We start from the raw sequence: 144,179 nt of genomic DNA, 5'->3' as shown, positions 1-144,179 counted from the left end.
AGCCAGCTATCTGTGTATTTGTCAGCTCATAGTTTTCTAAGTCTGAGTAAACAACTTAATTTTAGAAAATGGAGGTCTGGCTTGTAACTCTCCTTGGACTTAATTATGTAAAAGTCTTTTCCACAAATCACCATCTATTTCCTTAACTTTGTTGCTCATGTTTTATTGGGTAAATTAGAAACTAGTATAAATGTGTACAGATTGTGGCAAAGTTGTACAGATTTCTAGATTTTGGATTTTGGTTGAGGAATTTTTCTTCTCTCTATAGTAAATAGTTTCTTATGGTGGCATTGAAAATAAATGCTTTAGAAAATATCAGGAAATATATGACTCTGTGTGTTTTGAATGTAATTTTCTAAGATGCATTGGTAGATGATAAATATGCTGTGATTTATTAAAGTCAGATATTCTATTATTCAATTCTGCTAGGATTTTATTTAAATAATTTTATTTAACAAGTTTACTTAAATATTCTTAGAGGCCAACATTATCATATAATGAATTAAGTCACTGCTTGTGATGCCAGTATCCCACATCAGAACATTGGTTCAAGTCCCAGTTGCTTTACTTCTGATCCACTTTGGCTAATGTTTCTGGGAAGTGTTATGGGTCCTGGAGGGGAGGGTGGTTACCTGAGCAAGCTCTGTGTGTGCTTTTCCTCAGCTTAATATAGAGATAAAAACCTGGGAAACAATTTGCAAATAAGATGCAAAAGCTTTATTTTGTTTGCAAAGCAACAGTAAAGCATCTAGTCCAACAGGAGACCAGATGGAATGCCAGATCAGGACAATGGCTTTCAGGAAGCACCCAGGGTTTTTATGGCATTACTGCATTTTAATTAGGTCAATCTAGGGGGATGCCCATTGGACAGGGGCTTCACATACTCTATGTTGATTGAACTGGGGCCACCCACAGAGATAGTAGGGGTCTCCTGAAGTCAGCCAGATTCTTCTTAGAGGCTCAGGCCCCTCCTGTACTAGCTCTGGGTAGAGGATTGAAGTTTTGGTTAGAAGTACAGGCTCACAATACTGAACAGGAGGTTATTATGGGGGAGATGCCAGCAGGTGAAAACAAGCTTTCCAGCTTGCAGCCTGCTTGCACAACATTTACAACCTGATTGTGCCAGAAATTCTTCCTATGTCTGAGAGGCTCACAGACACTTGCCCTCCCCCACAGGTATCCTCAGGAAGGCAGCAAATTATGGCCCAAGTACTTGGCCCCTAGCCACCCTCATTGAAGACTCAGATAGAGTTTCTGGATACTAGGTTCAGCCTGGTCCAGTCTCAGATGTTGGGAGCATTTGGGAAATAAACAACTAGATGGAAAATCTGTCTCTCTACCTTTCAGAAAAATACATATGTTTAAAAAATGAATATTTGACTTTTAATATATTTCAGTGGGAATTTTATATAGAATATTCTTTTTTAAGATTTTTTAAAAGATTTTAATAATTTATTTGAGAGGTAGAGTTACAGACAGTGACAGGGAGAGACAGAGAGAAAGGTTTTCCTTCCATTGGTTCACTCTCCATACAGCTGCAACAGTTGGAGCTGCACTGATCCAAAACCAAGAACCAGGTGCTTCTTCCTGGTCTCCCATCTGGGTACAGGGACCCAAGCACCTGGGCCATCTTCTACTGCTTTCCCAGGCCATAGAAGAGAGCTGGATTGAAAGAGGAGCAGCCGGGACTAGAACTGGTACCCATATGGGATGCCAGCAAAACAGGCAGAGGATTAACCTATTAAGCCATGGCGCCAGCCCCCTAGAATATTCTGAGCCCTTATTTCATTTGCTATACTCTCAACATTCTTTGAGTTAGCCATTGAATGTGAAATGAGCTATTGTATAATGGTAGTACTGGAGACTTGACAGCAGAATACTCTGGAACTTATAATTGTCTGTAATAAATAGACAACAAGGACTAACACCTTGTTAGTGACTAATGCTGTCCCTAGCCCTGTCCTGGATGACATCAAGGGTGACCACAGGTTTCTGTGATGGGTTGACACACTGTGATCCCAGTTATCAGAATAGCTGGTGTGTTAACATTACTTCTCATGAGCAACTAAGAGCAGGTGATAAAATTAACAAGAACTTTTTGGGGATGTGAGAAAAATAGGAGCATAGACACATATGCACAAACTAAGATAGGCACATCTGTACATACAACAGAAAAGCAGCCCAAAGCTGCTGCATAGGCCTGCATCAAGTTAGGGATACTTGTGTTGCTTCCATCATACTAGAACTAAAAACACTCCAGGTCTTAGAAACCCAAATAAATTGATGATAGACCTCTTAGAGTTGGAAGGGTTTTACTGTCAGCACATTTATAAGGCCTTCTCTGATTACTATTTTCTGTTTCTCACAATTTTTTCCCAAGACATTTGCCTGTAGAGATAATTCCATTTAGGAAATGTCCTCTTCCTTTAACTGTGTTTTGTTCATGGCCCTGCAAAGGCACTCATAATATAGATGAAAATTGATTCATTTCCTAAACTGTCTTAATTAAAGCTACCACTGAATAGTATATTCAAGATTTGGACACGTTATATGATGTGTAAAAACTGAAAATTAAAATTACAATTAAAAACACACATGTTTCTCATGAAAATCTGAAAACTGTTAAAAACATAAAAGCTATAATGCATTCCTCAGTCATGCAATCCTTCTATATCCATTTTGGAACACTGAATTATCTATTTTCATTCTATATCATCTATATCATTCTATATCATCACCAATAATAAATAACATGCTAGTATTTACTAGAGAGGTACAACACTTTAACATATTTTTAAGTCTTGATAACACAATAAACAAATATTTAATGTAAAATTGAATGATTTTCTAAAAAGCTTAGTATTTTTAAACAATTTCTATTAATGATTTTTTTCAAGCGACTTAGAATAGTGTGCATATATGTACATGTAGGTTCTCATGTATATGTATCTTCCTTAAAGTTAAGCAAATTATATTTCAGAGTAAAATGGATTTATACCACTGCAATTCATGTTTCATGGTATGTTGACAAAATATGATATCAATATTTATTTCACATTAAATTATTAAAATATATGGTAAGAACACTGAGAATTTATTTCTAGGATAATATAATATAATATAATATAATATAATATAATATAATATAATTTTCTAGAGTTTTCATGCTGTTCACCAGCTTTCTAAACTGATTAACTTTACAGAATTAAAACTTTATACCCAGACCAGGCATTTGGTGGAGCAGGTAAAATGCCACATGAGATGTCACATCCCTAATTGGAGGGTCTGGGTTTGAGCCCTGGCTCTGCACTAAATTCTGGAGTCATGCTAATACATGTTTGGAGGCAGCAGGTGATGGTTGAATTTGTAGGTCTGTCACCTACAGGGGAAATCTGGATTGAGTCCCTGGCTCCTGCTTTGACTTTGCCTAGCCCTGGGTATTGTGGGAATTTGGATAATAAACTAAAAGAAAGGAGAATTTTCTGTCGCTGCCTTTCAAATCAATAATGATTAAAAACAATTTCTACCCTTTGACCTACATTATTCCATCCTACCCCAGTAACCAATGTTATGCACTGTTTCTATGTACAGCATTTGGATCCTAAAGATTCTACATATAATTGAGACCATGAAGCAATTTAAATATTTTTTTCTATATCTGGTTTATATTCCAGATTCATCTGTGCTGTAGCAAATGGCTAAATTTCCTTTTGTAAAGGCTAAATAATTTTCTCTCAATAGCATTCCATTATATAATATTTGATTCTCCATTTCTTTATTTATAATATTTATTCATCCATCAAAGTTTACCTAGTCTGTTTTCATTTCTTGGTTACTGTAAATATGCTGTAATAAACATGGGAGCACAGATATCTCTACCAGGTGATGACTGACTGATTTCTTTGCATATACACCCAGAAGGGTAATTGATGAGTCCTATGGTTATTCTATTTTTACTTTTTGATGAACTTTCATTTTGTTTTCATACTGGCTGTACCCATGTACATTTCCACCAATTGTATAGATGGGTTCCTGTTTATCCACATCCCTGACTAGACTTGTCATCTCCTATCCTTTTGACAAAAGGCATTGTAAAATAAGGTGAAATATTATTGCATATTTGATTTGCATTTACCTGGTATGTTAGTGATATTGAGCATCTTTCTATATATCTGCTGCATTGCAAGAAAATGGTTCTCAGGCCAGCGCCATGGCTCAATAGGCTAATCCTCCACCTGTGTTGCTGGCACATCAGTTTCTAGTCCTGGTTGGGGTGCCGGATTCTGTCCCAGTTGCTCCTCTTCCAGTCCAGCTCTCTGCTGTGGCCTGGGAAGGCTATGGAGGATGGCCCAGGTGCTTGGGCCCTGCACCCACATGGGAGACCAGGAGAAGCACCTCGCTCCTTTCTTTGGATCAGTGCTGTGTGCTGGCCGCAGCAGCCATTGAAGGGTAAACCAACAGAAATTGAAGACCTTTTTCTCCATCTCTCTCTCTCACTAACTCTGCCTGTCAAAAAAAAAAAAAGAAAGAAAAGAAAAGAAAAAAAAAAGAGAATGGTTCTCTACTTATATATGTACTTTGTTATAACTATTTTCTATAACAAAAGATGTCAGAAGGTAATTATAATAGCATTATATCTTAAAATCCTTGCATATTTTCTTTTCCAGAAACTGGTGTGTAGCTCAGAAAAGAATAAAATATTTTTAAACAAAGATTTTAATTTGCTTCCTACATATTTACAGATATTCCAAGGGTTGTGCTGTTATTTGTCTCTAATTTCACTTGTAATTACCAGATGATATACTTTATATTATTTAATCCTTTCAAATATTGAATACTTTTCTTCTAAAAAATTATGTCTTAAGTCATTTCCAGACAACATTTCATGTATACCTGATAAAAAATATTTAACTCTCCAAGGAAATAATGGCTATGCCATACATTCTGAGTATTTCTCCTATGTAAGGCCTTGATGTGATTAACAAGTGACTTGTTATTCCTGCAGACAATTAAGTCGTGCATTAATGATTTGAGGTTTAGACCATGGTAAAGGAGTTCTTATGCTATAAGGTTATATCATATGTAACTTTAAAATATATGACATTTCCTGTGTACTTCTCAGTCATTTTTATTTTGATTTCATCATACTAGACCTATTATTTTCTTATAAAAGTCATTTATTGTATAAATTAAGGTAAAGTAGCCAAATCCAGCTATATAGAAGCTTCAGAAACAGACCTGATAGTAACCAGGCATGATCCAATTGTAGTGGTTATTTGTATCTCGTGATTATCAGAACTTCATTCAGGAGCTGGTTATGAAAACATTCAAGTTGGTCTGACAGTAGTTTGTTAGGGATATTTGTTTGTGTGTTTATTCAGTATATTTACATAAAAATGATTTTGCTTTCAGCCAAAACCAAGTCATCCTGACAGTTACCTTTTGTAGTGTATTTCTTAAGAAAATGGGAACACATTTTAGATTTGTTCAGCTTTTTACTAAAGATGCCTAACACCATAGTTGTTTTTGCCTAACCCAAGTTGTTAGCTTAGGCTATGACACAGGAAGCAGAATGAAATAGCTGCATATGGCTGTCCTATTTACATGTCAGTCTGAAAATGGCTTATAGTGTTACAGTGTTCTGGGCTTAAAAGAGAAGGCACAGGTTCATATGAATTAGACAGCTGGGGATACAGTTGGGAGAACTCTTTGTGTTGTGGTCTACTGAAAGTTCTCTGTAGGAAGGACATCCTCTGGGACTTGCCCATTTTCTGTTCTTCTTGAATGTCAGTGCAGTGCACTGCTGCTGTCTAATTCTCTTGACTGTGGACTCCTTTTCTAACAGCTGCATTTTCTCTCTGTATACTCTTTGCATTGGCAGCATCCTGTATCTGACCTGGCACACTAGCTTTTCAATGCTCTGTCTCTGATTCCTAGGCTAGGTACTCAAGGTATGAATTTTCCATAGAATATGCACTGACATGACATTGCCATTCTTGTATGGAAAGAAAATTTTTGATGAAATAAAGAATTTAAATATCAAAAAGATCCACACAAGAATGAAAATTTTCCCATGACATTGAGATTTTTAAGAGAAATCAAAATGAAATATTAAAAATGAAGAATTCAATAGATCAAATAAAAATTCAGTGGAAAGCCAAAACAACAGACTTTGTGAGATAGAAGAAAGAATACCTGAGCTAGAAGACAAACATTTGGAAATTTTTCACTCAGATCTAAAAAAAGAAGAAATTTAAAATCTTAAAAAAAGTGTTGGATACTTATGGAAACTATAAAACAACCCAACATATGGGTCTTATGAGTTCCTGAAGGTGTGGAAAGAGAGAATAGATTAGAAGGCCTATATAGTGAAATAATTACAGAAAACTTCTCCAATTTGGAAAAAGAAAAAAACATCCAATACAAAAAGCACATAGTTATTCTAATAGATATGACCAGAAAAGATCTTTTCACCATGACATATTGTAGTCAAATTTCCACTGTAAGACATAAAGAAAAGACTCTAAAATGTGCACAAGAAAAATACCAGATTACTTTTAGAGGATCTCCAATCAGACTCACATCTGACTTCTCATCAGAAATGCTACAGAACAGGAGAGAATGGAGTGATATAGTCCAAGTCTTAAGAGAAAAAGCAACTGTCAACCCAGAATACCATGCCCTGCAAAGCTCTCATTTATGAATGAAGGTGAAATAAACACTTACATAACAAATAGAAATTAAAAGAATTTATCACCACTTGTCCAGGTTTACAAAAGATGTTTAAGGATGTCTACACACAGAAACATGGAGATAGTCACTGTTATGCAAGAATGTGTAGGCAGAAAATCTCCCAGTAAAAGAACAGTAGAGGGACCAGCACTGACCCTATATGGGTGCCAGTACAAATCTTGGATAATCCACTTCCTATTCATCTCTCTGCTATGGCCTTGGAAAGCAGAAGATGGCCCAAGTCCTTGGGCCCCTGCAACTGTATGGAGACCTGCTAAAAGCTCCTGGTTCCTTGCTTCAGATTGGTGCAGCCACAATTGTGGCCATCTGAGGAGTCAGTGGATGGAAGACCTCTCTCTCTCTCTGCCTCTGCCTCTCTGTAACTGTGCTTTTCAAATAAATCTTTAAAAAATGCAATAGAAATCCAAAGTAAACAATAGTAATATTTATGGAAAAATTGCAGGGCCAAGTTGTTACATGTCAATAGCAACCTTTAAAGTAAATGGCTTCAATTCTCCAGTTAAAAGAATTGATTAAAAAGCAAGATCTTTCTATTTGCTGCTTACAATGAACACATCTCACCGATAATATACACACAGAGACTGAAAAGTTATTCCGTGCTAATAGAAAACAAAAAAGAGTGGGTCAAGCCATCCTAATATCAGACAAAATAGACTTTAACACAAAAATTGTTAAAAGAGACAAAGAAGGACATTATGTAATGATTAACAGAACAATTCAATAGGAAGATGTCACTATATTAAATGCATGAACCCAATTACATCACACCTGGCAATTTAAAACAAATATTAATTGATCAAAAGTGAAGCACAGACTCCAATACAATAGTAATGGGAGACTTCAACATCCCATTTTAATCAATGGGCAGATCAACTAGACAAAATCAAGAAATAACTGAGCTAATCAACACTGTGGACCAAATAGACATAACAGATATCTACAGAACTTTTCATCCTACAGTAGCAGAACACACATTCTTCTCATCAGTGCATGGGGCATTCTCTAGCATTGACCATATGCTAGGCCATGAAGCAAGTCTCAGCAATTTTAAAAAAATTGAAATTGTACCATGCATCTTCTCTGACCACAATGGATTGAAGCTGCAAATTAACCACTCAAGAATCTCTACAACATTTGCAAACACATGGAGACTGAACAACATGTTCCTGAATGAACAGTGGGTTATACTGAACAATATGTTCCTGAATGAACAGTGGGTCATACAAAAATTCAATGGGAAATAAAAAAAATTCTGGAAAAAATGAGCAGAAAACATCATATCAAGACATATGGGATACAGTAAAAGCAGTTTTCAGAGGGAATTTTATAATAATTGGTGTCTATCTTAAAAAATTGGAAAGGCACTAAATAAATTTGCTAACAATACATTCAAGGACCTAGAAAAATGGTAGCAAACCAATACAAAATTAGGAGAGGAAATAAATGACTACAAATACAGAATAAACAAAATTGAAACTAAAAAATGCAAAAGATCAGTGAAATGTTGAGCTGGATTTTTGAAAAAATAAAGAAAAATGATATATCATTGGCCCAACTAACAATAAAAAGAGAAAAGTCCAAAATCATTAAAATCAGACATGAAATAGGAAAATAAACTGCCTACAAGTAAATCACTTCACCTTGAAGCACATGCACAAACTGAAAGTGAAAGGGATGGAAAAGTCCATGTGAATTCAAAGGAAAGTTGGTTTAGTCATATTACATCAGATGAAATAAATTCAAAATTAAAGGTAATAAAAATATAAAGAAGGTCATTTCATAATAATGTAAACATCAATCCAGTAAGAAGAGATAATACTTGAAAATATATATATTCCTTGAGGCAGGCATTGTGGTACAGTTGGTTAAGCTTCCAATTGGGAGGCCTGCATCCCATGATAGAGTGCTGGTTCTGGTCTCCACTACTGAGATTTTGACTTGCACATCAAAGGAAACAATAATTCAATAAATAATCAAAATAGTAGAAAAAATATTTGCAGGCTATTTGTAAGCTCTTCATCTGACAAAGGAATAAAATCCAGAATACTGAAGGAACACATGGAATTTAAAAAAAATTAAGAAATGAGAAAAGGCTATGAATAGTCATGTCTCAAAGTAATGAATATATGACAAAGTATGTATAAAATTCTGTATCATTATTCATCAGCAAAATTCAAATCAAAGGTAAAATGAGATATCTTACATCAGCTAAAATGAACAATACCAAGACAAAACAAAAAGTCTGGTGAAGATGTGGACAAAAATGAATCCTTATGCATTGTTGGATTGAATGCAAGTTTGTACAGACATTAGGAGAATGGTATGAATGTTCCTCAAGGAAACTAAAAACAAATCTACTATGTGACCCAGCTATCCTACTTGTGTGTGCATATAATCCAGAGGTAATGAATGCAGGATTTGGAGAAAATACCTGCACTCCCATATTCACTGTAGCACTATTAGCAACAGCCAAAATTCAGAATCAATCTAGGGGTCCATCAATGGATGAATAGATAATGTGCTATATACACACAATTGAGGGGTGTTCAGCCATAAATAAGAATGAAAATCCTAATATGTTTAGCAAGTGCATAGAACTGGAGGTCATGTGAAATAAGTCGGACACAGAAGGCAAATACCACGCATTTTCCCATATATATGGATGCTTAAAAATGATGATCTGAACTTTTTATAGTGATTACTATAAGTTGCGGAAAGTATGGTGAAATGGTGAAGAGGAAGGTTGAATAACAGGAACTTACTACATAGAAGTAGGAAGCGCCAGTGTTCCACAGCACAGCGGAGCAAATATAGCTTCCAATCTTGTGTTATATGCTCTCTGAGAAGTATAACAGAAGAGCTTGTAGGCTTTAAACATAAAGAACAATAAATAAATGAAAATAAAAATTATTTGTATACATGTGTTGAGATAATGCATTGCATATCTTAAACATGTACATGTATTGCATGCTAACAAAAATGCCCCATGCAAAGATTTTCAAAAAAATTGTACTAAATAAACTATAAATGTATCCTTTTTATTTGAAAGACAGAGGTAGAAGGAGTAGGGAAGGAAGAAGGAAAGGAAGAGAGAGAGAAAGAGATCTTCTATTTGCTGGTTCATGCTCCAAATGCCTGCAACAGCAGAGACTGGATTTGGTAGTAACCAAAATCCAGTAACTGCATCTGGGTCTCCCATGTTAGTGGCAGGGCACCAAGTACTTGAGTTGTCACCTGTTGCCTCCCAGGATATGCAATAACAGGAAGGGGGTTTGGAAGCAAAGGCAGGACTCAACCCTAGGTACTCCAATATGAGATCTGGGAGTCATAGTAATGTCCTAATTGCTATGGCACACTGTCCATCCCTAACCTTATATTTTAATTTCATTTCCATAAAATTTTTGAAATAATCTCATATACCTTAGGAACAGAATAGAGAACCTAAAGGTAAATTGAAACTTCCCCAGCCAACTGACCTTCAACAAAAGTGCTAAGAATATGCAATGCAGAAAGTACAATCTTTTTAAAAAAATGGTGCTTGGAATATTGAATATCCACACACAGAATAATGAAACTAGAACTTATTTCTCACTGTGTACAAAATATTAACTCATGGTGTGGTGTTCATTTATCCTAGCAGTTTATATACAACATGGAATACTACAAAGTAGTAAAAAATGAAATTCTGTCATTTGCAACAAAATGGATGCAACTGTAGACCATTATACTTAATGAAATATTTAACGAAATATGCCAGTACCCAAAAGACAATCATCATATATTTGCCCTGATCTGTTGTAACTAATAGAATACCTAAGAAATAATCTAAAGAATTGATATTGACACTTTGAGATGCAATGATTTTTTAACAGTGTCTGTATTATTTGTTGAGGAACAGGTTTTTTTTTTTTATACTATGTTGAACTTTTTACTTAGGGTAAGGTTAATCTTGTATGCATAAAGTTAATTGAAGATAGATCTTTGAAAAAATAAGAATGGGAATAGGTGAGGGAGAAGGAAGTGCAGGAGGGAAGGAGGATGGGGTGGGAAGAATCATTATGTTCCTAAATTTGTGTATATGAAATACATGAAGTTTGTATATATTAAATAAAATGCTTCTAGGTTTTTTAAAAATCTCAGTTGGATACCCAGGTCTGACTCCTGACTCATATTTCTTGTTAATGCAGATGATGAGAGAGAGTGGTGATAAGTACTGAGTTCCTTCCACCCAGGTGGGGGAGATAGATTGAATTCCCCACTACTGGCTTCTGTCTAGCCCAGTCTCATCGTTTGTGTCTTTATCTGTCTCTCTGTTCTCAAATAATTTTAAAATCAATTCAAAATGGATTAAAGACCTAAATATAAGACCTCAAACTACTAGGAGAAAACATAGGAAAACACTTCAAGACACTGTAATGAGAAGCATTTTTGGGATAAGACACCAGTGCCTAGTTAAAAAAAAAAGCTAATGCTCAAATGGGATTTAATGAAATTAAGAAGTTTCTGCACAGCAAGTAAAATAATCAGTGCAGCAAAGAGACAGCCTTTGAAATTGGAGAAAATGTTTTTGAACCATACATATAATTAAGAGCTAGTAATCAGAATATGTAAGACAATTTAAAAACTCCACAGCAAATAAACAAATAATACAATTTTAAGATAAGCAATAGATCTAAACACATTTGCCAATGGTAGACAAAAAATGGTCAGCAAGTACAGGAAAAAATGCTCAGCATCACTAATCAACACAAAAATGCAATTCAAAACCACAGTTGGATACAAAGTTACCTCAGTTAGAATGTCTATTACCAAAAATATGACACAGATCTTATCCAAGATGGCTGAATAGGGTACAGCCACAGTAACTTCAACTGCTCTGGGATATGAAAAGAATAAAGGAAGGACTAGGTTTCCAGGGTCTGACTCATGGGAAATTTTCAGTGAGGAAGTGAAAACAACAAAGATGAAGACTCCATGAGACAAGAGACGAGATGACAAAGACACTGCTGCAGCCAGCCATGTGGCACAACCGTCTGCTGGCTGTGAGCCCCCATGTTACCACGTCAAAGTAGGAAGAAATTGCTGTGTTCTGGCCACTCTGTTTTATCTGACAAGGAATTCCACAGTCACTGACTCACTTTTTCTTATCCTGGAGAGCTTACTGGTTCTGAGTATCTCTTGGTCCTGGAGCAGAGAAACCAGCTTGATTCCTTCCCCTCCCTCACTCACACAGATCACAACAATCTGCAGTGGAAAGTAGTGCGCAAGTCTCTATTCTACCACAGTCAGAGTTGGGGCAACATGTGGGGCAAAGGACACATCTACATCCTTCAGTGGTGGGTCTTTTTGGGCATTGGCCCCAGAGCTAATTCATGGACTCTACATGAGCTAGGGGGATTCACCTTAGCTGCTGGGGACTAACACCTAAAGCAGCCTGCAAAAAAAAAAAATCCACTCCCACTCTGGAAGATCTGAGTAATGATCCCATTACATATTGAAAAAACAGTACTGTAACAGTTCATTCAAAATTTCTTAATGTCACTGGAATCCACCTGGTGGACACAGGGAAGAACCTACCTGTATTCCACCTCTCTGGACTCATACCCTCCAGAGTAAAATCTCCTGTATACATTATAGTCATACTGTAGGACTGGAACAGGGTTCAATTCACACACCTTAGTCCTAGGGCTAGGGTTGTTTGTATTACAAGCCACAGAACCAGTTAGACTCTCCCAGCAGGACCAGAGGAAGGATCCATCCATATCACTGTTTTAGAGCCATATAAATTAGTGCAACAAGCCCTGGCATCACTCGTTGTTGCCAATAGGACAAGGAAGCAGCAACTCTTGTCTTCCTTAGCACCAAGAATGAGGCCCTGTCTGTCACATTCACCAGGGAGACTGACACTGGACTGTGCGCCAAAGATAAACCCTTATTCATCTTAAAGCCACAATTCTATCTCTACAAACTGCAGCAGACTATAACAGGGTGTCACTTATAGACACAGCTGACTTTGATGAAGACAAAAGAAATCACTCAGAGATAAAACCGCTGTGCTCCTCTAGAACCAAAGCCAAAGCCACAAGGAAAGTGCCAGGCAAACCATAAGCTCTTTGATAAAATCTACTTCATAAAGAAGAAGGGGTTATTTTACCTTACTGGCGGACACCAATCTAGGGAGCCAGAGACATGGAGAAGCAAGGTAGCATGATGCCTCCAAAAGAAGAAATAATCCTTTAGGATATCCTGAACTGAAGGAAATCTATGAAATGACAGATATAGAATTCAAAATAATGATTGTAAGAAACTCAACGAGATGGAAGAGCATACAGATATATTAAGGAAATGAGAAAATCAAGGAGTGACAAGCATGGAAATATTACTAAGGAGATAGAACTCTTTAAGAAGAACCAAATATGGGGTCATCACTAGGGTTCAGCAGGTTAAGCCTCTGTCTTTTGTGATGGGATCCCATATGGGAATCAGTTTGAGTCCACTCCCAATTAAGACCTCTGCTACTGCACCTCAGAAATCAGTGGAGGATTGCTCAAACACTTGGGCCACAGCACCAATGATGGAGACCCAGAAGCTCCTGGCTCTTTGCTTCCACTTGGCCCACCCTTGGTCATTGAGGCTGTTTGAGGAATGAACCAGTGGATGGAAGATACCTCTCTCTCCCTCTCTCCTTCTCCTCTCCCTTCCACTTCCACTCCTCTTTCTTATCCCCTCCCCATTCTTCTTCCTATTCCACCTCCTCCTCCCTTGCCTTCTCTTTATCTGTAACTCTCTCTCTGTAACTCTGCCTCTCTTCCTTTCAAATAAATACAATAATGTATGTTGACAGACCATAAAGGAATGAGACCAGAAAGAAACAAGAATAGAACATTTGCAAATATTTGGAAACTAAACATTTTCTAGGATATCATATTGAGGGAAATAAGCTGAACCTAGAAAGACAAACACCACATGCTCTGCCTTATATGTGGGAGCTAAAATTTTTAAAAAAAGAAATTTTTGTGTGTTGTCAGTATTGCAGCAAATATAGTTTTCTAAAACAGTGTTCTATATCTTTGTCAAGCCAATGGTTAGGAATGTTATACTACTGTAGTCTTAATGATCAGTGATTACTTTAAACATTATTGTATATGGGTGAAATGGTTATTTTTCTGTTCAATTATTGCTTACAGCCATTGTCTATATTCCCATTAAGTTAGGGTCTTTTTGCTTTTTACTTGTTAAACTTCATATTGGTGAAGTATTAAGCCTTTTTACTGTAAAGCACATTTAAAATGTATTATCTCAAAAACTAAAAAATGGAGAAGAAAGAAGGTGGAAGGAAGGGAGAGAGAAAGGAAGGGAGGGAGAAAGGAATAGAATATCTTTTGTTATTAGAATTGTCTATGAATCATATTGAATGTCTTAAAAACTAACTAAAATTAAAATTAAACAATTAAAAAGATGATTAAACAGGGCCGGCATTGTGGTATAGCAGGTTAAGCCATGGCCTGTGACACCAGCATCCCATATGAGCATCATTTCAAGTCCCAACTGTGTTCCAATTTCCATCCAGATCCATGCCATTTATTGTGCCTTGGAAAGCAGCAGAACATGGCCCAAATGCTTGGGCTCCTGCCACCCATGTGAAAGATCTGGTTGGATTTCCAGGCCCTGGCTTCAGCCTGATTATTGTGGCCATCTGGGGAATCAAGCAGAAGAGGGAAGATTTCTCTCTTTCTCTTTTAACTCTGCCTTTCATGTAGATAAATCTTTTTAAAAAGAAAAGTACATATTTGAAAGAAATGCATGCAGCTTTAAAAAAGAACTTGTAAAATTCAATAACAAAAGGAAATTAATTTAAATAGTGACAGAATATACAGACACCTTGAACATACATGTTTATATGTATACACATATTAAAAATAAGCACATAAAGCATTCCGAATATTAGAGAACTATGAGAAAGTGAACTGCACTCTACATTAAAGAAAAGCATATTTGAACAACAATAACACGGACACATCATGTATTAGGATGGTTTTACTAAAAAAATTAACATGAAACACAATTTTTTTTGGTCTGAGAAAAGTTTATTTAATAAAAGTTTTACTTGCTACAGGGTTGACTCTGTGCCTTCTTACTCCCACCCCACCTGGTCCCCTCCATAGACCCAGTGGGAGCCCCACGTGGAGCTCCTGTCCCCTAGCGCTACCCTGGCCACTGGGGAGTGAGCCAGTGGATGGAACTCCCATCTCCCATCATCTCCATCATCTCCCAAAACCTCCCATCACCTCCCTCTCCCCATCTCTCTGCCTTTCAAATAAATACATCTTTAAGCAAGCAGGGAGCTGGTGTCAGGATCCAGATGGGACTCCTGGTGTGCGGTGCAGGCGCCTCAGCCCTTAGGCCAAATGCCGGCCTGAGTCGGGGTTTGGGGCCGGGCGGTGGGAGGCACTCACAGGCGGCCCCCCTTACCCTGCGAGATCTGCGATCTGGGAGTCCGGGCCCCGGCTCGGGGGCGCTCGCGATACTGGGGGACCCCGCCCCCGCCTGGGGGCGCCCTCTCAGCGCCCGCCTTACTCTGTGGCCCGGAGGACCTGGGGGAGGCTCCTGTGCGTGCTCAGCCATGACCGGCGCCTGGATGCCCAGAGACTGAGACCTCAGTGCCCACCATGGGTAGGGTCTGGGCCGCACCAGAGCCAGAGCCAGGAGCTCCCTCTGTGCTCCGCGTGGGTGGCGGGGGCCGGAGCGAGGAACCGGAGAGCTGGAGAGCCGGAGGGGGCTGCAGGTGTCTGGAGCAGGGACCCGCGCCCTGGAGTCCTGAATATCAGCGTCATGGCTCCAGGGAGCTGAGCACAGGGCCAAGTGGCCAGGGACAGAGGAGAGAGGCCGCAGGTGCAGGACAACCGCCCCCAGGAGACACAAGGCCCCCGCGACCCCCAATAGCCAGGAGAGTGGGCGGGGCTAAGGCGCCCAGGGCCGGCCACCTCGGGGCCCAGTGCCCAGCGTGGTGTCCGCTGCAGTGGCTTCACCTGGGCCCGGGCTGAATCTGCAGAAAGGTGGGCGGACAGGAGCGAATTCGAAAAGTGAGTCCCTCCTGGCCCTGGGAACACCTCAAAACCCTGGAAAGGTCCCTTTCCAGGACTTGGGGTGTAGCGGGTGAAGCTGCCGCCAGTTTGAGTCCCGGCTGCTGCACCTCTGATCCAGCTCTCAGCTGTGGCCTGGGAAAGCAGTGGAAGATGGCCCAAGTCTCCCGGGCCCGCACCTGCGTGGGAGACCTGGATGGAGCTCCTGGCTCCTGGCTTTGGATCAGCCCAGCTCTTGCCGCTGTATCCACTGGGGGAGCGACCCAGCCAATGGAAGACCTCCGCCCTCACCCTCCCTCTCCCTCTCTGTCTCTGCCTTTCAAATAAATTAAGAGGTGAATCTTAAAGGAGGGAAAGAATTCCCTCCCGAAGGCCTCCTTCCAGACGGCCAGCAGGGGGCAGCTGAGGCCATGCCTTGGTTCTGCACAGGTGCCTTCCTGGAATGCAGCAAACAAGCATTTATTAGGTCCCAAATGAGTGCCCCATGCCGCGCTGGGGCACAGGGAAAGGTGGGAGGCTCAGGGACCCCCAGCTTCTCTCTGGGACGCTGAGGCTACCCCCAAAACTGGCAGGGTCAGCCCCGCCTTCCTTCACCCTGGGCCTGGGCCAGTTGCACGCCCTGCAGACACATGTGACCTGCTGGTCACAGGGGTCGCCTTAGCAAGGTCTAGAATTACCTGGGGAGGGGACCGGGGTCCCTGCAGCCTCGGCCTGCGGCTACGTGGAGTAGGGGGCGCGCCAGCACGCGCAAGGTGGTCGTGCCTGCGGGCTGGAGCGTCAGCGAGCATTTATTAAGCACCTGCTCTGTGTAGGTGCTGGACATGAAGGGAACAAAATACACACGAACCTCTGGCCACGCCCCCATGCCTTGTCCCGCCCCATCCCACCACCCAGCCCCACCCCCTGTTTCCCGAACCTATCAGAACGCAGAGAAGGTGGGGATGATCTACATTATCATGAGGCCACCAGCCAATCCACAGCCGGAACTTGCCCTATGAGATCCTGTATGGGGGGGCCCCCACCCATTGCGTATCTGTTGGGTCCCAGCATTGATTGCTATGCTCCCTCCTCTGGCTTGCAGACACAGCTGTGAGCTTTGCAGCTAGTCCAGGAGCATGTCTGGAAGCCACTAACAGCAGTCTATCAGCCCCAGAACACGGGAACTCCACACACCTTCCAGATCGGGGACCAGGTCTATGTGAGGAGACATCAGGTAAAAAGCCTCGAACCTCGCTGAAAAGGACCCTTCACCATACTTTTAACAACCCCCACAGCGGTCAAGGTGGACGGCATAGTTGCCTGGGTGCATGCCACACATCAAGAGGGCAACTCCAGAGTCCCCAATGGAGGATCAGACCCCGACGCTACCGGAAACGTGAAAATTGCAACGCACACAAAATCCCTTAAAGATAAGACTTTTTAAAACTGTGTAATACTTGAGACAACTGTAATAGTTTACTTAGGATCTGTTTTGCTGTTATTCGAGAGCCTTTACCCTTCCCTTCAATACCATCCCCTGGCTAAAGTTCATTCCAGAGGGGATGCAGATTTGGATGTCAATACCATAGATATCCTTACCAGCACCCACAATTTACTTAATCTCTCTGCCCCAGGCATTGCAGGAAACTGCTGGCTCTGCTTATGGCCAGGGACCTCCCCTCCCTCTTGCTATTTTCCTGCCACTTAATAATACCCTTGGGTTTAATAGCTCTGTTAATTGCCCTCCCATACAGCCTTTCCCTGTCCTTCCTGGTCCAATGGAAAATATGACTTGCCTTTATTAGTGGAGATACCCCTGTCCCAATTCCTTCCTTCGATTATATTGCAGGTAGACAAAAACAAGCTGTACAATTCATTCCTATATTGGCTACATTGGGAATTTCCACAGCTATGGTTACAGGATCCACAGGACTAGGAGTTGCGGTGCAAAACTATAAAGATTTGTCCCAACAACTTATTAATAATGTGCAATCCCTATCCTCCACCCTTCAGGACTCCAAGATCAAATTGATTCCCTAACGGAAGTGGTCGTACAAAACTGTAGGGGCTTAGACTTACTTGCCGCCGAACAAGGAGGTATTTGTTTGGCTTTGTAGGAAAAGTGCTGTTTTTATGCTAACGAGTCCGGCATAGTTAGTGATAAAATAAAAATTCTCTAAGATGATCTGGAGCATCGCTGACGTGCCATGGCTGAAAACCCCCTGTGGACAGGATTCAATGGACTGCTTCCTTACTTGCTGCCACTTCTAGGCCCCATTGCTGGTTTGCTTGTTACACTATCTGTGGGTCCTTGTATTTTTAATAAGCTGATGTGGTTTGTTCATGATCGCCTTTCAACCGTTCAGGCTCAGAACGCTAAAAACTGTGAAATCTAGCCTGTAAATTTTAGGATTAAAATTTGCACAAAAACAAAAAGGGGGGAATGAAGGACTTGTGAAACTAGGAAGTTTCAAGAAAGGTCAGTTAGAAAGTTTCAAGAAAGGTCAGTTTCTGGGAAACTGCAACTTAGCAGATAACAGGGAATAGCAGTTTGGAAAACCCCCTTGTGCAATGGTTAAGATAAGTAAAACTGATGTGTACTGAGATAAGTAGAACTGCTGTATACTAAGATAAGTGAAATTACTGTAAACAAAAATCCCCTTCCCCTTTGTATTCACTTGCTTAAGATAATTTTGTGGTTTTTGCTTTTAAATACTGCCTGTAACCCTCGTCCAGTACCTCACTCTCTCAGGAGGGAGGGGTCCATTTTGCGCAAAATGTAAATAAACCGCCTCTTGCTGTTTGCATCGCCGGTGTCCGGAGTCTGAATTTCTGGGTCCCCAGGGTGCTACCAAGGACCCCGCCAGCTTTGGGTCCTTCACGGGCAGTCCCCGCAGCCCCGCCAGCATTTCCTTAAAGGGCCCGGATGTCCATTCACTAGCTGAGGCTGAGCAGGGCCAGCTGTGGGGCTGTGGTCAATTTGGGCCACTGTCCAGGGTGTCCTGAGCCGGGGAGAGAGAGGCCGGCAGCCAGGCCCTGGCCACACCTGCTCCAGCCCCACTCCAACATGAGTGCCAAGGGAGCCAACCCCGCACAATGCCACCTGCGATGCCCTTCCTGAGAAGCCCTAGGCCGGCCTTGGGGTGGGGAGGAGCCCCTGCCCCCGCCCCACCCCTTTCCTGCCCCAATAAATGCAATGAGGTCTTAGAGTTCAAGATAGACATGCAAATTCAGTAGTATTCTTATAAAATAGCAATGAGTTATAGGCAACAAGATGAAAACTCTAATAGCAGGTTAAGTCGCTATGAGTGATGGTGACATCCATATGGTCAATGGTTTGGGTCCCAGCTGCTCTACTTCCAGTCTAGCTCCCTGCCTAATGTGACTTGGAAAGCAGCAGAAGATGGCCCAAATCCCTGGGTCCTTACACCCACATGGGAGACCCAGATGAAGCTCTTGTCTCCTAGTGTCCTTCAACCCAGCCATGCCCTGGTGGATGTGACCATTTGGAATAAGGAAGAGGGAGATAGGGAAGGGAGATAGAGATGTATCACTATGTTCTTAAGATTGTATATATGAAAAACATCAAATCTGTTCCCGTTACATATATAAATTCTAAAAAGTAAATTTTTAAATATCACATATTATATTTTGATTGTTTTTCTAGACAAAAATTGTTTTGGAACTAAGAGAAAGTTGTGACCTAGCTGAAATAACTTTCACATTTATCCTATTCAAAGAGGATTTGTTATTAAAAGGCAGAGTTTGTAATTTATTCAGTCAATACAAATTCATGGAGTTTATATAGAATATGCCTTCCCAGGCAATCAAGTCTCCTATTTGCTTCACTTTTTTTTCTCACAAGCACTTGTCATAATCTTGAACTGCCTTGTTGCTTTATTTGGTAACTTGTTCATGACTTTGAACCCACAAGATTGTACGTTCCACACTGGCAGGAATTTCTTTTATTCCTCTGGATATCAGTAGGGCCTTGTTTGAGTAGGCACTCAATGAGCATATTTTGAATGTGAGGTTGAGCCAGAGATTAATGAACTGTTGTACCTTAAGAAGATGAGCTGGGTCTTAACGAATGTATCATATAAGGGAAGATTAAAAGAAGGGGGAGCAATCCAGACAGAAAGTCATCATGAATAAAATCCTGATGGTTTTGTTTATTCTAATTGGTAGGGCAGCAAATACACTGAAGCCATGATTTTATGTTAGATGTTTTGGGGGAAAAATAAAGTTGTCAGAGTAGGGACAGATTCCAAAGAACATCCAAAACTAGACAGGATTTTGGAGCTGTAAGTGTTTTGAGTGATCCAGTCAACTCCCTTAGAGTGAAGTAACGGAGGTCTTAAGGAGTAATGGTCGCTGGGTTAATCAGAAAGTTAACACTGTATGATCAGAATCTTATTCATTAACTTAAATTCAGAGCTCTCTCTAAGGTAATTTGGAAATATTTGGGTAGAGAACAATATATGGTAAAATGGGGGTTTATGAAAAGAAATCTGGGGCTTGTGCTATGGTGTAGTGGGTAAAGCCACCACCTGTAGTGTTGGCACCCCATATGGGCACCAGTTTGAGTTCTAGTTGCTCCACTTCTGATCCAGCTCTTTGCCATGGCCTGGGAAAGCAGTAGCAGGTGGCTCAAATGCTTGGGCCCCTGCACCTATGTGTGAGACCCAGAAGAAACTTCTGGCTCCTGGCTTCAGACAGGCTGAGCTCCAGCCATTGCAGCCAAATGGGGAGTGAACCAGCAGATGGAAGACCTCTCTCTCTCTCTCTCTCTCTCTCTCTCTCTCTCTCTCTCTCTCCCTCTCCCTCTCTCTCTCTCTCATTCTGCCTCTCTTTGTGTAACTCTGACCTTCAAATAAATAAATAAATCTTTAAGAAAAAAGAAATCTGGCTCCACATTTAAGGTGAATTGGAAAAGAGAATCTAATTTGAGAGAACACATAAAGACTATGAAGTAGAATTGGCATGACACAAATGAAGCCTTGATGAGGTGTTGAATGTGTGAAAAGGAAACAAATTCACATTAGAGGGTAAACAAGCAGAACAAAATCAGTGCTACTCCTTCAATGGATCTTCTGGAGAAAATAGCTCTTGACCTGAGGATATTTTTGTTCAGTCCTACTTAGAATATTTACATGATTTGTTTTCAGTTAAATGTTTTTGTTTTTGTTGTTGTTTTTGCAGGCAGAGTTAGACAGTGAGAGAGAGACAGAGAAAGGTCTTCCTTTGCCATTGCTTTACCCCCTAAATGGCTGCTACAGCTGGCACTGCACTGATCCAAAGCCAGGAACCAGGTGCTTCTGGTCTCCCATGTGGATGCAGAGCCCAAGAACTTGGGCCATCCTCCACTGCCTTCCAGGGTCATAGCAGAGAGCTGGACTGGAAGAGGAGCAACTGGGACAGAATCTGGTGCCCCAACTGGAACTAGAACCTGGGGTGCTGGCATTACAGGTGGAAGATTAGCCAAGTGAGCCACAGTGCTGGCTCAGTTACATGGCTTTTAAAAGATTTATTTTGCTATTTGAAAGGCAGAGTTACAGAGAGGCAGATTCAGAGAGACAGAGAACAATAGAGGACTTCTAGCCACTGGTTCACTGCCCAAAATGGCCACAATGGCCAGAGCTGGGTTGATCTAAAGCCAGGAGCCAGGAGCTTCTTCCAGGTCTCCTTCCTTTGGAGCAAGGGCCCAAGGACTTGGGCCATCTTCTACTGCTTTCTCAGGCCAGAGCAGAGGGATGGATCAGAAGGGGAGCAGTCAGGTCTCAAACTGGTGCCCCTATGGGATGCCAGCACTGCAGGTGGTGGCTTTTCTTGCTATGCCACAGCACTGGCCCTTTTAGTTATATTTTTAGAATATATTTTTGATTGGTTTATTTATTTGAAATGCAGAGATACAGAAAAAGGAGAAAGAGAGACAGAAAGGGAGAGGGAGAGAAAGGACTTCTATGTTCTGGTTCACTTCCCAAATGACCACATTGTCTAAGACTGGGCCAAGCCAAAGCCAGGAGCCGGGAGCTTCTTCCAGGTCTCCTTCCTTTGGAGCAAGGGCCCAAGGACTTGGGCCATCTTCTACTGCTTTCTCAGGCCAGAGCAGAGAGATGGATCAGAAGGGGAGCAGTCAGGTCTCAAACTGGTGCCCCTATGGGATGCCAGCACTGCAGGTGGTGGCTTTTCTTGCTATGCCACAGCACTGGCCCTTTTAGTTATATTTTTAGAATATATTTTTGATTGGTTTATTTATTTGAAATGCAGAGATACAGAAAAAGGAGAAAGAGAGACAGAAAGGGAGAGGGAGAGAAAGGACTTCTATGTTCTGGTTCACTTCCCAAATGACCACATTGTCTAAGACTGGGCCAAGCCAAAGCCAGGAGCCGGGAGCTTCTTCCAGGTCTCCCATGTAGGTGTAGGGGCCAAAGCAATTGAGCAATCCTCTGCTGTTTTCCCAGGGACACATGCAGGAAGTTAGATTGGAACTGGAGTAGCAAGGACATGAACTTATGCTCATATGGGATGCTGGTGCTGCAGGTGGCAGCTTAACCAGCTACTGCACAGTACTGGCCTCAATGGCATGGAGTTTCAATTAAGACTTTTTTGGGGATTGGCACTGTGGCATAGCATATAAAGCACCACCTGCAGTTCCAGCATCCCATATAGGCTCCCGTTCCAGTCCTAGCTGTTCCACTTCCAATTCATCTCTCTATTATGGATACCTGGAAGAAACTCCAGGCTCTTGGTTTCAGATTGAGCCCAGCTCCAGCTGTTGAGTGCACCAGCAGATGGAAGATCTCTTTTTCTCTCTCTTTCTCTAACTCTTTCTTTCAAATAAATAAATCTTTAAAAAAAGAGTTTGTGCATCATTCAGCCAATCAATAAATTAATGAGATCATCAATGAGCAATGGGTCCTGACTATCTTCCAAGCCTGGAATTTTACTAATTACTCTGAAAATAAAGTAGAATAAGTCAGAATGGTACAGTTGTTGATCATTTACTTGAGAAAGAAGACTTACATACCCTTGAGGATAGTTCATGGAGGTGAATCAATCTGAGCTTTGACAAATGAGTAAAATGGCCATTGTGGCCATTTGGGGAGTAAACCAGTAGATGAATGACCTTTCTCTCTGTCTCTCCCTCTTACTGTCTGTAATTCTACCTCTCAAATAAATGGATAAAAACTTTAAAAAAAGGAAAAGAAAATTTGGTCACAATGAGTAAATTATTTTCTTATGCTGTCAAAAAGCATCTAAGTCACAATATTTTGTTTAAAAAAGTCTTTAAAAATACATTTGAAAAACAGATAAAGCGATGGAAGGAAATTGGATCCATAATAGGAGATAGTTTATCTCAGGTCCCATAAAAAAGCCAGTGTCAAACATTGCTGATAGGAGTAGGAGGGCAGAAAACAAGCCAAGCTATTAGAGAGAAATTGTAGTTTTAGGCAGAAGAGTTTATCACGATTTGAGAGCCAAAGAGTTCAAGTTTTCTGAGCATAAATGTAAAATGAGAAAAATGATGTTCAGATAGATTTTCAGTAACAGGTCAGAAGCAGGACATAGGTGCTGAGGCCTTCTGAGATCAGGTGAAGGATGACATTATCAAGAAAGCATGTGGCCACAGTAAGAGAAGGGCAGGTGCCTGGGAAATCCTGAAGGTAGATCTGGTAAAGTCTGTCAAGTTGTGGAGGATGACCTTACCCTTGATGATCATATGGAAATATGTTTTCAATAAAATAAGGTTTGAGTCTCCATGTTTTCTCTCCCTCTCCTCCCCAATAGACAACCATGCCTTCTACTCTTTCAGACCACTGGCTCAGATAAGCCCATCACAGATATTTGCCAAAATATGGTTCCATGAAGCAGGTCTCAAAGAGACATTCTATCAAAAATGTCTGCCCATAGATCACACAAAGAAGACAAGTGTCTGCTAATACTAACTGATAGAATCAAAAAGGGAGAGAAAGATCCAACATGGGAAATGGGATACACAGCAGACTCATAGAATGGCAGGCGTCCTAAACAACACTCTGGCCTTAGATTCAGCCCTTAAGGCATTCAGATCTGGCGGAAGAGCCCATGAGAGTATTGTAGGCATGGAAAGCCAAGACACCATGGAAAAGAAAAAAAAAAGAAGAAGACCTAAATGAAAGATCTCTGTGAGTGAGATCCCAGTGGAAAGAATGGGGCCATCAAAGAAGGAAGTACCTTTCTCTGAAGGGAGGAGAGAACTTCCACTTTGACTATGACCCTATTGGAATAACATCAAAGTCAGCAAACTCTAAAGGCTTCCATAGCCCTGGCAACTCATGACTAGAGCCTAGGGAGATTACTGACGCCATGAACAGGAGTGTCAAATTGTTAAGTCAGCAACAGGAGTCACTGTGTACTTACACCCAATGTGGGATCTGTCCTTAATGTGTTATCTAATGTGCAGTGATGCTATAACTAGTACTGAAACAGTATTTTTACACTTTGTGTCTCTGCATGGGTACAAACTGATGTGATCTTTACTAACTATATACTGAATCGATCTTCTGTATATAAACATAATTGGAAATGAATCATGATGTGATTGGAAGGGGAGAGGGAGTGGGAAAGGGGAGGGTTGCGGGTGGGAGGGAAGTTTTGGGAGGGGGAAGCCATTGTAACCCATAAGCTGTACTTTGGAAATTTATATTCATTAAATAAATGTTTAATTAAAAAAAATGTCTGCCCATAAGAACATTATAGCACCACGAAAGATGCCATCCTCCTTTCCCTTTTCCTTTATTTAGAGGTTTCTCACCCAGAGTACGCCACCCTGTATCTTTGCTAAATGCATGATTCTTTAAAAAATATCTTGAAAAATGCCACTTCCCCTTGTTTCTTGCTTCATTCCATCTAATGGTATTTGCATTCCTGTTTTGACTATTATTGACAGCCCACCTTACATCTCAATTTTGGTATACTTTCTTCATCAGCTACTTAGTTGGTACCTCCTGCAAGACAGGAAATGTGTGTTGAGTGTCTTAATGTTTATTTCTTGGTGGCTTAGACCAGTGTTCAGCACAGAGTAGGTGATGTGGAACTCAGTATTAAGTTACATGAAACTGTGGCACACTTTGGATCCAGGGACATGGCATTTTTTTTCTTCTGAGCTGTCATCTATTAACTCATCTCCTTGCCTCTACTCTTTCCTTCATGCTACTGCATGAATTATTTTCACGAATTTTCATTGAGATTGGTTATCTGCAAATATTGTATGGTATTGTCATGATGGATTATGAGCCAAAAATCAGACCTTGGCTTAATGCCATTTCCTCAGATTACAGTGCATTTCTTACTCTAGGTGATTCCTCTTTTTATCTGTGAGGCCAAGAAGAGGCTCTTTTGAGTTGTTACAATCACCTTGAATGACTGCAAACTTCACCTTAACTAGGATGCTAAAAATCAGGTTAAATTTGTGTGGTTGGGCCAGTGCTGTTGTGCAGTGGGTTAATTCTCAGTCTGTGGTGCCAACATCCCATATGGGCACAGGTTCTACTCCAGGCTGCTCCTCTTTTCCAATCCAGCTCTCTGCTATGTCGTGAGAGAGAAGTGGAGGGTAGCCCGAGTGCTTGGGCCCTGCAAGACCTGGAAGATGCTCCTGGCTTCTGGCTTCAGATTGGCTCAGCTCTGGCTGTTGTGGCCATTTGGAAAATGAACCAACAGATGGAAGACCTTTCTCTCTACCTCTCCTCACTGTCTGTAACTCTACCTCTTAAATAAATGGATAAAATCTTTAAAAAAGGAAAAAAAATGTAGTCACCATGTAGTAAATTACTTCTTATGCTATCAAAAAGCACTTAGGCCAGAATTGAGGAATCTGTACATGTAAAAGCTTACTGATTCAATGGTGGGGATGTTCTATAACATCAGGCTAACTCCTTTAGCTGTGATTTTTGGGCTGACATAGGAAAACAAAGTCAGAAATACTGTGACACTTGGCACAGGGTAGGCACCTCCCTGTCCCACACCATCCAAACATACAATGTGTACTTCCATCTCTGATACCTGTCATGCCCCAGAAATTCACTACTGTTTCTCTTCTCTCCAACACAATGATATAAATCTGAACCATAAATGGTAAAATAGTGTGGTTGAATAACAGCACCTCTGCAAGACATATGCTCCAGTGAAAATTTTGGGGATTGTTTCAAGTGATGTCATGACAGGTAACATAAAATTTTCTATTTGTTTTTTCAGAGTGCCTGTATGAAATTACTCTATTTTAAAACATATCTGTTTCAAACAGAGTGACAAAACATTATGAAATGAAGAAATTGACAGGAACATTAAGTGGTGTTTACTTGCAGGGTTATGTGGTTTCTCATATTGAATCTATTTCAGCTTGTTCCATACTAGAGAACACTGGGAAATACTACCTGAGAAAATGTGCTTTTAGCAGCCCTGAAAGTCCAAACTCTTGTTTCTGTTGTCATCATCTAACTTCTCCTTCCATGAAAGCCCAGAAGTAATAAATAATGTGACAAGCATGAGTTTTTTTTAACCAAAGGAAGATGTCTTGCAGATATTCTCAGATATTTGAGTCCATGGGGCTCTTAAAATCTTGTCCTTATTTCCCTGTGCATTAGTAGATATTGCTTGCTTCACCAAAGCCTGTCTATAAGATTATTAAACACTCATACATTCAACAATGATTTGCACTGCTTCCATTGTAGCAGGTACCATGCTCAGTGTTGTGATAGAGCAGTGGGCAGAAAAAATACAAGTCATGGCAACCACAGTCTAGTGGGGACAGACATCAAATTATCAAATGATCCTGGAAGTTAATGGGAACATGTGACTCCAGAGAACATGGTTCCATGAGAACATCTGAAAGGGAATCCATCTCAATAGATCAAGGAGGCTGTCCCTGAGGGAGTGGCTACTGCAGTGATTTGTGAGTGGTGAGAAAGAACTAAAACTGCACTGCATTCAGAGGAGCTAGCATATCAAAGGCCCTAAAGGTCAGTGGGCAGAGAGTGTCATGGCTGAGGAATAACTTTTAAGATCAATCCCATTTACAATATTTACAAAAAAATAAAATACCTTGGAATAAATATAACAAAGGGAGTGAAAGACACTAACATGAAAAATACAAAACATCAAAGAAGTAGAAGAAATAAAATGGAAAAGTCTTCCATTTTCATGGATTAGAAGAATCAATATCAAACACCCATTCTACCAAAAGCAATTCACAGATTCAATGCCATGCCAATCAAATTACAGTAACATTCTTCTCAGCTCTAGAAGAAATGATTCCACAATTAAAATGGAAACAAAGGAGACCTTGAATAGCTAAAGAGATTTTATACAACAAAAACAAAGCTGGAGGCATCACAATACCTGATTTTAAGCCATGCTACAGATCAGTTATAATCAAAACAGCCTGATATTGGCACAAAAACAGACATGTAGACCAATGGACAAAACAGAAACTCCAGATGTCAATCCACACACCTACAACCAACTTATCTTTGACAAAGGAGCTACAATGAAAACTTGTAACAAAGACAGTCTCTTCAACAAATGTGCTGGAAAAACTGGATCTCCACATGTAGAAGTATGAAGCTAGACCCCTACCTTACACCTTATACAAAAATCCACTCAAAATGGGTCAGAGACCTGAATCTATGACCCAATATCATCAAATTCCTAGAGAATTGGGGAAAATCTGCTTGACATTGTCATAGGTAAAGATTCTTGGAAAGACCCCAGAAACATGGGCAATCAAAGTAAATATTGACAAATGAGGTTATGTTAATTGAAAAGCTTTTGCACTCAAAAGAAACACTCAGCAAAGTGAAGGGGGCAACTGACAGAATGGGAGGAAATATTTGCAAACTATGCAACTAATAAAGGGTTAATATCCAGAATCTATAAAGTGCTCAAGAAATTCAATAACAAAAAATCCAGTTAAGAAATGAGCAAACGACTTTTCAGGCATTTGTCAAGAGAGGAAATTCAAATGGCCAACAGATATTTGAAAACATGCTCAGGATCACTAACCATCAGGGAAATGCAAATTAAAACCACAATGAGGCCTGCACCGTGGCTTAACAGGCTAATCCTCTGCCTTGCAGCACAGGCACACCGGGTTCTAGTCCTGGTTGGGGTGCCGGATTCTATCCTGGTTGCCCCTCTTCCAGACCAGCTCTCTGCTGTGGCCCAGGAAGGCAGTGGAGGATGGCCCAAGTCCTTGGGCCCTGCACCCACATGGGAGAACAGGAGAAGCACCTGGCTCCTGGCTTCGGATCAGCATGATGTGCTCATTGGAGGGTGAACCAACAGCAAAAAGGAAGACCTTTCTCTCTGTCTCTCTCTCTCACTATCCACTCTGCCTGTCAAAAAAAAAAAACTCACAATGATATTTCACCTCAATGTGCTCTCACACAGAAATCAAACAACAAATGCTGGGAAGGATGTGGTGAAAAAGGTGCCCTAATCCACAGCTGGTGGGAATGTAAACTGGTGCAACCACTATGGAAGACAATATGGAGATACCTCAGAAATCTGAATATAGACCTATCACATGATACACCATCCCACTTCTAGAATTTACCAAGACAAAAAGAAATCAGCCTATGTAAAACTTATCTGTACCACCATGTTCACTGCAGCACAATTCACAAGAGCTAAGATATGGAATCAATCAAGCCCTCCATCAACTGTTGACTGGATAAAGAAATCATGGCATGTAAACACTATGGATTACTAATCACCTGTAAAAAATGAAATCATGTCTTTTGCAACAAAATGGATGCAACTGGAAAACATTATATTTATTCAAAAAAAGTCATTCATAAAAACACATATACTATGTTTTCCCTGATCTGAGGTAACTTATAGAGTACCTGAAATGTAATGCATTGGAGTGAAGTGAACATTCTGACATTCAATAATTGCTTATAGCCTGTCTCTTTCATTGAGGAACAGTGTTTTTTCTTTATACTATTTGTTGATCTCCTTTACTTAGTGTAGGATTAACTGTATGATCATTAAGTAAACTGAAAGCAGCTCTTTGTAAAAAATTAAGAGTGGGAATGGCAAAGGGAGAAGGAAGAAGAATTGGAGCATGGGTGGGAGGGAGGGTAGATTGGCAAGTATCATTATATTCCAAAACCTATACATATGAAGTACATGAAAGTTATATAACTTACATAAAATTTTAACAAATTTTAAACAAAGACAAAGATGCCAGCAGACAAAATATTTAAGTACAAACACAAATACTTACGTTTGCTGGTAATACAAAAAAAAAATGTCCACAGGGGAACCAAAAATTCTCTTGGAACTAAGTGTCTTGTAAACATTATATGCAATGGAAAAGCAGACTCAAGCTCAACCAAGAACACAGCCACTGTGCTGTTTAAGGCTAATTTGTCTTCCCCACTCAGAGTCAATATGCTAAGAAATAAGGGGAGAAAAATGCAGTCTGGACTCTTGTGACTGTTGAGCCCATTCCTCCTCTTGTGAGATGCTCATTTGTTGTGGGGACACAACCTTTCTAGACTCTTACAATACTTGCAGGAGATCCAATTCAAGGTTAACTCACATTTGCTGGCCAGCAGCTCCTCGAATCCTTCTGACCACAGCAGTGCTCCCTATGGGGGAGGCCTGCAAGAGAAGTTCTGCAGTTAAGAGAGCACATATCAGGTCCCCTTTCCAGCTCACCTGTTCATGTTTGTGAGCACAGGATTCTCAATTTAATTACTGAAAGTTTGTTGCTTGCTTTACTTGCTGGTTTTGGGCTTCCCAGGAGTGGAAGAATTTTTGCAGACATAACTCAATCGTATATTCCAATCTTTTAATCTTAAAAAACAAATTCACTAAGCAGACATGTTTGAAAACACAACTACAGCTGAATATATTTTTATCCAATAGAGCTATCCAGTAGCTACAGGCAAACCAAATGAGACAAAAACAAGTAGCACTCTTATTGACCTAATATTTAAACTTAGCACCAAATTATGGAAGTTTCCTCAATTCCTCAGACTGTAACTACTAATGTTAAGAGTAAAGGTAGAAACTACCTTAAAATCACAAAGATATCATTTTTTTTCTTTTTCTTTTTTTTCATTTATTAAACTTTTATTTAATGAATATAAATTTCCAAAGTAAAATGGCTTCTCCCCTCCCATAACTTCCCTCCCACCCACAACCTTCCCCTTTCCTGCTCCCTCTCCCCTTCCATTCACATCAAGATTCATTTTCAATTCTCTTTATATACAGAAGATCAGTTTAGTATATATTAGGTAAAGATTTCAACAGTTTGCCCCATATAGCAACACAAAGTGAGAAAACTACCATTGGAGTACTAGTTATAGCATTAAATAACAGTGTACAGCACATTAAAGACAGAGATCCTACATAATATTTTTTTAAAAATTAATTTTCTATGGCATTTCCAATTTAACACCAGGTTGTTTTTTTTTTTCATTTCCAATTCTCTTTATATACAGAAGATCAATTCAGTATATAATTAGTAAAGACCTCATCAGTTTGTACCCACACAGAAACACAAAGTATAAAGATACTGTTTCAGTACTAGTTATAGCATCACTTCACATTAGACAACACATTAAGGACAGATCCCACATGGGGTGTAAGTACACAGTGACTCCTGTATTTTTAAAGATTTATTTGTTTATTTGAAAGTCAGAAGTACCCAGAGGGAGAAGGAGAGGTAGAGAGAGACATCTTCCATCCACTGGTTCACTCCCCAATTGGCTGCAATGACCAGAGCTGCACTGATCTGAAGCCAGGAGCTTCTTCCAGGTTTCCTACATGGGTACAGGGACCCAAGGACTTGGGCCATTTTCTACTGCTTTCCCAGGCCATAGCAGAGAGCTGGATCAGAAGAGAAGCAGCTGGGACTTGAACCTGGGCCCATATGGGATGCCAGCACTGCAGGCAGTGGCTTTACCTGTTACACCATAGCACTGGCTCCATCACAAAGATATCTTAATATACTGCACAGTCCAAACAGTAAATGATGGGGCCTTGCACTATAAATTAAGCCACCCACTCCATATTGGCAATGGTTTGAATCCAGGTTGCTCCACTTTCGTTTTTTTAACTTTTATTTAATGAGTATAAATTTCCAATGTATAGCTTATGGATTACAATAGCTTCCCCCTCCCATAACTTCCCTCCCACCCACAACCCTCCCCTCTCCCCTTCCATTTGCATCAAGATTCATTTTTAATTCTCTTTATGTACAGAAGATCAATTTAGTATAAAGATTTCAACAGTTTGCACCCACATAGAAACACAAAGTGAAACATACTGTTTGAGTACTAGTTATAGCATTAAATCACAATGTACAGCACATTAAGGACAGAGATCCCACATGAGGAGCAAGTGCACAGTGGCTCCTGTTGTTGACCCAACAAATTGAAACTCTAGTTTATGGCGCCAGTAACCATCCTAGGCTGTCGTCATGAGTTGCCAAGGCTATGGAAGTCTTCCAATTTCCCCGACTCTGATCATATTTAGATAAGGTCATAAAAGACAGAGTGAGGATAGTAACCAATGATCCTAAGAGTGGCATTTACCAGGTTTGAACAATTATACAGCATTAAGTGGGGAAGAGGACCATCAGTACACACAGGTTGGGAGTAGAGCCATTGGTGGTAGAGTAGAGGTTATGATTACAAAGGAATGAGGCCCAAGTGCACTAGACAGGGCCTAGAACAAAGGACAGAGTCATTATTAGAGGAGCTAAGAAAGGTGCTGTCTAAGCTACAAGTAATTTTTCTGATTGAGAGGCAAATAGAACCTGATAGAAGGGGCTTGATAATAATCTGGTGGGCTTTAGGCCTTGTAAATTCAGAGGCCCAGGCCTATCTATCTCTTCACATGGGGTATATCCTAAGGGAGGTGTGAACCTCCTAGGGGAAGGCACTCTGTTGACTTTCATTACTTGGCTGGCCTGGGAGGAGAGCTGGCCAGGTAAAGGCAGGGGGCATCTCTAACAAGAAATTTACAGTTCTGCCTGCAATGTTGCTGACCCTACTTGGCCATCCCCTCAGCTGCAGGGGTCACTTTGGAAGTTGGGCTGAGTGAAGGGCTTTTCAGCTTAGAGACAATAAGATCTGTGGCTCTGACCTGGGCATCCTTCGACTCCAGGGCAGGTCCATTTCCAGTGATCCAACTCTTGGCAGAGCTGCCAGGGCTCTTCACAAGCTGACTTCTGCTGAAGCCCAGGCTTACCACATTGAATGCCACTGCAGTGGACTGGCCTGTTGGGTCTCCTTGAGGGCAGATCACTGTACAGATCAGCCATTAATAGGCCTGCCACCCATTGCTTCTGATGCCTAGCTTTCTTTTCCTCCTGGTTTGTGTTAAAGCAGACCAGACAATGCAAGTCAAGGGAGTGCCCGTGTCCCATCTCTAATCTTCGGTGGCCTGAACTACAAGTCTATAGTCACAGGCATGTTCTGTAGTAGTTTTTCTAAGGTAGACAATGCCCATGAGGAAAATTATATTCTCACTTTAAAACTTTCTTTCCCTTTGGTCTGAAAGGGAGTTTTTTTCTACTTACTGCTTACTTCGCTCCACTTTCAACTCAGTTCCCTTCTAATGCACCTGGGAAAGCAGTGGTGGATGTCTGAAGTCCTTGGACCCCTATGCCCTAGTCCAAGACCCAGAAGAAGCTCCTGGCTCCAGCCTCACCTAGCCCTTGCTTGTGGCCATTTAGGGGAGTGAACCAGAGGTTGGACGACTTCCCTTGTTCTTCCTCTCCCTTTTTGTAACTCTGACTTGCAAATAAACCTTAAAAAAATGCTATTTCTGGCCCACAAAAGGTGGCAGTTTCTTTGCAAGATTAATTGCCTTCCACCTTCAGTCCTGGATGCAGCAGAGACCATGCATAGGGAGTGACAAGTGACAACTGGCCTGCAGCCTCGAATCCTCGCACCCCTCTGACCCACAACACTCCTTTGAGGAAGACACTGCAGAACTATGATTTGTTCCACAGTCATGACTGTGTGAGAATGGCTTTATCATGAAAAAGTGAGCAAGAATTCAAAATGAGGTCTTCAGCCAGCAAAAGCATGTCCTCTGATATGAGCAGCCATATAGTACTAAATTAATCAGATTCATGAGCTGGAAAACCATGCCCCAACCCCTACGTATCCCACCTGTATTCCCAATTTGCCAATCAGACAACTAATCATGCCCCTTTGGGGAGTGCATAAAAATCATGGAGCCCTCTGGGCCTGCCCTTGCCCTCCCAAGCCTCCTGGCACACAGCCTTTTGGCAGCCCCTCAGCTGTCTGCCTGCACCACCTGGTTTTCTGGTCATTCCCACCTGCACGGTTTTTCCTCTCCCCATGGCTCTGGCCTGTGAAGGCCTGTACATGGCCATTGTTCACCCCAGGTCTCTTGGTGTGGGGCCTTCTGGCTGCCTCTGGAGCCTGCTGGCTTGCCCCACCCCTGCTCTCCTGCCCAAGTGCTCTTTCTCCCTTGCAGCCTCGGGTCTACTCCCTGGAAAAGCCTGGTGTGCAACAGCCGCTTTCAATTTCTGACCCACTTTCTCTTGGTAAAACCCTCACCTTCCTGTGCATTTCTCTCACACTCTAAATGCTAGACTGTACCATGTTTTCTCATTTACAGAAACTTGATATTTAGAATTCCTATCTAAATAGACAAGGACCCTCGATATATCAATCTTAATTTTAAAATAAAGGTAAACGATTTTCTGCCCACCACCCTCCCCCCAGCAGCAGCACATGATGATCAAGAGCACAGCGTGGCCAGGGTTCCTGGGGATGAAATGGTTCTCAGCCGCACACAAGGCCGCTCCACCGGGCCCCAGCACCCTCCACCTGCCTCCTCCCAAGCCCTCCCCGAGTGTCCACACTCACAAAGCAAGCACATCCCTGGTAGATACAATTTCCCCGAGTAAATTCGCATTGTGCGCTTGGCTTTTCTGCAGATATTCAGGTTACAGGATATCCCAAAGTGCCACGTGTGCAGCAAGCCGCATGTACCCACCAGGACCGTTTTGTCTTCTCCTGCTTTTCCACACTCTTGGTACCACGAAACATTCACCAGTCCCCGCACACACAGACTACTAACCCAAAGCCCGCAGTGGGCCACAGCTTTTATAGCCAGCAGGCGTGGGGCGGGGTCTCTCAAGGCCAGCCCCACCCTTCTATAGCGATGATTAGCTGAAGGCCTAAGGCAGGAGCCGAGCCTGAGCTGGCGCTGGGCACTGAAGCCCGCTGACTGGCTGGAAGCCAGGGAGCTGTTGACATTGGAGACTACCGCTTAGAACGTCATCTGGGGAGACACCGCGACCTGCAGGCCCACAGAGGGTGAGGAATTTTTCCAGGCCTCTGAGCTGTGGCGCAGGCTGGCTCAGGCCTCCCTTTCCCTCAGCCTGCAGAATCTCTGCCCCATAGCTATGCGGATTTCCGGAAAGCACAGCTGTGCCTCTGCTCCCCTCCTTAGCGGGCCGGTGAACCAGGAATTCTGCAAACCAGGCCCGGTAGTCTCTGGCAGCAGGAGATAGTGACTGTCAGAAGGTGACACCTGAGGTGGGCTTGCTTTTGGGTGGGATCTGGGTGGGCATCTGTGCTCCTTGGCCTGTGGAACTGCTCCTGGCTTCCTAGTGGTGCAGGGAGCCTGGCAGGCATCCTGTTTGCAAGGGAGGGAGAGCGAGGCACAATGAGCTCATTGCTGGGATGCACTAGGGTCTTTGAGTCTGACAGTGAGAGGAGTCGGCTTTCTACTTGAGTCACTGCTGGTCAATTTAGAACTCACCAGAACCTTTAATTAGCGAACACAATGCATATAGGGGTGCGGTGGGGGTGGGAGCAACTTACTTGAATGAGGCACTGATTACTCTAGACACTCTCCTTTCTTTGCATTAGACCTGTCAGAGGAAGACATGAACCCTGTGTCTGCAAACTGAATCCAGTCAACATGTTCTCAGGGTGAGCTGCCAGTACTAGGAACTCCAGGTCTGACTGGGAGAGCAAAATCTGCCTTGTTACTAGGGAGAACAGTTAGGGGGTAACAAAAATCATTCAGAAAGCAGCAAGAGACTTAAAAAAAGTTTTGTGGGGTTGGCACTGTTGCATAGAAAGTTAGAATTCCATCGGCATCCCATATGGGCACTGTTTTCAGTCCAGGTGGCTCCACTTCTGATCCAGGTCCCAGCTAAGCTAATGCACCTGGGGAATTGGCCTAAGGTGGCCCAAGTGCTTTGGCTCCTGCATCCACATGGGAGACCCAGAGGAATCTCCTGACTCCTGGCTCCTGGCTTTGGCTTGCTCCTGAAATGGCTGGTGCATCCATCTGGGGAGTGAACCAGTGGATGGAAGACATCTCTGTCTCTCCTTCTCTCTCTATAACTCTGCCTTTCCAAAAAGAAAAGTTTTTTGTATTTGTTTTCAGTAATTTGAAATACAGAGAGCTCTTACATTCATTGTCCATTTCTCCAAATGTCTGCAACAACCAGAGCTGGAGCAGGCGGAAGCCAAGAACTCAATCTAGGGCTCCCATGTAGGTGGCAGGGACTCCAAAACTTGAGCCATCACCTGCTGCCCTCCCCACAGGGTTCTATTTAGCAGGAAGCTAGAATCAGAAGCAGAGCTGGGACTTGAACCCAAGCATTCTGAATAGGATGTGGAAGGTTTAATCACTGTGCCAAACAAGTACTCCAGTAACACATTTTAAAACTTGGTTACAAACTGTAAGACCATAACTGTTTAAACATATGGTCTTCATCTCAAGTCTTTGCATGGTATTCTTAAACCTAAGTTTACTTTCATATGATTCAATACTTATTTATTAAATGTGTATAATATGTAGGTACATGCTTCATCTCACCAATACAAACCTCAATACGTTTTTGACTGAGAACCTTGGATAGACTGTGAAAGTCACTCATAGGCTGGAATTCTGACACAGAGACCATAAGGAGAAAATCTAGATGTGTGTCTACCTGAGACCTAATTAGAATCTATGGCTGATCAATAGAATCTAACTGTTGGAACAGTCTCTTCATACCTCTTTCTCATCTGTAATGAGAAAACCAAGTCCTTTTTGGCAGCTTCACATGGCCAAGTAAGTTCAAGTACTAGAAGCTAAGTTTTTACATTTTCTGCAAATCTTATACAAAAGGCCTTTTATAAATTCTAAAGTAGCATACAAAAGTTGATTTTGCATTTGCATTTGTGTGAAAAAAGCACAATGTGAAAGGCATAGCTATTCAAGAGAGGGAAGTTATGAGGATTAGCTCAGGTTATAAATATGTAAGTACTATTAAATAGCAAGACAGTTGATACAGATATTTAATAAATGCACTCTGGATGATAAGCAAATAAAATGAAAGCACACAGATCAGCATTTAAACTCTTCAGAGAGCTCAGTGCCAGGGAAGCACATTGATCTCCATATGTTAGCAAAAGTCAATCTGCATATTTACATGCAAGCAACTGGTTTAAATAAGGAGTATCATAGAGGTTTTTTTAAGATTTATTTATTTATTTGAAAGTCAGTTATACAGAGAGGGAAGGAGAGGAAGAGAGAAAGAGGGGTCTTTCACCCACTGGTTCACTCCTTAATTGGCTGAAATGGCCAGAGCTGCACAGATCCAAAGCCAGGAGCCAGGAGCTTCTTCTGGATCTCCCATTGCAGATTCAGGCACCCAAGGACTTGGGCCTTCTTCAACTACTTTCCCAGGCCATAGCAGAGAGCTGGATTGAGAGTGAAGCAGCCAGGACTCGAATCGGTATCCATATAGGATGTGGGCACTGTAGGAGGTGGCTTTACCTATGATGTCACAGCACTGGCCCCATATAGAGGTTTTTTAATAAATAAATAAATAAGTAAATAAATAAATAAATAAATATTATTTGCTTTTTTTCCAAGAACATTTTCAGACTGATAGCTGGTGATAAGTGACAATTTTTTTCCTTAAAAATATGTGGTTGATTGAGAAATCTAAATATCTATCATTTTATAATTTCTGTGTCAATGCATACTGGTAAGAGTTAGGAGTTAAGAGTTAAAAAGTTATCATGTCTTTTTTTTTTTGACAGGCAGAGTTAGGCAGTGAGAGAGAGAGAGACAGAGAGAAAGGTCTTCTTTTCATTGGTTCACCCCCAAATGGCTGCTACGGCTGGTGCACCACACTGATCCAAAGCCAGGAGCCAGGTGCTTCCTCCTGGTCTCCCATGCAGATGCAGGGTCCAAGCACTTGGGCCATCCTCCGCTGTACTCCCAGGCCACAGCAGAAAGCTAGACTGGAAAAGGGGCAACCAGGACAGAATCCGGTGCCCCAACTGGACTAGAACCTGGAATACTGGTGCCGCAGGTGGAGGATTAGCCTAGTGAGTCATGGCACCGGCCTAGAAGCTACTTTTCAATATTGTTATTAAGAAATCAATCCAGCCAGATTTGTTTTCATTTGTTTTCAAGGGTTCTTTGTATTTGTCACTTATTTTCTCCTACATTAATTCATTCAAGACTCCTCATATCTTCTGTGAGGTCAGCTGGACTATTATTAAAGAGATAAGGCAGAAAATTATCCTAAATTATTTCATATTTTCCTGGATTAAAGGTGAGTATGTAGGTAAAATCTTCAATGGGAAAATGCAAATAAACATTATAAAAATAACATTTCCAGTACCAAGACTACTTTTGAGGGACCTGAGGTAATATTTAGGGTTCAATAATTACTTCGTGGAATAGAGTCTTGAAATATCATATATTTGTATCATTAGCAGAGTGCCTTCTCCCAGATGGCTCAGTATTCAGCAATGTTTGTGCAGAAAGAAGGAAAACGTTCCTTCCACTTGCAAGTTTTCACCATCCAATCTCTTACAATTTGCATAATATGGAAAAGTATGTAACACTCAGGTGACAGCAAGAGTAAGGCTTAGGCTGTGAAATTTGCACCTCAGTCACTAATATTCTTGCAGAGCTCTCAGCCTGTATCAATATTTCAATGTTATATCCAGGTGTCCACCTGCTACTTATGTCATACCTCAAAAATATGATGACTCCTGAAATTCTGTAACTTCTTTGTATTGAAATATTTTCAGACATTGATTTACTTATTTTAAAAATAGGAAACAATGAGTTACATAGATGTGCAGTAATATTTCTCTGGTTTGGAGCAAAGTGGTGAAGAAATATTCATCAGGGTGAGTTTGAAAAGGAATTACTCCTGTTTAAGTGACAAGCACACATTAGCTTGGACTGAAGTCACTCATAGCTAAATTTTAGCTGCTATTCATAAATGGACTTAATTCACTCTTTCTGTACATGACACTTTGTTGTTTGTTTATTTGGAGTTTTACTGTTTTCAGGATTTAAAAAAAAATGTTTTCAAGGGTTCTTTGGGGAGGGGGATATTTATATTTTCAATTTAAAATAATTAATTTTTAAAAGATTCAATATCATTTTTAGATAAAATTCTGAGAATAAAATGATAGTCCCTTCTTCTCTCCCTGTCCACCTCCCTCCCCCTCTCCACCCCATCATCCTTCTCTCTCCCTTTCTTGCTTGCTTTCTCATTTTACACTTGGAGATAACATATTTTAAATTTACACAACAATAAAAGGCTGACTGCTTCACCAAATAAGTAGTTTAAGAAGTAAAAAGCAACCTAGTTTAGCAGGAATATAAACAATGGCTATAAACAGTAATTGAATGGAAAGAAGTGACCGTTTCACTCATGTATAGTGAACATTTTATAAAACCATATTTGCATCAATACTGATTCACACAGATATTTCTTGTTTTGTTTTTATTTTTTGATGGGCTGATTTTTTTAGATAGAAACTTCTAGCAAATCCCTCCAACCCACTCCAATCAACCTTTTTGTTTCTGCTTTAAAACATTATGCAAAAAAATCCACAAACCCTGCTCTCTGTACCCAAGCCCTTCCACCAGGAAAACTAGTCTACCTGTGAAGTCTCATACTGTCTTTGTAGTCAGATAACAGTAACAATGACAACAATAGTAAGCAGAACAAGACAACTGGAAAGTACTATTGGTGCTTTCCAACTGATGTTTTTGTTTTGTGCAAGCCCCATGGAAAGGACAGGAACCTGTGTTTTTCAAGGCAGCACTTGAACCCCAGAACCCACTGTGGTCATGGAACCAGAGACACCTGGCACCCCTCAGAATTCCACTCCAGCCAAGAGCTCCACTGCAGTCTGCTGGCAGCACTGTGTCCCCTGGATACTGCTGCCACCTCTGTCATACCCAGACTTCCCTGCTCTCCCACCTCTCCTCCCTCAGTGCTCTGGAGTAGAGTAGGAGAGGCACCCCAGGCAGGATGGCTAAGAGTTGGGATATGGAAACTGTGGCCTCATTCTGGCCCCAGGATCCTTGCTTCCTCATGATCCTGTGTAGGGGCAGGGTGAGCTGGCATTTGCCCTTCCTCTTTTCTTCATCTTTCTTTTGAAAGATGGGCTGTTGACCAGAATTGTTTGTCAATGCTTTCAATAGGATGGAAAAACTTGGACTAGCCATGGGCATGGAGGGAGACTAGCAACCAAACAGATGTGGTTTCTGCTCTTGTATTTTGTTTTTGAATATTCACAAACCCCATGGTGGAGGCTGTCTCTTGCCAGAAAGTGCATGTTGGGGGCCCTCACCTGCCCTCACATTGGAGCCTTTGTGTCTCGGCATCAAGACCCCCAGATTCCTTGTGTATTCATACTCACTTCTCTACCCTGACTCTCTGCTCCTTATTTTGTCACCCCTTTCTGATCCATGTTTACCATATTCTGTGAGCTGGCCTCTGCTGAGAAAACACCCTGTGCAGATTACTGGGGGTAGAACACAGTGAAGAAAAGAAAAACATGTGTTGCACTTACTAAAATTAACATTTTGTGTATCGAATGATTCTATAAAGAACCCAAAAACACAGTTCACAGAATGGAAGAGTACAAAGGGGTACTTAAATTCATGGAGAGGATGTTTATTATAAGAATACTGTATGTGGATTTCAAAAAAAAATGTTTTGCACAAAATAAACCCACATTTTAATTCCATCTTCCACACATTTTAAAGTGCTGTCTTATCTGGAAATTATATACTGATAAGCAATTAGTACCTAGTATATAAAAAGAACAATCACTACCCAACAACAAAATACCCAACAACAACAAAAACCCTGAATTTAAAATGGAGAAAGGTTCAGAATAAACTTTTCTCCAAAAAATATTCACAGGTTGCAAACAAGTACTTGAAAAGATGCTCAGAATCATGCATCACAAGTCTACTTTTGAATTCACATCCATATAAATTACTCTAATAAAAATTAAAAATCACTGGCAAAAATCATGGAGAAATCTGATGTTTGTATATTGCTGGTAGTAATGTAGAATACCACATCCACTGTGGAAAATATTTTTTCACATTGTTCTTCAAAATTCAAACACAGAATTAGATTGTTCTTCAAAATCCAAACAGAATTATCATGCGATCATGTAATCCAACTCCTTAGTATATACTCAAAAGAATGGCAAACATTTTTATACATATATTCCTAGATGTGTGATTCTCAGCAGCTAAAAGTGGAAAACAAGCCAAATGTGTATCAGCTGATGAGCTGATGCAGTGGAAATTGGCAACAAAGAGCAAGTTAGTGCTCATTCATCACAAGCTGTTGAGTGATCTATCCATTGATGAAAGATCACATATTAGATGATTTAATTTATATACCATATCTAGGATAGACTAATACATTCAAACACATTCATGGTTTCCAAGAGTTAGTGGGAGGGAGAAATAGAGAATGATGGATAGTTGGTACAGTTTCTTTCTGTGCTGATGCAAGATTGTAAAATGCAGTAAAATAATTGAATGTTGTTCCCTTATTGTATTAGAGTGGTCCATGTAAGATTTTTTAAAATGAGATTATGTAAATAATGCAAATTTAGGTCATATTTATGAATGGAAAATTTGCTGTCATTTGATTTCCAATTAGAAGTATTAACACTTGGCCAAGACCATAATTTCTTCTTTTGTAAACACACACAGATTCTACTTTCCTCAAGTCTCATTTTTAAAATATTGCTAAATGCTTTGAGAATGATTTATTACCAACAATCTTGGCTTTATTTCTTTGATGATAAGATGATTTCATGAGAAAGATGAGTTTTCTTGCATAAAATACAAAAGGCTTTCTTCATACTTGCTACAAACTTGGAGGTTCTTGGTTTACAGCCAGATGCTCACATTTACATCAGGTCTTCTTTATCTTTAAATACACATGCAGATACTTCTTTTTTATTTTTTTACAGGCAGAGTTAGAGAGAGAGACAGAAAAAAAGGTCTTCCTTCCATTGGTTCACCCCTCAAATGGCCACTATGGCCAGTGCACTGTGCTGATCCAAAATCAGGAGCCAGGTGCTTCCTCCTGGTCTCCCATGCAGGTGCAGGACCCAAGCACTTGGGCCATCCTCCACTGCCTTCCTGAGCCACAGCAGAGAGCTGGACTGGAAGAGGAGCAACTGGGACAAACCAGCACCCCAACCGGGACTAGAATCCGGGTTGCTGGAGCCGCAGGCGGAGGATTAGCCTAGTGAGCCACAGCACCAGCCTGCAAATACTTCAATAACTCATTCAGATACATATATACTGGAACTAATAATTCTGGACAAGGCATTTTTAAAATTTTATATTTTTTGAGAGACACAGAGAACACATACACACACAGATGAGAGGGAGTGAGGGAGGCTGGGGGAGAGAGAGAGGGAGAAAGGGAGAGAGAGAAAAGAGGAAGAGGCAAAAGCATGCAGATAGAGAGCACCCATCAACATGTTTACTACTCCAATGTCAACAGCAGCCAGGTTGGGCCAGGCTGAAGCTGGGAGCCATGAACAACTCCCAAATGAGTGGCAGGATCCACCTATATAAACCATCATCTCCTGAATCCCAAAGTGTGCATTAGCAGGATGTTGGAATTAAAAGTAGTGCTTTATATGGGTTATGCACATCTCAACAAACTTCTAAAAGTCTGCTTCCATGTAAATGGAATGACATTTTTAAAATTTTAAAATAAGACATTTTTAAAAATTTAAGACTCCCAAAACATTGTTGAATTATTCATATTAATCCAAGAAGTTGCTATGGTTTGACCTCATCATGTAACTTGCTTGTGGCCTAGTGATTTTTGCAAAGAAAGAAAATATTTGTAGAACAACTTAAAAAATATTACTGTTACTCAAAATGTTACTGTTGAGAATGATATTGATAAATCTTTTTATTTATTTGAAAGGCAGAGAAAGAGAGAGAGAGAGGGAGAGAGAGAGAGAGACTTCCATCTGCTCATTCACCTCCCAAATGGCCACAATGGCCAGGGCTGGGCTAGATCAAAGCCAGGATCCAGGACTCAAAAAGGCACCTATTAAGGATGATGGTGCTGTAGGGAGAGGCTTAATCTGCTATGCCACAATACTGACCATGAGAAATGATATTGGAAAATAGAAGTTCTGGGGGCAGGTGGTTTGGCATAGCAATTTATACCACTGCTTGTGGTGTCTGCATCCAATATATGGAATGCCTGCAATTTAGTTTCACATCTGCTTCCAGTCAAGGTTTCTCTAAATGCACCTTGGGAAGCATCCAGTGCTAACTCAAGTACTTGAAACCCTGCCACCCATGTTGAGACCTGAATGGAGGTCCCAACTCCTGGCTTCAACCAGGGCCAGTCCTTGATGTTACAGACTGTTGGGGAGTGGACCAGGAGAAAAAAGATCTCTGTCTTTCTCTCTACATTTTTTTCTTTTGAAATGCAGTTTTAAATTTATGTAACATTTAAGAGATTCAATATGACATATACATGCAAATCTAAGAACACAATAATATAACCTTCTTCCCTCTTTGTCACTCTCCTTCCATCTTTTTTTTTTTTAGTTTTTGAGACAACATATTTTAAATTTACATTACAGTAAAAAGGTAAGTAAGAAGATTAACTGAGTAAGAAGTTTAACAAGTAAAAAGATAAATGTCCCTAGATTAATGGGAACATAAATAATGGCTATGAACAATAATTGAATGGAAAAAAATGGCCATTTCACTCAAATACAGTAAATGTTTAATCATAGATCATTCAAACTACAGTAGCACAACATTCTTAACCACTGGTTTGATAAATGTATAAAACAGTTTTACAAAATTATATTTGCAGTGATACTGATATACACAGACACTTCCTTCTTTTTCATTTGTTTTTAAAAATTTCACTCCCACATATATGGGAGAACTTGCATATTTTTCTTTCTGTGTCCTGCTTATTTCCCTCAACATGATGTCTTCTAGTTGCATCCATTTTGTTGCAAATGGTAGAATTTCATTTGTTTATAGCTGACTAAAATTCCATTGTGTATACATACCACATTTTCTTTATCCAACTTGGTTGGTTCCAAATTTTGGTTACTGTGAACAGTTCTGCAGTTAACATGGTGGTTCAGGTATCTCTTTCATACATTGTGTTCAAGTCTTTTGGGTGTATACCCAGTAGTCGGATTGCTGGATCATTTGGCAAGTTTATTTCTAGTATTTCCACACTGTTTTCCTCAGTGGCTTCACTAATTTACATTCCAACCAACTGTGTATAAGTGTTCCCTTTTGTCTGTATCCTCACCAGCACTTATTAGTCTCTGTTTTTAGCCATTCTAAGAAGAGTGAGGTGATATATCATTGTGGTTTTGATTTGAAATTTCCTGATGGCTAGTGATGTTAAGCCTTTTTTATACATTTGTCAGCCATTGGTATTTCTTATTTTGATAACTGTCTATTGATGTCCTTTAGCTACTTCTCAGCTAGATTGGTTTTATTTTGTTGTTAACTTGCTGATATATTTGGGTTATTAATTAAATTGGGTTGTAAGTGAAGGACATTTATACATAGACTACGTTCATTATTTTAGCATGTATTTATATACTTAGATGATAATTCTAATTGATTTATCTACTTAACTGACTTTCTAGCTTGCCCATACAGACACTATCTTGTCTTTCTGTCTTAAATTATTTTCTCCTAGTGCTTTTTCATTCGTGTGTAACTTTCTATTATCTTTTACTGATTTTTAAAACTTTATTTACTGGTTTTCTTATTATTTGTGTTCTACTATATTTTTGCATTTCTTCCAGTTAATATTCCCCATTTTTCTATAGACAGAATAAGATCACACTGAATTTTAAGATTTTAAGCAATCTTGCAGACTAGTGAAACAGCATTTATTATTTCCATCTGCATTTAACATAAGATTCAAGTGGTTGTTCAAATTAAGCACCTGAAATTTAAAGCCCATAATGATTTATCTGGATACAATAAGTGGCAGAAATTAGGTATAATCCCAAGTTTCTTCTTTTTATGTCTGCTACTCCTCTTTGTTATTGTGCAGAAAAGAAATTTGCCTAATGTTCTCACTAGATGAATAAACATGGAAGAAGCAGTTGAACCCAATGGAAGGAAGTTTAAGAAGAAAAGGTCAGATTTGAAGAGGAACATTATGGCATGGATAGGAAAAATGCTTTAAAATGTCCTTTCTCCTTTTTTATCTATTGTTATTCTTTTTTTCTTTTTTATTGTTTTTCTTTACTTTCTGTGTTCCTTTCCCCTCTTTTCCTTTTATTTTTCTATTTTCTCATTCTTTCATATCCTCTAAACTTTGTTTTTTATTTTCTCTTCATCTTTACTTTATAAATATTTTCCTCTTCATTCTTATTTTCCTCCCTCCTTGTTTCCTTTCTCCTTTTTCATCTCTCTCTCTCTCTCTCTCTCTCTCTCTCTCACACACACACACACACACACACACTTCCATTCACCTCTAGGTAATACAGTCTACTTCCTATGTATTGATCCTTAACTCCATCAACCTCAGTAGACTTTCTGACTTTGATGCCGGAGGATGTGACAGAATATGAAAAGATCAGCACCCTCAAACCTGATTTTTCTCTTTTGACTTGAATGTGACTCAGGCTTACAATCCAAATGAAAGCTCACTTGGGAGGGAAAATGTGCTTTGCTTCTGGGTGTCCCCAGGACTAAACAAATGTCCCCAGCACCAAGTGCTATCTGCCTTCCCTCTTGCACACATTCCAGGCAGGGCCCTGGTACAGGAATGAGGCAGAACTACATGAGACTCAGCTGCACTGCCTTAGTTCACAGTCATGCTCAAGTTTAAATCCAGACTTCTAGGAGTAGGACTTGAAGAAAAAATAATGTAGGCAGCCAAAATAAGATCATCTCAGGGCTCCCCTCCCCCCTGTCCTTTCAAAAGCTGTCTGGTGTGAATGTTCCCAACTTCAAAGGAAGATCCTGAAGAAATACACAATTGCTTAGTCTGTGGTGCCTTTTCCAGCTCTCCCCTTGCAGCCCATGCCAGTAACTACCTTTGCAGGACCTGGATGTGTCTTCATGTGACACAGCACCAGGCAGTGGGATGGCTTTTTTCTTGGTCAGACACCCATGCCATAACATTTGGCTGGTCAATGTACCTGCATACCATCTCAGTGGAAAATAGTACCTGAGACACAATATTATGATTCTATTTGGGTTGCCATGTACACATCTATAAGCTGCAATTCAGGATGAGGAAAGGTAGCAACTCCTTAAGTCTAAGAAATCTGCTCTTCCATATTTCTTTCCAAATGTGTAACTAACTATAAAGTAAATCATTAATTTATACATGTATTTATAAAAACATTGATACCACAAAGACAGTCACACTTTTTTAAAAAATCACTTCTGCTGATTAAAACACTATTAAATCAAACCTTTATTGCTATTATCCCATATAATTATAATTTCCTATACTTTTCTTCATCCTGAATTATTTCCTATAGATGTATACTTGGCAACCCAAATAGAATCATATTATTATGCCTCAATTCCAAGCTGTAAAAAATATAATTCAACCTATTTTTCTTTAATCCTTACCAAGACATTTACATATGTATATACATCCATTTATAATATAAAATAATATTTGGCCATAAGATGAATTGAAATAATCTATGGATTTTTAGATTTTCTTTGAAAGTCAGAGATACAGAGATGGAAGGAGCTTTAGAGAGAAAGATCTTTCACCAGCTGATTCACTCTCAGATGGTCACAATAGCCAGGGCAAGCCAGGCCTGATGCCAGGAGTCAGGAACTTCTTCCAGTTTCAAACATGGGTAGTAGGAGCTCAAACATTTAGGCCATTTTCTGTTGCTTTCCTGGGCCATAGGCAGGAACATGGATTGGAAGTGAAGTAGCTGAGACATGAAACAGTGCCCACATGGGCTGTTGGCTTTGGTGGTCACAGTGCCAGCCCCAATCTTTGGGTTTTAGATACACTTAGTTTTAGAACCCCAAATGATGATTTCACTCTAAGCCTTAGGAAATATTTTATGCTATACTACACTGACTTAAATAAATGAATCATGCATATTAGTAGAATTTTACTATGCAGAAGTAATACAGTTAGCACATAATTACATTACTAATCATAGATTGATAATTATAAATTTTAAAAAAGTCCTATGGACATATATGGAGATGAATAAGTCAAGTCTAAGAATCATATTTGTGGGCATCTGGCCAATAGTTAAGAACCCAGTTAGTATGGCTTCATCCCAAATCAGAAAACCTGGATTTGATTCCTGCAAGGAGCTCCTGATGGCAAATTCTTGTTATTGTGCTCTTTCGGGGTTAGCAGGTGATTGCTGAAGTGGCTGATTCCTTGCTGCACATATGGCAGACCAAGACTAGTCTCCTGGCTCCTGGCTGTATCCTGGGACATCATTGGCCAATCAAGTCATTTCAGGAAAGAACTGTTAGATGGGACATCTCTCTGCCTCTATCTCACCAATCTAAAATAATCTTTTTAAAAATGAAAGAAGTATGTTTCATGTTTTAACATCAGTAAAAATTATGTTGAAACATGTAAGTAGCAATGGACAGTTCTCAGAATTCCCAGGTGATCATCTTCCTCTTCTCCTAATCTCCTAATCCTAATGCAGATATCATGACTATACAATGTAGTTAATCATTCATGAAAAAATGTGTACTGTTAATTTTAAATACATACACATTCATGAATTAAATACATGCTCATGAATATTCAACAAAAGTAATAGCAAGAAAGTGTTACAGATGTTTGAAGTAGTTAAAGAAGGATAAGTTGGGGCAGGCATTATGGTGCAGCAGGTTCATCCACCACTAGAGACACTACTTCCCATCTCAGAATGCCATTTTGAGTCCTAGAAATTCTGTTTCCAACCCAGCTTCTTGATAATGTAACCAGGAATGAAGTAGATAATGATGTAAGTACTTGAGTTCCTGCCATCCATGCAGGAGACCTGGATAGAGTTTGAGGTTTTGACTTCAATGTGACTCAAACTCAGCTGTTGAAGGCATCTGGGGAGTCAACCAGCAGAGAGAAATGAGATCTCTCTCTTTCTCTCTATCTCTCAATTCAAATAAATAACTTTGAGAAAACAAGAAAAAGAATTATAAAATAAGTCTTTCTAGGAATAGTATCAGAAGGAAATGGATATATTTAGATCCACCCACTACAGTTTTTCTTACAGCATTTAAGCATAAGGAAATGTTTTGTATAAACTTTCATAAAGGCATAAGATACAAAATCAGCATCTGAAAGCAGAAGTATATTTATACACCAGTGATGATCTTAATGAAAGAAAAATCAAGAAAGAAATCATATTCATAATAGCTACAAGAGTTATATACTCAGGAATAAACAACTAAATAATTGAAAGAGTTACACAATGGAAAATATGAAATATTGTTGAAAGAAATCATCAAAATCACAAAATGAATTGGAAGAATTAATGTCATTAAAAGTCCATAGTCTCTAAAACAATTTACAGGTTCAATGCAATCCCTATCAAAATAGGGACATTTTTACTAATTAGAGGAAACAATGCTAAAATTCATATAGAACCATAGTCATAGGATAGCCAAAGTGATCCTGAGAAAAAATGTCAATTAGGTGCTGAGGAGCTGTAGATGGCAAGAAGCCCAGCATCCCAGGTTAGAGCAGGGCCCTGCAGCTTGTGAGTCCCAGAAAGCAAGCACTCTGTCCGATCAGCCACAGCCTTCACTGGCCTGCCCCTCACACTCAAGTTGTAGTCCCTGTTACCTGTTCTTGTCTCTTCCAGTTACAACACTTTCACTGAGCAAACAGGAGCAACTGCCCTCAGTCTGCTTCACCAGCCTCAGCAGCTTTGTGGTAACCATCCTATCTGTCATTTTCACACCTGATGGAGGAGCTGAAGAGAAACTTGCCCTTCTGAAATGGGAAGGTAAAACCTTCACTGCCGAGACTTCTGGCCACTGTCACCACCTCTCTAGCCTAAGGATAACCCTGTAGATGAACAACTGGTTTCCAGTCAACCTCCCAACAGGGCATTTCCAACCTCTGAGCACACAGTCTCTGTAACCAAGCAACGCTCCAGAACACAAGTGCTCACGTGCCCTCTAGAAGTCAATGGCTGAGCGTGCGCACAGAAGTAGGTAGCCTCTGGCTTCAGGAAAGCTATTTTGGTGGTGCTGTGGTTCATCAGGACAGACAGAAGAGCCAGCACAGGTCTCCTAGTGAGAAATCCATTCGTCTTGGACCTGGCTCTTGGTACCCAAGGCCACTGGCCAGGAAAGCAGAGAACAGGGCAAGTGGCCCATGGACAGCCTGAGCACATGTTCAGGTGGTGCAGCCTGCTCAGCCTGCCCCAGGAAAGGTGACAGCCCAGATTGTCAGTGCACTTTAACTCACTTACCTCTGAAGTATGAAGTATGTTGGTGTGAGTGTTTGGAACATTGGTTAGGATACCACATGGGATGTCCACATCCCACGTAGGACTGCCTTGGTGCTTGGATCAACTCTAGGCTCCTATTTTTCCTGGCCCATTCCCAGTTGTTGCTGCCACTTTGGGAATGGGCCTGTGATGAGGATGATATGTCTCTCTGTCTCTGTCACTCTCTGCCATTAAAATTAAATGAAAGGAAAGAAAATATTAAAATTTTTAAATGGACAGTATTTTAAAATCTGTTACAGTTAGAAAACTCCCACCTCATTTTTTTTTAGCACTTGGACCATCCTCCACTGCTTTTCCAGGCCATCAGCAGGGAGATAGATCAGAAATGGAGCAGCTAGGATGCCAACCAGCACCCACATTGGATGCTGGTGCCACAGCGCCAGCCCCTGCCTCACTTATTTTATTTTATTTTTTTAATTAAACTTTATTTAATGAATATAAATTTCCAAAGTACAGCTTATGGGTTACAATGGCTTCCCCCTCCCAAAACTTCCCTCCCACCCGCAACCCTCCCCTTTCCCGCTCCCTCTCCCCTTCCAATCACATCATGATTCATTTTCAATTCTCTTTATATACAGAAGATCAGTTTAGTATATATAAGTAAAGATTTCAACAGTTTGCCCCATATAGCAACACAAAGTGAGAAAACTACCGTTGGAGTACTAGTTATAGCATTAAATAACAGTGTACAGCACATTAAAGACAGAGATCCTACATAATTTTTTTTAAATTAATTAATTTTCTATGCCATTTCCAATTTAACACCAGGTTTTTTTTTTTTCATTTCCAATTATCTTTATATATATCCCACCTCATTTTTTTTCCCTTTCAGGAATCTCTTGGCAATAATTATTATTATTTGAGGTGAATTTTTAAACCTGTGCAATTTTTAATCTGTATAAATTTAATTAGAAATGCTTTGGGATTCTTACTGTGATTAGGTTAAGAACAGTATTTTAACTGTATATCCAAATGTTGCCTTCCCCCTACTTTTTGTCTTCTTTGTTTCTTAAAAAGTATTTGGGAGCCAGAGAGAGATTTAGAGGGAGTGGTTGTTTCTGGGTTTTCAGAAAGCAAGCCAGGGAATCTTGTGCCTAAAAACAATTTCTCTAACTCCCTTCTCTGATCTATTTGTTGTCTAAATGTCCATAGTACATGATTTAGCATGTTTAGCACATTCCTTTGTTATCTTCTGATGCAACATCCTTGGATAGAAGGGAGAACAATTTGAATTGGGCTTAGAAGAATAGTATTTGAATTATAACTCTCCAAGTGCTAGCAGTGAGCTGCTGAAGCCTGTTTATTCATATGAGAAATGGCTGTAGCAACCCTAACTCATGGGATTAACAGTGATTGTGTTTGTCCAAGGGAGATTGGATAATACCATGATTATTCCATTAGTTGATATGCAGATTTGCCTTAATGGGGCCATCATTGTGGGTTAGTGGTTTTGTCACCAGCTATCATATGGGTGCCATTTTGAGTCCTGATTGTTCCACTTCTGATCCGGCTCCCTACTAGTAGCTTAGAACTGAATTCCGATGTTTCACTAAAGCCCATCAGTCTGGGTTTGGTTTTTCTAGGAAGGTATTTCATTGATCTGATCAGATTTGTTTGCTTCTTGGAGAAATGGATTTCTAACACTCTAACAAACATTCCTAAGGTCTTTCTGCTCATTTAATGTTTTTATGTTTGTTTATAAGAAGAAAGATCTGTTGGGCTTGGATAGGAATTGGTTCAATAACCTTCTCCTTGAGCTACCTCCAGTGGATAGTTAAGTTTATAAGGTCTCCTAAGACTGGTGTCCTGACTTCTGAATACTGTCTCTGTGTCCCTGAGACCTCTTTTTTTCCCTTGATCTACCCAGACTCAGAGAGTTTTGGCTTACTCCTGGCCAGATGTTTGCTCTTTGGTCAAACTGTGCAGATAGAAAGTTCACCATCTTTACAGATTTTTGAGTTACCATGGGGCTTTTTTAGGCTAACAACACATGTTTTCCACCCTAAACACCTGCTTCCTTCATGTTTCCCACCATTATGGTAATGTGTGCATTTATCCTCTGGCACAGTTTCACCATGGACAACTTAAAATTTCAATAGCCATTTTGAGAGACATTTGGACATCTCCAAAAGAGGTACTTCAAATAAAAATCAGAAGGCAGGGCCAGCATTGTGGCCTGGCAGGTAAAGTTGCCACCTGCAGTGCCAACATCCCATATGGGTGCCGGTTCAAGTCCCGGCTGCTCCACTTCTGATCCAGCTCTCTGCTTTGGCTGGGAAAGCAGTAGATGACCCAAGTCTTTGAGAGCCTGCAGTCATGTGGGAGAACTGAAAGAAGCCCTTGGCTCCTGGCTTAGGATTGGCACACCTCCAGCCATTGTGGCCATCTGGGCAGTGAACCAGCAGATGGAAGACCTCTCTCTCTCTCTCTGCCTCTGCTTCTCTGTAACTCTTTCAAATAAATAAATACATCTTTTTTCAAAAATTCAGAGGAAACTTCATGAGCAGACTGTCTTGTTTGTCTGAGAGATCATTTTGTTTAATGTGGAAGATATAACCTCCTCAGTTTACATATTTGGGGTTTAATAAATACTAGCTAGCTATTTAATTATATGACTTGATAATGTAATGTCAAAAGCAGCTATTAGCCACTCCCGTGTGGGTGCATATGTTTCAAAATCTGTATTTCTACATGTTAACATTCTTCTTCAAAAGAAACTTAAGTAGCCTTTTACAGTGATAACTGCAAATTTGATTGTAGATAACTCCCTTTTAATTTTTTTTCTGCCCACTTCCTTTCTTTTTCCCTCTCATGAATTTTTAAAGATCAATATGTGAAAAATTCTTTGTTGTCATGAATACACTCTGGGAATACAGTCCAGATAAATGTATCTAAAAGCAAAATTTAAAGTTAGTACATTGAGTATATGCTATTTCCTAGCTATCATTGTAGCCATGAAAGAAACAGAAGTTAAAAAAAGAAAAGAAGGTGGAGGCCCTTGGTAAAGTGGTTAAGATGTCACCTGTGATGTCTAAATCCCTTATCAGAATACCTGTGTTGGAGTATAACTCCTCTCCCAACTCCATCTTCCTGCTAATGCACACCTAGGGAGGGAGCCTGTGGTGGCTCAAGCCCCTGAGTCCCTGCCACCTGGATTGAATGTCAATCTCCTGACTTCAGCTTGGGTCTTGTGGGAATTTGGGAAGTGAACCAGCTGGTGGATGAGCCTTTGTCTCTCCAATAAACTAATTAAATAAAAATTATTAAATAATATTTAAAGGATATCTATACAATTGTATTCAACTAGTGGAATGATAATAACGGAGATCTTTCAAAGGCTATAATTTCATGAAATATAATGCTATAAATCATAATAACTCAGTGATAGCCACGTTGGAATTTCCAAATTCTCGGCTAATTTTAAGAACTTAGTGCTAAGTTAATCAAAAATAATCTTTGGGTGTTTTTACTGTTCCAAAAGAAAAAGAAAGTAAATACATTGATTTACACTGACTTTTTAAATGACAGTATGATAAGAAAGCACACAAATTTTTTTTGAAAATGTGATATACATGTATATATATTTTTTGGGGGGTTTTTTGTTTTTTTTTTGCTTTGTTTGTTTTTTGTTTTTGACAGGCAGAGTGGACATTGAGAGAGACAGAGACAGAGAGAAAGGTCTTCCTTTTGCCATTGGTTCACCCTCCAATGGCTGCTATAGCCAGTGCACTACAGCCAGTGCATCACGCTGATCTGAAGCCAGGAGCCAGGTGCTTCTCCTGGTCTCCCATATGGGTGCAGGGCACAAGCACTTGGGCCATCCTCCACTGCACTCCTGGGCCATCGCAGAGAACTGGACTGGAAGAGGGGCAACCAGGACAGAATCCGGCACCCCAACTGGGACTAGAACTCGATGTGCCAGCACTGCAAGGTGGAGGATTAGCCTATTGAGCCACAGTGCTTGCCGGTGTATATATATATATTATAGATAGATATGTATACTTATATACATATTTATTTTATCATATATACATAATTATTTTAAGTTCCAAGAGGAGATATGTATCCACTTCTTGCTTGTGAGATGACAGGGGCTTTGCTTAAAAACCCTGTAGCTCAGTTTCCTCAATTATAAATGGAGATACATAGCATCTGACTCCAAAAGCTGTTTTAAAGAATAAATAAATAATTACCTTCAGAGCACCCAGCATACTGACACCAAGAAGGAGCTCAAAGAATATTTGCTATTATCATAAGGAGTAGCACTGTGTTTCTGCATTTTCTTGCTGTTTTTCCAGTTATAATAGAATATTGACTTTCAGTTCATCTGGTGTGGTTCATTTAAGCAGGATAGGAAGCCTCTGGGAATAAACAGGAAGAGATCAGTTCCATTTGGGAAGTTGGAAAATAATCCTAGAACTTGGTAATTAAAATCTTGCTAATTAACCTGCTTATACATGGTCTAGTAAACAATCATTGAAGTTTGCCACACAAGTAAAGGCCTTGCCAAATGTCTCCTTTTTCCAATTCTCCTGGCCCAGCTCTAACTGCTAATGGTCTCACCTAAGGGACACAACCTTCCAAATTCTTCCAAATCTGATACAGCCCCTTCATCTCATCATAGGGTTGAGCACAGAGTACAGCTGTGCTCTCATCCTAGAAAAGATCTCTAGGGCAGAAGATGGTTACATGTGTTGGTGTGATCAGCCTCTCACCCCCTTTCCTCCAAGCTGAGTAATGCCCAGGTGTTTGTCCCCAGTGTCTTCAACACTCATGTGCACTTCTGTATGAACCACACAAATGATCTGCATAGTATTCTGTAAGCATGATTCCTGCTACAGGGATCTGCCCTGGCAACCAAAGAGTTCTGAGCATGTGACTGCTTCCAGAGCTTGCCCAGACCCAGGCTACACCTTTCCTCCTCCCAGGCAGTCACAGTGTTTTCACAGTCTTAGCACCCATGGTCAAGTACTGCATGAGGATGCACTCTGCCCTGCTAGCCTGTTCTGTCCACACAGTGACTGGGGAGTTCCTGGAGCCATGTCCCATGTATTCTACCCTGGCAGATGGAGCCTCTCAGCCAGACTGAAAGTCAGTGGGGAATGGGAATTTTTCCTTCTGGCAAAATCCTTGGGTTATATTCATGTGCAATACCTGCTGACCACAGCCCCACTCCTTTCACAGTTGTGCTGGATGTGTACAAGCATCCCAACTGGCAGCATTTCCCTTTGGTTGCAATAGATTCTCCTCCAAGCCTATTGCAGGTTGAACATGGAGGAGCTGGTGTTTACCTGATGACAAGGTGGAGACAGTAAACACAAATTTACTTAAAGTGCAGTGGTTGCCCCTGCCAACAGTTCTTACTAGTTGCTGCAAAACACAGAGGAATAGAATTCACTAAACTAGGCCTGCATCATGGCTCAACAGGCTAATCCTCCACCTAGTGGCGCAGGCACACCTGGTTCTAGTCCTGGTCGGAGCTCCAGATTCTGTCCTGGCTGCCCCTCTTCCAGGCCAGCTCTCTGCTATGGCCTGGGAGTGCAGTGGAGGATGTCCCAAGTGCAGTGGAGGATGTCCCTGCATGCCATGGGAGACCAGGAGAAGCACCTGGCTCCTGCCTTTGGATCAGCAGTGTGCTGGCCGTAGGGCACGGACCGTGGTGGCCATTGGAGGGTGAATCAATGGCAAAAGGAAGACCTTTCTCTCTGTCTCTCTCTCTCACTGTCTACTCTGCCTGTCAAAAAAAAAAAAAAGAATTCACTATGCTGTACATTAAATTTCTATGAACCTGCAAATTTTTGAGAAATCATAATATCGTAAGTTGAAAATGTTATTTAAATCTGAAAATCCTAATATTATTCAATACACTTTTGAAAAAGTTTTAAGATTTGGAAATACTTTGAGAGAAAACTTAAAACTTGAAAGTAACTTAAGTAAGCACTCTTTGTGATATTATTTTTAAAACTTATTTCATGTTTTGGTGAATTACAAAGCAAATACATAAACATTATCTCATAGTTAACTTCTAAGGACACAAAAGTATCAAATTTCCTAAATGAGAAATTGAAGCAATTGGTTCCTAGTTAATTGTATAATACCTCAGTGTAACCTCAAAATGAACTTTCAGTTTTGCTCTAAGTGCCCACAAATTTTTCAGTTCCACCTTAAATCATTCAATATAAATATATAGATCATGTAAATAATGTGTTTTCTGTTATTTGCTGGCTTTTAATTTAAGTCTTTCAGGCAATTATTCTTTTACCAAATTCATTTCAACAGGGAGAGAAACATGAGAAATTCATAGAAGAATTTTTGTTGGTAAATGTCATGAGACACATATGATGAAAGGCATTTAGTTTAAATTCTCATTTCTAATATTTCTAAGGAAGATTATAATAGAATATGACAAAAATTTTAGCTTTATAAAGCCCTATTTAAAGCATATCAGGCATAGACAATTGTGATAAAGTAGATGTGTTTATAGCAAGCCAGTGTATTTTATGTTATTTGACTTTATGTATATCAGAATATACATGAGAAGGGTGGCATTGTGACATTTTAAAAATACATTTCCAGGAGAAGTCTAATAGATTTATAATTATTTAAAATACAAAGTGGTGAAATGAAAGGCTGGCATTATGGTGTCATGGGTAAGGCTGCTGTGCTGCCTGAGATGACAACATTCCATATGGGCACCAGTTCTTGAACCAGCAGACTCAACATCCAATCTAACTCCCCACTAATGGCCTGGGAAGATCAGCAGAAGGTGGCCCAAGTGCTTTGCCCTGCTCTCCATGTGGTAGAGCTGGAAGAAGTTCCTGGTCCTAGCTTTGGCCTGGACCATAGCTGGCAATAGCCATCTGAGGAGTGAGTCAATGCATAGAAGATATCGTTGAATGTCTTGATCTGTCTTTCTGTCTCTCTCTGTCTCTCTCCCTCTCTCTCTGTAACTCCTTCAAATAAATAATAATTTTTTAAAAAATAAACATTAAAATGAAATATTCACCAGAACAAGTTCAAGAAATGTAAGAATGGCTTGGTTTCTTATCTCAGAATTCATTAATTCTATGCAATCTCCAACTAAGCACAAAAATGAAAAACACAATAGAAATACAGAAGAAATCTAATCCAAAAAATCAATATGACTCTAAATGATGCTTGAAGCACTATATGCACTCTTTTTTCATTTATTAAACTTTTATTTAATGAATATAAATTTCCAAAGTACAGCTTATGGGATACAATGGCTTCCCCCCTCCCAAAATTTCCCTCCCGCCCACAACCCTCCCCTTTCCCGCTCCCTCTCCCCTTCCATTCACATAAAGATTCATTTTCAATTCTCTTTATATACAGAAGATCAGTTTAGTATATATTAGGTAAAGATTTCAACAGTTTGCCCCATATAGCAACACAAAGTGAGAAAACTACCGTTGGAGTACTAGTTATAGCATTAAATAACAGTGTACAGCACATTAAAAACAGAGATCCTATATAATATTTTTTTAAAAAAATTAATTTTCTATGGCATTTCCAATTTAACACCAGGTTGTTTTTTTTTTATTTCCAATTATCTTTATATACAGAAGATCAATTCAGTATATAATTAGTAAAGACCTCATCAGTTTGTACCCAAACAGAAACACAAAGTATAAAAATACTGTTTCAGTACTAGTTATAGCATCACTTCACATTAGACAACACATTACAGAGTTCAACCACTAGTACTAGAACAAAAACAACAAAAACATCAACAAATACTAAAAAGGATAAAGTATTACATTGTACATCTAGAGTCAGGACAAGAGCTGATCAGGTCATTGTTTCTTATAGTGTCCATTTCACTTCAACAGGTTTCCACTTTGGTGCTCAGTTGTCACCGATCAGGGAAAACAAATGATATTTGTCTGTTTTGGACTGGCTTAATTCACTCAGCATGATGTTTTCCAGATTGCTCCATCTTGTTGCAAATGACCAGGTTTCATTTTTTTTCTTACTGCTGTATAGTATTCTATGGAGTACATGTCCCATAATTTCTTTATTCAGTTTACTGTTGATGGGCATTTGGGTTGGTTCCAGGTCTTAGCTATTGTGAATTGAGCTGCAATAAACATTAATGTGCAGATGGCTTTTTTATTTGCCAAATTAATTTCCTTTGGGTAAATTCCAAGGAGTGGGATTGCTGGGTTGTATGGTAGGGTTATGTTCAGGTTTCTGAGGAATCTCCAGACTGACTTCCATAGTGGCTGAACCAGTTTGCATTCCCACCAACAGTGGGTTAGTGTCCTTTTTTCCCCACATCCTCTCCAGCATCTGCTGTTGGTAGATTTCTGAATGTGAGCCATTCTCACCGGGGTGAGGTGAAACCTCACTGTGGTTTTGATTTGCATTTCTCTGATTGCTAGTGATCTTGAACATTTTTTCATGTGTCTGTTGGCCATTTGGATTTCCTCTTTCAAAAAATGTCTATTGAGGTCCTTGGCCCATCTCTTATGTGGGTTGTTTGTTTTGTTGTTGTGGATTTTCTTGATTTCTTTGTAGATTCTGGTTATCAACCCTTTATCTGTAGTATAGTTTGCAAATATTTTTTCCCATTCACTAGGTTGCCTCTTCACTTTCCTGACTGTTTCTTTTGAAGTACAGAAACTTCTCAATTTGATGCAATCCCAAATGTTAATTTTGGCTTTGACTGCCTGTGCTGCTGGAGTATTTTCCGAGAAGTCTTTGCCTGAGCCTACATCTTGCAGGGTTTCTCCAATGCTCTCTAATAATTCGATGGTTTCAGGTTGTAGATTTAAGTCTTTAATCCACGTTGAGTGAATTTTTGTGTAAGGTGATAGGTATGGGTCTTGCTTCAAGCATCTGCAAGTGGAAATCCAATTTTCCCAGCACCATTTATTGAATAGGCTGCCCTTATTCCAGGGATTAGATTGGATATTTGGTCAAATATAAGTTGGCTGTAGATGTTTGGATTGATTTCTGCTGTTTCTATCCTGTTCCATTGGTCTATCCATCTGTTTCTGTACCAGTACCATGCTGTTTTGATAACAACTGCCCTGTAGTATGTCCTCAAATCTGGTATTGTGATGCCTCTGGCTTTGTTTTTGTTGTACAAGATTGCTTTGGCTATTCGAGGTCTTCTGTGTCTCCATATGAATTTCAGCATCATTTTTTCCAGATCTGAGAAGAAGGTCTTCAGGATCTTGATTGGTATTGCATTGAATGTATAAATTGCTTTTGGGAGAATACACATTTTGATGATGTTGATTCTTCCAATCCATGAGCATGGAAGATTTCTCCATTTTTTGGTATCCTCTTCTATTTCTTTCTGTAAGGTTTTGTAGTTTTCATCATAGAGATCTTTAACGTCTTTGGTTAAGTTTATTCCAAGGTATTTGATTGTTTTTGTAGCTATTGTGAATGGGATTGATCTTAGAAGTTCTTCCTCAGCCATGGCATTGCCTGTGTATACAAAGGCTGTTGATTTTTGTGGATTGATTTTATATCCTGCTACTTTGCCAAACTCTTCGTTGAGTTCAAGCAGTCTCTTAGTAGAGTTCTTTGGGTCCCCTAAATAAAGAATCATATCGCCTTCAAAGAGGGATAGTTTGAGTTCTTCCTTCCCAATTTGTATCCCTTTAATTTCTTTTTCTTGCCTAATGACTCTGGCTAAAACTTCCAGAACTATATTGAATAGCAGTGGTGAGAGTGGGCATCCCTGTCTGCTACCAGATCTCAGTGGAAATGCTTCCAACTTTTCCCCATTCAATAGGATGTTGGCCGTGGGTTTTTCATATATTGCTTTGATTGTATTGAGGAATGTTCCTTCCATACCCAGCTTGCTTAGAGTTTTCATCATGAAAGGGTGTTGTAGTTTATCAAATGCTTTCTCTGCATCTATTGTGAGAATCATATGGTTTTTCTTCTGCAGTCTGTTAATGTAGTGTATTACATTTATTGTTTTGAGAATGTTGAACCATCCCTGCATACCAGGGATAAATCCCACTTGGTCTGGGTGGATGATCTTTCTGATGTGTTGTTGCATTGTGTTGGCCAGAACTTTATTGAGTATTTTTGCATCTATGTTCATCAGGGAAATTGGTCTGTAATTCTCTTTCAATGTTGCATCTTTTTCCAGCTTAGGAATTAAGGTGATGGTGGCTTCATAGAAATAATTCGGGAGGATTCCCTCTTTTTCGATTGTTTTGAATAGTTTGAGAAGAATTCAAGTTAGTTCTTCTCTAAATGTCTGGTAGAACTCAGCAGTGAATCCATCTGGCCCTGGGCTTTTCTTTGTTGGGAGGGCCTTTATTACTGCTTCAATTTCTGTCTCAGTTATGGGTCTGTTTATGTTTTCTATGTCTTCCTGGCTCAATTTAGGTAGGTTGTATGTGTCCAAGAATCTGTCCATTTCTGATAGATTTCCCTGTTTGCTGGCATACAAATCCTTGTAGTAATTTCTGATGATTCTTTTTATTTCTGTGGCGTCTGTTGTTACGTTTCCCTTTTCATCTCTGATCCTATTGATTTGGGTCTTTTCTCTTCTTTTTTTAATTAGGTGGGCCAATGGGGTGTCAACTTTGTTTATTTTTACAAAAAAACCAGCTCCTCTTATGGCTGATTTTTTCTAATGTTTTTGGATTCAATCCTGTTGATTTCTTCTTTGATTTTAAATATTTCTCTTTTCCTACTGGGTTTGGGTTTGGTTTGCTGCAGATTTTCTAGATCCTTGAGATGACTCGAAAGCTCATCTATTCAGTGCCTTTACAATTTCTTGATGTGGGCACTTATTGATATAAACTTTCCTCTTAACACTGCTATTGTTGTATCCCAGAGCTTTTGGTATGTTGTTCTTTTATCTTCATTTACTTCCAGAAAATTTTTGATTTCTCTTTTAATTTCTTCTATTACCCATTGTTCATTCAGGAGCATGTTGTTCAATCTCCATGTGTTTGCACATGCTGTACGGATTCCCAAGTTGCTAATTTCCAATTTCATTCCTTTGTGGTCTGAGAAGCTGCATGGTATGATTCTAATTCTCTTGAATTTGCTGAGACTTGCTGTATGGCCTACTATGTGGTCAATCCTAGAGAAGGTTCCATGGACTGCTGAGAAGAATGTAAAGTCTTCAGATGTAGGATGAAATATTCTGTAGATATCTGTTAGATCCATTTGGGCTATAGTGTCATTTAAATCTACTGTCTCCTTGTTAATCTTCTGTCCTGTTGATCTGTCTATCTCTGAGAGTGGAGTATTGAAGTCCCCCAGTACTATTGTATTGGGGTCTAAGTCTCCCTTTAAGTCCCTTAACAAGTCTTTTAAATAAGCTGGTGCCCGGTAATTAGGTGCATATACATTGATAATCATTATATCTTCCTGTTGAATGGATCCCTTAATCATTAAATAGTGCCCCTCTTTGTCTCTCCTAACAGTTTTTGTGGTAAAGTTTATGTTGTCCGATATTAAGATGGCTATGCCCGCTCTTTTTTCATTTCTGTTGGCATGGTATATCTTTTTCCAGCCTTTCCCTTTCAGCCTGTATGGATCATTGTTGGAAAGATGAGTTTCTTGTAAGCAGCAAAAAGATGGGTTTTGTTGCTTAACCCAATCAGCCAATCGGTGTCTTTTAAATGGACAGTTCAAGCCATTAACATTCAATGTGACTATTGAGAAGGAATAACTTTGCCCTGCCATTTGCCAAAGATACTTTCTAATATATGGTTTGAGATTCCTGTGATCTTTTGCTGTGAGGTTTCCTTCCTTTACCTTCTTTCATATTGGTGACCGTGTTTCTGTGTTTCTGTATGTAACACATTTTTAAGCATCTTTTGCAGGGCTGGACGAGTGGCGACAAATTCTTTCAGTTTCTATTTGCTGTGAAAGGTCTTTATTTCACCTTCATTCATAAATGAGAGCTTTGCAGGATATAATATTCTGGGCTGGCAGTTTTTCTCTCTTAGTACCTGGGCTATATCTCACCATTCTCTCCTAGCTTGTAGGGTTTCTGGTGAGAAGTCAGCTGTGAGTCTAATTGGAGATCCTCTGAGAGTAATCTGGCATTTCTCTCTTGCACATTTTAAGATCTTTTCTTTGTGTTTCACTGTGGTGAGTTTGATTACGACATGTCATGATGAGGATCTCTTTTGGTCATGTTTATTAGGGGTTCTGTGAGCTTCCTGTACTAGGATGTCTCTGTCCTTCTCCAAACCTGGGATATTTTCTGCTAGTATCTCACTAAAAAGGCCTTCTAATCCTTTCTCCCTCTCCATGCCTTCAGGAACTCCTAGAACCCGAATGTTGGGTTTTTAATAGTATCCTGTAGATTCCTGACAGTATTTTTTAGATTTCTGATTTCTTCTTCTTTTCTTTGATTTCTCTGTTTCCTTTCCTGTTCTCTGTCTTCTAAATCTGATATTCTGTCTTCTGCTTCACCCATTCTGTTTTTAAGGCTTTCTAATGTGTTTGTCATTTGATCTGTTTAGTTTTTCATTTCATTATGGTTTCTTGTCACTATCACTGTTTCATTTTCTACTAGTTGTTTCATTTCATTTTGATTCCTCCTTAATATTTCATTTTCACGAAAGAGATTTTCTATGTTGTCCATTAAGGATTTCTGTAGTTCAAGAATTTGTTTTTGAGAACTTCTTAATGTTCTTATCAGTTTTTTGAGATCCACTTCTTGCATTTCCTCTATCTCTTCATCTTCATAATCTTGCATTGGGGTGTCTTGTTCATTTGTGGCATCATAGTGTCTTCCTTGCTCTTGTTACCTTGGCTTCTACGTTTGTTGTTTGGCATGTTGGAGATAATTTATTTTATTTGTTTATTTATTTATTTTTGCTGGGGTGATTTTTTCTTGTTATACTCTGCCTCTAAGTGGGTTGTCTGCTTTGATGAATCCTTAGAGGCTGTGATGGGTGTGGCCAGAGAGCTCTGCTTGATTCTTCAGGTTCAAGGCTGTGCAAAAACTGACTCACCTTGCTCCTTGCTGTATCTCTCCCTCTCTCTCTCTCTCTCTCTCTCTCTCTTTTTGACTCAGTTGGGAAGTAATTCTGAATGGCTGAGTAGAATTGAGGTTAGTTGAAATCTGGCTTCTGTGAGTATTCATTTGATCTACCCCTGGGACCACACAGAGTTTATGCAACTCTCAATGTGTTCTCAAGTTTCACCTTAGACCCAAAATTACTGAGTTTGTGTACTCATTGCTGCTTTACATATGTAAAATGGTGCCTGCTCTTTGTTTTGCTCAAGTGGAGGGAGGGGCCTTTGCCTTTCCCCACTAATGTCTCACATTTCTGAGGCTTTTGTCTTACCTCCAGTTCATTCCTGTGCTGGGTAGATTCCGTGGCTCGGCTCCTGTGGTTGGGTTTCCACGCGGTGGGCTCCTTGTAGGTCCTCTGTGTCACATCCACTAGATCTGGAAGCGTTTCCTCTGCAGTTTTTTTCTTGAATCTTTTCCTGAGGCTACAGTAATTCCACTTTTATGAAACTTTATTTTCCAGACTATTGGCACACGTCCTCACTATCCGCCATCTTGGCTCCACTCGAGACCTACATGCACTCTTTAAATATGCAAAAAACCAGTGACAATTATTTTTGTTGTATTTCCTATATTTGGTTCTGCATTCCACATGATTGCCACCAAAAACTTAGTGTAGACTGAAGGCATTAATAATTATCAATTACTCACCATTTTTATTCACATTATTCATATGATGATATGCTTTTCACTTACCCTTATTTCTGGATAGTGAGCATTCAATGGATTATGATTAAAAATTGAATGGAAAACTGTTAATATTTCTAACTCTTTCAGAAGCTAACTAAAACCTTTCTTAAGGAATTTCTCTTGTCCTAGCAGATTCATATCAAAGATGTCAAAATCCTGCTTTGGATATTATAGGCTTTATTCACCATTGCTAAGTTAAGATGCAGGAAACCATAAATAAAAATTATGTAATAAATTCAAAGTAATAATTCCTTTACAAGTTTTTTTTGAGACAAATAATTTTTTTCAGTCTGTTGGGGGATGAGAGTATAGAGGAATCACTGAGCCATATATTTCAAATAATTATTTAATGTTAGTTTTATCATATGTGAGACAAATCCCTATGCCATTGTGTGTTCTGAACACAATGATAAAATGAACCACATATGTTCTCCAAAACATTCTGGTTGTCATAACTGAGGAATATCATTGCATCATTACAGTGCAAGTACATGCTGCTTCCCTGAGCTTGCAGAGTGCATCTGTGAGTTACTGGCAGGGTGCCTTTCTCCCCATGGAGGCCCTATGCTGTGAGTTTGTGAGAGTCCAACAGGACACTGGAAGTTCAAGCTTGAACTGGTTGAAAAGTATACCCATACTAATGATTGAAGTGCATTTTTGCAGTAAACAAGAGAGCAGGGAGAGAGGGATTCACATTATATTTAAAACTAATCCTTAGAGCTTGACACATTACCTCATTTTTTTTGAAAGGCAGAGTTAGACAATGAGAGAGAGAGAGAGAGAGAAGGTTCTTCCTTCCATTGGTTCACCCTACAAATGGCCTCTATGGCTGGTGCGCTGCACTGATCTGAAGCTAGGAGTCAGGTGCTTCCTTCTGGTATCCCATGCGGGTGCAGGGCCCAAGGACTTGGGCCATCCTCCACTGCCTTCCCGGGCCACAGCAGAGCGCTGGACCGGAAGAGCAACAACTGGGACAGAATCCGGCACCCCTACTGGGACTAGAACCCGGAGTGCCAGCACCACAGGAAGATTAGCCTAGTGAGCCACGGCACTGGTCGACACATTATCTTATATCAGCATTCATTTGCTTAAAAAATCCTGGAAGTAAACCTCATCAATTTTCAGAATGTAAATAGAGAGTAATATAGTATGGTTGGTTGTATTTCAATGGTAGAAGCACTAGGAAATTCAGTAAGGAAGAGGTTCAATGTGTTTGAAGGCTGTTGGGAGGAGTAACCTTCAAAGTAGGATGATAAAGGGAAATTTTGTTTATCACTTTCTATTTTTCCCATTGTTTTAATCCCCTAGACAAAGTTCTAGGAAAAAATATAAGTAATAGCAGAGAGGTGGGAGTGGAGAATATTCAAGTTGTCCAATTCCTTAATTCTGAAGGAGTCAGTTGCCAGGGACTTGTTTGGTTTTCAGCCAAGCAGCAAAGCAGCTGTGTTGGAAGGCCTGGCATTGAATGCATTATGTCATCAGATTTTTAGGGCCTGCAGCATTAATCAGGAATTTCATCCAATGATAAGAGTTAGGGAGCAGCCAATTAGGATGTTCTCCACAAGTTATGGTCACAACTGATAAAAATAAGACAACAAATTTTATTTCAACTGTTGTTTCAAGCATTCAAGAAAATGTACAATACAATTATTAAAAAGTATAAAATAGACATGATTGAAATGTGAATTACAAACAATAAAGATGGTTGTTTATTTTATGAACTTTTTTCAGTTTATGAGTTTACTCAGTTGGGAGTGCATCAATTCTAGGTTATTATAGAATTCTTGGTGATAGGTTTACTCATGTTTTGCCACTGCAAAGAAGGTAACAGTGAATGACTTTCATCTGGAAAATGCCCTCTGGCATTCTGTATTTTGACAGAGGGTACTTGAGTTGGTTGTCTTGCATTTACTGTCTAATACACATACATACAATGAAATGCACATTCTTTGGAAGTTTTCTGAAAATCTTACGTGGGTAAGGACCAATGTATCTGAGATCATGAAAAATTCCACTTCACCTCCATTTCTATTTCCCCAGACTTATCCTCTAGGGGAAAATAACCAAGGAGTAGAGGAGTGAAGAGAGATGAAAAATTCAATGTCTACGACTTGAAAAATAAACTACAGATTGTTTTTTCTTTAGAAATTCATATGTAATACTTGAAACAGTATTTTAAAAATCAGGTTCTGTTTCTGATAACAATTCCTTCTACAAACTACTTTGCAGACCTTTCATTAATTAATCTAGAAGAAAAAAATACATGTAAAGCATCCTATTATTATATAAGGCACCATATTTTGAACATCAAAGTTCACACACAGAAACATATGCATATAAAACACATATATACTATGAAACTGTATAAGCACATGACACCAAATTAAGTAGCTATCTAAAATGCTGTATCATTGTTGCCTTGTAATTAAAAAACCTGTAAGACATTTTTATACAGTTTAATGTAATCTGTCTAAATACCATGACTCACAAAGGAACAATATTGTATTTACATGGCTTAGTGTGACACATACATTAATGTCCTATTCATAATTTTATCATAAGCTTTAGTACAATTATGCAAAGAATGTAGAGAAGCAAATCCATTGTTCACACTACTACATGACAAATTCATCACATTAAAATATTTATATATATATTTATTTATTTTAAAGATTTATTTATTTGAAAGGCAAAGTTATAGAGAGGTAGAGGCAGAGAGAGGGAGGGAGGTCTTCCATCCAATGGTTTTCTCCCCAAATGGCCATCATGGCCAAATCTGTGCTGATCCAAATCAAGGAATCAGGATTTTCTCCCAGATCTCTCACATGGGTACAAGGGCCCAAGGACTGTGGCCATCTCCCACTGCTTTCCCAGGCCATAGCAGAGAGCTGGTTCAGAAACAGAACAATCAGGACTTGAACTAGTGCCCATATGGGATGCCAGCACTGCAGGAGGCGGCTTTACCCTCCATGCCCCAGCGCTCTCCCACAACACTAGAATCTTACAGTGGAGTCTTCCAATGAAAATATAACTGAGAAAATCACTGTTAAAATTGTTAAGCCATAATGGCCATATTAGCATATTTTAGAAATTATGTCTAATTAAGATGTCACAGTGATGTGTTGCCAAAAGAACAATGTATTTTTTGCTTTCAGATCATTCAGTAGTTCCATTAGCAAAGGTGATAGCAATGCTGATACTTCTGGAATCTCAAGGAGAAATTTAAATGGGATTATGGAGGAGAGACCTTGCTTGTTAATGTAATATTATCAATATAAAGAGCCTTTCAAATGAAAGAAAAAAAAGTGCATTGCTGGCAGGCTTTGTGGCTTATCAGATTTATCCCAGTTAAACATAATTTGGAAAATAGATGTTGAAAGGGTAAGAACTGATCCCACTGTGGTAAGGCTACCTGGCATGGCCACAGTGGCTGTTGCTCAGAAGAATGGCAGAAGACTGGGCCAGCACCATGGTGTGAGCATCCCTATGAATGGTGGTTTGAGTTTCAGCTGCTCTATGTCTGATCCAGCTTTCTGAGAATGTACTTAGGAAAACAGCCAAATATGGCCCAATGTTAGGGGCCCTCCATCCATGTTGGAGACATGGATGGATTCTCAGGCTTCTGGCTTCATTTTGGTGCAACCCAGGCCATTGCAGCAACTTGGCCAGTAAACCAGTAGATGGAAGTTTGTGTTTGCTTGATCTCTCTGTCTCTCTCTCTCTGTCTCTCTCTCTGTCTCTCTCTCTGTCTCTCTCTCTCTCTCTCTCTCTCTCTCTCTCTCTCTCTCTCTCCTCTCTCCCTTCTGTCCTTCTCTCCATCTCCCTCTTCTTTCTACTCACTCTGTTTCTCTGATTTTCAAATAAATGATATATTTGTAAAAACTGAAAAATATTTCTCTGAGTTCTCCAGTTTTGACTAAATTTAGTAAAGAAAATGAGAGTGGAGACAGTTTGTTCATAATGATGTTTGACAGAGAAGAGCCCTGTCATGAAATTGTAGGGAGTTCACCAGTGTGTGGCAGTGTTGTACCTGAGCGAGCATGAAGAAAGGAGCTCCACACATTGATAAAATTTGATGGTCTTTTATTTGCCAGCAGTGGAGAGTGGGCTCATGCCCTAAAGAACTCTTGACCCTGAAGCCTAGAGCAACAGGTTTTATAAAGGCAAAAATCACAAAATCAGGAGGGGAATTCATGGTTGCTAGGAACAGGGGGGAATACATGGTTACCGGGGTCAAGCCGACCTAAAACCTATGCGAAACTAGTATCAATTATAATCTTGACAATACCAGTTACAATCTTATAATCCTGACATTAATCCAGGTATTGGTTTTAATTATATGTAGCACATAGATAAATTACATTTTTATCATTAACCTAGGTGCAACCTTTCTACTTTCAAGCTTGAACAATTATGCTAGGGGGTTTCTATGCTCTGCCAAGTGTGATGTAGTGGACTGCTATTGTTCTACTGTTTTAGATCATAGTTTCAGACCAGAGTCTCACAGTGGGGGGGTGCTTTCCCAGAATGGAGTCTTAAGTGCTCCAAAATGGAGTCCCTACTGTCAAGGTGCTACTTCAGCAGTACATCACAAATACCTCTGGATGATCAACAACAAGCACCACAAAGGGGCACTTTAGGTTTGGGCTATAGGTTCTCTGACCTGTCCCATGATATTCTCATTTGAATGATTAACCAGACATTGGCAGGGGCAGATTGCATTGTGACTTCATCCAAGGCTGCATTGCCCTGATATGGTTGACGGATATATTCAGACACTGCTATATGGATCACCATGGTAGGATTCAGGTGTATAATCAGCAGTACCTTCACATGGTCCTCAGAATAGTATAACATCAGCCTTCTGTGATTAGCCACATAACTATGCAAGAAACACTGAAATGCAAAATATCTTACCTTTAATGAAACAGAACACAGTACTAGATTTTACATAGTTAATATCTGAGGACTGTTAAATATGTGTATAGTTGATTCGTGTTTCTGTAGTTCAGCAGTATTATTATAATGCAAATATTGTAGTTGTGATGGTATCATGATGAACACATTGGGTTTGGTAACTCTTTAATTGTACCATTGTACATATTGCATTGTAAAACTGAAAAAAATGTGTCAGGAATTATGTTTAGGCAAACAGATCATGTGATTTTCTAAGTATCTCCTGTCCTGCAGTATAAATAAATTTTTCAACAAATAGGGACTTCAAAATAATACAGAACTTGGCCGGCTCCACGGCTCAATAGGCTAATCCTCCACCTTGCGGCGCTGGCACACCGGGTTCTAGTCCCACCCTGATCCTGTCCCAGTTGCCCCTCTTCCAGGCCAGCTCTCTGCTATGGCCAGGGAGTGCAGAGGAGGATGGCCCAAGTTCTTGGGCCCTGCACCCCATGGGAGACCAGGATAAGCACCTGGCTCCTGCCATCGGATTAGCGCGGTGCGCCAGCTGCAGCGCACCTACCACGGCGGCCATTGGAGGGTGAACCAACGGCAAAAAGGAAGACCTTTCTCTCTGTCTCCCTCTACTGTCCACTCTGCCTGTCAAAAATTTAAAATAATAATAATAATACAGAACTTGCATGGAAGTATTTTCCTGTGTCTTATTTCAAAAGGGGCATATTCATTGGAAAATACAGCATAAGCAATAAAGCAATATTTACTTGCTGAAAAAAATTATTTGAATTCTTCCTAAGACTTACATGGTCATCTAGAGTCAGGCAGCTAAAATACCCAATGTAGTCCACCCCACTGCAAAAAAAAAAAAAAAAAAAAAAAAGTCCAGAACACACTTTAGTCAAACTATGAAACATAAAAGAAAAGGAGGGAATCCCAAATATAGTAATGGAAAGTGACAAGCTTTTCATGTTTAATATAAAGGAAAAGAAGCAAGTTTGTCAATAGAAACCATAGAGACCAGAAGAGATTGGGGTGATATATTCAATATTTGAAAAGAAAAAATAAACAAAAACAATGAACCATGAATATTATATCCAGGAAAGCTATCCTTTAGAAATGGTGGCAAAATAAATTATTTTATAGACATACAATAACAGAATTCTACACCACTAGATGAGGCATATAAGAAATTCTGAAGAGGGTCCTATATTAGAAGTAAACGATAGAGACACATAACACTACCAAATTCACCAACAGTGCTGATACCATCAGCAACCAATTGGCTTAATGGCAATTGGTAGTTCTTATCAAAACATACTAAATTTGAATGTAAATGGATTAAATTCTCCAGTCAAATACATACTGGTTGGCTTAGTGGATTAAAATTAAAAATACCCAACTCTACACTGACTACATGAAACTAACTTCACAAGTAAAGAAACAGACTAAAAGTGAAGGCCTGGAATTCAATATACCAGGCAAATGGAAACCAAAATGAGTGAGAATAGCAATACCCATATTAAATCAAAATAGCATATTAAATCAAAATAACATATCAAACCAAAAACTTATATTGTCACAAATTATAGAGACTAAGAAGCACATTTTATACTAATAAAAAGGTTTAAGTCCCAAGAGGTTATAGCAATCATTGACATCTATTCACCTAGTACAACACCATGAAGAGACATATAATAACTATCATTAGAACTAAAGGAAACGATGGACTCCAATACAGTAATAGTGGGCAACTTCAATGCCATACTGTTATCAATGGATAGATAAACCAAACAGAAATTCAATAAAGATATTGAAAAAGATTAACCATACTGAGCAAATGGATCAGTTACAGATGTAGTTACAGAAGTAACTGGGTATGGTTTTTTCTGACAGCTGCAGAATACACATTCTTCTCATCAGTACAGGGAGGATTTTTTTTTTACTATCAATTCACATTTTAAGATTCAAATCAAGTCTTACTAAAATTTAAAAGAGTGAAATAATTCCATGTAGCTTCTCAGACCACAGAGGAATAAAACTAGAAATCAATAAGAACAATAGAATATTTACAAATTAAGCAGCATGCTACTGAATGGCCAGAGTCCCTGAATGAATTTAAAAAGATATAAAATGCTCTTGAAAAAATACAATGAAAATGCATCCTATCAAATCCTGTGGGATACTGCCAAGGCAATACTAAGAGGAAAGTTTGTAACAATAAGTACTTATATTAAAGAGTTAGAAAAATTGCAAATAAATGACTGAAGCATGTATTCCTAGGACTTAGTAAAACAAGAAAAAGCCTACACAGAAATGAGGTGAGATGTAATAAAAGTCAAAATATAAGTAAGATTGAAACTAGAAAAAATACTATAAAAGAACAACAAAACCAAAAGCTGTTTTTAAAGAAGATAATATATAAGTTTTAGATAGATTAAAAAATAGAGAAAAATCATAAAATTACAGATATAGAAGGAGATATTATAGCTGATACCACAGAAGTAGAAAGAATCATAAAATTACTATGAATAATTGCATTGTAACAAATTTTAAAATCTCAAATAAAGGGATAAATTCCTAGTTATATATATTATAGCAATGACAAGTTGGTTTTTTTAAAGCTTTTTAAAAATTTATTTATTTATTTATATTTTTTATTTTTTGACAGGAAGAGTGGACAGTGAGAGAAAGAGAGAGAAAGTTCTTCCTTTTCCATTGGTTCACCCTCCAATGGCCGCTGTGGCCAGTGCACCGCACTGATTTGAAGCCAGAAGCCAGGTTCCTCTCCTGGTCTCCCATGTGGGTGCAGGGCCCAAGCACTTGGGCCATCCTCCACTGCACTCCTGGGCCACAGCAGAGAGCGGGCCTGGAAGAGGGGCAACCGGGACAGAATCCGGTGCACCAACAGAGACTTACAACTCAGTGTGCTGGCACTGCAGGCAGAGGATTAGCCTAGTGAGCCACAGCACCAGCCTTTTTAAAGCTTTTTCATTTTATTTTTTGGAAGGTAGAATGACAAAGTGAAGGAGAGACAACAAAGGGATCATTAATCTATTGGTTCATTCCCCAAAGGACCTCAATTGTCAGAGCTGAGATCAGCAAAAGCCATTAGCCTGGGAATCCATCTGAGTCTCCTACATGGATGGCAGGGGCCCAGCTATTCGGTCCATCATTCTCTGCCTTTTCAGGTACATAAGCAGGGGGCTGTGTTGGAAGCAGAACAATGGTGACCTGAACAGGCACTCTAGTATGAAGTGTCAGCATCACAAGCAGTAGTTTAATCTGCTGTGCCACATGCTGGCCCTCATAGTTGGGTTTTAACCTGGGGGTAACATCATCATGTCTAAACTTTTGTAAATATAAAAGAATATCTGGCCAGCTCCATGGCTCACTAGGCTAATCCTCCACCTTGCAGCGCCAGCACACCGGGTTCTAGTCCTAGTCGGGGCTCCGGATTCTGTCCCGGTTGCCCCTCTTCCAGGCAAGCTCTCTGCTGTGGCCCTGGAGTGCAATGGAGGATGGCCCAAGTGCTTGGCCCTGTACCCCCATGGGAGACCAGGAGGAAGCACCTGGCTCCTGCCTTCAGATCAACGTGGTGCACCGGCCACAGTGCGCTGGCTACGGGGGCCATTGGATGGTGAACCAATAGCAAAGGAAGACCTTTCTCTCTGTCTTTCTCTCTCACTTTCCACTCTGCCTGTCAAAAAAAAAAAGAATATCTGAAAGTCTTAAAAAGATTTCAGAAGGTAGCCGGCGCCGCGGCTCACTAGGCTAATCCTCCGCCTTGCGGCGCCGGCACACCGGGTTCTAGTCCCGGTCGGGGCACCGATCCTGTCCCGGTTGCCCCTCTTCCAGGCCAGCTCTCTGCTGTGGCCAGGGAGTGCAGTGGAGGATGGCCCAAGCCCTTGGGCCCTGCACCCCATGGGAGACCAGGAGAAGCGCCTGGCTCCTGGCTTCGGATCAGCGCGGTGCGCCGGCCGCAGCGCGCCTACCGCGGCGGCCATTGGAGGGTGAACCAACGGCAAAGGAAGACCTTTCTCTCTGTCTCTCTCTCACTGTCCACTCTGCCTGTCAAAAATAAAAAAATAAAAAAAAATTAAAAAAAAAAAAAAAAAAAAAGATTTCAGAAGGTAAGGTTGCAAGGAACACAGTTCAAAGATTACTACAATAATCTTGGGGTACATAGTATTAACCTGAACTTAGGTAAAGACATGAGAGAGAGCGGAATCAACAAAAAAGACTAGGAATGACACTCTCACTGAGGAAGGTACCCTGGGAATTATATTAACTCCTTGGCTGAGCATAACCTTATGTGACTTTTTTTATTCAATTGAAATAGAAAGGCTATTTCTGAGACAGCATTATGACAGTGCTTGATGTGTACTGCTAAGCAGTATATGCAGATATTCTTAGAATTACAGCATATGTAAAAAATGTCTTATATTCTTGCACCAGTCTTATGTTTACAATGAATTCCAAGTTGTTCATTTAGCAATATTGAGTTTTAGAATAAGGCCACTCAGAATCCTCTCTGGTTATTTCAGGTGACTGAGTGATTATTCTAGTTAATTATTACTGTAATTAAAATTATTCTAGTTGTAACTTTAAAAATACTTGTATTTTTTGTATTATATTCTTAAAGGTACAGAAGTACTAATTATTTTTATGAGGAAAGCCACAAGTACTTGTTAATAGCACCAATTTCTTGTGTTTTAATCACAGTGTTTTAATCACTTTCACACTAAATCCCTTTGCAAGACAAAGTTTATTTCATTTTTCCTTTTATATTTTAAACATGTATTTTTGATGTTTTGAAAAAGACTGCTTGTTTATTTCCAGCTACTTGAAAAGCAGAGAAAAACAAAGAAAAGAAATAGAGAGACAAATCTTCTTGCTACTGTTATACTCCCTAAATTTCAAGAACTGCCAGGGATGGAAAAATCACAGCCAGGAGTGAGGACCCATGAGCTAGGGAGTCTATCTGTGACTCACGTGGGTAAGCAGAAACCCAAATGATCCATCATCTACTGCTTTTCAGGGTGTGCTGGCAGAAAGTCAGATTGGATGCCAGGTTGCTAGGACATACGTCAGCACTCAAATACTATTGTGGATATCCGAAATGATGGCTTAGTTCACTGTACCACACTCACCCCTACCTTACTCTCTTGCAATGTATCACTTTGACTTTATAATGTGTTTGTTTAGGGAAGTCAGTTGGCCATCCTTTATAAGATCCATGATATGTACCACACTCACCCCTACCTTACTCTCTTGCAATGTATCACTTTGACTTTATAATGTGTTTGTTTAGGGAAGTCAGTTGGCCATCCTTTATAAGATCCATAATATGTTATGCAAGTCATAGGATTCTGTTGTTGGAATTAAAGTGAATTTAACAAATTCATACTGCTTAATAATAATTTCATGGAATGTCCTGCAATGAACTTAAATATTTTACAAATAATAGTTTTCAGTACCAATAAATCTTGTTTTTATTGAAAATATCTTTAAGGGTGGGCATTTGGCTTAGTGACTAAGACTTGGTATAATTGTACCCCATATTATAACACCTGGGTTCAAATCCTGGGTCAACTTCTGTTTTCTGTTTCCTGAATGATTGTGGTCCAAGTACTGGAATCCCTGCCACTGCTGTGGGGGACTCAGATTGAGCTCTTGGCTTCTGGCTTTGGCCTAGTTCATAACTGGATGTTGCAGGTATTTGGGTAGTGCACCAGCAGGTGGGCGATATATCTTGGTCTCTCTATCTCTGCCTTGCAAATCGAAAATGAATTTAAAAATATTAAACTTGGTTTATTTCTATAAAACACTATCACTAACTTAGTCAGAAAGCTTAATGTAAATTTGATTATATGTTGAGTTAGTATGAATGGCATGATTTTTTTTGTTCCTTAATATTATTCACTCTCTTTCTAATTTAATCCCCACTGTATAATACCATTGCCCTTTAAGTTACATAGAAACTATCACTAGGAAAAAATCACTTTACAAATTGCATTACAAACACATTCTATGTAAAGAGAGTATTTTACCCATTTTAATTTTTGACTTTACCCTACCCATTTTAAATTCTATTTTCACGTTTTTAATGTTTTATTTTATTTAAACATTTTAATTTTTGGCTGTTCTTCACTGAATCCTTACTGAAAAACAAGTCCTGGACCCTAAGTTCTGGACACTGAAGTGAGAACCTTAAGTTATTTCTCTCCACATGAATTCCCCACAATGTATACAGTATATAAAAAGAAACGCAGACATTAAAAATAAACTACAGGAAACTATCAATTTTGTTCAATCACTTACATCTGTCAATAACGTGTTCCATAGAGGGGATTATGATTAACTTGGACACCGACTGAGGTTTAGGCTTTGCTTCTGCTGCTCTGAAAGGTGGCCTGGGTGCTTTTCCCTCTCAGGGGAGGAGGGCCTGCGGGAGCTGGGTGCCCAGTGTTCCTGGTCACAGGAGGGCGGCCTCGGCCACTGTTCCTGAGCAGTGGAGCTGCTGCCCTCAGACTTCCTCACTCTCGCTGGCAGCCTTGTCCTTGTCGGGAAGAGGTACCTGGGCTGTGGTTTTATCCCATTCCCCATCTCTCACCTGGCGGAGGAGCTCAAGAGACACTCGCCCCCTTCAATGGGGAGGTAAGATCTCCTTCATGGCTGATCCTTCTACCGGCTTTTCCCAGCATTGGAAACCTGAGGCAAGCCCAGGAGAGGAGCAAGCCCTGGCCTCAATGTCCCAGCACACAGGCTTCCTGTTCCCACAGTCTTAACTCATAGTGACTGTAGCCAAGCAAGAGGTTAAATGGAAGTGAACTCGGCCTGTAGAGGGCAGTCACTGGGCATGCAAACGGAAGACCAGCAGCCACCAATAATCAGTGCCTATGTTGGGTCTTCACTTCTGAGCAATGGCCTTCCTTGCTTTCAAAATGGGTGGGTCCTGGTGACAGTTGGCAACATTTCAAGAAGCAAAGATTCAGATCTGGAACTTCAGGAGGCTGAAGACCTTGTCCCTAGTAAGTTTCCCTAAATACTCTGTGCCTCTCTTTATCCCTGAGGTACACGTCACTCTATTCTAAACAGTTTCTTTGGGAATTTAACAGCTGCAGCAAAACTATGCTTTCATGACTTTAGAAACCGGCCATACATGTTGCCAATTGTGATTTTAGAAACAGAAATCAGTGCATGTTTGTGTTATTTCAATTTTGATTATTTTTATAGGAACAACCAAAGAAAAACTACAGTTTTATGTTATAGATCATGTAAAACATAATAAACATAGATATTTAGGAATATAGAATAAATTTTAAAGCTCTTCAAGGAAGCTTCAAAACGGTATTTTAAATATGACTTATTTGTATTCAGCCGCTTTTTCCAAAAATGTTTGTCTCTTTTTTGTATTTTGATGATACTCTGATTTATAAATAATTGTTGATATTTCTGACTAGTTTTTGTGCTCTGCAATTGTACAGACTGCATTTCTGAGAGAAGATCTGTTTTGTACAGTATCCTATGTAATAAAGGGAATGGATTTTATTTAATTATCATTTTATTGAGCACAACTATTATGATTGTAGTATTGATAATATATTATGGAGGAAAATAAAAGAAAAAACCTGCTAGCATATATATGTATTTTATATATGGAAAGGAAAATTTTTGTTTGGCTTTTATAGTACTTTCTGATTTTAAATCTTTTTTTTTTAGCCCTCCTGGTGCCAGCGGTCAGCAGTCCTCACCCCTACCCCAAAGATCTGGGTGAAGAGCTTCATGGTCCGGAACCTCTCTGAGCTCTGCACCTGCTCCACCTCCTCACACACCCTGTGCTCCAGCAGCTCCTGGACCACCCTGGAGGAATGTTCTCTGAAGTGGGGCAGCCCCTGCAGCTGGCTCAGCGCTGTGACAGGGCAGGGCAGGGCCTGGAGCACCAAGGCCACTCTGCGGAAAGACAGGAGGCCACCCTCGATGCCTTCCAAGCCGGCTGCTTCCGCCAGCGTCTCCAGGGCCTCCTAGAGAGCGGTGTTGTGGTGACGGAGGGGCGTGGGCCGCTGGCAGGCATAGAAGGGCACCCGCCCCAGCCTTGGGGGCTCTTCCTCTCCAGGCGGTGCCTGGGCTCCAGGGGTCAGGCTGCCCTGCGGCCATGCTCTCTGTGAACCAACCGATGTCCAGCAGAGCCGGGCCGGGGCAGCCTGGGGGCACAGCCGCTGCCCTGCACTCCCGCCAGCCCTTGGCCTCCTCGGCTGAAGCCTGCTCCATCACCACGTAGGTCACCTCCGAGCTGCAGGCATCCAGGACCCAGAAACCTTTCGACAGTGCCAGGTGTGTGAGGAAGGCCCGGCGACTGCAACCCATGCGCGGTTCGACCAGATAAATGACTACATCGGGGAAACGCACTGAGGCCAGCGCGGAGGCAGCGGCAGTACCTCCGGGGTACACGCCCCGCCCTCGGCGCCGCTTCGGGAGCTTCCAGGCCTCGGGAGAAGGCGGGCGGAAGCCGGGCGGAAGCCGGGCGGAAGCCAGAAGGAAGCCAGCCAGAAGAAGGGGCGCACACCTCTATTTTCTTTCTGATCTAGAAAACAAAGTGGATGATCTAATTACTGGATAAAAAAGAAAAGGAATTTTTACCAAAGTCTCAATGCCAGCGCCAAGGCTCAACAGGCTAATCCTCCGCCTAGCGGCGCCGGCACACCAGGTTCTAGTCCCGGTCGGGGCACCGGATTCTGTCCTGGTTGCCCCTCTTCCAGGCCAGCTCTCTGCTGTGGCCCGGGAGTGCAGTGGAGAATGGCCCAAGTGCTTGGGCCCTGCACCCCATGGGAGACCAGGAGAAGCACCTAGTTCATGGCTTTGGATCAGTGCGACGCGCCAGCCGTGGCGGCCATTGGAGGGTGAACCAACGGCAAAGGAAGACCTTTCTCTCTGTCTCTCTCTCTCACTGTCCACTCTGCCTGCCAAAAAAAAAAAAAAAAAAAAAAAAAAAAGAAGAGAAAGAAATGAATAAGCTTAGTATGGTAACAGAGGGTATAAATTATAGTAAGAATATATTGGCTTCTCATATGTTGCAATTTCAGTCCGGAAAATAGTGTGATTCAAAACCTGAAGTACATTATAAAGCTGGAAACAAAATGTTTTAGCAGCTCCTCCGTTCTACTCTTTCACATGTCAGAAAAGTAAGTTAAGTTTTGATCTTGAATACCATTAAATTTCAAGAAAATTTCTAATATGGGACATCAAGATAAGAAAAATCAGTTAGGGACAATGTTTAAAAAACCGTCCAGCAAGAGAGGTAGGAGGTAGAAAAGAGATATTTCATTGCAAAATTTGATATTGAAGACCTACAAATTAGATAAATGTACTTTGAAAATGTTTCCTGTCATCATTTAGAAAACAGCAAGCCTATTGAGAATAAACACAAATGACAGGAAATTTCTGGAAAACATTAAAGATGAAATGAAGCAGATGAATTAAGATTTGTTTAAATATCTTCTCAACTGCTTTATAGGTCTCCGCGAAGAAATGGAGTTTAAATGTTTTTAGGGCAATTTTGGATGTTGGCATTCTGGGTAAAAAGATGCTACATTTTCTTGCCCAAAGTACACCTTTTTGAAAGACCAACCTGCTTTGATAATTCATTAGAAATTCATTAGAGTTCTCTCAAAGAATAGAAAATACACTAAAGTTTCATAATGCAATGTTTAATCATAATGGTAGAAATAATGTTATAACTAACTTCTATTCAGATAAATGGCTATCAAAATGTATGCTAGAATATCATTTTATATACTAAAATATGTACACATAAAGAGGTATTCACAAAAATTGCAATTCAAATATGAAATTAATAAATTAGTAATTTTATACATTGTAACATAAATACTTGTATTTTGAGTTATTCTTAAAGATTGATGCTTTATGACTATAAAGGCACACAGTATTTCTGCTTTATTTTTATTGAGACATTATATAAGACACTGACATTTCTTAAGTTTATTTGGGGAGAACATTAAATTCAGCTAAGATTTTCATTAAAAATTTTAATAATTTTTTAAAAAATGAAGTCACATTTAATAACCACATCAGACCTGCATATGAGCTTAACAAATGAATAATTACAAAGTAACAAAGAAGAGCATATTTTGCTTCTCATTATAATTCCCAGTATTTTTCCCCTGTCATAACTGTAATTCACTTCTTCAGTCCCCTCTGCTCACTCTGCTGTGGCATGACATGACTCTTTTCATGAGACTGAGCTGGCTCATTCTCATTTCTAGCATAGCTCCTGCTGTCAGCTATGTCATCCCACTACAAGATGGAAACCAGCATGAGAGGGATGGTGGCGTAAGCTAATATCTAAAGACAGATCAGAACCCATGGCCTCCTGAGCCCACAACCTCTGTAAGTACTGCTGAGCATGAGAATATCTTATTGTTAAAACTGTCTCTGACCAAGTTAGCTGAATGGTGACTTTCACTTGAAATATGGATGCCTGGACACCAGAGTTCTAAGCTATATTATGTTCTATCACTAAGGAAGTGATGTCACCTTGCTCTCTTACTTAAATCCTCTCCTCTAATAGGAAAACTCCAAATCATCCTCCTCTGATTTCCCAGGCACATTAGCAGGGAGGTGGATTGGAAATGGAGCAGCTAGGACTTGAATTGGTGCCCTTAAGGGATGCTGGCATTGCAGATCAGGGCTTTAACCCACTGTGCAACAGTGCTGGCCCCTAATGGTTACTTTTGACTTTTCTATTTTTAGGTTTCCATCAAAATGGTTATGTTACTTTACACAAAAGCAAAATATTAAAAAAATAACATTCTAGCACTATCTATGTTATAGATAAGCATGCAGCTAAAATTTCTTTTAAAATTATGTATAAAATGCAAAGCCTAAACCATATCCACATGAATATTTCATTCATAAATTAATTTAATTTAAAATTTTAAACTATAGTCTGAATACCTCTGTTCTTTCTCATGCTAATAGTTCCTACTTAATAATTGACTCATATAGACTCATTTCATTTACTCTACAGTTGGATTTATTTTAATTGCAGTATTGTGAGGATGTAGCAAGTTAATATGCAGGTAGCAAGTAGGCAATCACTTTGGAAATCTTCAAAGTGTACTCCGATAAAATGAAAGCCCATTAACCATATGAACAAAATATTATTGGCTAAGAATCTGGACTTCAATATCAGATATACCTATATTCAAATTCCAGTTTTCTTAATAACATCTTGATTGCTTCCAAGCAATCTAATGACACTTTGTAATCTTTATCATCTTCAGCAGAAATTGGGATAATGGAAATATATAGTGTTAGTGAAAATTCAATGAGATAAGTAACATTTGCCAGTCACAGTGCCTGAAACAAATTCATAACTCATTCATTGAAGATTTTCAGGTGTAATCCATTTGAGATTACTTATGAACTTAATACAGCAGAATGGGAGGTCCAAAAAGGCTAAATAGAAATAAGATGTGCTGATTTTGACCACAGGAAGATAACAGGAAGAAGGTGAAGTAACTGCATTTCCAGGACAGACTTTAAGAGAGGTTTGCAGTGGAAATCCTATGGAAAGTAGGAAGACTCTGTGGAGCAGGGACAGTACAAATGCATAGCAGTGGGTGGGGATACCATGTGGGACTCCCACAGCTGGATCTGGAGGAGACACCATCTTCTTGGAGCTAGATGAGCTCTATCTGTGACATCCTGTGTCACCTGTGATATTACCTGAGGGAGAACCATGTGGACAGCTTTGACTTTGAGTCAAGCCTGGTGGGACAGTAAGGGACAGTTTTCCCACCTTACCCTGTGACAGAAGAGCACACTGATTTCTCTCTATTCCCCCACAGAGGTGCCTGGTGATTAGCAGGAAGAAAGAGCCATCTTAATAAGGCAAGTAAAGGCTTCTGCAGCTCACATGTGAATGACTAGGGCTATTTATCTATTTATTTATTTTTGTTTAAGGAATACAACTTCATGAATTTAATATATAAGGAGTTGGGAATATGATGCTTCTTCTCCCCCTCCCTTCCTCCCATCCAAACTCCTGCCTTTCTTCATACTCCCTCTTTTTTACCAATAATTATATATATATATATATATATATATATATATATATATATATATATATATATATATATAACTTTTATTCAATGAATATAAATTTCCAAAGTACAGCTTATGGACTACAATGGCTCCCCCCCATAACTTCCCTCCCACCCACAACCCTCCCCTTTCCCACTCCCTCTCCCCTTTCATTCACATCAAGATTCATTTTCAATTCTCTTTATATAAAGAAGATCAGTTTAGTGTATATTAAGTAAAGATTTCAACAGTTTGCACCCACATAGAAATACAAAGTGAAAAATACTGTTTGAGTACTAGTTATAGCATTAAATCACAATGTACAGCACATTAGGGCAGAGATCCTACATGATGAGTAAGTGCACAGTGACTCCTGTTGTTGACTTAACAAATTGACACTCTTATTTATGGCATCAGTAATCCCCCTAGGCTCTTATCACAAGTTGCCAAGGCTATGGAAGCCTTTTGAGTTAACCAACTCTGATCATATTTAGACAAGGTCATAGTCAAACTAGAAGTTCTCTCCTCCTTTCAGAGAAAGGTACCTCCTTCTTTGATGACCTGTTCTTCCCACTGGGATCTCACTCATAGAGATCTTTCATGTAGGTCATTTTTTTTGCCAGAGTGTCTTGGCTTTCCATGCCTGAAATACTCTCATGGGCTTTTCAGCTGGATCCACATGCCTTAAGGGCTGATTCTGAGGCCAGAGTGCTGTTTAGGACATTTGCTATTCTATGAGCCTGCTGTGTATCTCGCTTCCCATATTGGATAGTTCTCTCCCTTTTTTATTCTATCCGTTAGTATTTGCAGCCACTAGTCTTGTTTATGTGATCCCTTTGTCCTATCAATAGTCCTGTCATTATGATCAATTGTGATCAAATTGATCACTTGGACTAGTGAGATGGCATTGGTACATGCCACCTTGATGGGATTGAATTGGAATCCCCTGGTATGTTTCTACTTCTACCATTTGTGGCAAGTCAGCTTGAGCATGTCCCAAATTGCACATCTCTTCCCTCTCTTATTCCCACTCTTATATTTAACAGCGGTCACTTTTCAGTTAAGTTTCAACACTTAATAATAACTGTGTATTGATTACAGTATTCAACCAAAAGTATTAAGTAGAACAAACAAAAAAATACTAAGAGAGGATAACATATTAAGTTGCTCATCAACAGTCAGGGCAAGGGCTGATCAAGTCACTGTTTCTCATAGTGTTCATTTCACTTTAACAGGTTTCCTTTTTGGTGCTCAGTTAGTTGTTACTGATCAGGGAGAACATATGATATTTGTCCCTTTGGGACTGGTTTATTTCACTCAGCATAATGTTTTCCAAATTCCTAACAGGGATCCATAATTATTTTTATTTATTTATTTATTTATTTGAAAGTTAGAGTTATACAGAGAGAGAAGCAAAGGTAGAGAGATAGAGAGAGGTCTTCATCCTCAGCTTCACTCTCCAATTGACCACAACAACCTGAGCTGCAACAGTCATTTCACACTTAGCCCCTGGAAACCTGCAATATATTCTGGGCTTATGATTGACATTCTTAGATTCCACAAATAAGTGGTATTTATTTTTTCTGTGTTATGTTAAACAGCATAAGGTCCACATTCATACTTTGGGATTCATGTTGTGACAAAACATCAGAATTTCTTTTTTAAGGTTGAATTTGATTCCATCAATGTACGTGACTTATTCTCTCTTTTAATCTGTTTAAGGATGATGTGGTTATTTCCATATCTTGTACTTGTGAATCATGCTTACATGAACATGCATGTGCAGGTATATCCTAAAGATAGTGATTTTATTTCTTTTCTATATACATCCATTAGTGGGACAGCTTTGTCCTTCATTCCATTTTTAGAGGCACCTCCATTGTGTTTTCCATAGTTGATGTATCTATTTACATTCCTACAATCCATGGGTTCCCTTTTCTCTTGTTCAAAACTTATCTTTTTTTTTTTACTTTTTGATAATATCCATTTTTACATATGTGAGGTGATAACCACTGTAGTCTTGATGAGCAATGCTGAGCACCACCTTTTTCAAAGATGTATCTGTTTATTTGAAAACCAGAGTTATACAGAGAGAGAAGGAGAGGCAGAGAGGCAGAGAGAGAGAGAGAGAGAGAGAGAGAGAGAGAGAGAGAGAGAGAGAGAGAGAGACTTTCCATTTTTCCATCTGCTGGTTCACTCTCCAGATGGCCACAACAGCCAGAGCTGCGCTGATCTGAAGCAAGGAACAAGGAGCTTTTTCCAGGTCTCCCACATGGGTGCAGGATACCAAGAACTTGGGCCACCCTTTACTGCTCTCCAAAGCCATAGTTGACAGCTGGGTTGGAAAGTAGAGCAGCTAAGATTTGAACCAGCACCCATATGAAATGCTGGCACAAAAGTTGCAACTTTACTTGCTACAACAGATCACTGATCCTTCCATTCTTATTTTTTACAGAAATCAATTTTCAATTAATATTTATACTCATAAGATTCAACATACACCAAGTGGAGTGTTCACTGACTAGTATGAAGAAAGAAAGGAGTAAAGAACAAAAACAAACAAGAAAAGCAGTATTCCCCAATAATCAAGGCATGGGCTGTTCAACATCTCATGCCTCAAAGTGTCAATTTCACTCCTATAGATTACATTTTAAGTACTCTATTAGTTACCATAGATCAGAAAGACCATATGGTATTTGTCCTTTTGTGACTGGCTTATTTCATTAATATAATGGTTTCCAGTTGAATCCATTGTTGCAACTGACAATATTTTATTGTTTTTTTAACACTGTGTAGTATATGTGTATATACTACACATGTGTATCTGTCATTATTTCTTTATCCATCCTTGAGGTGATGGAAATCTGAATTGATTCCATATCTTAGCTATTTTACATTTAGCTGAAGTGGACATAAGTGTACAGATAATTCTTTCATATGATGATTTCATTTCTTTTGGATAAATTCCCAGGAGTGGGTTGGCTAGGTGATGTGGTAGGTCTATATTCAGCTTTCTGAGCTATCTCCATACTGTTTTCCAAAGTCACTGTAAAAGTTTGTATTCCCATCAACAATGGATTAAAGAACTCTTCTCCCCCCATTCTTGCCAGCATTTGTTGTTCCTTAATTTCTATATGATAGTCATTCTTTTTATTTTTATTTTTATTTATTTGACTGGTAGAGTTATAGACAGAGAGACAGAGACAGAGATAAGGTCTTCCTTCCATTGGTTCACCCACCAAATGGCTGCTACGCCCAGGAGCCAGGTGCTCCCTCATGGTCTCCCATGCGGGTGCAGGGCCCAAGCACTTGGGCCATCCTTCACTGCCTTCCTGGGCTACAGCAGAGAGCTGGACTGGAAGAGGAGCTACTGGGACTAGAACTTGGTGCCCATATGGGATGCTGGCACCACAGGTGGAGGATTAGCCAAGTGAGCCACAGTACCGGCCCCTAAATGATAGCCATTCTAACATTAGTGAGGTGAAACTACATTTGGTTTTGATTTGCATTTTCCCGATGGCTAGCAATCCTGAACATTTTTTCATGTGTCTACCTGCCATTTGAATTTCCTCTCTTAAAACAAAAAATTCTTTAGTTCCTTTACCCATTTCTTAATTGGATTGTTTGTTTCCTTGTTGAGTTTCTTGAGCTCTTTATAGATTCTGGAAGTTAATCCTTTGTCAGTTGTTTTGTTTGCAAATATTTCCTCCCATGCTGTTGGTCACCTCTTCCCTTTGTTGAGTGTTTCATTTGCAGTGCAGAAACTTCTCAGTTTGATGTAATCCAATTGTTAATCTTGGCTTTGATTGCCTGTGCTTCTGGGGGGCTTTTCTAAGAAGCCTTTCCCTATGCCAAAACCTTGTGGCATTACCCAATATTCCCTAGTATTTTGATGGTATCACTATGTAGATTTAGGTCTCTGATCCATTTTGAATGCATTTTTGTGTAAGGTGTGAGGCAGTGGACTTGTTTCATACTTCTGCATATGGGAATCCAGTTTTCCCAGCACCATTTGTTGAAGAGACTGTCTTGGATCCGGGAGTTGTTTTTTGATTCTTTGTCAAGGATAAATTGGTTGTAGATGTGTGGATTTATTTCTGGGGTTTCTGTTCTGCTCTGTTGTTCTACATGTCTGTTTGTGCCATTACCAGGCTGTTTTGATTATACCTGCCCTGTAGTATGTCTTGAGGTCTGGTGTTGTGATATCTTCCACTTCATTTTTTGTTGTATAAAATTGATTTAGCTATTTGGGGTCTCTTGTATTACTATATCAATTTATCATCCTTTTTTCTAGATCTGAGAAGAATGTTATTGGAAATTTTGTTGGGATCACATTGAATCTATAAATTTCTTTCAGTAGTTTGGACATCTTGAAGATGTTGATGCTTCCAATCTATGAACATGGAAGATATTTCCACTTTTTATGTCTTCTATTTCTTTTGTTTTTAGTTTTGTAATTTTTATCACAGAGGTCATTGGAATCCTTGGTTAAATTTATTCCAAGGTGCTTGATTGCTTTTTTAGCTATCATGAATGGGACTGATCTTAGAAGTTGTTTCTCATCTATAGCATTGTCTGTGTATACAAAGGCTCTTCATTTTTTTGTCTGTTGATTTTATATCCTGCTACATTACCAAACTTGCTTATTCATGGGGTCTTTTGGTATATATATATATATATATATATATATATATATATATATATAATCATGCCATCAGCAAATAGGGATAGTTTGAATTCTTCCTTCCTTTGTATACCTTTGATTTCTTTTACCTCCCTGATGGCTCTGGTTAAAACTTTCAGGACTATATTAAATAGAAATGATGAAAATGGGCATCTTTGGTTCTGAATGTTAATGGGAATGCCTCCAATTATTTCCCATTCAGTAAAAGTTGGCTGTTGGTTTGTCTTAGATTGCTTAGATTATATTGAGGAATGCTCCTTTTATACCCAATGTGCTTGAAGTTTTCATCACAAAAGGGTGTTAGATTTTGTCACATGCTTTCTATGCATCTACTGAGATAATCATATGGTTTTTGGTCCTCTGCTTGTTAATGTGGTTAATCATGTTTGTTGATTTTCAGATGTTAATCATCTCTGCATAGAGTAAATCCCACTTGGTCTGGGTAAAGGATATTTCTGATGTGTTGTTGGATTTGATGAGGTAGAATTTTGCTAAGTATTTTTGTGTCTACATTCATCAGGGATATTAGTCTATAGTTCTCTTTTTCTGTCTTATCTTTTTCTGGCTTAAGAATTAAGTTGATGCAGGCTTCATAGAAGGATTTTGGGAGGATTACCTCCCTTTCAATTGCTTTGAATAGCTTGATAAGAATGGGAGTTGGTTCTCCTTTAAATGTTTGGTAGAATTCTGCCTTGAAGCCTTCAGGACCTGGGCTTCTCTTTGTTGGAATGACCTTTATTACTGATTTGATCTCTGTTTTGATAAATAGTCTGTTTAGATGATTTATGTCTTCATGACTCAATTTAGGTAGGTTGTATGTGCCAGGAATATATCCATTTCTCCTAGGTTTCCTATTCTATTAGCATACAGCTCTTTGTAGTATTTCCTGATGCATCTTTTTATTTGTATTGTTATTTATTTTTTCATCTCTGATTTTATTGATTTTCATCTTCTTCATTTTTATTTTTTGTTAGCTGTGCCAATGATGTGTCAACTTTATTTTTTCAAAAAAAAAGCTCTTCATTTCATTTATATTTTGTGTGTTATTTTGGTTTCAATTGTATTTATTCCTTAATTTTAATTATTTCCTTCCTCCTTCTAATTTGAGGTTTGGCTTGTTGTTTTTCTTTTTTCTAGGTCCTTGAGGTGCATTGACACCTCATCTATTTTGTTACTTTCCCATTTCTTGATGTAGGCACATATCACTATAAAGTTCCCTCTCAACACTATTTCTGTTGTATTTCATACATTTTGATATGAGGTATTGTCATCTTGAATAATTGCAGAAATTTTTTAAATTTCTCTTTTTATTTCTTTTATAACCCACTGTTCATTTAGGAGCATTTTAATCATTTTTCATGTGTTTGCATATGTTCTTGACATTCTTGAGTTTATTTTTCAAGATCAATCCATTGTGATCAGTGAAGGTTCATGGTATGATTTTGATTTATTTGAATTTGCTGAGACTTGTTTTATGGCCTAGTATATGGTCTATCCTAAAGAAAGTTCTGTGCACTGCGGAGAAGACTGTATATTCTGCAACTCTAGGGTGAAAAGCTCTATAGTTATCAGTTAGGTTCATTTGATCTATGATGTCAATTAGCTCTGTTGTTTCTTTGTTAATTTTTGTTCTAGTTGATCTACCTGTTGATGAAAGTGGGATGCTGAAGTGCCTGTTACTATTGTATTGCAGTCTATATTTTCCTTTAAATCCATTAGTCAATTTTTAAAAAAAAATAGCCAGGCACCCTGTAACAGGGTGTATATACATTAATTATAATCACATCTTCCTGTTGTATTGATGCCTTAATCATTGCATAGTATACTTCTTTGTCTCTTTTAATAGTTTTTGTGTTAAAGCCTATTTTGTCTGATATTAGGATGGCTTCACCTGCCTTTTTTTCTGTTCACATGGAATATCTTTTTTCCATCTATTCAATTTAAGTCTATGTGTATCTTTCTGAGTTGTGTTCCTTTTAAGCAGCAAATAGATGGGTCTTGTTTTTAATCTATTTAGTCAGTCAGTATCTTTTTTTTGGACAGGCAGAGTGGACAGAGAGAGAGAAAGACAGAGAGAAAGGTCTTCCTTTACCGTTGGTTCACTCTCCAATGGCTGCTGCTGCTTGCGTGCTACAGCCAGCGCACCGTGCTGATCCAAAGGCAGGAACCAGGTGGTTCTCCTGGTCTCCCATGCGGGTACAGGGCCCAAGGACTTGGGCCATCCTCCACTGCACTCCTGTGCCACAGTAGAGAGCTGGGTCAGTCGGTATCTTTCAACTGAAGAGTTGAGATCATTTACATTCAAGGTAATTATTTTTTAAAAGATTCATTTTATTTATTTGGAAGACAGAGTTACAGAGAGAGGTAGATATATAGAAAAAGACAGAGAGAGGCCTTCCATCTGCTGGTTCACCCCCAGCTGACTGCAACAGCCAGAGATGAGGTTATCTGAAGCCAGGAGCCAGGAGTTTCTTCTAGGTCTCCCATGCAGGTGCAAGGACCCAAGGACTTGGGCCAGCTACTGCTTTCCCAGCTTTTGCAGAGATCTGGATCAGAAGTGGACCAGCTGGGGCATGAATTGGCTCCTATATGGGATGCTGGTGCTGCAGGCTGGGGCTTTAACCTGCTGTACCACACCACCGGCCTCTCAAGGTAACTATTAAAAAGTAACAACTTGACCGTGCCATTTTTCATCAATGTTGCTATCAATCACTTTGGGTTTCTTTTGTACTTTTAGTGTTGGATTATCTGTCTTCACATTCTGTCATGATGGTGGGTTTCATTCTGTATTTCTGTGTGTGGCAAATCCTTTAGCATCTTTTTAAAAGCTGGATGTGTGGTGACAAATTCTTTTAATTTCCATTTATTATGGAAAGTCTTTATTTCATTGTCATTCATAAATGAATGCTTTGCAAGGTACAATGTTCCTGGTTGACAGTTTTTTCCCTTAAGACTTGGATTATGTTTCATCATTCTTTTCTAACCTACAGGGTTCTGATTAGAAGTTTGTGTGAGTCTAATTGGAAATCCTCTGAAAATAATCTGGCATTTCTCTAGTACACATTTTAGGATATTTTCTTTAAGCTTTATTGTGGAGAGTTTGACAATAATGTGTCAAGGTGAAAATTTTTCTGGACATGTCTGTCAGGAGTTCTGTATGCTTCCTGTTCTTCAATGTCCCTTTCTCCAAATTAGGGGAGTTTTCTGTAATTATTTCTCTAAGTAGGCCTTCTACTCCATTCTCTCTTTCCACACCTTCAGGATCTCCTAATACTTATATATTTGATTGTTTGATAGTACCCCATAAATCTGCATCACTATTTTTTAAGTTTTCTAATTTCTTTGTTTTTTTTTAGATCTGACTGAATGATTTCCAAACATTTTTCTTCTAGCTCAGATATTCTTTATTTTTCCTCTCCAAGCCTGTTGTGAAGGGTTTCTGCTGTACTTTTATTTATCTATTGAATTCATTTCTAATATTTCATTTTGATTTCTTTTTAAAATCTCAATTTCATGGGATTTTTTTTCTTTTATGTCACATATCATTTTCTTTAGTTCATGGATTTGCTTTTGGTTGCTTTTTAGTAACCATATGATTAAGTTTTTGAATTTCATTTCCATTACATCATCAATATCTTCATCTTCACATTCTAATATTTAAATATTATTGTGTTCCTTTAAGTGGCCATGGTGTCTCCTTATTCTTTTTTTTTAATTTCTGCATTTATTTCTAGGCTCTAGTGGAGTTAAATGTTGTGTTTTTTTCCTCCAATGGCTTTTATCTTTGAGCTATATCTATGTGGCTTAGTGGATTGTCTGTACTTTCAGTGAATACCAAGAGCTGTGTGGTGAGTGTGGCTAGGGAGCTCTGGTCAGTGCTCCAGGGAGGGGTGAGTAGCAAGGGTAACAACCAAGTTGGACTCAGTAGTTCTCCTCTTATTAAAAGAAGTGGGAGGAGAGTGGTCACATTTGTTGGTATGATCACCCTCTCACCTCCTCTCCTCCAAGCTGAGCAATGCCCAGGTGTTAGTCCCTAGTGTCTTCATCACTCATCTGTGCTGCTATATGAACCACACGGATGATCTGCATAGTCCTCTCTGTGAGCACAATTGCTGCAACAGTTAGCTTCCCTGGCAACCAAGGAGTTCTGGGCTGTGGCTTTGTATCCAGAGCTTGCCCAGAACTATGGCTAAACCTTGCCCCCTCTCATCCAGTCACAGTGTTTTCACAGTCTCAGCACCCAGTGCTCCCATGATCAAGGATTCCAAGTGGGTCCACTCTGCTCTGCCAGCTTGTCCTGTCCACGGAGTGACTGAGGAGTTCCTGGAGCTACTGCCTGTGTGTCCTACCCTTGCAGATGCAGCCTCTCAGCTATACAGTCAGTGGGGAACATGAATTTTTCCCTCTGGTAAAATCCCTGGATCATATGCATGTACAATATCTGCTGGCCACAGACACACTATGTCATAATTTTTTTTCTGGGTATGTAAAAGAGTCCCCACAGATAGCACTTCTTTTTGGTTGGGTTTGATTCTCATTCTGGCCTATTGAAGGTTGGGCGTGGAGAACCTGTTGGGTCAGTTGATAGTATCCCATATATCTTCAACTCTGTTTTTTAGTTTTCTAATTTCTTCCTCTTTTTTACTATGCCTGTAAAATTTCCAGAGATTTGTACTCTAACACAGATATTCTTTCTTCTGCCTCACCAACTCTGTTGTTTAGGTTCTCACTGAATTTTTATATTCCATCTATTGAATTCTTAATTTCTAATATTTCATTTTGATTTCTTCCTAAAATCTCAGTTTAATGGGAAAATTTTTCATTCATGACAGATATGGTTTTATTTAGCTTGTGGGTTTACTTTTGATTAGTTTTGAATAATCCTATGTTTACTTTTTTGAATTCAATTTCTGGCATTTCTTCAATCTCTTCATCTTCACATTTTAATGTTTTTGTATTTTAATGTTGTTGTACTACTTTGCAGAGGTCATAGTGTAGTCCTTTTTCTTTTTTCTTGATTTTTGCAGTTATTTTTAAAATGTTTTTTACCCTCTGATGGCTTTTTATCTTTAAACTATGCATCTGTGTTATACATTCTGTAAATACCAAGAGGTGTGTGGTAGGTATAACCAGGGATTTCTTCCCAGTGCTTCAGGATGTGAATAACTGGGATAACACCCAAGTTGGGCATGGTAGCTTTCCTTTGGTTAACAGGATGGAGAAGAATGATCACCTCTGTTGTTGTGACCACTTCTCCAGGCTGAGGAGTGCACAGTGTTAGCTCCTGGTGTGTACAGCATTCATTGTTCCAATTTTTAGTGTATGTGCAGCCAAAGTGAGCACATATACAACACTCATACACACTGCTGTATGAAGTGTACGTATAGTATGTGCAGCCCCTCATGTGAGCACTGTTCCATCTGCTGTGAGCTGCTCTATGCAACCAATCAGCATAGAACCCAGCTACACCCTATCTCCTCTCACAGGATCACAATATTTTTTCAGTATCAGCACTCAGGACTCTCAGGGTCAAGCAGTGCAGATGGAGCTACTATACCCTGCTACCCCATCCTGACTACATGAGAATTGAGGTGCTCTCAGAGCCCTTGTCTCTGTGTGTTCCAGCCTGCTGGATTGAGTCTTGTCCTCCCAACCAGATTCTATGCCAGTGAGATATGTGGGTCTTTCTCTCTGGTAAGATATCTGGGTCACTGGCATGCACAATACCTGCCAGCCACAGCTCTGCTCACTTCACAATTGTGCTGGACACTTAGGAGAGTCCTACAGACTACACTTCCCTTTGTAGGGTTGGTTCCCCTTCCTCTTGTTGCCATGTGAGTGAAGTTGGTGCTTTGGAGACCAGTATGTCAGTTGCTCCTGCACTCCTGTGAGTGACCTTGCTGACTGGGTGAGGGTGACTTCAAGAATTGCTGGGTGTACATACACAGTCTGTGGCAGCCAATATGTCCTGAAGTTCAAAAGTGGTGCTAGACCTCCCACATCTGACTGCAGATCACTGTTGCAGGAGGGAGGAGGGTAGATACAGAGTCACTCTGCCTTTTTTCCTTTCCTCTTGCACTCTGGGTGGGATGTGGCTCTGCTGTTCTGAGGAATCCTGGATAAACTCAAAAAGGCATAGTTCACAAAGCTTTCCCTCTCACAATATCAACAATGGTGCAGGCCCTGGAGTATTGTCTCACCTGGTTTGCCAGGGTGGGTAGGTGGGGTAATTAGGGATTTTATCACAGGGATAAATCTGCAGTCCCCAATGATTTTAAGTCTGGCCTGTGGAGTTGGCATGGGTTGGAGCATCAACTTAGTCCCATGAGGCACTCCTGTCCCCTCATTCCATCATGGACACTGAGACACAAACTGCAATAGTGAAGCACTGATAGACAACTGGTTCTGGGAACACCTTGGCTTTCTGCATGGATGATCACACTCACATGGATGATACACACACTGAGTAGAATTCTTGTTCCCTGTGAGAGTGGGAGACCTGTGTTCTATGACTGTGGAAAATCTGTGACTCCATGATAGGGTATGATGTGTAGCTACATTTCTGAGCAATCTTTGTGTCTGGATTAAGAAACTCAGAACTCCCTGTGTGCTTGGGGTGTATCATTGAAGAGGGATCTCTACTCACACTGAGGACTTCACAGATCCTTTGTGTGGTTCATATACATGCATGGAAGAGGTTTGTAACAACTGTGGGTTCATCTTGGTCTTCAATCACATAAGCAGAGTGAAGGTGAGGCTATCATAACAGCTGAGGGGATCATGCCAAATCCTGCTGATGGCAGAGGAATTCTATCAAACCCAACTTGCATTCTCACCCCATGTTCAAGCACTGATAACTGTTCACCCAGCTCCCATGCAGCACATGCCTCTGTATGTCCACTAAATAAGCAGATACTCTACAGACACAAATGCATATTTCTTTATTTTCCTTTTTTCTTTTTTTTTAAACTTTTATTTAATGAATATAAATTTCTAGTGTACAGCTTATGGATTACAATGGCTTCCCCCTCCCATAACTTCCCTCCCACCCACAACCCTCCCCTCTCCCGCTCCCTCTCCCATTCCATTCACATCAAGATTCATTTTCAATTCTCTTTATATACAGAAGATCAACTTAGTATAAAGAGTTCAACAGTTTGCACCCACATAGAAACACAAAGTGAAATATACTGTTTGAGTACTAGTTATAGCATTAAATCACAATGTACAGTACATTAAGGACAGAGATACCACATGAGGAGCAAGTGCACAGTGGCTCCTGTTGTTGACCCAACAAATTGACACTCTAGTTTATGGTGCCAGTAACCACCCTAGGCTGTCGTCATGAGTTGCCAAGGCTATGGAAGCCTTCCAAGTTTGCTGATTCTGATCATATTTAGACAAGGTCATAAAAGACAGAGTGAGGATAGTGACCAATGATCCTAAGAGTGGCATTTACCAGGTTTGAACAATTATACAGCATTAAGTGGGGAAGAGGACCATCAGGACACACAGGTTGGGAGTAGAGCCATTGGTGGTAGAGTAGAGGTTATGATTACAAAGGAATGAGGCTTAAGTGTGCTAGACAGGGTCTAGAACAAAGGACAGAGTCATTATTAGAGGAACTAAGAAAGGTGCTGTCTAAGCTACAAGTAATTTTTCTGATTGAGAGGCAAATAGAACCTGATAGAAGGGGCTTGATAATAATCTGGTGGGCTTTAGGCCTTGTAAGTTAAGAGGCGCAGACCTATCTATCTCTTCACATGGGGTATATCCTAAGGGAGGTGTGAACCTCCTAAGGGAAGGCACTCTGTTGACTTTCATTACTTGGCTGGCCTGGGAGGAGAGCTGGCCAGGTAAAGGCAGGTGGCATCTCTAACAAGAAATTTACAGTTCTGCCTGCAATGTTGCTGACCCTACTTGACCATCCCCTCAGCTGCAGTGGTCACTTTGGAAGTTGGGCTGAGTGAAGGGCTTTTCAGCTTAGAGCCAATAAGATCTGTGGCTCTGACCTGGGCATCCTTCGACTCCAGGGCAGGTCCATTTCCAGTGATCCAACTCTTGGCAGAGCTGCCAGGGCTCTTCACAAGCTGACTTCTGCTGAAGCCCAAGCTTACCACATTGAAAGCCACTGCAGTAGACTGGCCTGTTGGGTCTCCTTGAGGGCAGATCACTGTACAGATCAGCCATTAAGGCCTGCCACCCATTGCCCTTGATGCCTAGCTTTCTTTTCCTCCTGGTTTGTGTTAAAGCAGACCAGAGGATGCAAGTCAAGGGAGTGCCCGTGTCCCATCTCTAATCTTCGGTGGCCTGAACTACAAGCCTATAGTCACAGGGATGTTCTGTAGTAGTTTTTCTAAGGTAGACAATGCCCATGAGGAAAATTATATTCTCACTTTAAAACTTTCTTTCCCTTTGATCTGAAAGGGAGGTATTTTCTACTTACTGTATACTTGGCTGATGGCGAAGTGAATCTAGCTATGAGATTATTATTTAAGTTCTTGTTTTGGCTATGCTATTACAGAAAAATGTTAGCCATCTCTTTTATAAGGTCTAAAGATTAAATTGTACGTCCTACAGATTCCTTCACAATAGAATTAGTTTCCTACATTGAAGAGAATATATAAATGAAAGAACAAGTTGGGCTTAGAATAGAGAAATGAGGGAGCAAGTCCTAGATCACTCGCTGACAATAGCAATATCACATGAATACTTAGCAAACCGTTTCAACCATAAGATAACAACTTAAGAAAACATTTACCAGAAGGTCCAATGCCTTCTATAAATTGTAAGAATCATGTATTTGAAAACACCTCTTAAATATCTAACATGGTGTAGTTTGTTTAACCAGTAAACTTAAGCACAACCATCTAAAATGTTTTTAGTTTCTTTTTACCAACAAGTTTAAAACATGATACACAGATTCAGGTCACACAAATTAAAATGTATCTTTGATTGATTTTAGCAGCTTAAATTTATGGACAATCTTATCTATAAGCCATTTAAAATAAAACTCTTAATAAAATTTCCTATGTGGACATACAATATGTACACACATATAACATAGCATAATAGACAAATATAGCAATTTTAATAATAGCTTTTAAAATCTTTAACTCTTTTTGTAGATTGCCAATTGATTCGAATTGCTTTTTGTTTTTAGATTACTTTAACACATTGCTTTAACAGAGCATCAGAGTTTAATTCTATGTCAAAGAGAAATTGAGCTTTCTGTGATCTTTTGCTGTGAGGTTTCCTTCCTTTACCTTCTTTCATATTGGTGACCATGTTTCTGTGTTTCTGTGTGTAACACATCTTTAAGCATCTTTTGCAGGGCAGGATGAGTGGAAAAAAATTCTTTCAGTTTCTGTTTGCTATGAAAAGTTTTAATTTCACTTTCATTCACAAATGAGAGCTTTGCAGGATATAATATTCTGGGCTGGCAGTTTTTCTCTCTTAGTACCTGGGCTATATCTCGCCATTCCCTTCTAGCTTGTAGGGTTTCTGATGAGAAGTCAGCTGTGAGTCTAATTGGAGATCCTCTGAGAGTAATCCGACATTTCTCTCTTCCACCTTTTAGAATCTTTTCTTTATGTTTCACTGTGGTGACTTTGATTACAATGTGTCGTGGTGAGGATCTCTTTTGGTCATGTTTATTAGGGGTTCTATAAGGTTCCTGTACTAAGATGCCTCTGTGCTTCTCCAAACCTGGGAAATTTTCTGCTAGTATCTCACTGAAAATGCCTTCTAATCCTTTCTTCCTCTCCATGCCTTCAGGAACTCCTAGAACCTGAATATTAGGTTTTTTAATAGTATCCTGTAGATTCCCGACAATATTTTTTAGATTTCTAATTTCTTCTTCTTTTCTTTGGTTTGCCTGTTTCCTTTCCTGTTCTCTGTCTTCTAAGTCTGATATTCTCTCTTCTGCTTCGCCCATTCTGTTTTTAAGGCTCTCTAATGTGTTTGTCATTTGATCTATTGAGTTCTTCATTTCATTGTGGTTTTTTGTCACTATCATAGTTTCATGTTCTACTAGTTGTTTCATTTCATTTTGATTCCTCCTTAATATTTCCTTTTCACGAGAGAGATTTTCTATCTTGTCCATTAAGGATTTCTGTAGTTCAAGAATTTGTTTTTGAGAACTTCTTAATGTTCTTATCAATTTTTTGAGATCCGCTTCTTGCATTTCTTCTATCTCATCATCTTCATAATCTTGAATTGGGGTGTCTTTTTCATTTGGGGCATCATAGTGTCTTCATTGTTCTTGTTACCTAGGTTTTTGTGTTTGTTGTATGGCATGTTGGAGATATTTGGTTTCTTCACTGTGGTGTTTTTTCTTGTTACACTATGGCTCTATATTAAGAGGACTGTCTGCTTTTGGTGGAGCCTTACAGGCTTGAGATAATTGTGGACTGAGAGCTGTGTTTGGTTCCTCAGGGCTGAGGGTGTGTCAAAGATGACACTCCCAGGTTAGGCGTGGTAAATCTCTCTCTCTTTTTTTTTTTTGATTCAAAAGGGAAGTAATTCTGCACAGCTGAACGTAATTGGAGGTAGTTAGCAGGCGAATGATATACCCACAGGAGCCAGAGATCGGAAGCTCTTTCCCAAGGACCACACAGGGAATCTCTGCTGCCCTCAGTGTGGGCTCCAATTCTCCTGCAGTCTCCCACTGGGTTGCCAAGTTAGATGCTAATCTCCTGTTATTTCACCCCTCCCCCCAGAGTCAGGTTTTTCTGCTAGGCTCAGGGCTGGTGCAGACCTGAGGTCGCCCTGCTTATGACGTATGTCCAAAATGGCGCCTGCTCTTTGTCTTGCTAGCCTTTGAGGGGTGAGCAGAGAGAGAAAAACTTGTGTCCGTATCGGTCACTTTTTTTTTTTCCTCTCTCTCTTCTAGTTAGCCTGGTGAACTTTTCCCCACGGAGTTTCAAGCCTCGTTCCCTCTAGTCTCCTCTTTCCACTTGCCCGCTGGTGTCTCGGGCTATTGAGGTTCGGTTCACCTCATGTTCCAGCACTGGTGTGTTGAGTCTGCCGCTGGTGTCCCGAACTTGGGCTCCCACGCTCTCCACGCAGGTCCACTGTGAATCACTAGTTCCGGAAGAGTTTCTGCTGCTGTTTCTTCCCCTACTCTTCCTTGACCCTGCAGTATCTCCACTTTTATTAACCTGTGTGTCTTGCTGAACTATCAATGTGCTCCCTTCCTATTCCGCCATCTTGCCGCTCCCCACAAATGCATATTTCAATGACAGATGCCACCAGAAGGAAAAAAAAAAGTGCTCCCACAAATGCCTAAAAATAAACATAGAAATACAAGATATGTCAGCAAATAAAGCAATATGACCCTAAGATTCATTGCTAGAACCTGAAGATGAAGGAAATGATGAAATACATGAAAAGAAATAAAAAGAATGATTATAAAATTATTCAAAATCATAGAAAAGCAAATATATGACTTAAAGTCATCCATGCATGATATGGTGGGAATTTTTCTGGGAGACAGAGATATTAAAGAGAAATCAAATTGAAATTTCAGAAATGAATAATACAATAGATGCAATAAAAATACATAGATATCATTAACAGTAGACTTGTTGAGACAGAACAAGCAATAAGGAATATCTGAGCTAGAAGACAAATATTTGGAAGTATCTCAGACCAAGAGAAAAAAGATGAAAAACTGAAAATAGTGTTCACAATTTAGGTGATACTATCAATTGACCTAACGTATGTGCCTTAGGAGTCTCTGAAGATGTGGAAAGAGAATAGATTTGTAAGGTCTATTTAATTAATTAATAACAGAAATCTTTCTTAATTTGCACAAAGCTAGGGACACACAAATACAGAAAGCACATAGAAATCTGAATAGACAAAATCAGAAAAGATTTTAACCATGACACATCATAGTGAAATGTTTAAAAGTAAAATCTTGGGGCCAGCACTGGGGATCACTTGGTTAATCCTCTGCCTGTGGTGCCAGCATCCCATATGGGTGCTGGGTTCTAGTCCCGGTTGCTCCTCTTCCAGTCCAGCTCTCTGCTGTGGCCCAGGAAGGCAGTGGAGCATGGCGCAAGTGCTTGGGACTCTGCACCCACATGGGAGACCAGGTGGAAGCACCTGGGTCCTGGCTTTGGTTCAGTGCACCGCTGGCCTTGGCAGCCATTTGGGGGGTGAACCAACAGGAGGAAGACCTTTCTCTCTGTCTCTCTCTCTCTCTCAGAGTCTTACTCTATTTGTCAAATAAATTAAGAAAAAAGAAAAAGAAGTGAAACCTAAAGATTCTAAAATATGTGTGAGAAAAATGCCACATTACCTTCAATGTTATCCAATTCCACTGAGGCTGATTTCTCATCAAAAACTCTACAACCTATGACCGAATGGAAAGATATAGCCTAAGTCCTAAAAGAAAAAAAAACTGTCAGCCTAGCATAGTATACTCAGAAAACCTCTAATTTATAAATGAAGATGAAATAGATGTCACAAAGTAAACTGAAATTGAAAGAATCCGCCACCACTCCTCCAGGATTACAAATGATATTTACAGGCATGCTACACACAGAAACAGAGAAAAATAATCCACATTATGAAAGAACCTGAACTCAGAATTGTCCTAGAAAAAGTAAAAAGTAATTCCAAAGCAAACAATAAGAAATTTTATGGAAAATGCCAGGTCAAGTCATTATGTATAAACGAAAGCCTAAATTTAAATGGTCTAAATATTCCAATTAAAAGATGCAGACTGGATGAGTGGACAAAAAAGCAAAACTCATCTATTTTCTGCATAAAAAAAAAAAAAACTTCATCTACAAAGATACAAACAAATTGAAGAACAAGGACGGAAAATATATTCCATTCTAATGGGAAGCAAAAAAAAGCAAGAGTGACCATCCTAATATCAGACAAAATAGACATTCTATTCGAAAAGACAAATGAGAACATTATGTAATGATACCGGCATTCCATATGCGTGCCAGTTGAAGTCCCTCTGGCTCCACTTCTGATCCAGCTCCCTGCTAATGCACCTGGGAAGACAGCAGAAGATGGCCCAAGTGCTTGGGCCCCTGCACCCATATGGGAGACCCAGATGAAGCTTCTGGCTTCAGCTTGACACAGCCCCAGTTGTAGTGGCCAAATGGGGGAGTGAATCAGAGAATGAAAACTCTCTCTCTCTCTCTCTCTCTCTCTCTCTCTCTCTGTCACTCTGCCTTTAAAATAATGATAAAAAAGGAATTTAATTAACACATGGCCCTCAAGTTTTCCTTGGTCAGGGCCCTGCTGCTCACACTACCAAAGTTGGGTCACTGGAGAACACAGACGAGTTTGGTTCAGGGCTCTGGGGTTGAGAGAGTCAGGATCTAGAGACTGCCCAGGCGGGGGTCTTCATGCTGCCCTGCAGTGTCCTGGGGCAGGAGAGCCAGCAAGACAGAGCAAACCCCCAGGCTCAGAGCCTGATGCCCTGCTGTCAGCAGCACCAATCCTGCAGTGATGGCTGCCACGAGTCTCGCCTCTTCATTCTGCTGTCCTGGGGTTGGCGGTTCCTGTTGCAGGGGACAGTCCAGCCACAGCAGCCAGGCCTCCCTAAGATGCCCAGCTCCATGAGGACAGAGCTGGGGCTGTCTCCTCCACTGACTCACTTCCAGGCAGAGGAAACACTCCAGGAATCATTATGGGTGGGTGAATGGATGAGGGGATGTGCTGGTGAGCGTGTGATTGATGGATGAATGGATGGATGGATGAGTGGAAGGTCAGGTGGATGGGTGGGTAGGTGGCTGGAATGGCAGGTAGGTTGGTGGATGGGGGTAGATGAGGGGATGGGTTGGTGGGTGAATTCATTGATAGGTGGATAGATGAGTGGAAGGTTGGATGAACGGTGGGTAGATAAGTGTATGGGTGAATGGGTGGGTAGATGGGTAGGTGGATGGAATGGCTGGAACCTCTTTCTGTTCTTTGCCATAGGAAGCTGACAACATGGCAGTTGCCTTCCATCAGAATAAACAAATAAGAGGGTACAAGAAGCAAGGGAGATGGAAGCCAGAGACTCGTTGTTATGAAGCACCAGAATTGCTGTTATTCTGTGAAGTACTACAGTCATTATCAGTGGGCCACCAGGCCAATTATACACTCAGGGAGAGAAGACCCTAGTAGGTGTGAGCACCAGGAACTGGGAAACCATGGGAGCCACCTCATAATTGGTCCAGCGAGTCCCTGACAGGTCCTGGGCATGGGTTTGGGCTGTTTCTAGCATTTCCCACGCTTGATCCCAGTGCACTCTCCGAGATCCTCTCTTTAGCCTTCCAGGGGATTCCATGTGTGGCATGGTGTCTTTCCTTCTGAGTCCTCCCTTGGATTCCATCACTGGGGACCAAGAATGTTGGCTGAGCAGAGGCTCTTCAGGCAGAGCTGGGGATTCAGGGTCCCATCAGGCAAAAGGAGTACAGGAGGTTGCAGTCAATTCAACCCATCATGGGTGCCAAGAGCCATACCCACAGCAGGTACTCAGTAGATATGCACCTGACAGGTCAATGTTGCTGGCCTAGGGGGCAGAGCTTGCTGCAGTTTAGGGCAGACATCCAGAATCCATCCATTTGATCAAGTGGTATTTATTGAGCACCTACTAGGTATTCTAGATGTTCTAGAATGGTTTTAGATGTTGGGGACACAGCCCTCATTGTAGTTAATGGTGATAAAGATTTACAAAGAATAAAGAAATATATAATTTCATGGTACATACTAAATATTGGAGAGAAAAATAAAGCAGAAATGGAGGGGGTGGGTCCCACGATAGGCATGGGAGGGGTTCAGGCAGAGAAAGCCTCCCTGAGGAGCTGACTTTCCCTCCATCTTGGAGACCAACACATGGAGGAAGATGAGTTCTGAGTCTCTGGGGCCGATTGCTGTGCCACTGGAACTGTGTTGGGGAGAGGGCATGATAAGTAGAGCACAGTGTGGCCCAAGAAGAAGGCTAAGCCTACCTCTCAGGAGAGCCCACAGGGTAAAGATATGTGATGGTCAGCTGAGGGGCTGTTCTCTGGCGGTAACAGGAACAAGATGATGATGGTGCTGATGGTGAATATGATGGTAATGAGTGGTGATGGTGATGATGATGGTGATGGCAATGATGGTGGTGGTAGTGATAATGGTGATGATGGTAGTGATAATGTTGATGGTGATGGTGATGGTAGTGATAATGTTGATGGTGGTGGTGATGATGGTGGTGATGGTATTGATGAGGATGATGATAGTGATGATAATGTTGGTGATGATGAAGGTGTTGATGATGGTAGTGGTGATGATGGTGATGATGAAGGTGTTGATGATGGTAGTGGTGTTGATGATGATGGTGATGATGGTGATAATGATGGTAGTGGTGATGATGGTGATAAAGGTGTTTATGATGGTAGTGGTGGTGATGATGATGGTGGTGGTGGTGATGAAGGTGATGATGTTAGTGGTGGTGATGACAATGATCATGATGGTGGTGATCATGAAGATGATGGTGATGATGATGGTAGTGGTGATGATGGTGATTATGATGATGGTGTTGATGATGGCAGTGGTGGTGATGATGATCATAGTGATGATGGTGGTGATGAAGGTGATGATGGTAGTGGTGATGATGATGATGGTGATGATGGTGGTGATCATGATGATGATGGTGATGATGATAGTGGTGGTGATAATGACAATGAACTCAATCAACTACTGCATGTGTTACACATGTTGCAAAGCCTCATTCAATGCTCACAGTAACCTTGCAGTTTAGGTGCTAAATCTAGAAAGAGGAGCAACTTGCTCAGCATCTTCCAGTAGGAGGCAAGGAGAGATCCTAACCTGGCCTCATCAGCATCCAGTCTCAGCCCCAGAAACACATGGGCAGGGGAAGGGTAGCGGAACAGATTACTGGCCTGAGCACTGGGAAGCTTCTGCAGCAGAGGACTCCAGGCCGGCCCTGCTCAGCAGCACCAGCTTTCAGGCCTGTGAGGAGGAGCAGCTGGCCTCACAGCCATGGAAGATGAATACACAGCTTCACTGGGCATGAGAAAGGCAGGGCTGTGACCATGGGCAACAAGAGACCAAGGCTACAGCAAGCATCCCAGGAGCTCTGCCATCAACTGGCAGTAACTGATGTGGCATGGTTGTCTTGGTCTATCTGGCTTTGTCTGTAGCTCTAACAGACCTTTCATTTTGGTAGTAATGAAACAAGTTGAAGATTTAAACCAAGGAAAAATGAATATCACCAAGTAAACTGACAATTAATGACAACAAACAAGGCCTTTTACTTCTGACCATAGTAGTAACAGGGACTCAATTTACACACACACACCTGACCTTCTACAACTAAAAAAAAAAAAAAACAGGCAATAATGATAGTAAATCATGGCTTTACTGGGCAACAGGAGCATGGTGCAGTGATCTCTAAGAGGAAAGAGAGAAGTAAGGGGGCCCTGGGGTGCCAGCTTACTTCCAGATGAGAGTTTCCAGGTCACAGGACAGAGGGGAGCTCTGTAAGAAAGCAGGGCTCCCTTCAAGCTGGGAGGGAGCTCCTAAAGCTTTGGGGAGGAACTACTGGGAAGGGTTTCCAACTCTTAGAGGACCTGCTGTGGTTGACATTCACCCCAGCCAGGCAGGGGACCTCCCATAGCCCACAGTACTGAAGGGGCTGCTTGAAGGGGGCTTTGTCAGTGGGCTTGACCAAAGGATGCCTGTTCCCACCTGACAAAGCAGAATAGCCTCAAACTACCAAACCGTGGGGCTAGTGTTGTGGTGCAGTGGTTGAAGCTGCTGCCCACAACTCCAGCATCTCATAGGGGCTCCAGGTCCTGTTCCTGCTGCTCCACTTCCATTCCAGCTCACTGCTAATAGCCTGGGAAGGCAGGGAAAGATGGCCCAAGTATTTGAGCCACTGCCACCCACATGGAAAACCTGGATGAAGCCACTGGTTCCTGGCTTTGGTCTGGCCCATCCTTGGCCATTGCAGCCATCTAGAGAGAGACTGATGGGTGGAAGATTTCTGTCTCTAGGTCTGTCTGTGCAACTCTTTCAAATAAATACAAATCTTTACTAAAAAAATACATCAAAATCTGCCCTGGGAGCATGACTGCATCTCACACAAAGTTCAAAAACAGCTATGGAACATGAAAGAAATCCATTACCCAACATGAGATGCACAATAATCTTTTTAATTATCAGCCATGCACAGAAACAAGAAAATGTGACCCAGAATGGATGGACTGGAACAGACCCAGACAGAATGCAGGTGCTGAAGTGAGTGGCAGGACACTAGTGCAGCCAGTGAGCAAGCCCTGTGTGTGCTGGGGAAGGCATGGGAAGAACAGGCACTAGGGGGGAGCTCCTCTGTCAGGGATGACAGGGGCCAAATCAGACATCAAGACATGAAAAGTGCAATGCCTGGGATGTGGATGGGTCTAGCAGCCAATCAGGGAAGCAGAGCAGAATATGAACGTTACAGAGCTCTGTGAACAGCAGAGAAGGTACAGAAACCCCAAAATGTGATTCAGTGGGGAGAGGGAAGGAGAGAAGGAGGAGGAGGAAGAAAGACAGCTAAAATTTATTCAAAGAAGTATTGTTCAAACATTTCTGAAAATGATAAAAAAATAATAATGCACAGGCAAGAAACTTGATCAGTGCAAGTACAGGGAACATTATAAAACTAGGCTATGACCTTCAAGTCTCAGCCCTGTTTCTGGTTCCAACTTCCTGCTAATGTGCACACAGGGAAGCAGCAGGTGATGGCTCAGAAAGCTGGGTCCCTGCCATGCATGAGAGAGACCTGGATGGAGTTCCTGGCTCCCAGCTTCTCCTTGTCTCTGTCCCAGCTACGTGGGCATTTGGGCAGTGAACCAGTGGATGTGAGATCTCTGTCTCTCTGGTTAAAAAAAAGTAGCCATAGAGAAAGCAGAGGCTATGGAAATGAGAGGAAGAACAGAAGACTTTTCACTGGAAACAATAAAAGCCAGAAGGAAGTTGAATCATATTTTTAAGGAACTGAAAGGAAAAAGCTGTCAACCCAGAATTCTGCACAACAGGGAAATGACTTTCAAAGGTGAAAGTGAGTGAACATCAGGGGTTGGTGAAGACCAGGAGATGGTGGAGTCTCAAACACTGCTGGTGAGGCTGTACCATGGGGCAGCTGCTGTGCATAGGAGCCTGGCAGTCTCTCAGAGCTTCTGCTGGACCTGGCAACTCCACAGCAGGGCAGAAGACAGCCTAAGGTAACTGAAGAAACATTTCCTTGGGAAACTTGCACATGATTTGTGTCCAGAACAGCTGAAGCATCGAAACCCTAATCCCCAGCAGCTGGGGAATGGACAGCACATCCAGTCATATGGTGGAATATGACTCAGCCCTCAGAAAGACCGAGTCACAGTCAGCTGCAACATGGCAGATGACAACAGCAAGGCAGTAGGGCCACACAGCATGTGAGTCCAATGACAGGAAGTGCCAAGAATAGGCAGGACCATAGACAGTGGGCAGAGCTGGGGCTGCCCAGGCTTGGGGAGTGAGTCGAGGTGGCCCAAGTGGCTGGAGAGCAGGCATGGCTGTGAGGTTTTCTTATGCAGGTCACAAACTAAAATCTCTTTAAGGCTATCTCTTTAAGGCTAGAATCAGCTATTTATAGCAAAAATAATTGAATGTGAGGTTTATAATGTAAGTAGAAATATAGTGCGTGGCAGCCTACTGGACAAAAGAGCACAGAGAGAAGCTGGAGTTCTTGTTTAGACTTCTTACACCCCCAGAGTAGCTGTAGTGTCCCACGTGGGACCCCAATGGCAGAGTGGTCACCTGCAGGTGTAGGATGCAAACCCTAAAGCAAAAGCTAAAAATTGTGATATGTAACGGGGCAGCAAAGGATAGGAAAGACAGTCATAGAAAACAATCAACAGGTCCCCCCCCCCAAAAAAAAAACAGGAAGAAGAAGAGATAAAATGAACAAAGACCAGCATGGACAAGGAGAAAGCACCAGGAAGTTGCTGGATTTAATTAGCAATCATGTTGCATTTGCACAGTGTTAATTCCCCAGTGAAAAGGTACACAGGAGAGAAAAACAAGACCCAGATATGTGCTGTGTGCAATAAATCCACTTTGTGGTTTTTGTTATTGTTGTCTTTAAATATTTAATTTATTTATTTGAAAGGCAGGAGAGAAAGAGACAGAGACAGAGAGACAGAGACAGAGAGACAGAGACAGAGACAGAGACAGAGACAGAGAGAATTGATCTTCCATTCACTGGTTCATTTCCAAAATGGCTGAAACAGGCCAGGCTGATGCCAGGAGCCAGGAACTCCGTCAGGGTCTCCCTGATTGATGCAGGGGTCCCAAGCACCTGGGCCATTCTTGACTGCTTTCCCAGGATGCTGGATCAGAGGTACAGCAGAGGCTGGTGCTGTGGCGCAGTGGGTTAAAGCCTTGGCCTGAAGTGCTGACATCCCATATGTGTGCCGGGTTCTAGTCCCAGCTGCTATTCTTCCGATCCAGCTCTCTGCTATGGCCTGGGAAAGCAGTAGAAGATGGTCCAAGTCCTTGGTCCCTTGCACCCATGTGAGAGATCTGGAAGAAGCTCCTAGCTCTTGGCTTCAGACCAGTGCAGTTCCGGCCATTGCAGCCTTCTGGGGCATGAACCAGTGGATGGAAGACTTCTCTCTCTGTCTCTACCTCTCTCTTTAACTCTGTCTTTCAAATCAATAAAATAAATCTTAAAAAAAAGAGGTACAGCAGCTGGAACTTGAACCTGGGCTCTGATATGAATGCAGGCATCAGAGATGGCAGCTTAACAAGCTGTACCACAATGCTGACCCCTTTAACCACTTGGAATGTAGACACAAATTGGTTTTAAGGGAAGGGATGGGATTCTTCATCGCGTGCTACCTGAACAAAGCTGGGGTGTCGCAACACTTCTAGGGGACAGGTCCTTGGGGCATTCACAGACTGTCAGTCTGTGGGCCCCAGCACGAGGCTGAGGAGCTGGCAGGGGGTGGGTCCCAGGAGGGTTTGGGGTACAGCCCGTGCATGCCCGGGGATGGTGCTGTGGGCTGGAGATGAGATTCTGGAGGAGGGCCACTGGGCATGGGTGGTCCCTGGGGGACTGGACAGCAAAGGGGAAATGTGAGCCAGAGGCCCTGCGAGAGACAGAGCCATGCATGAAGCTGGGGGATGAGGATGGTGTGAGGAGAGTCAGGTTGGGGAGGGGGGTGGTGCACTGACTCTAGGAACCTGCACTATGCACCTGCTGTGTGACAGCCCTGAGTGGCTGACTCTGGGGCAATTCAGAGAAGAGGGCTCACAGCACGGCCTCCAGGATGCTCTACCAGGTCTGTGCAATCCCCACCTGCCGCGGGAGCCTCTGGAAAGCAGCGCTTCCCACACCCCTTCCCCCACCACCTTGTGAGGCTTGCAGGGAGTATCTCAGTCTCTGCACACGCCCCTCCCTGGATGCTGAGAAGCTGTGGGGATCCAGGGGAGAAATGACCCGTGGGCAGGTGTGGGGAGGAGACTCAAACAGGCAGAGCTGCAGCACCCGTGGGCCTGCCGGTGAGTCCCTGACTCAGCCTCTTCCTCTGTGGCTGATGTGGGGGTGCTCCCTGCCAGTTGCCAGCTCTCTGGGTGCTCGGTGCCACAGTGAGAACATTAAAATCAGCAGGGGCCGGTGCTGTGGCACAGTGGGTTAAAGCCCTGTCCTGAAGTGCTGGCATCCCATATAGGTGCCGGTTCTAGTCCTGGCTGCTCCTCTTCCAGTCCAGCTCTCTGCTATGGCCTGGGAAAGCAGTGAAAGATGGCCCAAGTGCCTGGGCTCCTGCACCCATGTGAGAGACCCAGAGGAAGCTCCTGGCTCCTGGCTTTGGATCGGTGCAGCTCTGGCCATTGCAGCTAGCTGTGGAGTGAACCAGCAGATGGAAGACATCTCTCTCTCTTGTCTCTTTCTCTATCTCTCTCTCTCTCTCTCAAATAAATAAAATAAATCTTAAAAAAAACAAAAACAAAAACAAAAAAAAATCATGGCAGCAGAAGGAGCTCCATGAGAGCCTGCCTAGGAAATGCCTCCTCCTTCCCCAGTGAGGCAGCAGGGCTATCGTGCCCATTACACACATGAGGAAAACGGAGGCTGTTATCAGGCAGTGGGATCTGAACCCCCACCCAGCCTGCGCCTTCAGAACATCTGGTGCCAGGAGGCACTCTAAGCATCGCTGGGACAGTCAAGGTGACTAGTCAAACGTGAGGTAACTTCAGCATGTGGAGTTTCAACATAAATTCTCACAGCACTGGGTCATAACCAACAGAAGCAAACTGGAACCCAGGAGTCCGTGGAAGGAACGGATGCAGGGAAGGGGAGGGTCTCCTTGCGGGGTGGGGGGGTGGGATCTGCCTGTTGGTGACTTTCGAAGGGCAGGTGGGACCAGAACAGCATGGCTCGGCACAGCAGCCCCTCGTTTCTGCTGCTTCCTGCCTGGATATTTCCTAAAGCAATGATGCGACAGCACACCCATGCAGCCACCCTGCAGGAGCTGGCCCACACGTCGTCCTAAAGCAGGCGCTGTGCTGCGAGGGAACCCTAGGCTTTACTGCAGGCCCCATGGTGGGCGGGGCCGAACCCTGAGCAGGCAGCCTGGGGGCGGGGCCAAGCCAGGAGGGGGAGTGGTGGTGGGCGGGCCGAGCCAGGAGCTGGGAGGCAGTGGGCGGGGCCGGGCCTTGGCTCCCCATTGCCCGACGCCCTGGAAGCACCTGCAACTTGGTGATGCTCTGAGCTCACAGTGAGTTTGCTGGGACAGACGCCCATCAAGGAACGCCTGCACTTCATTCAGGCAAACGTCATCAAAACTCAAACTTCACGGGTGGGAGTCTGGCGTGGAAAGACGGGTCGGTAATCCCAGAGACTTCGCCCACGAGGGTGACCCAGAGGGGAAGCCACTGCCCCAAGTGAGCAAAGTGAACGCGAACAGGGACCGGACAACCAGCAATCGCGTGCATCTGTTCCGTGGTGTCCCCACCCCAAGCGGCCATCCTGGACCCACGAATGCAGGGACAGCGTAGAGGGATCGGGTGCCTGTGACCGCCGTGCTGGGGGCGCGCAGCTCTGCAGAAGATGCAGTGGCTGTTCCAGAACACAGAGGGACTCTGTGCAGCCAGGACAGGAGCCCAGGCTCTCAGAGGTGATGCTGCGGGTGCTGGGTGGAGCACGCGTGTGCTCCGAGGACCAGGGAGCTACAAGGCACTGGCGCGAACTGCAATGTGGGTGCCTGTGGCGGTATGGCCTGTCCTTGTTCCTGGAAACACGCAGAGACCTGGCTCCCCTTCCTCAGGTAGGTGTGGGTGCAGCCCCCCTCTCCCCCCACTCCCGGAGACAGCCCCAAGGTCAGCAGCTGTAGATACCTCGGGTAAGGCCTGGACGGGCTCCACAGACCGCGGCTGGAGCCGCTTCTGCTGGGCCACCAGCAAGGCCGAGCTCACCGCCTGTGTTGGGTGGGGACGCCACTGCTGTGACCCACACTCGGTCCCAAGACAGGGCTGACCTGTGCCCTGACCCCAGGTTCTCAGGCCTCTGAGTCCTTGTCTCCCCAGGCCAGGCCTTGCGGTGACGGCGCCCCCTTGTGTCCAGAGAGAGAAGTGCAGCTCATCACCCCACCCCACCCCAGAATTCCTCCTCGTTCCACCAGCCAGCCTATCACCCCTGTTCATTTCATCTTCATTTTATTCTCGCATTTGCTCACTTGTTCTTTCAGGCACTCACTGCATACCGGGTACCGACCTGACCCTTGGAAGCCCAAGGACGGGTTGCTCCCAAGCTTTAGCCTCCAGGACTGCTCAGCCAGTGGAGGAACAAAGTAGGTGTTGTGCTTCCTGGAGGAAAGGCACCACAGATTATCAAGGAAGGCTTCCAGGAGGAGGCGACCCCTTTGGTCTCCTTTTGGCTTTCTGATGCTGCCAGCCTACAGTTCCCCAAAGCTCTTCCTGTCTGCCCTGTGGCTGGGGCACTGCCATCCTCTCCTTCATAACCAAGCCATTACTGTGGTGATGGCATCAGCCCATCAGTGGCGGCAGAGTCCTGACAGCCCAGTCACCTCTGAGGGTCCACCCCAAGCACAATCATGGCAAACTACAGTCTTGGAGGGATGTTCTATCTCCCCTCTGTGGGATGCTGCAGCACTCGGGGGCTGGGATGTCCCCTAACTGTGAAGTCCCACTGCTCTGCCCTTGGGGATGCTTGGTGGACATGTGCTGCCTGCAGGACACAGCCTCCCATGTCAACTCCTCTGTGGGTCCAAAGGCACAGTGACTCTCATCCCCCACACTCATTGACCTTTGGCTGGAATCTGCCCGTGCCACTTCCAGGGACACAGAGCTGGCCACTAGGGTCAGTGGTGAACCTCTTCCTGGAGCCATGATGGGCCAGACGTGGCTCATCCCATGGCTCCTCAGGGGGGTCCACCTGGTGGCCAGTGCAGCTTCAGAAGGCTGAGCCCCTGAAGTGCCCCAGGTGCCCCAGACCCAATGCCCAGGCCCTGGCCTCCTGCTCCCCCACACCTCCAAGCTTACCCCTCCTCTTCTTCGTTCTTCCCCTGGAACCTCCTGGCTGGTTCCGCTCCATCAGGAATCTTCAGCTGATCACCACTTCCTGGGTAGCCTTGCCCCACCCCATCACCCCCCCACCCCCACCCCCAGGGTTCTGAGCAGACCCTGCACCATGGACCACTGCTGTGCTTGCTGCTGGAGACTGGATGTCCTGCAGAGACAGTAGGTCCCCACGTCCAGACACTGCCTGGTCCACGCAAGTATCCTACAAATTCTGGGGCCTGAACACCCTGAGCACAGGAGCTCAGCAAACATTCGACCTTCCCCACCCACCCCTCACCCTTCTCCCTGCTGCCACTCTCATGGCCGGGGACTCTGCCAGGGCTGGAATCCTGCAATGAAGTCATCTTTCCACCCACACTTCTGCTCAGGCCCCATCTCAGCAGTGTGGGCAGCACCATTATGATGACCACTGTTTGATGGACATGATGAGCCTGTCCATCAGCAGTGTAATGCTACGAGTCCCCCAGCATCCCGAGGTCTTGCTCCTGTCCAGGTTAGAGGTGGGGGATAGAAGCAGGGCCAGAGCAGTGCCTTGTCCAGGCTCCCTTGGCTCCAAAGCCCAGCCTCGGGGTGTGCAGGTGGCATCAGCATGCATGGTGAGCACACAGCTGGGACTTGGTGGGTCTGGTTGGGGCCTGGGAATCTGCATTTCTGACACGTTCCTGGGTGAGGCAGCAGCTGCTGGCCACGTACCACAAGAACCACGAATTGTGCCACATGCCTGTGAGCAGCCCAGACATCTGTCTGTGGTTCCTGGTGACCCCTGCTCTGCCACAGCCTCTGGGTCTGCAGTCCAGAGCCTCACGGGGAAATTTGCCTGGCCCAGCAGTGTTGTGGTTCAGGCTGGGCTGGGCAGTCCACTCAGCAAGCTCCCTCGAAGCCAGTTCCCAGTGCCCTGTGCGAATCTGACTCCACCCTCACCAAGTTAATTATCTGACCTTGAAGGCCCCGCGAGGTCTCAGCTCATGCAGCCAATGCAAGTGTTAAATATAGGGCCTGGGCCCGTTCCCATGTGGTTTCCTGTCATTGTTTTAATAACCATGGACGAGTCTTGGGAACCAATTATGAAACTAGGACAGTCTTTTTTTATTTTTATTTTTCTAAAGCAACTTAGTTTCCAACTCCAAAAACTTGGGGGCCGGTCTGGGAGGGTTTTGCCACAGCTCCCCCAGCACAAGTCCTTCTCAGAACCTGCAGCTCTTGTCCTAAATACGGGCCAGTCACTTCCTGCTTCCACCCCCGCCATCCCTCACCCTCCACCAATGTCCTCACCACACCTGTCACCCTCGGACTTGAACTGGGCTGTGGCATTGGGAGTCCTTGGCCTTCGTCCCTGCTCCCCATGTGTGCCTAGCCTCCAGGGTGCCTGAGCCCACTGGCCGGGCCTGGGGATGCTGGGGGAACCTGGGGACTGCTGGGGTCAGAGTTCTGGGAGATCATAGACCAGGCACCTGCAGGCCAGGCCTCATGAGGACACTCTTGGGTCTCAGGGCCTAGAGGTCTGCTGTCTGACTTCTCTGCCTTCCTGGCAATTTCCTGAGTCAGGGCCCAACCTGACTAAGGCACGATGTGTCTGCTTAACATCAGATGACACGGAGCTGTCACAGGCTCCAGCCCAGGTCAGTGGCAGGCACGGGGTGGGCAGAAGGGGCCTCCGAAGGTGCACCCTGGATTATCTGCCCTCTCCCCTCCCATGTGGGATGAAGCAGGACTTCCAGTGAGGTCAGCATGGGCCAGCCTGGCCAGCTCTTCCCCTTGCTCCCTTGCTCCGTTGGCTCCCTGCTGCTTGTCCTGCATAGAGGCATTAGCACAGCACTGCCTGCCCCTGATTCAGGTCCTCAGAGGATGGCCTTCCACCCCTGCCCCCCGATATAGGTGCAAATCCTGGGTCTGGGCTGCCCAGCCCGTGACCCTGGCCCAGACACCTCCTACCTGGACCTCAGCTTCCTCACCTGCAGAGTGCAGGGTGCAGGTGTGATGGTGACTGTGGTAGGTTAAATGCAGTGTGGCCATGTGATGCCTGCTGGTGGGCATGTGTCATTGTGGGGGGTGTCTTAGACATTCCCCTAGGGGAGGCACTTCCTGTGTGTCTATCAAATCCCTCTTACGAAAATGAAAAGGGCAGGAAAGCTCAGCCATGTCTGGCCGTTGCCCACCATTGTATCCCCAGTGAGGGTGTGACAGCTGAAGTGACTCACAGCAGCAAAGGGGCCATGTGGCCATGGTGGGGTCAGCCTGGGAACCAGGCACCCAGTGAAGATGCTGAGTGTGAAGACAGGTATCCCGGGACACCATGAGGCATCCTAGCTGAGTTACACGTGGCCATAATTACAATGAGATCTCTCTAGGTCTCTTCACATCTGCATTCCATCCACTGTACAGGTGAGGAAGCCAACACCTGGAGAGGGGAGGCCACTGGTCCAAAGTGACAGGCAGGGCAGCCCAAGGCAGACACAAGATCTGCACCCTGGTTCCCTGCTCCCTGCGCCCATGCCCCATGCCAACCAATCAGCACAGACCCTGGAGCTCCAGGCCTTCCTGGAGGACTGCACACTTTTGGCCAGTCCTGCCAAGGCAGCCACAGGTGGAACTCGAGATTCAACAAGTCTGCAACAGGCTGATTTTCAAGTGCAGCCTGCTAACAGCATTAGGAATGCCCACATGGCCCTCAGCAGGACAAGCTCCCCACCGCTGCTATACATGCTCTCAGATTTTAAGAGAAGAAAAATGGGGGAGAGGGGCAGAAAAACCCACCAGGAGCAGAGTAAGGCAACCTCTGCTCCCACCCCCACTGCCTCCCTCTCCCTCTCTCTGAAGCAGTTTCACTGTCACCACCCTTCTCTCCTTCCCAGGGTCCTCATCCCTTCCTTTCAACTGTTAAAACTCTCTGGGCTGTGGCTCAGCAGGTCAAGCCCACCCCTGCATCACAGATGAAGTTCCAGTCCTGGCTGCTCCACTTCAACCCAGCTCCCCCCTAATGCCCTGGGAAAGCAGTGGAAGTTGGTCCAGGTCCTTGAGCCCCTGCACCCATGTGGGAGACCCAGATGAAGCTCTGGCTGTTGGCTTTGACCTGGCCCAGGCCCAGCTCTCTCTCTCTCTGTAACTCTGACTTTCAAATAAATATAATAACTCTTAAACAAAAAACATCCTAATCAAGGAATCAAAAAAGCATTATGGAAGGATGGGAGAAGCCGCTGGACAGAGGCAGGGCCAGGTTCCCCAGGTCCGGGTAAGGGACAGACAAGCCTCCTGCTTGAGCCCCACTGCTATCCCTGGGAAAAGGTCTAATTTCCCCTGTGTGGAGGACCCTGTGTCTCAGAGGGACCTGTTCCCAAGGCCTCCAGCTCGGAGCAGCAGAAGCATGGCCTGCACTCCATCCCCACAACTCCCTGAGGAGGTCCCAGAGCATTCTGACCTCTGGGGGAGGCCGGCATGTGGGCGGCAGCAAGAGGGCAGGGGAGAGTGACCCAGCTCTAGGGGGGGCACAGCTCAGGCTGCACTGGACCATCCTTTCCAGACTCCTAGCTCAGGCAGAGCCAGTCCTGGCTGGGGGACTGCTGCACCATCACACTTCCCCCAGAAGGATCAGGAAAAGGGGGGACATGGGGTCTTCAGGGACATCGCCCCAAGCGACTGTGTGACCTCAAGTGACCCTGAGTGAAGTCCATCTCTCTGGACCTCCTTCCTCACCTGTAAAATGGGTCCATGTCTTGGACCAGTTTATTCCAGGTGTGCATGCAACCTGTGAGCTGCAGAGGCGCTGTGTGTGGGGGATGCTGTGAGGGTCCCTCTCTGAATGGTTCCTATAGGGCAAGCTGCTGGCCAAGGGCTCAGTCCCCAAAATGTGAGACTTTGCAAGCAGAGACAAGAATGGGGGAGGGGGTGGGTTTATTCTCCCAACAGGAGACCCCAGTCCCTCACCAGTAAAATGGAGAATGCACCAGTATGCTCCCCCACATGGGAAGCAATGACCCCATTTAACCGGGGGTGGGGAGGAGAAGTAAGGTCAGCTCACCTAGCACTCCTCAGCTCCTGAGCCACAGAGCCTGGCTGCAGCAGGCCCTCAGCCTTCAGGCTCAGAGACAGGACTGGAAGCTCCAGGTAAGCTCAGTGCAGTGGCCCAAAGGCCCAGCCACTCAGGAGCAGAGACCTCATTTGCAAAACCGAAGAGCTTCCTGAGGGGAGTGAACTGAAGAGAAGAAGTCCTGGCTCAATTTGAGGACTATTTTTGGCTGAATCCAGATGAAAAGACAAAAAGGCAAGCGCTGGGAACAGGAGAGAGAGACAAAATGGGGAGGCAGCTGCCCTGAGTGCCCAGCGCCCGGGAGACATGATTGTTCACGGAATAATTAGATGCTGTCCTGCGGGTAGTCGGGGCTAAAAATGAAGGAGGCAGAAAGTGAAAGCCGCCAAAGGTCGCAGGCTGCTCTCAATATTTTTTCCTTGGCAGATTTGAAGATGCAGGGAATTAATTTGCAAAAGAACAATGAAACAGCCAGCACCAGGGCTCACTAGGCTAATCCTCTGCCTGTGGCACCAGCAACCTGGGTTCTAGTCCCAATTGGGGCACAGGTTCTGTCCTGGTTGCTACTCGTCCAGTCCAGCTCTCTGCTGTGGCCCGGGAAGGCAGTGGAAGATGGCCCAAGTGCTTGGGCCCTGCACTGGCATGGGAGACCAGGAAGAAGCACCTGGCTCCTGGCTTCGGATCTGCACAGCTCACTGGCCTTAGCAGCCATTTGGGGAGTGAACCAATGGAAGGAAGACCTTTCTCTCTGTCTCTGTCTCTCTCACTGGCTAACTCTGTCTGTAAAAAAAAAGGAAAAAAAAGAACAATGAAGCAACAGGAGAGGATCCACACAGCCTGAGCAGGAACATCCCAAATGAACACCAGCATAGCTCTCCTGCTAGGGGTCATGAGCTCTTTGGGGGTGGGGCCAGCCAGGAAACTTTCTCAGCTGTGAGGGCCATGGGGTTCCTGGGGCCTTTCTCCTGCTGCAGCCCCATGTGTCAGCAGATGAGTGTGGCCCTGTTCCAATAAAACTTTATTGACTCCAACAGGCACTGGGCTGGATTTGGCTTGAGAGCCACAGGTGATCACATCCACGTGGGTCATCACGGAAGTCCCCATCTGATCTGCCCATTTGTTCCCAGCCCTGCTGCTGGACAACACTGTCCAAAGCTGACCGGGCAGCAGCCACAATGCAAAGGTCGACAATCATCATCATTGGCCTGTGGAGCAGCTGTCTTTGTGACCACCCCTGTGAGGGAGGGGTGGATTTACAGCCAGAAAGCCCAAATCTAGAGCCCCAACATCCATGCTCCAATTGTACTGCCTCAAGTGAGTTGCTTCAAGCTCCCTTGGGCTCTGCTGCAGCCTCACAGGACCCAGTCCACACTCCCCAGGCATCTCCCACCCCTTGGGCCTCACCTGGGATGGCTGAGAGCTGCTGCTGTCCCCCTGCCCTTCATCACTGGTTCAGACCCACACTCCCTTCCAGACTCGGCCCAAGGGTCATCCTCTCTGCACAGCCCTCCATGACTGCTCCCCCAACACCAGATGTGCAAGCCTCTTCCCCTCTCTGGGCCTCCATTTCACAGGGTGCAAGGTGTTGGGTGCAGGGAGGTGGGCTGGCAGGCTCCCAACCATAACACTTGAGTAGGGATCTGCCTCTTAGATTAGCCTTGTTGCCCAGGAATAACCCAAAGGAGTGAGAGACACAGGAAACCAAGCTGGTATCTGGCACAGGGGGTGTGTCTCGCACACATCTGCATTTCAGCCCTGGCTCTGCCCCTACTCCCCACCTCCTACTAGTGTACATCCAGCAGACCGCAGGGACCAGCTCAACCACTTAGTCCCCACCATCCACTTAGGATACCCAGATTGAGCTCTTACACTTTTTTACACTTTTTTTTTTGACAGGCAGAGTGGACAGTGAGAGAGAGACAGAGAGAAAGGTCTTCCTTTGGCCGTTGGTTCACCCTCCAATGGCCGCCGCGGTAGCGCGCTGCGGCCAGCGCACCGCGCTGTTCCGATGGCAGGAGCCAGGTGCTTCTCCTGGTCTCCCATGGGGTGCAGAGCCCAAGCACTTGGGCCATCCTCCACTGCACTCCCTGGCCACAGCAGAGAGCTGGCCTGGAAGAGGGGCAACCGGGACAGGATCGGTGCCCCGACCGGGACTAGAACCCGGTGTGCCGGCGCCGCAAGGCGGAGGATTAGCCTGTTGAGCCACGGCGCCGGCCAGATTGAGCTCTTTGGCCTAGCCTAAGCCTGGCTGATGCAGCCATCTGGGGAGTGGAGCAGTGAATGGGAGATCAATCTCTCTGTCTCTGTCTGTCTCTGTCTCTGGGGCCTGACAACCTGTGCCTCCAGCCCATGCGACCCAGGACTGAGCCTGTCCTTGGTCCCTGAGTGAGGGGAACAACTCACTTGAACTCAGATTCCTCAGCTCTTGGAGCAGTGCCATTTGCCAGAGACATGGCACCCAGGCCCGGTGTTTGTCACCAGTGGTAAATCTAGTCTCCCACAAAACTGAACCCCCCTGGCTTGTTTAAAACAATCCCGGCCCCTCTGCCCTGAAATCCTGAAGCTGTCTCCAAGCATGAATGGCCGCAGTTGGCTCCTTGCAGGAAGCATGTACACTTCCCGTCTTCATGGGCCCAGGGCCGACCTCGAGGCTTCGCAGTATTTCCCAGCTGCATGCACAGAGCTGGGGAGGATACTCTGGGGATGGGCCATGGCCATCAGTGCCCACCTTGAATAACTGGGACCCTGTCAGACACAGGCCACAGTCTGGAGTGTGGGGTGCAGGTGTGAATGGAAGGGGACAAGCCGGGTTCCCCAGTGATGACCTCAAACTCTCTCTCCCTTGGCCCAAATCTGTGCCCTTCTCTGTCTCATCTCTCAGACACCTGGAGCAGGCAAAGGACTTCAGAGGAGGATGCTTGGCCCCATGGGGCTTTATCAGCTTAGCTCTGCCAGGCACCCCCACCCCCACCAGGAGGAGAACCTGAAGCAGCACCCAGGGCTGGCGTCCCATGAGACGGGTGTGGGCACATGGGACACCTTCCTCTCAAAGAGTGCCCAGCATGCAGCCATCAAACCAGCAGACTCAGGAACAGGGCCCCCCAGGAGTGGTGTAGGAAACGGGGTCAGGGCCATTCTGGGTCTAGTCGAGGCTTCCCCAACAGCGCAGCAGCTTATGGAGCAATCAGGGTTCCAGGCCAAAGTCTCAGGAGCATTCAAGTTCAAGTTCAAGTTCAAAATGTGAGAAGAATGAAGTCAACAAGAACCATTCATTCTGACAACCCAAGAATGTTCCTTTTCATCCTCAAGGGAGAAAACATTTGGTCTCATGAGAGAGGAAAAGGAGGAGAGAGGGAACAGAGGCCAGACCCGGTGGGGGGAGGGGCAGAGCAAGGCAGAGGATAGAAGAGAACAAAACAGTTCTGTCCAGGACGTCATTCAGATGCATGAGGAGATGTGTGTGTGGGGCAGGGATGTGTCTGTTTCTAGAGCCACCCACATGGATGCAGGTCTCTGAGTGCCAACCAGGGTGATGGGCCAAGCTGCCCTGAGCCTGCAGACCCCACAGATCCACAGATGAGGCATCATCCTCAAGGACAGAGAAGCTGAACCAGGGTCAGGCCAGCAGCCTGGACAGCTCCGAGCCACCACCTCAGGGCCCCAGGCATCTCCTTCCTGCAACCCCCTTATTCTTTTTTTTCCCAAAGATTCATTCATTTATTTTAAAGGCAGAATTACAGAGAGGCAGAGGAAGAGAGAAAGGTCTTCCATCTGCTGGTTCATTGCCCAAACGGTCACAACAGGTGCAGCTGAGCCAGGCTAGGAGCTTCTTTCAGGTCTCCCACATGGGTGCAGGGCCCAAGGACTTGGGCCATGCTCTGCAGCTCTGCTAGGTGCATCAGCAGGGAGTTCGATAGGAAGTGGTGCAGCCAGGGCTTGTACCGGGGCCCACATGGAATGCCAGTGCTGCAGAGGGTTAACCTGCTGCACCACAGTGCTGGCCCCTCCAGCTCCCATCTGACCTTAAAGGGCTAGAGACTTCCACTCCTCGTGCTGACCAACGGTGCAGAGGATAATGAGCAGGGAAGCTCGTGGGGGCTGAAGTGGCCGTCGCTGATCTCCCTCTGAGAGTCCAACCTCAGACCTGCCTCTCACCTGTCAGCTCCTTGTGGCCAACTTCTGTGTCCAGTTTGTGCAGTCTTCTAGAACACAGCATGCTGCCTCATGTTCTGAGGGGCAGCATTTGTGCAGGGGCCTTCAAGACCTCCTGGACTATGACTCTGCCTCCGAGGGCAGCACTGGGCCACAGAGATGTCAGGTTTTGCAGTATTTTTAGCTTTTCCACTTTCCCCAGCAGAAAACCTACAATGGAAGAATGACTTCTAAACCAGCAATGACTTACTTTCTAGCAGCTGTGCCTGTCATGTCTCCCTGGACAGAGGCTGGATCTTCCCCTGCCCACCTGCCTCAAAGAAGTTAAACCCAGTGTGTGCTGTCCAGAACTTGCTTGGGTCCTGGTCTGGCTCAGATCTCTCTGGGCTGCCCCACCATGTGCTTTCTGTACCCCATGCTACTGTGAAGCAGAAATCATGACCCCTCTCCAAGGGGAGAAGCTCCTTGACCCAGGTCAATAGCAAACACATGGGACCCAGAGCTGTGATGGGGACGAGAGCCTCCAGTATTCTGGATCCTGGTGCAGGCATCACTCAGCCTCATGACCCACTGTCCAGGGTCTGCAGGCCACTCCTATGGCAGAGTGCTTCAAAAAGTTCGTGAAAAATGCGTATTCTGCAAAAACCATGCACAGATTCTAGATTTTTTTGTTCCAAAAAAACTCATCTTTTAATTCCATTTTTCTTTAATTTATTTGAAAGGCTGAATTACAGAGAGACAGAGACAGATACAGAGACAGAAACAGATCTTCCATCCACTGATTCACTCCCTAAATGGCTGCAACAGCCAGTGCTGAACCAGGCTGAAACCAGGAGCCAGGAGATTCTTCCAGGTCTCCCATGTGGGTATAGGGGTCCAAGGACTTGGGCCATCTTCCACTGCTTTCCCAGGCCAGCAGCAGGGAGCTGCATGGGAAGTGGAACAGCCATGACTTGAACCGGCACCCATATAGGATCCTGCTGTTGTAGGCAGTAGCTTAACCCATTACACCACAACGGCGGCCCCAGTTCCATTTTCCCATTAACCTTTGCAGGTATACCCTTGAGTGTACAGGTTACAAGGGGCAAATAAAACAGTTTCCTGTCCTCAGGTGGGACAAGGTCAGAAATCCCACCCTTGGAGATGACAGGTTTAGCTCTGGATGACAAGCCAGTCAGCACCCAAAAAACTGACAGCTCCCATCCTGGCCCCACCCCACCCCCACCAACCCCTCACTGTCATCAGTGCCCTGCGGGCAGCCACACCTTGCTTTAGGTTTAGGAGAATTCCCCAGAGATTTAAGAACCCCAGAACAGGCCTGCCCCAAACGCCAGCATTAGGGTCTCTGGGGACCGACCCAGGCCTCAGTAGCTTCCAGGGCTTCAACTGATGTCAGCACAGCAAAGGGCAGGAATCACAGCCTTCCTGGGACAGGAACTTGAAGTCCCCACACCTCTGCTGTGCTGACCATGAAGAGACAGCAGGAAGACTAGAGAAAGGAACAGGGTTGCAGGCGGCTCTTCCCAGCCCGGCCCCATCAGAGGACCAGGAACCTCTGGAGTCCACCTGGGAGGCATCAGGACCAGGTGGCTGGTGCCCCACAGGTGCTGCAGGCACTGCTTCCTGTGTACCCGCACCTTGGCCAGGGGCTCAGTGAGACAGGTGCTGCTCCTTGGCTTCTGTGCTGGCAAGGGGCAAACAGGTGCAAGCCAGAGGTATGGGCCTCATGCCACAGTTGCTCAGGGAGCCCAACAGGCTTCCCTTCCTGATGTGCAGGGTGGCCAGGGGCTCCAGGGATGCAGAGCCTTGGGCCTCAGCCCAGCACCAGAGGGTGGGGCCAGGGCTCTCACCTGCAATTTGCCTTGGAAGCCCAGTGGATCCCACCATGTACAGCAGCCTCCACCTCCCACCCTGCAGGCTGCCACGGTGGGAAGAGGATGGCTCCCCAAGCTGAGGTCCAGCCCCAGGTCCCCATCAGTGCTGGCAGCCCATGGTCCTTGGGCAGGGCCAGGGCGAGTCCACAGCCCCATCTCTTCCCTGTGCCCAGCACTGCTGGGGGCCATGTGACCTTGTGCTGCTGACCCAGGAGCCCAGGAGGACGCTCCCAACATGGGCATTCAGATGAAGCCTGCAAAGCGGACGTGAGCAGGGACTCACTTCGTGGAACACAGCTGCCGGCTATGGCAGATGCAGCCTCTGAACCCTTCCTGTTCCTACCATGTGCTGGGCACTTTCTTTACACTGGCCCACTCATCTGCTTGACCCCCAGAGCATGTGATATCATGCCCATTGCATGGAGGAAGAGCCTGAGGTCTCATCCAACATCACTCCAAAGGAGCTGGCAGCGCCAGGACTCGGATGACCCGGGCATCTGATTCCAGAAATGCTGCCCTGACCCCACATGGTGCTAGTCTCTGAGAACTGAGCCACACAAACAGGCCAGGGCTATGGGAATGGACACAACACACACCGGTCCTCTCCCGGGCAGAGGCTGATGCTTTCATGTACACTCATGTGCGTGGACACACTGAGGCTGGGCTCAGAGCAGCCCAGTGACCATGCACAGGGCCACACAGCTGGGTGGGGAGGGGATTAAGGAGTGGGCACCACCCCCACACACAGGGCCTCTGTGCTGGCTGCAGGGTTTGGCCGGGCAATGCTCAGGGGTGCACATGTCCTCCATCCCCTGATTTGCCATGTGGCTCTGTCTCCAGGGCTCGGCTCCCTTGTTTGTGAAGGAAACCCTGTGTCTGTCTGGCCCAGCCACTGCCATTACCAAGTGACATGGCAGGGGGCAGGGGCAGCAGCAGAGGGCACCTGACCACATCATCTCAGGACAGCCGTGACCTCAGCCCCCCCGGGAGGACACTGATGAACACATGTGTGCACAGGAAACTGAGGACCTCTGACACGGAGCAGACCAGCACCTACAGCCCCATTTGAGCTGCAGGGGACCTGGAAAACTGCACCAAGGGGAGCTCCAGGGCAGAGGCCCCCTCCTACACCAGTGCAATATTCATTGTGTCCACATGAGGGCACAAAGCTCAGCTCTGATTGCAGAGTCCCGGGGATGGGGCAGGTAGCTGAACCTGCATGTGGACCCCTGCCCACCTGACCCACCTGTCACACCTGCCCACATGACCTACCTGCCAACCTGTCGCACCTGTGCACCTGATCCCCCATGCCCACTGATCCACCATGCCCACCTGTCACACCTGCCCACCTGTCATACCTGCCCACATGACCCACCTGCCGACCCGTCACACCTGTGCACCTGACCCACCTGCCCACTTGTTGGCCTGATTCCCTGTGCCCATTGATCCACCGTGCCCACCTGTCCCACATGACCCACCTGCCACACTACCCACCTGCCCACCTATCCCACCTGATCTCCTGCCTCCCTGTGACAACTCACCCACCTGCCCACCTGCCCATGTCTGTGTTCCTCCTCCCACCCCCTGCCCACAGCCCCTGTCAGAGGCTCTGTAACACAGATACTGAGTCCAGGGTCAAAGCCACAGGCTGGGTGCCTCCCCTCACTCTGAATTCAGCAGGTGTTTGCTGCCCTCCTGCCCCCACCTCAGCAGTCACACAACAGGTGAAGGTTCTGTACACATGGAGCCCATGGTCCAACATGTGACATGCAACATACATCATGTCATGAAGATACATGCCCAAGCCTGCAGAAGGGCTGAGGGAAGGCATGGTGCACCCCCCAGAGCCCACATCCATCTCGGGGCTGCCCCTTGACCCTCTGCCCAGCCTTCCTCATGGTCTAGGCATCCCCAGATATTTCCAAATAACTGCAGACCTCACTGCACCTCTGCTCTAAATGACTACCCAAACCAGTGTTCATTTATGCTCCTGCATTTTCAAAATTAATTTATTCAGAAGCAGTGAGATAAAGAGACACAAAGAGAGAGAGAGAGAGAGAGAGAGAGAGAGAGAGAGAGAGAGAGAGAGAGAGAGAGAGAGAGACAGGGTTCCCATACTCTGGTTCATTCCCCAGCTGCACCCAACAGCCAGAGTCAGGATGAAGCTGGGCACCAGGTCTCCCATGTCAGTGGCTGAGACCCAGCTCCTTACCACTGCTGCCTCCCGGGGTGCACAGGAGCAGGGAGCTGGGATTGGGAGCAGATCTGGGGCCTGCACTCAGGCTCTCTGATGTGGGCCATGGGTGGCCCAGGCATCACCGTAACTGTGGCCGGATGCCTGCCCAGTACCTGGCCTCTCAGAGCCAGCTGCTAAGAAGACCAGTGGATGGGGTTTGACAGATGCACCCAGGTCCAGTCATGACAGCAGCCACTCGAGGCCACCTCTGGAAAGCTCCACGACTCTGCTGGGTGCTTTTCCTTGGAGGTTTACACAGTACGACCCCAGCAGGTCTGGGGACTCCACAGTCAGCCTGTGTACACCCCAGGTTGCCCCATTGTTTTCTGACCACGAGTCTTTGGGCAAAGCCACATGACCTCACCCGAGCCCCGGTCTGCTCCCCTGAAATAGGCCATGGAGCTCACTTCCCAGCAGCCAGAGCCACCTTGGAACTCAGAAATATGACCCCTTCCCATGTGCCCATGACATTTCTGTCTGAAATGGCTCTTTATTAAAATTCTTTTATTTGAAAGTCAGAGAGACAGAGCAGAGAAGGGAGAGACAGAAAGATTTTCCATGTGCTGGTTCACTCCCCAGATGGCTGCAACTCCCAGGGCTAGGCCAGGCCAAAGCCAGGAGCCAGGAACTTTTCACAGCACAAGCACCTGGGCCATGTTCTGCTGTTTTCCCAGGAACATTAGCAGGGAGCTGGATCGGAAGTGGAGCAGTTGGGACTTGAACTGGTGCCCATATGGGCAGACTGCCACAGCACCAGCCTCTGGATGGCTCCTGGACAGAATCACTGTCTTCTTTTCTTCTTGAGCTGAAGCCAAAACCACTCTCAGAAAAGCGATGACCACAGGGCCAGGCTGTGGAGGAGGGGTAGCCCCTTCCTCTTGGTGAAAGTCTGGCCAATCCAGTACTGAGTCTGGGGCCAGAGATGGGGGCCCCAGGGCTCACACTCATGGCTTCCAGGGTGCCCCCTGCTGTGTGGCTCTGAGTCTTGGCTTCTCCACCTGGTGGCACCCATCTCCCACCAGCTCTGGGGTCCCCAGGTCACCTGCTCTCATTGTCTGAGCATTGGCCACTGTGGGCCTCTCTTGTGCCCTCTCCCATCCCCTCCCAGCACTCACACAGCTCTGCAGGGGCTGGGAAGGAGGAAACATGGTGCCTTCATCCCCGTAATTGTTCCAGAACTTCAGAGCACTGCACATGGGCACACTTGTCCCTCAGGGCACCAGTCCCTGTCCACCATCTCAGAGCCCATCTGAAGGGCACCAATGTCTCTGGGCTGCAGACACTGTGGGGTGGGGTGTGTGAGGGAACATGGCTGGGATATGGGTGGCTGACCCAGGCCCTGCCGGGCCTCAGTTTCCCCCTATGCAGGCCCTGGAAGCTGTGGGATTAAGGCAGTGTAAAATGCATGAGTGTGTTCTGCAAACATTGGAGCATGAAACGTCCCCTTGCCCACATCCTCCCAGACTCATGATGCACATCCAGAGCAGGGTTGGGGAGCAGGGGGCCAACCCACCCCCATCCCTGCCTCAGTGCAGCTGTGCTGCAGTGACCCACCAATCACACCACATTCCTTCAGGCCCCAGGGCCTTTGCACAAGCAGCACCTTCTGCCTGGTAAACTTCCACACGTGCATCAGGACCCTTCCTCTGGGAAGCCTGCCCGTCTGACCCTGTCACTGGGCTTCCATGGGCCTCTGTGTTAGAGAAACTCAACCAGAATGGGTGCAGAGTCATGAAAGAGACTTTGTGTGTGTGTTCGCCCGCCCAGTGCACAGTAGGTGCTTTGCTGGCACTGAGCTTGGGCCTCTGCCTTCCTCTCATTGCCCTGGCACTAGCTGTGTCTCAGACATTCCCAGAGTGAGCCAGACTGCCCCCAGCTGCCCCCACGATGCTGTGTCTGTGTGTCAGGGGTACAGCCACAGAGGGGCAGTGGTCAGGCACCCACCTGGAGCCCTGAGGGCTGCCTGTCACCATGGAGATAGGGCCCCTGGGCCAGCCAGGCCTGTCCAGTCAGTGAATGAATAAATGTGGCCCATTTTCCTGCCTTTGTTCCGAGCCTCCCTGTGGCTTCCTGCTGTTGGCCCAGCTGTGGGGAAGGCAGAATTTGCCTGATACCATGGAGCCGCCACCTGGCAGCACCGAGCCTGTGGCCAAACAAGTTGTACTTTGTTCCTGTGAGAAAGCCCAGCTTCTCGATGAGAGCCCTCTCCCTGGCTGCATGGCCTGCAGATCAGCCAGGCAGACAAAGCCTCTGTCTGCTGGCAATGACTCATGGCCCCCATATCCACCCCTGTGTCTGCCAGGAAACCCCACAATCTGGGGGCCACATCCTGGCCATCCCTTGGTCCTCTGCCCTGGAGGACCAGGTGGGCACCACCTGGCAAGAGGTCTCCCCCACCTAGGGAGTGGTGTGCACAGAGCCTAGCAGGTGAGCCCTGGAGGTCTGAAAGCAGCCTCACCCACCCCTGCACGGTGGCCTGGGGCTCCCCAGACCCTGGCCCTGCCAGGCCCTCCTTGGCCCAGCACTGTCCCAGTGCAGGGTGGGCTCCTGATGGCACAAAGAGCAAACGGGCAGCGTTGGCCTCATCAGACTGCAGGCCAGGGCTGAGCCCAGCTGCCTCTCACCTCCTGAGGAGCCTCAGTTTATCCAGCACTGCTCATGAGCTGCCCCTTGTCAAGCACATCCTGAGCCCCCCCTGCTGAGGGGGGGTCCTCTTGCCAAATGTGCACACCAGGGGTCCTCGGTGGAATGTGTGAAACAGATTCCAGATAAACTACTTTAAACTACTTTAAAACCACCTAGGGTCCAGGTAAAACCTCCTCTGGGCCACATCTGACCCATCTCCTGTGCTGTCAGAGGTAACAAAACTGCCATTCCTCAGAGGATGCTGGCTATTTGGGGTCAAGTCTTTAAGGTACATGGCTCACCCTGCCAGCTGCCTGCAGCAGAGCCTGCAACCAGGATGTGAGGGTGCAGGATCCCAGAGAAACCTGCCGGGGTGGGAGGGGACCAGGGATGGGGTGGCCGATGACAGGTGTGATGTCCAGCCAGTGGCCTCTGTGGGCAACTGGAGCTCCACCCTGCCAGCCACATCCCATGGTGCAGCAGGGGTCAGAGAAAAGGTCATTCATCCCAGGGAGGCACAGCCAATGAATGTCTCCCCATTCCTGGGACGGGGCAGACCCCAGGGAAGTGATGGAGAGGCAGAGAGTATCCCATAGGGGATGCTGACTCTCACGCATGATGGGTGACACGTGGCCCGCTGGGTGAGGTGCCTGCAGAGCTGCAGCCCTGCACAGGTGTCTGCTGAATCCCCGGTGAGTTCTGTGGACACACACATTGTGCCCACCCCCACCCCAGGGTGCAGCTCAGCAACACACAGCTCCTCCAGGTCCCCAGGGGTGTCTGGCATGGGACTGCAACCTGAGACACTGACCAGGAAGGCCCCGGCAGTGACCCTGCTGACCATGTCCTCCCTCAAGGCCAGTGCTGATGCTGCAGGTTCAGAGGGGCCCCTGGAGAAAACACCTGTTTACTCGAGTGCTTCCCAAACCCTCCTCACCAGGGCACCCCATCATCTGCAGGCCTCTGAACCTTGGGGAAAATGGATGCCTGTGGGGCACCCACCAGGCCATGCACCTCCAGAATCTACAGGGGGAAGGGCTCCCAGGCAGTGGGAGTGGCCCTTCCCAGGCAGGATGGCAACAGAAGAGGACAGCGCCGACCAAGACATTCACTTCCCATGCTGGCCTCTGGCTTGCCCACGTGACTTGCCAATGAGATGTGAGAGGCCGGTGCCGTGGCTCAACAGGCTAATCCTCCACCTTGCGGCACAGGCTCACCGGGTTCTAGTCCCGGTCGGGGCACCGATCCTGTCCCGGTTGCCCCTCTTCCAGGCCAGCTCTCTGCTGTGGCCAGGGAGTGCAGTGGAGGATGGCCCAAGTGTTTGGGCTCTGCACCCCAGGGGAGACCAGGAGAAGCACCTGGCTCCTGCCATCAGAACAGCACGGTGCGCCGGCTGCAGCGCGCTACCGCGGCGGCCATTGGAGGGTGAACCAACGGCAAAAGGAAGACCTTTCTCTCTGTCTCTCTCTCACTGTCCACTCTGCCTGTCAAAAATTAAAAAAATAAAATAAAATAAAAAATATAAAATAAAAAAAAAATCAGATGTGAGAGGAAATGCCCAAGTGACTAGCTCTGGCCAATGACATGTGAGAGGAAAGAGCCTATGGCCCTCTGGGTAAAAGCTTCGAGAGCCACCGTGTGGCCACTGAGTCATCTGTTTTCATTTCATCACGAGGCAGCAGCGCCTCAGATAGGAGCTGCTCCACTGAGCTGGGCCCAGAGTGAAGGGGCCGTGGACCCAGGAACAGCCAAAACCCAGTGGCTGAGGGATGTGAACCTGCAGGTCGTTCCCACCTGGGACCACCTGGGGCCATGATGCAACCTCTGCCAAGGGACTCAGCCTCGGATGCAACTGGCCTGAATGTGCAGGCCGCTGGTGATCTCTGCCCATCCCCTCCAGAGCACGCATCTCATTGAAACACACAAACGCGTTCAAGGAGTCTTTGAGTTTCACCCTCATGGTGACCTTCCAAGATGGGGTCCCCCTGCTCAGGCTGCCATGGCCCATTGGAAGCTCAGACGGACAACAGGACACCTTTCCCGGAGGATTCACCTAACCTTTAAAAGCTGCCTCTCAGAACACGGATGTGTGGAAGCAAATGCTCAGGGGACGAGACATGGAAATCAGTGAGTGCTATTTTCTGTCCCCGCCCACTCACACAAGGCCACGGGTCACCGACCTGCAGGGCACAGCTCAGTGGAAATGTCTGGGCAGTCACTTGCGCAGGACCGCTTAGGGCCTGTTCTGGGCATGATGGGCAGCAGAGAGGAAGGCATGTCCTGCTCCCAGAAGCCCCGTCCATCTGCTTACTTCTACCCCCTGAACCACCCTGCCCTCATGGATGCACCTCCACCATTAAAGCTGTGTCCACGTGCCTCTGTGCCTCCCACAGGCATGAGGTTGGAGCCTCACCAAGTGTCCAGCATGGCTGGTGTCAAGTTGGAGGATTGAAAGGGGGTGCTGAAAGGCTAGAAGTGGACCGGATGTCCACTCCAGGCCCAGGCCAGAGAGCGGCAGTGACAAGAATAAACCAAGCACTGCAGACCTGCTTAGGGCTCGGGAGGAACACAGCAGGGATTTCGCTGGCAAAGGCTGTACGGCAAATACCGAAACCACTTCCTCCTTGAGCAAAGAGCTTCTGTGGTTGAGGGCTGAAGCTTTAACCAGGCAGCAGAAGGCAGTGAGCCAGCCTGAACCACCTTCTGAGGCCCAGCCACCATCCCACCCTCACAGGAATCCCCTCTACATGGCGGCCAAAGGCATGGTGCCATCTGGTCAGTAGATGCTTGAAAAGTGATTTTTCCAAGCCAGTTCTCTGCTGTGGCCTGGGCAAGCAGTAGAAGATGGTCCAAGCACTTGGGCCCCAGCACCTGCATGGGAGACCTGGAGGAAGCTCTTGGCTCCTGGCTTGGGATCGGCTGAGCTCCAGCCATTGCAGCCATTTGGGGAGTGAACCAGCAGATGGAAGACCTCTGTCTCTCCCTCTCTCTATCTCTAACTCTGCCTCTTAAATAAATAAATATTTTTTTTAATTTTATTTATTTATTTATTTTTTGACAGGCAGAGTGGACAGTGAGAGAGAGAGACAGAGAGAAAGGTCTTCCTTTGCCATTGGTTCACCCTCCAATGGCCGCCGCAGCCGGCGCACTGTGCTGAACCAATGGCAGGAGCCAGGTGCTTCTCCTGGTCTCCCATGGGGTGCAGGACCCAAGCACTTGGGCCATCCTCCACTGCACTCCCTGGCCACAGCAGAGAGCTGGCCTGGAAGAGGGGCAACTGGGACAGGATCGGTGCCCTGACAGGGACTAGAACCCGGTGTGACAGCACCGCTAGGTGGAGGATTAGCCTATTGAGCCAAGGCGCTGGCCAAATAAATAAATCTTTGAAAAGAAAGACAAGTGATTTGTTTTCTTGCCAGCAGGGAGCAAGGCCTATGGGGTCACCAGCAAGTAAAAAAGAGGCAACAGGGGAAGTGGATTGGGGTGTGGGTGGCAGAGACAAAGCCCTCCAGCTTCTCTGTGCGCTGAGGAGGAAGAAGAGGCATCAAGGTGCTGCTGACAGCCAGGCAGAGCAGGTGTCTCCGCAGCCCACCTTCAGTGGACTCCCAGAGGGGCACAGCTTCCAAAGGACTCAGGGTGAGATGTCCAAGCCAGAGGGAGGGAGCCTTCAAACAGGCCCTGGATTGATAGAGTGTCCATCATCTACAAAGAGCTCCCACAAATCAATAAGAATACAGGAAGTCCAATAGATACCTTGGCAAGACTTTTTTTTTTAATGATTTACTTATTTATTTGAAAGTCAGAGTTACACAGAGAGAAGAGAGGCAGAGAGAGGGAGAGAGGTCTTCCATCCAATGGTTCACTTGCCAGATGGCTGCAATGGCTGGAGCTATGCCAATCCGAAGCCAGGAGCCAGGTGCTTCCTCAGGGTCTCCCATGTGGGCACAGGGGCCCAATGTCTTGGGCCCCCTTCCACTGCTTTCCGAGGCCATAGCAGAGAGCTGGATCAAAAGAGGAGCAGCTGGGACTAGAACTGGTGCTCATATGGGATGCCGGCACTGTAGGCCAAGGCGTTAACCTGCTGTGCCACAGCACCAGCCCCTGGACAATACTCTTTGAACAGCTTCTTCACAAAGAGAACTCCGAATGTGAGGAGGCTCAACCTCACGACTTGTCTGGCTAGGGCCGATTAAGACAATGAACACCACAACAATGGACAGAGGCCAGGACTCAGACACCAGACACTGCCATGCTCGTTCACAGCAAGCTAAAAAGCAGCCGGGTAGAACCAAGGTTCCGCTAATGCTCGCCAGGGGAGTGGGGCTGGACCATGAATGGGGGGGGGGGCTCTGGGATGTTGGTGCCAGAAGCTTCGTGAACTGGGTGCAGGCATCAGGGGTGGCGGATAATGGGGCAGTGAGACCTGCTGAGCACCAGGGCTGTGCGTTCCCTTTTCAGTGAATACCAGGGGAAACACCCAAGATGCTCCTTCTGTTTCTATCTGCTCTACTTTCACACATCTGAGGGCAGACAACGCTCTGCAAGAAACCTCTTTCCCCAGAATCAAGTGCCTGACCACCTTCCCACCCTTCTCGCCACCTGCAGACTCACACTCACACCCTGAGAAAGTCGTACAGGGAGCAGAGTTGCAGGAAGGGGGCTGGCCCCAGGCAGAATCTGTGCCTCCCCCTCAGGCTCAGCACAAGGGCTGCCTGCTCTGGGTCCCACCTGCAGTCTCTCCCATCCGTGTCCATGGAGATGGGGAGAGGACGCCCTCCAGCCCCTACACAGAGGAGGAAGTCCAGGCTCCAAGAGCAGGCAGAATGTCCACGAAGCCCATGGCAGAGATGCCTGGATGTGATGCCTCACTGCCCACTCTGAGCCCAGGTGGCTCTGTCAGGTCAGAGCCCATGTCCCAGTCTCCACAGCACATCACAGCCCTGAAACTAGGGAGTAATGACGACCGAAGCCCAGTGCCCTCTCTCATTGACCGCACGTTCTCGCCCTTCCATCTGTCACCGCTCTGCTCACCCAAACCCGCATCCTACCTCTGCTGAAGCTGCCTGCAGCCTGGCACAGATGCCTGGGGGACTTCTGGCCTCCTGACCATGAGCCTGGAGCAGCCCTTCAGACATGCATGGACCTAAGTCCTGGCACGCAACTGAGCAGGGACGCCACACACACATCACAGCGAGGCCGTGTGCACTGAGGATGCCCTTGGGAAGGGTTCCTGGCTCTGAGTGTGGGGACAGAAGTGGGCGTCAGCCTTGGCCTCCCTGAGGCTGGGGACAGTCATGTGTGGCTCATCCTTGGCCCTTTCCCCTCCTCCAGGGGCCCAGGAGTCCCACCCCATTTCCTCTCTGCCTCAGGGAACATCTCGACACCCTAAGGTGGGACGGTGGCCAGGAATCCACCTCCATCCCAGCCTCAATCTTCACACAGAGATCACAGCCCATCCAGGACCCATGGATCTCATGGCCACCTTCAGTGACCACATTTGTGAGGCTCTCAAACCTGGCAGAGTAAACCTCCCAGGCCCCACCCTGCAGACTGAGGATGGCGTTCAGGCTCGGGTCGTGGCTGGGGCTTCTGTGTGTCTCCATGCAATCCGGGTGCCATCCCTCCTGGCCCTCTCCATGGCCTCTTGGGTGCTCAGGTGGGAAGGTAGCAGGTTTTTTCCATTTGAGGTTTTCCTCACCTGATACAGCATAACATTTTGCTACATGAGGGTACTTCAAAATGTTAGAGGACATGGAACTAACAGGTTTATTATGGTGCAAAAAAATTACATCTAGGCATGTGAGGTGTCTTTCAAAACTTCATGCAAAAGTCATGCTATGAGAAAATTATGCATGGATGGAAGAATTCTCTCTCTCTCTGCCTCTCCTCTGTGTAACTCTGACTTTCAAATAAAATAAATGAATCTGCACTTAAACAAACATCATTTTTATTATGTGAGACAGAAAGAGATAGCGAGCTCCTAGCTACTAGTCCATCCCCCAGATGCTCAAAAGGGCTGGGACTGGACCAGGCTGAAACTGGGAGCCAGGAACTCAACCCAGGTCTCCCACGTGGGTGGTAGGAATGTGGTTTTATGAGTTATTCCCATGGCCTGCCAGGGAGGCAGGAAGTTGGAGTCAGGAGCTGAAGCTAGGAATCAAACCCTGGATGCTTGACCTGGGATGCAGGCACATGGCCCAGTGCCCACCCTCAACCTCACTTTCCACTCCAGTTCTCCATGGCCTTTTGGATGTGCACTACCAAAGCATGCACTGTGCAGCCATCAGCCAGGGGAACCCTTGTGTCCATCAGTCAAGGGAGCCCTCATATCCGTCAGTCCACTTGTTCCTCACTTTCTCGCGGGTGTAGTTAACAGCATTGCACTATGTGTTTCAGAGTCACTGGAAGAGAGGATTCTGGGTGGAAATCAGCATCATGCACTCCTCCCAGGGGAGTGGGATAGGGAGGGAGAAACCCCAGCCCCACAAGTTCCCCGGCAGGACCCCAAAACCAGTTCCCAACTCTGCCTGAAGCAGAAACACTGGCATTGCTGCATCTGTGACAGGTGGGCAGACTCATAGAGGCCTGGATTTTGTGGCGGGCTCCCAACCACTGACTCCCAATTAGTGAGAGGGCTAGGCCCTGGAGAGAAGCATGCTCAGCCCCAGCCTGCAAATCATAGGTCGGGAAATGCCGGGCAGGGGCTGTGCCTGGGTCCAGACCCCACACACATGCTGCACTGCCCCCATCCCATGCAGCTTGGTGAAGGGGGTTCAGGGAAGATGGTGGACAACTGCCGTCAAGCCCAGCTCAAGATCAGCTGGTCTAGGGGTCTCACAGCTCCCTGCTGCACAGCCCATTCTCCTCTGCAGAGGAGCAGCTCTTGGCTCCGGGTTGGGGGGCACACAAAGGCCCTCCCACAGGGACAGTAATCTATTACCTCCAGGTCAGCAATGGCCCTGGGGAGGTGGGGTTGCAGCCCAGGGCTGAGCAATCCCAGGGGGCACTGGGGAGGGCCCTGGGGCTGCTGGTTTTAGGGAAGACTGCCAAGGGGCCTTTCAGCTCCAGGAAACCTTGGGACAGCGAGCTTCGTCCCAGGCTCCCCACGTCCAGCAAGGGCTCAGCCAGGCGTGTCTGGGAGGCAGGGATCAGTCACCCACAGATGCCCAGGCCACGTCCCAAATAACAACAACAAGTAGAAGGTTCAGGTGAGGCTGCACCCACAAGAGTGGGTGCCCTGGTCTCATTTGCCTGTGCAATCCTGGGGTGGGGAAGGGGCTGAACTCTGGAAGGTGCAGGGCTGTGCCTGGTGGCTGAGATGGGGCCTGGAGTCCTGTCAGAAGAATCTATCAGAAGACAGAGGGATTGGGTGGGGGTCAGAGGCACCTGCCCACTGGGTCTTCTTGTGGGGCTCAGCTTGCAGGGAGAGATTGGATGGTGGTGCCTAGGCTGCCTGTATGTTTCCTGCAGGGGTCCAGAGATTGGTGTGAACCTGGGGCTTTATGGCCAACACCGTGAGACAGGAGGGGTTGCAAGGTGAGAGTATTCTACAGAGATGGAGATGAAGGCACAGGAGGGCCCTGTGCTGCCTCTGGGTGGAGCCCATCTGTCCTCTCTTTTCACCCCTTCTCCAGTCCTTTCTAAGTTTGTGTGCAGACTGCCTTGCTCTGACAAAGCAAAGAAGGCCAAGAGCTCACAGTAGGTCACTGCTGCCCGTCAGGATGTGAGAGCAGGTACCTGTGCGAGCTCAGTGGCTGGGGGCCAGGGCACTTCTTACAGGGAATGGGGTCTCCTTCGAGGCTGGCCTTGCCAGGGAGGAAAGGCCTTTCTCCCTTTGTACAGTTCCTGGAAGACCCAGCTAGGATGGACACTCCACCAAGTGTGGGCAAATGTCACTAAGTGTCCTCTCCATGCAGGGGAAGCAAAGGTGGCTGCAGACTTCCCTGAACAGCAGCACCTTCCAGCTGCTGCTTGGGATCCCACTCTCATGGCCAGAGAGGGGAGTATGGAGGAGTGGGGAGGGTGCTGGGCAGGGCCAGTGGCCGATGGACCAGAGCAGCATAGAGATGCCGCACAGTGGAGTGCGGGGGAGGGGGTGTGCTCTGGGGACAGAAAGTGTAGCTGACCCCAGCAGGGCAGTGGAAAAGCCCTCACCTGGCTACAGAGGGCTGGGGAGGACGCTCGGCTCGGGGACTGTGGGCTCGGGGGGCAGTGGCGAGAGCCTGTAGCACCAGAGCTGAAAAGACACTGAGCTTTGCACCAGGCATGACCATGTTCAAAATCCTGGTTCATGCTTCATAAGCTGTCTGACCTCGACCAGCAGATTTCACGTGGGCAGGCACAGACTTCTTGCCTGTGAAATGGGGACAGTGCTGGTGTCACAGGCTGACTATCCCTATGTGAAAGGCTTGGACTAGATGCGCTTCTGACTGCAGAGCTGTTTGGGTGTGGGGAGATGTGTGTGGACTTTTCTGGCTGAGCCTCCCTAGACCAAGAAGCCCATGTCAGAAATGCTATGAAACCTGGAGATTTTGGAACCTCTTGTTGGTACTCAAAAAACGTTTCAGATTTGGAGCATTTGGGATTTCAGAGTTTTGGATTAGGGAGGCTGCACCTGTGCCTACTCTTGAGGGTGGTAAGGAGGACTGAAAAGGAGAAGCTGTCCTGCTGGTACAGGGGCCGGTACTGTGGTGCAGTGGGTAAAGCTTCCACCTGTGATGCTGGTGTTGAGTCCCGGCTGCTCCACTTCTGATCCAGCTCCCTGCTAGTGCTCCTGGAAGAGCAGCAACAGATGGCCCAATTCCACCCACGTGGGACACCTGGAGGGAGTTCCAGACCTCCTGGTTTGGGGGTGCAGTCTTTGACCAAGGACAGCCCCACCTGCCAGCCGGGTTCCCATGCCTTCATCCCCTAAACAACATACACACTTGTGGGAGCAAAGGAAATCATGGGGGCTGGAGCACACTCCCCTTTAGTCTCTGCTCTCCTGCAGCCATGCCAGCCATCTCTACAGCAGGGAGGACTCCAGAGACTGTACCCATGGCCAGGAGTGCAGACTTGAGCCTGGCCCAGATTGGAGCCAAGAACAGCAAGAGCTCAGCTCCCGGAGCCTCCTATGGGCTCCAGCCTCCTCCAGGTGTGAACAGCTCACCTCCTGTTTTCCCTGATCCAATCACTCATTCAGCCAGGCTGTGTGCTGCCTCCTCCAGACCACTTACATGTGCTTTGGTTTTGGGTGTGTTTCGACTGACGGTGGTGTATACTGATGCCTTCTCCCAGACAGACCAGCGGATAGGACCGAGGGTGTGCACAGACTGTGACACAGGCTGAAAGCATGGTGCAGGACAAATGCTGCAGTCACGGCTGAGACTTCCACGTGGGGAGTCTTTTCACTTGATGATTAGTAAAGGCTGCATTTTGAGCCTCTGGCTTTTGCTTGGTTCCCCAAGGAGGCTCCTTACCCTTGCACTTGACCTTCAGATGCCCAGAATGACCCGTGTCTCTCCCCACTACCTGGCAGCACAGCCAGGAGCCTATGAGCAAGCTGGGCTGTGGTTAGAGGCAGCAGAGCCAGCCAGGGTAAGGGCAGGAGCCTGCAGGTTGCAGCTGGGACACACAGGGAGCCTGAAGGCCAGGGCCAAGGGATGCAGGGGGCAGCACCAGTCAGTCAGGTACTAGTGCAAAACCCAGCTGGGTACCAAGAACCAAGAAAACTATATCACCTCGGGCTGATTTCCAAAAGCAAGGACCACAGAGCCAGAGGCTTCACCGTGAAACTCTCCATGCAGTCCAGGTTCACCAGGTGCTTCTGAAAGCAAAACCCACTCCCTCCAATAAGGAGCTGTGCACCTTGCCTCCCTCAGCACTTTTCCACACATGAACATCTCAACCTGTGACATCGGCCATCACGCTGAGGGTGGGGGCACAGGGTCCCTGTCCCCCATCAGTGCCCTGGGGGCTGGCTACAGAGCTGTGTGACATAAACAGGAGGACAGTGTAGGTTGGCCCGGGTTCAGAACCAGCCCCAGTGCTTAGGGCTGTGATTCAGGACAAGTGAGTAAACTCCTAAGGGACCCGCATAGCTGCAGGCTCGGCACCTGGCACCTGCTTGTGTTCCTCTCCCTGGGTGCCTTATCCCTTTTTCCAGTTCCCTGCTGGCCACAGCCCTGCTCCCTGCTCCTGCAGCATGATGACTGGGGCTCTGGGCTCAGACTCAGTCCCAACCCCAGGGCCATCACTGAGCATGGTGGTCTCAGCCACATTATCAAAACCTACTTAGGTCAGACTGCAGTGAACTTGCTCCTGCACCAGCAGAAGAAAGAACCTGGGATCAGGCACTCCTGGACCATCAAAGACAGTCTTAGGGACACTGCCCAGGCACAGGGGTGGTGGGAAGCCCAAGCCACAGCCCTGGGTGGGCTGGAATGAGGCTACAGTACTGAGTGGGAGCCATGGCCCTTGGGCTGTTACTGCTGCTCCAGGCAGATGGCACTTACAGGGCCCTCTCCCAGGCGCTCTGCCATGCTCAGCCAACCATGTGCCTCTGCTCACTTCTCTCAGCCACTTCCTTAGCCCCACACCCACCTAGAGCCCAGTGATACCTGGATACATTTCTTGCACTGAATTTTCCTGCAAACTCAGGCCCACACATCCAGGAGCCTCCTGGACACAGCCCCTGGCAACCCCACAGGTGACACACACATGATGTGTTCAGTGCCAAAGCCGCCATTCCCTCTCCTCACCATCAGCCCTTTCTCCTGGGGCCGAGTGTAGGAAGGGAGCACCCTCCCCTACCAGGACCCAACTTCCAACCAGGCCATTGTTCTGCATTTGTTGTGCGTGGCCACATGGGCAGTGATGTGCACCTGCTGCCCAGACAACAGCAACAGCCCTTCCTCATTACCTGGCCACTCCACCGAAATCTTGCATTTCACTTCCACCAAAGGTGGTGTTTCCAGAACAGAGTGCTGCTTGCCATGAACCAAGAGGTGCCCCTGAGAGATGGGGTCTCATTAGCCCCTTGGACGAGGTATGGTCTCAGGAGGTGCTCCACACTTGAGGCTGCAACACGAGACCACTCATGAAGGGGTGGGCAGAGCTGAAAGCAGGCAAGCAGTGTGGCAAGGCAGCATGGAGCACATGGGAGCCAGCGGCAGCCCTGGCTCACAGGGTCAGCAGAGGGTGACCTCGTGTACCCAGAGACAGCAGACTGCTGTGGCCTGGGGAGTGGAGATTCAGGCACTGCTGGGTAATCAATACCCTACTCTCTGCCTTCACTCTCATGTCTCTGCCACCTCTCTCTAACCAGCAGCAGCAGAAGCACAGACACCTGCTGGTGCAGCCATCTGCACAGTCAGCTTCTCAGGGCACAGAGCAGCATGGGGAAGGGAACCCGGAAGACCTGAAGGTCTGTGGGAGATGCCAGGATATCACCACATCCCTGGCACCAGGGCCCAGACAGCCAGACACTGGAAAGAGAGCAATGGATCCATGGCAGTTTCCCAATGATGTGCAGAGGATGGAGGCCAGATGCCTTGGCCTGGCATTGAAAATCCTCATGAACCTAACCCCACCCCTCTTCCACCTGCCCTTACTCAACTTGCTGTTAGGATAGTGCCACTTACTAATGCAAGGCTCAGATGTCACCACCCCTGTGAAGCCTCCCCTGGCTGCTGGCTGCCAGAGACCTAACCCACACCTTGCCTTTACTTGTTTGTTTTTAAAAACTGTAGGTAGGTATATATGTGCATATTTGTAGGGCAGAGAAACAGACAGGCAGACCTACCATCTCCTGCCTCCCTCCCTAGATGCTTGCAATAGCCAGGGATGAACCAGGATGATGCCAAGAGCTGGGGACTAAGTCTGGGTCTCTCACAAAAATGGCAGGGACCCAGTGACTTGAGCCATCACCTACTGCCTACAGGGTGCACAGTAGCAGAAAGCTGGGATCAGAAGGGTAGTCAGGACTTGAGCCCAGACACTGGTATGGGATGTAGGTGTACCCAGTGGCATCTTAACCAGCATGCTGGGCACCCATCTCCTTGCCTTTATCATCCATGCACTGCTTCCCACACAGCTCCCTTTACCTGCCTCACCCTCTGCATCTCCAAGAGCATCACCGCATTTCATCTCTACCCCCAGCATCTGGTACATATGAGGCCCTCAGTAAGGAATAAGATATCAAATTAACTTAAATAGAACCAACCCTGAGAAGGGAGCACTCCAGACACTTACACCAGAGGCAGTGATGGCAAGGGCTTCTTTACCTTCTGCATATTTTAAGAGATTTATTTATTTATTTTAAAGTCAGCATTATAAAGAGAGAGTGAGAAAGGGAGAGGGAGAGGAAGAGGGAGAGGGAGGAGGGGGAGAGAGAGAAATCCTATATCCACTGCTTCACTTTGCAAATGGTGTCAATGGCCAGGGTCTCCCACTACTGGTTCTGAGTGCTCGCCCAGAGGAGCTGAAATCCTCCCGTCAAAGGGACAGCTGTGCTCGCACAACTCCTGCAGTGCCATCCACGACAGCCAAGACAAGGTGCCTGGGGACTGCCAGATGGACAGAGAGGCCATGGGATCCACTGCACAACAAGCAACACTTCCCCTGCAGCCTCCAGAGAGGAGGACACCCATCACTCACAGCCCATGTGCGAACCCGGACAGGCCAGCAACACATGCTCCTGGGGAGTCAGCGGGATAATGGGGATCAAGGCCAGGTGGGAGAGGGCATGGTGGCTCATGTGGATGGGAGATCTGAGGCATAGCAGCGTGACTACGGTGCATGGTCTATGTCAAGGTCACTGACAACAGCAGATTTCAGATTTCTCACCACAAAAAATGACAGGAACCTGGGGTGATGGATGCAGTTTTTGGGAAAGTTTTTTTTTTAACTTATTTGAAAGGCAGAATGAAAAAGAGAGAAAAACAGACACACACACACATACACACACACAGAGACCCTCCCTTCACTGGCTCACTCCTCCAATGGCTGCAACAGCCAGGGGTGGTCCAAGCCAAAGCCAGGAGCCTGGGACTCCATCCCGGTCTCTGTGTAGATGGCCAGATCCCATGTAGTTGGTCATCACCTGCTGTTTCTCAGGAGCATTAGCAGGGAGCTTGATGGGAAGCAGAGCAGCAGGGACTCAGACAAGTGCTTGGGTTTAGGGTGCGGGCACCATAGGCGGCACCCAGCGACCAACGTTCATGTCAGATTGACTTAATCACTCTACATGATAAACTTTGAAACATCACATCATGCTCCATGCCTGAATAACGTTATAATTTGTCAGTTAGAAATATCATTTAAAAAATACCACCCTACATCACCTGTCCATAAACAAAGAGGGAATATTTCCTGCTTTGTATGTTGAGGCCAACAGAACTAAGAGACTAAAAACTAGCAAGCATATCATGAGCAAAGAACAAAAAGAACAAATTCTCAGCAGATTGTGCACAGTGGTATACACATATCAAAGCTGAGCAGGGCTTCAATTTAAAAATGCAAAGCTCATTTAACGTCCAAATGTCAGTGAACATGTTTCACTTTCTGAACAGCAAAAATCATGTCTCAGTGGCATTTCTGAAAAGCTGTTAATAGGCCAGCGCCATGGCTTAACAGGATAATCCTCCACCTTGCAGCGCTGGCCTATCGGGTTCTAGTCCTGGTTGGGGTGCCAGATTCTATCCCGGTTGCCCCTCTTCCAGTCCATCTCTCTTCTATGGCCTGGGAAGGCAGGAGAGGATGGCCCAAGTCCTTGGGTCCTGCACCCGCATGGGAAACCAGGAGAAGCACCTGGCTCCTGGCTTCAGATCAGCACTATGCGCTGGCTGCAACGGCCATTGAAGGGTGAGCCAACAGCAAAAGGAAGAGCTTTATCTCTGTCTCTCTCTCTCGCACTATCCACTCTGCCTGTCAAAAAAAAAAAAAAAGAAAGAAAAGAAAAGCTGTTAATAAAACCAACCCTGAGAGCGGCAAGATGGCGGAATAGGCAGGGAGCACACTATTAGTCCGGGGGAGAGACAGTTTAATATAAGTGGAGATACTGCAGGGTCAAGGATGAGTAGGGGATGAAACAGCAGAGGAAACGCTTCCGGAACTAGTGATTGACAGTGTACATGCGTGGAGAGTGTGGGAGCCCAAGTTCAGGACACCAGCGGCAGACTCAACAGACCAGCGCTGGAACGCGAGGTGAGCTGAACCTCAATAGCTCGAGACACCAGTGGGAAAGCGGAAAGAGGAGGCTAGAGGGAACAAGGCTTGAAACTCTGTGGGGAAAAGTCCACCAGGCTAACTAGAAGAGAGAGAGGAAAAAAATAAAAAAAGTGACCAATACGGACACAAGTTTCTCTTTCTCCGCTCACCTCTCAAAGGCGAGCAAGACAGAGCAGGCGCCATTTTGGACATACGTCATAAGCAGGGCGACCTCAGGTCTGCACCAGCCCTGAGCCTAGTAAAAAAACCTGACTCTGGGGGGAGGGGTGAAATAACAGGAGATTAGCATCTAACTTGGCAACCCAGTGGGAGACTGCAGGAGAATTGGAGCCCACACTGAGGGCAGCACAGATTCTCTGTGTGGTTCTTGGGAAAGAGCTCCGGATCTCTGGCTCCTGTGGGTATATCATTTGCCTGCTAACTACCTCCAATTATGTTCAGCTGTGTGGAATTACTTCCCTTTTAAATCAAAAAAAGAAAGGGAGATTTACCAAACCTAACCTGGGAGTGTCATCTTTGACACACCTTCAACCCTGAGGAACCAAACACAGCTCTCAGTCCACACTCATCTCAAGCCTCTAAGGCTCCACTGAAAGCAGACAGTCCTCTTAATATAGAGCCATAGTATAACAAGAAAAAACACCACAGTGAAGAAACCAAATATCTCCAACATGCCAAACAACAAACACAAAAACCAAGCTAACAAGAACAAGGAAGACACGATGACGCCCCCAAATGAAAAAGACACCCCAATTCAAGATTATGAAGATGATGAGATTGAAGAAATGCAAGAAGTGGATCTCAAAAAATTGATAAGAACATTAAGAAGTTCTCAAAAACAAATTCTTGAACTACAGAAATCCTTAATGGACAAGATAGAAAATCTCTCTCATGAAAATGATATATTAAGGAGGAATCAAAATGAAATGAAACAACTAGTGGAACAAGAAACTGTGATAGTGATGAGAAATCATAATGAAATGAAGAATTCAATAGATCAAATGACAAACACATTAGAGAGCCTTAAAAACAGAATGGGAGAAGCAGAAGAGAGAATATCAGACTTAGAAGACAGAGAACAGGAAAGCAAACCGTCAAATCAAAGAAAAGAAGAAGAAATTAAAAATCTAAAAAATATTGTCAGGAATCTACAGGATACTATTAAAAAACCCAACATTTGGGTTCTAGGAGTTCCTGAAGGCATGGAGAGGGAGAAAGGATTAGAAGGCATTTTCAGTGAGATACTAGCAGAAAATTTCCCAGGTTTGGAGAAGGACAGAGGCATCTTACAGGAAGCTTATAGAACCCCTAATAAACATGACCAAAAGAGATCCTCACCACGACATGTTATAATCAAACTTACCACAGTGAAACATAAAGAAAAGATTCTAAAATGTGCAAGAGAGAAACGTCAGATTACTCTTAGAGGATCTCCAATTAGACTCACAGCAGACTTCTCATCAGAAACCCTACAAGCTAGAAGGGAATGGTGAGACATAGCCCAGGTACTGAGAGAGAAAAACTGCCAGCCCAGAATACTGTATCCTGCAAAGCTCTCATTTGTGAATGAAGCTGAAATAAAGACTTTTCATAGCAAACAGAATTTGAAAGAATTTGTTGCCACTCGTCCTGCCCTGCAAAAGATGCTTAAAGATGTGTTACACACAGAAACACAGAAACATGGTCACCAATATGAAAGAAGGTAAAGGAAGGAAACCTCACAGCAAAAGATCACAGGAAACTCAAATTCTCTTTGACATAGAATTAAACTCTGATGCTCTGTTAAAGCAATGTGTTAAAGTAATCTATTATGTTCTGTTGATGTCTGTTAAATTCTAATTGTTCAAAAACTGCTGAATTTTATTTTTTATTAAGAGCTATGGGTTATTTAAATATGTGCTTATTTTCAAAGATTTGAATAATCACCTTGTAACAATGATCAAATTTGGTCTATGTTATGTCATGATTTTAAGGAATCTTATTTCAACCAGATATTTTGGATTTTGAGCCTTCTTGGCATTCTTGACAGGCATTCAAAAAATCAAAATTTCAAACAATCTGGTTTTTGGTTTTACCAGTTTGGGCCCAACTGAAAAAAATCAAAGGACCTATGTCTCTCATCTTATAGAGACACCAACTAATCAGGCTATTTGGATTATATTAGAAGGACTGTCAAGATGTGATGTGGTACCAGACTTTAGGTTTCTATAATGGAAAATGCTATTAATACAAATGTTTGAGAATTAAAAAGTCTAATAATCTTGTGTTACTAGACATGATAGTTGTCTTAATGAGAAAGCCACAGAGGCCTAAAGGGCTAAATACTTGTAAAATCCTACAGGTGCTTTCAAAAATACTGTGAAGTAAGCAAGTGCCTCTTGTTGGTTGATGAGTTTATAATTTTAAAAATGGTGAATTAAAGTCTTTTGTCATCCATAGTTATATGTAATGTGCTGCTCATAAAACTAAAGCATTGTTGGTTCCGTGTTTAGCTGTCCTCCTATAGGTTCCTGTGGACATTTTCCAGCCACTTCTATTGTATTCAGTACTTTGGGACGGCTCTGTAAACAGATGAAGCCAATAATGTATTAACAGTACCAACTGAGAAAAAGTATGGTTAACTGAGGTTACTGAAAACAAAAAGCAATTCAAATCAATTGGCAATCTACAAAAAGAGTTAAAGATTTTAAAAGCTAGTATTAAAATTGCTATATTGGTCTATTATGCTATGTTATATGTGTGTACATATTGTATGAGCACATAGGGAATTTTTATTAAGAGTTTTATTTTAAATGGCTTACAGATAAGATTGTCCATAAATTTAAGCTGCTAAAATCAATCAAAGATACATTTTAATTTGTGTGACCTGAATCTGTGTATCATATGTTTTAAACATGTTGGTAGAAAGAAACTAAAAACATTTTAGATGGTTGTGCTTAAGTTTACTGGCTAAACAAACTACACCATGTTAGATATTTAAGAGGTGTTTTCAAATACATGATTCTTAAAATGTATAGAAGGCATTGGACCTTCTGGTAAATGTTTTCTTAAGTTGTTATCTAATGGTTGAAACGGTTTGCTAAGTATTCATGTGATATTGCTATTGTCAGCAAGCGATCTAGGACTTGCTCCCTCATTTCTCTATTCTAAGCCCAACTTGTTCTTTCATTTCTCTATTCTCTTCAAGGTAGGAAACTAATTCTATTATGAAGGGATCTGTAGGACGCACAATTTAATCTTTAGACCTTATAAAAGAGATGGCTAACATTTTTCTGTAATAGCATAGTCAAAATAAGAACTTAAATAATAATCTCATAGCTAGATTCACTTCGCCATCAGCGAAGTATACAGTAAGTAGAAAAAACCTCCCTTTCAGACCAAAGGGAAAGAAAGTTTTAAAGTGAGAATATAATTTTCCTCATGGGCATTGTCTACCTTAGAAAAACTACTACAGAACATGCCTGTGACTATAGACTTGTAGTTCAGGCCACCGAAGATTAGAAATGAGACTTGGGCACTCCCTTGACTTGCATCCTCTGGTCTGTTGTAACACAAACCAGGAGGAAAAGAAAGCTAGGCATCAGAAGCAATGGGTGGCAGGCCTATTAATGGCTGATCTGTACAGTGATCTGCCCTCAAGGAGACCCAACAGGCCAGTCCACTGCAGTGGCTTTCAATGTGGTAAGCCTGGGCTTCAACAGAAGTCAGCTTGTGAAGAGCCCTGGCAGCTCTGCCAAGAGTTGGATCACTTGAAATGGACCTGCCCTGGGGTCAAAGGATGCCCAGGTCAGAGCCACAGATCTTATTGGCTCTAGGCTGAAAAGCCCTTCACTCAGCTCAACTTCCAAAGTGACCACTGCATCTGAGGGGACGGCCAAGTAGGGTCAGCAACATTGCAGGCAGAACTATAAATTTCTTGTTAGAGATGCCCCTGCCTTTACCTGGCCAGCTCTCCTCCCAGGCCAGCTAAGTAATGAAAGTCAACAGAGTGCCTTCCCCTAGGAGGTTCACACATCCCTTAGGCTATACCCCATGTGAAGAGATAGATAGGCCTGGGCCTTTGAATTTACAAGGCCTAAAGCCCACCAGATTATTATCAAGCCCCTTCTATCAGGTTCTATTTGCCTCTCAATCAGAAAAATTACTTGTAGCTTAGACAGCACCTTTCTTAGCTCCTCTAATAATGACTCTGTCCTTTGTTCTAGGCCCTGTCTAGTGCACTTGGGCCTCATTCCTTTGTAATCATAACCTCTACTCTACCACCAATGGCTCTACTCCCAACCTGTGTGTACTGATGGTCCTCTTCCCCACTTAATGCTGTATAATTGTTCAAACCTGGTAAATGCCATTCTTAGGATCATTGGTTACTATCCTCACTCTGTCTTTTATGTCCTTGTCTAAATATGATCAGAGTCGGTAAACTTGGAAGGCTTCCATAGCCTTGGCAACTCATGACGACAGCCTAGGGTGGTTATTGGCGCCATAAACTAGAGTGTCAATTTGTTGGGTCAACAACAGGAGCTACTGTGCACTTGCTCCTGATGTGGGATCTCTGTCCTTAATGTGCTGTACATTGTGATTTAATGCTATAACTTGTACTCAAACAGTATGTTTCACTTTGTGTTTCTATGTGGGTGCAAACTGTTGAACTCTTTATACTAAGTTGATCTTCTGTATATAAAGAGAATTAAAAATGAATCTTGATGCAAATGGAAGGGGAGAGGGAGCGGGAGAGGGGAGGGTTGTGGGTGGGTGGAAGTTATGGGAGGGGGAAGCCATTGTAACCCACAAGCTATACACTGGAAATTTATATTCATTAAACAAAAGTTTAAAAAAAGAAATCAAATAGATACAACGGGGAAGGAGGAAGTCAAATTATCCCTGTTTGCGATACGATCCTATACATAGGGGAACCAAGACTCCATTCACTAAGAGTCTACAGGAATTTGTAATATCAGCCTCATTCACATCAGCTACAAAAATTTCTATACACCTTGGGATAAATTTAATCATGGGTATGAAAACTCTACAATGAAAATTACAAAACACTAAGAAATGAAGATCATGGATTGGATGAATTAGTATCATCAAAATACCCATACTATCCAAAGCAATTTACAGATTCAATGTGATCCAAATCAAAATTCTTCTCAGATCTGGAAAAAAATGACCTTAAATTTACATATAATCACAAGAGACTCCAAATAGCTAAAGCAAGCCTAAACAATAAAAATAAGGCTGGAGGCATCACAAAACATATTTCAAGACATACTACAGGACAGTTAACAAACAGCTTGGTATTGGCACAAGAATAGAAATGGTGACCAATGGAGCAGATTAGAGACCGCAGAAATTAATCTACGTACCTACAACCATCTAATCCTTAACAAGCTTAAATCACTCCATGGAGAAAGGACATTCTTCAACAAATGATGTTGGGAAAATTCGATCTCTGGATGCAAAACTATGAAGCAAGACCCTTACCTTATACCCTATTAAAAAAAAATCAACTCACAAGGGAGCAGGGATCTAAATCTAAGACCTGAAGTCATCAAATTACTAGAGGAAAACATTGGCATATGCAAAGACTTCTTGGATAAGACCCCAGTAGCACAGGCAATAAAGGCAAAAATAGCGGCCAGCAATGTGGTGTTAATCCTCTGCCTGTGGTGCCGGCATGCCATAATGGGCACCGGTTCTAGTCCTGGCTGCCCCTCTTCCGTTCCGGCTCTCTGCTATGGTCTGGGAGGGCAGCGGAGGATGGCCCATGTCCTTGGGCCCCTGCACCCGCATGGGAAACCCAGAGGAAGCTCCTGGCTCCTGGCTTCAGATCAGCATAGCTCCGGCCATTGTGGCCAATTGGGGAGTGAACCAGTGGATGGAAGACCTCTCTCTCTCTGCCTCTTCTCTGTGTAACTCTTTCAAATAAATAAATACATCTTAAAAAAAAAGATGGACTAAGGATATGAACATGCATTTTTCAAAGGATGAAATTCAAATGGCCAACAGACCCATGAAAAGATGCTCAGGTTCGTGAGCCATCAGAAAAATGCAAGTAAAAACCACAATGAGGTTTCACCTCTTCCCAATTAGAATGGGTATCTTTCAAAAAATAAAAAAATAATAAAAGCTGGTAAGGATGTGGGGGGAAAAGGTTCCTTAATACACTGTTGGTGGCAATGTAAATTACTACAACTACTATGGATGACAGTCTGGAGATTCCTCAGAAATCTGAAAATAGATCTACCATATGACCCAGCCATCCCACTCCTGGGAATTTATCCAAAGGAAGTGAAATCAGCATATGAAAGCATTATCTGTATGTTATTAAATGTTTATAGCAGCTCAATTCACAATAGCTCGGATATGAAATCAACCCAGATGCCCATCAACTGATGACTGGAAAAAAGAAATTGTGGTATATATACACAATGGATTACAACTCAGCCATAAAAAAGAATGAAATCCTATCTTTTGCAACAAAATTGATGCAATTGGAGACCATTATGCTTGGTGAAATAAGCCCAGTCCCAAAAAGACAAATATGTTTTCCCTGATTTGTGGTAATTATTATACAGAACACACAAAAATGTAATGTATATGAGCAAAATTGACATTTTGAGACTTAATTATTATTTATAGCCCTTGTCTATCCTCTTGAGGAACAACGGTTTTTCTATTTCCTACTTGTTCAATTCTTTAGTGGAGAGTTAAACTTTTGATTATAAAGTAAACTGAAAGCATGTCACTGTAAAAATTATAATAAGGAGGAAGAAGGGTGGAAGGAAGGGTGAAAAGTATCATTACACTCTTAAAATTGTAAACATTAAACACATGGAATTTATTCTTTATATAAAATTAAAAAGTAAAAAAAAATTAGATTGAGGAATAATTACACACCATAAAACTTATCTGCTTGAAATATATAATTCAATGCTTTCTAAAATAAAGATCTATTTATTTGGAAGTCAGAGTTACAGCTGCAGTGGCCGGGGCTGGGCCGGGCCACAGCCAGGATCCAGGAGCTTTATCCTGGTCTCCCACATGGGTGCGGGGGTCCAGGCACTTGGACTATCCTCCGCTGTTTTCCTGGGCACATTAGCAGGGAGCTGGATGGGAGGCGGAGCAACTAGGACTCAAACCGGCCCCCATATGGATGCCAGCACTGCAGATGGCAGCTTAATCAATGATTCTTAGTAAGCTTACAGAGTTATATCATCATCACTACAATCACTTGAGGTGATTTTCATCCCCTAAAAAGATCCCTTGTGCCTCCTGCAGTCAATCCCTGCCACAACCTCCAGTCTTTCCACTTTAACAGTCAATTCTATAACCTTAATGAATGTTAATAGATGTTTATATTATATGGATCAAATAACATGGTAGAGTCAAATCT

General features: G+C 44.0%; 1 pseudogene; it reads right to left on the bottom strand.

The window, feature by feature from the left end:
* Positions 1–75,007: 75,007 nt before the first annotated feature.
* LOC133754203 (DNA-directed DNA/RNA polymerase mu-like) lies at positions 75,008–124,532 on the bottom strand (annotated as a pseudogene).
* Between the last annotated feature and the right edge of the window lie 19,647 nt (positions 124,533–144,179).

This window comes from Lepus europaeus, chromosome Y (assembly GCF_033115175.1).
Source record: "Lepus europaeus isolate LE1 chromosome Y, mLepTim1.pri, whole genome shotgun sequence".
NCBI classification, from domain to species: Eukaryota; Metazoa; Chordata; class Mammalia; order Lagomorpha; family Leporidae; genus Lepus; species Lepus europaeus.
The sequence above is the reverse complement of the archived record's forward strand: the minus strand, read 5'-3'. Positions and strand labels throughout refer to the sequence as shown.